Source organism: Ranitomeya variabilis, chromosome 2, assembly GCF_051348905.1.
Source record: "Ranitomeya variabilis isolate aRanVar5 chromosome 2, aRanVar5.hap1, whole genome shotgun sequence".
Classification (NCBI taxonomy): Eukaryota; Metazoa; Chordata; class Amphibia; order Anura; family Dendrobatidae; genus Ranitomeya; species Ranitomeya variabilis.
In genome coordinates, this window is record NC_135233.1 from 26718788 (window position 1) to 26862966 (window position 144179).

Consider the following 144179-nt stretch of genomic DNA (forward strand, 5'->3'; position numbering starts at 1 on the left):
AAGAGCCGTGGGATACCTAGAATAAGCCCCTGCTGTAAACTAGGAGGTTAATAGCCTTGTGTGTGTTTTTTCATCACATTGTAGCAGTGGAGGGATACTAAGATAAGCCCCCTGCACAGGTGATAGCCTTCTGTTGGCCTAAAGTCACCCCGATCCGCGACGTACGGGTGACAGTCGCGGTGGGAATCGTGACAAATTGGTGGCAGCGGTGTGGATTCATGACAAGCTGCCTATTGAAGTCTATGGGGGAATGAAAGAGAAAGAGCTGAATGAAAAGAACAGGTAAATCGAGAAACATACAGACCTTTTGTATTATCTTAAATAACGGCTGGATTCACAGCTACTCTGTTCAGTTCAGCTGTGCAATGTCATCCGTGCTGCTGCTTTCTATTAAATGTTTTATCTTCTCAGCTACACTGCTGTTGTGAATTCCGTTCTCGGGCTCCCTCCTGTGGTTGTGAATGGCACTTTTGTGAGTTCTGCCCTTGGGCTCCCTCTGGTGGTTTCGAGTGGAACTGCTGCTCCTTGGGTTTAGTAGTAGCAGCTGCTTTCACTGATCGTTTCTCCTGCCTCTGCTATTTAACCTGGCTCTGGTCTTCATTCAATGCCATCTGTCAATGTTTTTGGGTTGGATTCAGATCTCTTCTTGGATTTCTCCTATGGCCTGTCCATTTCAGCAAAAGATAAGTTCTTGCTAGTTCTTTGGTTGTCCATTTGCTGTGGACTTTATGCTCAGCTCATGTTATGTTTCTTTTTGTCCAGCTTGTCAGTATGATATATTCAGGCTAGCTGGAAGCTCTGGGGAAGCAGATTTGCCCTCCACACCGTGAGTCGGTTTGGAGATTTTTTTTTGTAAACTCTGCGTGGATTTTTAGCTTTTAATACTGACCGCACAGTATCCTTTCCTATTCTGTCTATCTAGATTAGTATTGGCCTCCTTTGCTAAAATCTGTTTTCATTTCTGTGTATGTAATTTCCCTCTCCACTCACAGTCAATATTTGTGGGGGGCTATCTTTCCTTTTGGGGTTTTCTCTGAGGCAAGATAGCTTTCTGTTTCCATCTTTAGGGGTAGTTAGTTCTCAGGCTGTGACGAGGTGTCTAGGGAGAGACAGGAACATCCCACGGCTATTTCTAGTGTTGGTGTTAGGATTAGGAACTGCGGTCGTCCCATGTTGCTCTTTAACCACCAGGTCATATCAGTGTTGCTCCTTAACCACCAGGTCATAACACACTGCTATATGAGTATATTGTCTGTCATGTTGCTGCTTTCTAGTGTTTTATCTCACCTCAGTGCTGGATTCACAGCTACACTGCCATATATTGTCCTCCAGGTTGCTGCTTTCTAGTAAGTGTCTTATCTTACTTCAGTGCTGGATTCACGGCTACACTGCCATATATTGTCCTCCAGGCTGCTGCTTTCTTGTATGTGTTTTATCTCACCTTAGTGCTGGATTCAAAGCTATACTGCCATATATATTGTCCTCCAGGCTGTTGCTTTCTGGTAGGTGTTTTTTTCTCACCCCAGTCCTGGTTTCACAACTAGAATGCTATATATTGTCCTCCAGGTTTTCTGCTTTCTAGTAAGTGTTTTACCTTACCTAAGTGCTGGATTCACAGCTACACTGCCATATAATATCCTCCAGGCTGCTGCTTTCTAGCATGTGTTTTATTGTATCCCATTGCTGGATTCACAGCTACATTACTATACTGTATATTTTCCTCCAGATTTTTGCATTCTAGTAAGTGTTTTATCTTATCCCAGTGCTGAATTCACAGCTACACTGCTCTGCACTTCTGAGCAATATCCTCCATACTACAGCTGCTTCTATACATGTGCTACATAGAGACATGAAAGCATGGATCTCTCATGTCTGTGTATGGGAGGTTTCATAGCAGCTAGTCTACACATACAAGCACAGATAAAACTGAAAATTAGGACACAGAGCCTGGAGAGGGGGAAACTTGTGAACGATGCATGATGCTAATCATATGATTGACAGAAATAGTGTTTCTACACACACATGCCAGAATGTGTAGCAGGTAAGCATTAACTAAAGGGAGGCAGCACAAAAGAAGAATTGCATTACTATCTTAAAATATCATGGTTTCTTTCTAGCAGAAACAGCGCCACCGCAGCCCACAGGTTGTGTGCGGTATTGCTATTTAGCCCTATTCTCTTCAGTGATGCAGAGCTGCAATACCAGACGCAGCCTATAAACAGATGAGGCGCTGTTTCTGGAAGAGCAGATATGTTATTTTAATCTCGTTAAACCCCTTTAAGACATGTGGGAGCGCCTAATGGTTAAATCACTCTCTTGGCGGTAAAATAGCCGCCTCCGTCTAATTAAATCCACATTTCTTCCATCATATAAAAGAGCTGATCTTGTGTTTTAGTGAGGATAAAATCATGAAATATTAGCAAATGACACGCGGCTCCTATTTAAGAGAAGATTAACTCCCCGAAGAATCACTGTAACATTAGCTATAGCTTTAATTAAGCATGTAATTAGGAGGCAGGCGAGCGGCGTTCAGCAGAACTTCATACACATTGCTCCCTGAGACATTGAAGCGCGTCGGGGCACGAAGAAGAGTGCGAGCTTATTAATGTGGAGGTGGATGAGGGACAAATCAGCGCCGGTAACGCGGGAAATTAATATAATAAAGCAAAGACAGCAACAACCATAAATAACGTCCAACTCTAAAGCAAGAAGTGGCCAGGAAGCAGAAATCGTCGTATGTCATCTAGTCCTCGACCTTATTCCGCCGTCACTGGAAAAGCTGGGTAAGACCCAAAAGCCAATTCACAGAACCTGCAACTTATAGTGTAAAACAATGTGCACATCCAACAAATTCACCAAATGCTGGGGTCTCACATACCCTCTCTTCTTACAGACAGATCTCAATAGAAATGGGAATTCTGCCTGTTTATCAGAAAAGGAGTAGCGTTTTCCAGTAGTATGGCATTGTTGCTGAAAACACTCATTTTTTCAGCTGCTGCCAGAAGGGGGAGTACACTGGCCAGAAGGGGAAGTAGACTGATTTATATTATGTTTTCTTCTCCAATTATAATTGAAGATTTCCAGATATCACAGAGCACTGCATAATGGAGGCTCTCATGACAGCCTAATGATGGCCAGTGCCACACTATTTGGTACTCCACACTAGCTAGTATGGTGTAAAGTAACGAAGTGTACCGATAAGCCAACCAGAGTACAGAGATATGACGACCAAATAACCCTTCTTCTATACAGTTGATTAAATAACAATATTCTACAGAGCTGCCAAAAACATTCTCTAAACAATTTTCTGCTCCCTTCCTTACTTCTTCCCATGACTATCTTAAAGGGCCAGTGCACAAATGCCTCAGGCTTTGACCGATTGCAAAGTGCCCAGGCAAGTATTTTGTCCCTGGGCAGTTAGATCTTTGTATTTCTTAAAGTGTGTGCAAAGTTGTGTTTTTCCCATTCTATTTGGCATTGAAAAAGTTTGTAGTCCTGACTTCTTCGTTTTGTCTGCTGCCCATCCTGACCCCTGCTGACTATCGACAGCTGATGGATAAACTCTGCCTGCCTTGACCTATACACTGTCTGACTGTGATTCCTTCCAGCTTCCTTGGTACCGTGACTTGGTGACCTGCTATCTGATACTACTGGACTCCAGAAGTAGAGACCTTGGGATCCCCTGTGGGAAGGACCACTTAAAGGGGTATACCACTTGGAATCCCCTGTGGGAAGAACCACTTAAAAGGGTATGCCAGTCTACATAAATCCACCAGATAAGTGATCATTTTAGATGATCAGTATGGGGAATTTGAGTCCTCTGGATTCCACTGGCTAAAAGACCTTGACCACAAGAGCTAAATGGAGCTTGCCGTGCCATTATATGACACTTATGAATGTAGGCCAGAGCTTAAAAGAGAGCTCCAGGGAGCGTGTCCAAGAAGCTGCTCTTTTCACGGAAGTGAAAAAATGGAGGACACACGCTACTGATTTTCGGTGAAGGTCCCAGTGATGGGATTCACACCGCTCTAAAAATGATCTAAATATTTCCAATTGGGCAAATCATCTATCTACCTATCTACAGGACTGGCAACAACTTGGTAATCGCAGGGGATCCGACCTCTGGGACCACAGTAATCTCGAAAATGGGCGCTGTATCCGTGTAAGGCTGGTTTCACACTTGCGTTTTGAGCTGCGTTTTTTAGACGCATGAGTTTTTGCGCCCAAAAAAAAATGTGGCAAAACGCGGTGTTTTCCTGCTTTTACATGCGTTTTTTCCCGCGTTTGCGTTTTTGAAACGCATGCTGAGAAGTGTGTGACAGCTGCCAATCATCAAAATCAACTAGAAAACACACTATTAATAGAATTAGCTAGGGTTAGGGTTAGGATCCCTAGGGTTAGGGGTAGCTTTTTATTAGAATGTCCTGGTCACCAGGTCACTGATAAGCCACCCCCCACCATCAAGGTGATAAAGGGTTCCAAACCCTAACCCTACCCCTAACCCTACCCCTAACCCGACCCCTAACCCCACCCCTAACCCTAGGGATCCTAACCCTAACCCTAACCCTAGGGATCCAAACCCTAACCCTACCCCTAACCCCACCCCTAACCCTAGGGATCCTAACCCTAACCCTAGGGATCCAAACCCTAACCCTAACCCTACCCCTAACCCTACCCCTAACCCCACCCCTAACCCTAGGGATCCTAACCCTAAGGGTTAGGATCCTAACCCTAACCCTAAGGGTTAGGGTTAGGATCCCTAGGGTTACTAGGGATCCTAACCTTAGGGTTAGGGGTAGGTTTAGGGTTAAGATCCCTAGTAACCCTAGGGTTAGGGTTTTCTCGTTTTTTCTTGTGTTTAGGGTTAGGGTTAGGGTTTTCTTGTTTTTTCTTGTGTTTAGGGTTAAAAACGCATGCGTTTACATAGACAGCAATGCATTTTTTGCCGCGAATAAACGCATGCGTTTTTTTGCGGCAAAAAAACGCTGCTAGAAATTACTACAGGTTGCATTTCTGCAAATGAATGCACGCGTCAAAAATGCGTTTTTAATGTTAAGTATAGGAAAAAAAACGCATGCGTTTTTTAGCGTTTTTTAGCGCTAAAACGCAGCGTCCAAAACCAGCCTAATGCAGCCACATATTGTTAAAAGTGGAATGATCCTTTAAAAAGAGACCAAATATAAGAAAAAATAATGATAAAGGGAAGCGGCGGTGTAGTCTCTGTAGGCAATGAGTGACATTTCATCGACAGGCCGTCCTTCCGAACTCATTTCCCGCTGAGGAGACTAATTGAGCCCTAAATGATTTCTTAAAATTAAGTAATTAATTATCCGGCTGCATTAGTCTTCAGGATATTAGGCCTTTAGTCGGGGCTCATGGAAATCATCGTCTTCAAAATGAAAATGCAAATTTTACTGAAGGATCGAAGTTCGCGCATTATGAATAATAAAAATGAAGCGTAAGTGAACGGGATTCAATCATCTGAGAGGACGAGACGCGCTTCAAGATGTCGACCGGGGACTCAATTAAAACAATACATGTTCAGGCTTGAGGATGTTTATTAGGTTGTGTAAGATGGAGATTTAAAGGAACAGTAAAACACTGTGATATCCTTAATTCGAGGCCTCAGGGGGCACAACGTGACATAAGGATAAAAACAAACAAACAAAAACATCAGCCCTATGTCATGTTGTGCCGCCTCAGGCCTTGCTCCTGTTATCAAAACTATGAAAAACTAATTAGGGCCCATAGCAACCAATCACAGTGCAGCTTTCATTTTACCAGAGCTGTTTAAAAAATGAAAGCCGAGTTCTGATTGGTTGCTATGGACAGTTTTCTGTTATATATGTGTACATTCCCGCTGTCCCAAATTTGCCGGGACTGTCATCATTTACTGTTAACAGTCACACCAATTTGAGCTGTCCTGGGACACAAACTTACAAATGGGTTTTCCTAGAGATTTGGGTGGTCCCAAGTAGGACTGAAGCTCTCCTAAGTTAACACCAGTGTTAGTAACTATGAATACGAGGCCTATGGTGTCTCATGTTTGCCTTGCCTGGACCGCCAGTTCTAAATCCACCATAAACAACACCTCCCCACCCCTAAAAAAAAAAAGGTGCATTTTGCTCTCATCGGTAAGAAGTTAATCAATTTTCAGACACTTCCTCAAAATGTGCTAGGACTGTTTTAAATTTTTGGGATCCAATCAAGGCAAATCTAAATCTTCCAGATCCCCAAAAATGAGTGTAGTTTCCATAAACCCCGCTGATGGTTTGGGGCACCACCAGGGGGCTGTTTATGTAAATGTTAGAAAGCATGGGCAGTCACGTTACCTTAAAAATTCTGAAAGACGGGGTAAAGCCGGTAACAGTGCCCCCCACCTACCATTTATAATAATTGATTATTGACGGTACCTGCGCACGAAGAGACAGGAGACTGAGAGAAGAGTGACCTGTCAATCAAAAAACGGAGGCGGGGTTATGGGAGGGAAAAGGGAGAGAGCACAGGAGAGCTGGAGGTGCAGTACCCGACCCGCGGCACTTGCAGTTGAATGAGGTAATAAAATGAAAGGCGTTATCCAGGATTATTTCTTATATTCCCTATGGGGCTAAGCACTAATTGTCAGGTAGCTGCTAACTACCTACCTGTGCTGCCCCGCGACGATGTCTTGGTCACGGACCACTCCTGCTGGCGATACTCTTGTTTCCTGTGACATCACGTCAACAGAGCAGTTCCTTCTCTTCAGTTCTGCTCTATCTGTGGCGCGTCATGTTGATTTACAAGCCGGCTCAGCCTTACACAATCCCGGATGAAGAAATAAGTGAAACGCGCGTCGGGTCATTGGTACTCCTCTGCTCTTGTAACATTATTTCATGATACAAACATTTACTAATTAATTTGCTTCATTAAGATGTTTATGTAATCTGTGCATGAATCTGATTATATACATATTTACAGATGTGCTCAAAAGTTTACATACCCCTGCAGAATTTTTGCTTTCTGGAGAGGGCTGCAGAACCCACTATGGGGGATGGGGACACAGCAGAGAGCGCTGATATCAGTCCCGTGCTGTCCCATCCAGGGAGGCTCCTCCCCCAACCTCTTCTCTGAGATGCTGCTGGGAATGGAACAGTGGAGGGAGCAGAAGACCTCCTGTAAGTCCCGGGCCCCTGACTACATGTGAGCACTCACCATTGGGACGCACCATGCAGGAGGACGGAGCCGGCAGCCAGTGAGCGCTCTCACCAGTCTGGAGGGGAAAGCGTTTATTGGCCAGCACCTCTCCCTGCATGACATGCCCCCTTTTTAGAACTCATGCACTCTGCGCGCCGCTCTCTCCCCGGCTCTGGGTATTCACATGATAATGGGAGGGAGTGAGAGGGGCCCGATGCTGCATGAAACCGGGCCCCTCTTCCACCCATAATCTTGACTCAGTGGCCCCATACTCTGCCGCTATGGGCAGTACACCGCTGCATGCAGGGGCCCCCCTCCACCTCCGGGACCCGATGCAGTTGCACCAGCAATATGTCCACCCCTGAGCCTAACAGATCCTGAAATACTCTGTGCAGCCGGAAGGACCTGGCTCCTTCCATTTCTCTCCATTTCCTTCCTGCCTGTGTCACATATAGCCCTGCCCTTACTAAAATCATCACATGAATGGACAGGTCATTGCCCTAACAAGATCTCTCCTGAAATACTCTGTGCTGATAGGTGAGAGACCTACATTACAGCTCAAGAGATTAAATGGAATTTATCACTAGGTTTTTGCTACCCCATCTAACCGCAGCATGATATAGGGACAGAGACCCTGATTCAAGCGATGTGTCACTTAATAAGCTGCTTGCTGCAGTTTTGATAGAATCACTATCTTCTCTGCTGTAAATCTAGCAGTGCTCTGAATGCTGAGCACTGTATAGCCCCGCCCACACCACTAATTGGCAGCCTTCTGCCTATGTACAGTGTACACAAAAAGCTGCCAGTCAGTGGTGGGGGCGGAGTTATACGGAGCTCATGAATATAGAGGACTACAGAGCAGCAGGTTTACTAGTCCTCTAGTGATAATCTCCTGCTGATAAAACAAGGAATTTATCAAAACTACACTAAGGAGCCCAGCAAGTGACACATCGCTCGCATCAGAATCTCCGTTTCTACATTATGCTGCTCTCAGATTAGGTGAAAAAAATCAGCAATAAAGCAAGGGAGAAAAATAAGCATTTGTACAAATATTGTAGAAGTATTATAAAATAAAAAACATAGTGCTCACATACTGTATCATAATACAAGCTGTCTGCTACAGTACAAATTATAGTAGTTATATTCTTGTACATAGAGCAGTATTATAGTAGTTATATTCTTGTACATAGGGGCAGTATTATACTAGTTATATTCTTGTACATAGGGGCAGTATTATAGTAGTTACATTCTTGTACATAGGGGGCAGTATTATAGTAGTTATATTCTTGTACGTAGGGGGCAGTATTATAGTAGTTATATTCTTGTACATAGGGGCAGTATTATAATAGTTATATTCTTGTACATAAGAGCAGTATTATAGTAGTTATATTCCTCTACATAGGGGCAGTATTATAGTAGTTATATTCCTGTACATAGGGGCAGTATTATAGTAGTTATATTCTTGTACATAGGAGCAGTATTATAGTAGTTATATTCTTGTACATAGGAGCAGTATTATAGTAGTTATATTCTTGTACATAAGAGCAGTATTATAGTAGTTATATTCCTCTACATAGGGGCAGTATTATAGTAGTTATATTCCTGTACATAGGGGCAGTATTATAGTAGTTATATTCTTGTACATGGGGCAGTATTATAGTAGTTATATTCTTGTACATAGGAGCAGTATTATAGTAGTTATATTCTTGTACATGGGGCAGTATTATAGTAGTTATATTCTTGTACATAGGAGCAGTATTATAGTAGTTATATTCTTGTACGTAGGGGGCAGTATTATAGTAGTTATATTCTTGTACATAGGGGCAGTATTATAGTAGTTATATTCTTGTACATAGGGGCAGTATTATACTAGTTATATTCTTGTACATAGGGGCAGTATTATAGTAGTTATATTCTTGTACATAGGGGGCAGTATTATAGTAGTTATATTCTTGTACATAGGGGCAGTATTATAGCAGTTATATTCTTGTACATAGGGGCGGTATTATAGTAGTTATATTCTTGTACATAGGAGCAGTATTATAGTAGTTATATTCTCGTACATAGCAGTATTATAGTAGTTTTATTCTCGTACATAGGGGCAGTATTATAGTAATTATATTCTTGTACATAGGGGGCAGTATTATAGTAGTTATATTCTTGTACATAGGGGCGGTATTATAGTAGTTATATTCTTGTACATAGGAGCAGTATTATAGTAGTTATATTCTCGTACATAGCAGTATTATAGTAGTTATATTCTCGTACATAGGGGCAGTATTATAGTAGTTATATTCTTGTACATAGGGGCAGTATTATAGTAGTTATATTCTTGTACATAGGAGCAGTATTATCGTAGTTATATTCTTGTACATAGGGGCAGTATTATAGTAGTTATATTCTTGTACATGGGGCAGTATTATACTAGTTATATTCTTGTACATAGGGGGCAGTATTATAGTAGTTATATTCTTGTACATAGGAGCAGTATTATACTAGTTATATTCCTGTACATAGGAGCAGTATTATAGTAGTTATATTCTTGTACATAAGTTGCAGTTTTATAGTTATTTGATATTTCTTATTCGCTACATGATTTCTAAGCAAATATAGAAAGTAATCATAGAAAAATATGTGCCGGCCTCTTATATGAATCTTCCTGGCTCGAAAACACTTTAGAAGCAGATGGACTGTGAGTCACCAAGAGTTTGGCAATCCTTGCAGCCTATGTTAAATAATGAGGAGGCAGCTGGAGACGAGATGTTTGAGGGTCTCTGCTAAGCTGTCAGAATTAGGAGTGACAGAAGCACACACAGCCTTCAGAACAGAGACACGCTTTTTTCCCGCAGGCGGTGGTCTGTACTTTTCTTACAAAATCACCGGAAAAAGACTTATATGTATATTTAATAGCACCAGGTATGACGGCTTTTACTGAGGACATTCAAGCTGAAACGGTCACAAATTTGGAACAATACTGATCTAGTTTACTAAATGTATCTCCCCCTTAAAGGGGCTGTCTAGAGAAAGGAGTCATCACTTATCCATAGGACAGGTGATAATGTATAGATGGGGGGACACCGACCGCTGAGACCCTCACGGTTGGCAATTTATGTTTAATCTGTTTTTTTATTGAAAAGAACTTCAAAACAAACAAGTAACAAAGGATTCAACAGCATAAAAAGTATCGAGTACAAAAAGAAATCTCATTTACAACTGTATATCAAGACCTGTAACCAACAAGTCCTGAAATAGTATAACTTTCTGGTCAAAAGTCATTTTCAATCAAGTCCAACAAAATCTGAAAAGAAAAAGAAAAAAAAAATCCATGGCGGATGTTGGTATCCCCTATCCAGGGAGACTGTATGACCTTTGGTGATATATGTGAGGTATCCGCTGAAAGAGAGCGACCCAAACAAAAGGAGCTAGGTCACTGCAAGTAATAATGGTATAAACACGAAAGGAAAGAGACTAAGAAGAGGAATGGGGAGGAGAGAGGAAGAAAAAAGGGGGGGAGGGACCATGGAGTCTGATATAGAAGGGGGCAACTTCCACCCCTATAATGACGTCCGTCTAAGGCCGGCGTCACACTAGAGAGTTTTACGGACGTATGAGAGGCTCAAAAAATACACATTGCACATGGACCAATGATTCTCTATGGGGCAGCTCCTATCTGCCGTATATTTCGCAGGTGTATTTTACATGCGTAGAAAATCGCAGCATGCTGCGTTTGTCAGCGTATTGCGCAAAAAATCCGCCAATGAAAGTCTATGGGGGCGAGAAAAATACGGATTCCACACGGACCTGCAGTGTGACTTGCGAGAAATACGCAGCGGTGTTCTATAGAAAAGCCGGTAATTCAGTGCGGTGTACAGTAAAATCACACTGACAGGTTAAAATAGAATAGGTAGAATAAATGTCTACACATAGTATAGGTATATATATATGTCAGTGACACACATATATATATATATATATTTATATTTCATACAGAGCTAGATAGCAGAAAAGTCGGTAATTCAATTGCCGGCTTTTGCTATCTCCTTACCAAACCCGACATGATATGAGACATGATTACATACAGTAAACCATCTCATATCCCTTATTTTTGTACATATTCCTCACTAATAATGTTAGTGGAGTGTGTGTGCAAAATATTGGGGCTCTAGCTGTTAAAATAAAGGGTTAAATCACGGAAAAAACTGGCGTGGGCTCCCGCGCAATTTTCTCCGCCAGAGTGGTAAAGCCAGTGACTGAGGGCAGATATTAATAGCCTAGAGAGGGTCCATGGTTATTGGCCCCCCTGGCTAAAAACATCTGCCCCCAGCCACCCCAGAAAAGGCACATCTGGAAGATGCGCCTATTCTGGCACTTGGCCTCTCTCTTCCCACTCCCTGTAGCGGTGGGATATGGGGTAATGAAGGGTTAATGTCACCTTGCTATTGTAAGGTGACATTAAGCCAGATTAATAATGGAGAGGCGTCAATTATGACACCTGTCCATTATTAATCCAATAGTACGAAATGGTTAATAAAACACACACACATTAGGAACAAAGTATTTTATTGAAATAAATACACAGGGTGTTGTAATAGTTTATTATACTCTCAATCCAAATGAGGACCCTCGTTCTGTAAAAAATAAAAAATAAAAAAACAACAATATCCCATACCTTTCCGCTGTTACAGTCATGTCCCACGATGTAAATCCATCTGAAGGGGTTAAATAATTTTACAAGCAGGAGCTCTGCTAATGCAGCTGTTGCTCCTGCTTGTAAATACTGGGGAATGAATGGAAAGCAGGGGAACGTAGCTACCTAGACTTGCGGTGCTGTGCCCCATGCTGGTATAACCTCATATGAACTGTAGCGTGGGAATTTTTCTGAATATTTTCTCACGCTTGAGTTCATCTGTTTGTCTGAACTGTGGAACTGCCAGTCTAGCATGCGTGTCAATAGTGCTGCTCTGTGATACCATTTGAAGTTTGGAAGACCCGCGCCCCCTGAGCCTTTGTGCCTATATAAAGTACCCATGCCGATCCGGGGACTACCACCCCCCCACACAAATCTCGAGATGGCTGATTGGATTCTGGAAAAGAAAGAAGGAGGAGGATTTAGAGGAACTGTCTGGAAAATATACAGGAAACGAGGAAGTACATCCATTTTTATCGCATTTCTACGGCCGAACCATGAGAGCTTCCGCTTATCATAGCTACCTAAGTCTTTCAAAGTCTTATCCAAAAGGGGTTGGAAGTTTAAAGAATATAGTTTAGTATGATCTGTCGGGATGGTTACTCCCAAGTATCTTAATGCTGTTTCCTGCCATTTAAAGGGAAAATTATCTTTAAGATGTTGAACTTCGTCTCTGGATAAAGTTATATTAAGGGCCTCTGATTTAGAATAATTCACTTTAAAATTACTAAGACGGCCAAATGTCTCAAATTATTTGACTATGGAGGGGAAGGAAATGCGAGGCTGTGATATAAACATGTGGAGGTCATCTGCATATAAGGCCGATTTACATTGACCTACCCCAACTGGAATACTGTGAATGCTGGGGTTCTTTCTAATGGCTATTGCCAGATGTTCCATTATCAATACATACAAGAGAGGGGACAGAGGACACCCCTGCCGTGTACCGTTGTTGATGTGGATAGGGGAGGACAGGAACCCATTAACCCTAACCCTAGCTGTAGGGCCCCTATATAGAGAGAGAATCGTCTCAATAAATTTGGTGCCCAGGCCCAATTGATGCAAGGAAGCCGACATGAAGCTCCAACTGACCCGGTCGAAGGCCTTCTCTGCGTCAGCCGAAAGCAAACACAATGGGAGTGATCTGGACCTCGCCCGAGCCATCAGGAGAAGAGTTTTATACGTATTATCTCTGGCCTCTCGGCCCTTGACAAACCCTACTTGATCTGTATGAATAACCCCGGGTAACAAAGGTGCCAACCTATTAGCCAGGGCCTTCGAAAATATTTTGATGTCCACATTAATCAAAGAGATGGGCGTATAATTGGAAATTAACAATGGGTCTTTCCCTGGTTTTGGTAAAACGCTGACTTGGGCCTCCTGGGACTGGGGCACGAATGGGGATCCCTCTGGCACAGAACTGAAGACTTTTGTTAGGAAAGGGACAAGCTGTTCACTAAATACCTTATACAATTTTGGAGTGAACCCATCAGGGCCTGGGCTCTTTCCCACGGGATTTGATTTAATAATGGCAGAAATCTCTTCCTCTGAAAAGTCCTCCTCCAGAGAGTCTGCGAGTTCAGGATGGACAGCTGGAAGGGCGTTTTGTCTGATATAGTCGTTTATTTTAGGGTGAAGAGACGAAGCTGACATGTCCATGAATTGTCCCTTAATATTATAAAGGTCACCATAATAAGCTCGAAAGGATTCGGTAATTTGCGATGCGGGCCCCCCGATCTGCATGATTTGTGGGATGTAACTAGTGTCCTTTCTGGGAGCCAATGCCCTGACACATTTATCCGCATGTTCATACATAAATCGATGGAATCTGATTTTTTGACGGGAATATTTTTGATCCAGTAGGACCCTAAGCTCGTCCCTTGCTTTTAACAGGTCCGTATACACAGAAGAGGATAAAGATTGTTTATGTGACGATTCCAATGTATTAATCCGCTGGAGCAGACTGGAAATTAGCGAGGCCATCTCTTTTTTACGGTTGGCAATTTTATCCCTATTGCCATGATAGTGCGCACGTTTGACCGCCACTCGGTTCTTTCTCTATGGGGCTGCTGAAAAAAAGGGGCAGACCCACAGAAAATAAATGTCGAGCATTCACCCTGTCGATCCATTCTAAGACGTATAAAACATTCCCATTCCCACCAGTTTATAATTTATTACCTATCCTTTAAATAGTTGACAGCTCTTCCTCAGCAGACATTCCCATTATCGGTTTTAATAAAACACAAAGTTGGTTAATACAAATATTAAAAGCCAACAAAAAAAGAAAATTACAAATTTTCTGGATTAGATGTCGTAACTTAGCAATTTATAGAATTTGAGAATTTCTTATAACATTGCAATATTCACATTGGCCACTAGAAGTCAGTATAACACAAATACCATCAGATTAAGGATCTCATTTTACAGCTGCTGCAAAGAATCCAGTGTTATTAGCAGTTTTATCTGATGGATATAAGGAGCCCTAAAATTGGAGCACCCTATAGCGACTTGTCACTGAAGTTGGTCTCTAATAGTACAGAATTATCATGTGCCCATTAAATCCCATTCTTGTACATGGCATTTTACCAGCGCATATAACAGCTCTCGGTTTCCATCTCGGACCATAAGCACTGATCCATGGAGGGAATAATATGGCCTCCAGCTTCTCTTCATTTTATTTTTTCATGTTCTATGAAAAACAGAGGATTGATTTCTTCTGTATGCTTCTGACCATCCAATATTTATCTTCTATTGATGTATCATTGAAGGATCCTCCGAGTGTATATTGTCTTAAAAAATTTGGATAAGTTTAACATGAAAATAAATGTTAATCTTTAGCTAATAAAATTGCACCAAGCTTTAGTCTGCAATCTTCACTTTCAGACCCTCTAAAAGACAGCATTCTGATTCAAGTTTTAAGATTTGTCGCTTATGGAATTGTCTCTCCCAGTAATATAGGCTGGATATGAGCCCTGTGCGTCTCTCCCAGTAATATAGGCTGGATATGAGATCTGAGTGTCTCTCCCAGTAATATAGGCTGGATATGAGCCCTGTGCATCTCTCCCAGTAATATAGGCTGGATGTGAGGTCTGTGCCTCTCCCAGTAATATAGGCTGGATGTGAGATCTGTGCCTCTTCCAGTAATATAGGCTGGATGTGAGGTCTGTGTGCCTCTCCCAGTAATATAGGCTGGATGTGAGATCTGTGCCTCTCCCAGTAATATAGGCTGGATGTGAGCTCTGTGTATCTCTCCCAGTAATATAGGCTGGATGTGAGGTCTGTGTGTCTCTCCCAGTAATATAGGCTGGATATGATCCCTGTGCATCTCTCCCAGTAACATAGGCTGGATGTAAGCTATGTGCATCTCTCCCAGTAACATAGGCTGGATGTAAGCTATGTGCATCTCTCCCAGTAATATAGGCTGGATGTGAGGTCTGTGTGTCTCTCCCAGTAATATAGGCTGGATGTGAGGTCTGTGTATCTCTCCCAGTAATATAGGCTGGATGTGAGCTCTGTGTGTCTCTCCCAGTAATATAGGCTGGATGTGAGCTCTGTGTGCCTCTCCCAGTAATATAGGCTGGATGTGAGCTCTGTGTGCCTCTCCCAGTAATATAGGCTGAATGTGAGCTCTGTGTGTCTCTCCCAGCAATATAGGCTGGATGTGAAATCTGTGCGTCTCTCCCGGTAATATAGGCTGGATGTGAGGTCTGTGTGTCTCTCCCAGTAATATAGGCTGAATGTGAGGTCTGTGTGTCTCTCCCAGTAATATAGGCTGGATGTGAGGTCTGTGAGTCTCTCCCGGTAATATAGGCTGGATGTGAGATCTGTGTGTCTCTCCCAGTAATATAGGCTGGATGTGAGGTCTGTGTGTCTCTCCCAGTAATATAGGCTGGATGTGAGCTCTGTGCGTCTCTTCCAGTAATATAGGCTGGATGTGAGGTCTGTGTGTCTCCCCCAGTAATATAGGCTGGATGTGAGATCTGTGTGTCTCCCAGTAATATAGGCTGGATGTGAGATCTGTGCGTCTCTCCCAGTAATGTAGGCTGGATGTGAGGTATGTGTGTCTCTCCCAGTAATATAGGCTGGATGTGAGCTCTGTGTGACTCTCAAGGTAATATAGGCTGGATGTGAGGTCTGTGTGTCTCCCCCAGTAATATAGGCTGGATGTGAGATCTGTGTGTCTCCAAGTAATATAGGCTGGATGTGAGGTCTGTGTGTCTCTCCCAGTAATATAGGCTGGATGTGAGCTCTGTGTGCCTCTCCCAGTAATATAGGCTAGATGTAAGCTCTGTGTGCCTCTCCCAGTAATATAGGCTGGATGTGAGATCTGTGTGTCTCCCAGTAATATAGGCTGGATGTGAGATCTGTGCGTCTCTCCCAGTAATATAGGCTGGATGTGAGGTCTGTGTGTCTCTCCCAGTAATATAAGCTGGATGTGAGGTCTATGTGTCTCCCCCAGTAATATAGGCTGGATGTGAGCTCTGTGTGCCTCTCCCAGTAAGATAGGCTAGATGCAGGGCCGGACTGGCCATAGGGCACTTCTGGCAAATGCCAGAAGGGCCGGTGCCAGTGGTGGGCCGCTCAATCCGCCGCCCCCGCCGTCGCATTCAACTATACCGGCGTATAGACGCCGGTACAGTTGAATGCAATGATGGAGGAGAGAGCGTCTACAGACGCTCCTCTCCCATCATTCCCCGCTCTGCCTCTGACACTGCGGGTGCGCGATGATGTCATATCATCGCGCACCTGCTGTGTCCCGGGCAGACTGCAGCTGCTGAGACAGGAGCAGGAACCAGGAAGCAACGCTGGGCACGAGGAGAGGTGAGGAGAGTTTTTTTTTTTTCTGGACTGTGGGGCCATTCTCGGAGGAGGTGAGGGGAGGAAGAGAAGAGATGTGGGCTGTATATAGTTCTCTGTGGGCTGTGCTCTGTGCTGTATACTGCTGTGGGCTGTATATAGTTCTCTGTGGGCTGTGCTCTGTGCTGTATACTGCTGTGGGCTGTATATAGTTCTCTGTGGGCTGTGCTCTGTGCTGTATACTGCTGTGGGCTGTATATAGTTCTCTGTGGGCTGTGCTCTGTGCTGTATACTGCTCTGTGCTGTATATAGTTCTCTGTGGGCTGTGCTCTGTGCTGTATACTGCTGTGGGCTGTATATAGTTCTCTGTGGGCTGTGCTCTGTGCTGTATACTGCTGTGGGCTGTATATAGTTCTCTGTGGGCTGTGCTCTGTGCTGTATACTGCTGTGGGCTGTATATAGTTCTCTGTGGGCTGTGCTCTGTGCTGTATACTACTGTGGGCTGTATATAGTTCTCTGTGGGCTGTGCTCTGTGCTGTATACTGCTGTGGGCTGTATATAGTTCTCTGTGGGCTGTGCTCTGTGCTGTATACTGCTGTGGGCTGTATATAGTTCTCTGTGGGCTGTGCTCTGTGCTGTATACTGCTGTGGGCTGTATATAGTTCTCTGTGGGCTGTGCTCTGTGCTGTATACTGCTGTGGGCTGTATATAGTTCTCTGTGGGCTGTGCTCTGTGCTGTATACTGCTGTGGGCTGTATATAGTTCTCTGTGGGCTGTGCTCTGTGCTGTATACTGCTGTGGGCTGTATATAGTTCTCTGTGGGCTGTGCTCTGTGCTGTATACTGCTGTGGGCTGTATATAGTTCTCCGTGGGCTGTGCTCTGTGCTGTATACTGCTGTGGGCTGTATATAGTTCTCCGTGGGCTGTGCTCTGTGCTGTATACTGCTGTGGGCTGTATATAGTTCTCCGTGGGCTGTGCTCTGTGCTGTATACTGCTGTGGGCTGTATATAGTTATCTGTGGGCTGTGCTCTGTGCTGTATACTACTGTGGGCTGTATATAGTTCTCTGTGGGCTGTGCTCTGTGCTGTATACTGCTGTGGGCTGTATATAGCTCTCTGTGGGCTGTGCTCTGTGCTGTATACTACTGTGTGCTCTGTGCTATATATAGTTCTCTGTGGGCTGTGCTCTGTGCTGTATACTGCTGTGGGCTGTATATAGTTCTCTGTGGGCTGTGCTCTGTGCTGTATACTGCTGTGGGCTGTATATAGCTCTCTGTGGGCTGTGCTCTGTGCTGTATACTACTGTGTGCTCTGTGCTATATATAGTTCTCTGTGGGCTGTGCTCTGTGCTGTATACTGCTGTGGGCTGTATATAGTTCTCTGTGGGCTGTGCTCTGTGCTGTATACCGCTGTGGGCTGTATATAGTTCTCTGTGGGCTGTGCTCTGTGCTGTATACTGCTGTGGGCTGTATATAGCTCTCTGTGGGCTGTGCTCTGTGCTGTATACTACTGTGTGCTCTGTGCTATATATAGTTCTCTGTGGGCTGTGCTCTGTGCTGTATACTGCTGTGGGCTGTATATAGTTCTCTGTGGGCTGTGCTCTGTGCTGTATACTGCTGTGGGCTGTATATAGCTCTCTGTGGGCTGTGCTCTGTGCTGTATACTACTGTGTGCTCTGTGCTATATATAGTTCTCTGTGGGCTGTGCTCTGTGCTGTATACTGCTGTGGGCTGTATATAGTTCTCTGTGGGCTGTGCTCTGTGCTGTATACTACTGTGTGCTGTATATAGTTCTCTGTGGGCTGTGCTTTATATAGTACTCTGTGGGCTGTGCTGTATATAGTACTCTGTGGGCTGTGCTGTATATAGTACTCTGTGGGCTGTGCTGTATATAGTACTCTGTGGGCTGTGCTGTGTATAGTACTCTGTGGGCTGTGCTGTATATAGTACTCTCTGGGCTGTGCTGTATATAGTACTCTCTGGGCTGTGATTTATATAGTACTCTGGGCTGTGCTGTATATAGTACTCTGGGCTGTGCTTTATATAGTTCTCTGTGGGCTGTGCTGTATATAGTTCTCTGTGGGCTGTGCTGTATATAGTTCTCTGTGGGCTGTGCTGTATATATTACTTTGTGGGCTGTGCTGTATATATTACTTTGTGGGCTGTGCTGTATATATTACTCTGTGGGCTGTGCTGTATACTACTGTGTGGACTGTGCTGTATACTTCTACGTGGGCTGTGCTGTATACTACTGTGTGGTCTGTGCTGTATACTACTGTGTGGTCTGTGCTGAATACTGCTGTGTGGGCTGTGTTATCTACTACGCGAGCTGTGCTATAGTATGCAGGCTGTGCTGTATACTATGCGGTTTGTGCTATATAATATGCGGGCTTTGCTATATACTATGGGGAGTATATTATATTCTATGGGGGAGGCCATGTTATGTACTATGTGGCTGTGTTATATACTATTGTGGGGGTATATTATATTCTATGGGGGAGGCTGCGTTATATACTATGGGGGGCTGCATTATATTCTATGGGGGGCTACATTATATATTATGGGGAGGTGGGCTGTATTATATTCTATGGGGGTTACATACTCTGGGGTGGCTGCATTATACTCTGTGGGGTGGCTGCATTATACTCTGGGGTGGCTGCATTATACTCTGGGGTGGCTGCATTATACTCTGGGGTGGTTGCATTATACTATATGTGGGCTGCATTATACTGTATCGAGGACTATGGGGAATACGTTATACTATATGAAGAACTATGGGGTGCATTATACTATGGGAAGTGAATTGTACTACATGGATGACTGTGGCGGTGCATTATACTATATGGAGCACTATGAGGATTGTATTATGCTATATGGAGGACTATGAGGATTGTATTATGCTATATGGAGGACTATGAGGAGTGTATTATACTATGTGGAGGACTGAGCAGTGTATTTTAATATATGGAGGACTATAGGGAGTGTATTATACTATATGGAGGACTATGGAGCACATTATAATATATGGAGGACTATGGGGTGTATTTTACTAAACAAGTAAAATGCTGCATATTCGGATTGTTTTTGCTGGAACAAAAAGCCTTGTTGTCAGCAGCACATTGCCAGTGTAAACTGTAGATGTGCTGCTGAAAACATGATACTGTATGGTGATCTATTAGTGATCGTTCTGTCTCATCATTATTGTTCCTCAGCTGGTGGAAAGAGGCCGGGAAACAAGCGTTGAACAACTTCAGTATTGTCGATCAAACTCGTTTAGCGGCCTGAACTCAGCGCACGTAAATACAACAGAAAGGCTTCTGTGTGATGTGCAATATGTTAGCATTTGGGGACGCATTTTAAACTTTGCCTAGGGCCCCACTTTGCCTAAAACCGGCCCTGCCTACAAGTGTACAAAGATATTATACAGTTACCATGTGACAAGTGGGCCTGTGTAACTTCAAATGCCAGGGCTGAATTTTAGTCCCAGTCCGGCCCTGGCTAGATGTAAGCTCTGTGTGCCTCTCCCAGTAATATAGGCTGGATGTGAGCTCTGTGTGCCTCTCCCAGTAATATAGGCTAGATGTAAGCTCTGTGTGTCTCTCCGAGTAATATAGGCTGGATGTGAGGTCTGTGTGCCTCTCCCAGTAATATAGGCTGTATGTGAGGTCTGTGTGTCTCTCCCAGTAATATAGGTTGGATGTGAGCTCTGTGCTGTTATGTTCTGGTGGCCCAGGAGTAACATTGGACGTACTCTGGAGAAGGTGGTATCTATACTGACCGCGGACCCTGAACTCAACACCGCAACTAGAAGTAGCCGTGGGATGTACCTACTGATCCTAGACACCTCGACACAGCCGGAGGACTAATTAACCCTATAGATAGAAAAGGGAAAACTATCTTGCCTCAGAGAAAATTCCCAAAGGATAGGCAGCCCCCCACAAATATTGACTGTGAGAGGAGAGGAAGAAACATACACAGGCTGAAAACAGGATTTAGCAAAGGAGGCCAATCTAGCTAAATAGGAAAGATAGGACAGAAAACTATGCGGTCAGTATTAAAATACTAGGAAAATATCCACCACAGAAAATACAAAACTCCACATCTAACTAAAGATATGGACGGTATATCTGCCTATCCAGAGATTCCAGCTTGACTGCATAAATCCTTACACAGATTAAGCTAGACAAGAAAAAACATGAAATGCACTGAACAATGAGGCCCACAAAATGTGGGCTGCAAAAACAAGCAGAACTTATCTTGGTGAAAAGACCAGGAAGCAGGAGAAACCATGAAGGGATGTGAATCCTCCAGAATACAATGGACAACTGGCACTGACCAAAGGGTGAGGCCAGACTAAATAGCCCAGTCCAGAGTGGATACACCTGATAACTGCTGTGAAGGACAGACAGCAGCCCTACCACTTATAACCACCGGAGGGAGCCCAAGAACAGAATTCACAACAGTACCCCCCCCTTGGGGAGGGGTCACCGAACCCTCACCAGAGCCCCCAGGCCGATCAGGACGAGAGAAATGAAAGGCACGAACCAAATCGTCAGCATGATCATCAGAGGCAACAACCCAAGAATTATCCTCCTGGCCATAACCCTTCCACTTGACAAGATACTGAAGCCTCCGCCTTGAAAAACGAGAATCCAAGATCTTCTCAACAACATACTCCAACTCCCCATCAATCAACACCGGGGCAGGAGGATCAACAGAGGGAACGACGGGTACCACATATTTCCGCAACAAAGATCTATGAAAAACATTGTGGATGGAAAAAGAGGCTGGAAGGGCCAAACGAAAAGACACTGGATTGATAATCCCAGAAATCCTATAAGGACTAATAAACCGAGGCTTGAACTTAGGGGAAGAAACCTTCATAGGAACATGACGGGAAGACAACCAGACCAAATCCCCAACCCGAAGCCGGGAACCAACACACCGACGACGGTTAGCAAAACGCTGAGCCTCCTCCTGAGACAAGACCAAATTGTCCACAACATGAGCCCAAATTTGCTGCAACCTGTCAACCACAGAGTCCACCCCAGGACAATCAGAAGGCTCAACCTGCCCCGAAGAAAAACAAGGATGAAACCCAGAATTACAAAAAAAAGGTGAAACCAAGGTAGCAGAACTAGCCCGATTATTAAGGGCAAACTCGGCCAATGGCAAGAAAGCCACCCAATCATCCTGATCGGCAGACACAAAGCATCTGAAATAAGTTTCCAAAGTCTGATTAGTTCGCTCGGTTTGGCCATTTGTCTGAGGATGAAATGCGGAGGAAAAAGACAAATCAATGCCCAGCCTAGCACAAAAGGCCCGCCAAAACCTGGAAACAAACTGGGAACCTCTATCGGACACAATATTCTCCGGAATACCATGCAAACGAACCACATGCTGAAAAAACAACAGAACCAACTCAGAAGAGGAAGGCAATTTAGGCAAAGGTACCAAATGAACCATCTTAGAAAACCGGTCACAAACCACCCAGCTAACCGACATCCTCTGGGAAACCGGAAGATCTGAAATAAAATCCATAGAAATATGCGTCCAAGGCCTCTCAGGGACCGGCAAAGGCAAAAGCAACCCACTGGCGCGTGAGCAGCAAGGTTTGGCCCACGCACAAGTCCCACAGGACTGCACAAAGGAGCGCACATCCCGTGACAAAGAAGGCCACCAAAATGACCTACTAACCAAATCTCTGGTACCAAAAATCCCAGGATGGCCAGCCAACACAGAACAGTGAACCTCAGAAATCACTTTGCTAGTCCATCTATCAGAAACAAACAGTTTCCCCACTGGACAGCAGGTTTATCAGCCTGAAATTCCTGAAGAACCCGTCTTAGATCAGGGGAGATGGCAGAAAGAATCACCCCCTCCTTCAGAATGCCAACCGGCTCTCGGACCCCAGGGGAATCAGGCAAAAAACTCCTAGAGAGGGCATCAGCCTTAACATTCTTAGAACCCGGAAGATACGAAACAACAAAATCAAAACGGGAGAAAAACAAGGACCATCGGGCCTGTCTAGGATTCAGCCGTTTGGCAGACTCGACGTAAATCAGATTCTTATGATCGGTTAAGACCACAATACGGTGTTTAGCCCCCTCAAGCCAATGTCGCCACTCCTCAAATGCCCACTTCATAGCCAACAACTCACGATTACCGACATCATAATTGCGTTCTGCAGGCGAAAATTTTCGAGAGAAGAAGGCACAGGGTTTCATCAAGGAACCATCAGAATTCCTCTGAGACAAAATGGCCCCTGCCCCAATCTCAGAAGCGTCAACCTCAACCTGAAAAGGAAGAGAAACATCCGGCTGACGCAACACAGGGGCAGAAGTAAATCGGCGTTTAAGCTCCTGAAAGGCAGAAACAGCCGCAGAGGACCAATTCGTCACATCAGCGCCTTTCTTCGTCAAATCGGTCAGGGGTTTAACCACACTGGAGAAGTTGGCAATGAAACGGCGATAAAAATTAGCAAAGCCCAAAAATTTCTGAAGGCTCTTCACGGATGTGGGCTGGATCCAATCATGAATGGCCTGAACCTTAACCGGATCCATTTCTATAGATGAGGGAGAAAAAATGAAGCCCAAAAAAGAAACCTTCTGTACTCCAAAGAGGCACTTAGACCCCTTCACAAACAAGGCATTATCACGAAGGATCTGAAATACCATCCTGACTTGTTTCACATGAGACTCCCAATCATCCGAAAAAATCAAAATATCATCCAAATATACAATCATGAATTTATCAAGATAATTCCGAAATATATCATGCATGAAGGACTGAAACACAGATGGAGCATTAGAGAGTCCGAATGGCATCACAAGATACTCAAAATGGCCCTCGGGCGTATTAAACGCAGTTTTCCATTCGTCGCCCTGCTTAAAACGAACAAGATTATATGCCCCTCGAAGGTCAATCTTAGTAAACCAACTAGCACCCTTAATCCTGGCAAACAAATCAGAGAGCAAAGGCAAAGGGTATTGGAATTTGACCGTGATCTTATTCAAGAGGCGATAATCAATACAGGGTCTCAAGGAGCCATCCTTCTTGGCAACAAAAAAGAAACCTGCTCCCAATGGAGAAGATGGCCGAATATGCCCCTTCTCCAAAGACTCCTTAACATAAATCCGCATGGCGGCATGTTCTGGCACAGACAGGTTGAAAAGTCGGCCCTTAGGGATCTTACAGCCTGGAATCAAGTCAATAGCACAATCACAGTCCCTATGCGGTGGAAGGGAACTGGACTTGGGCTCTTCAAATACATCCTGGAAATCTGACAAAAACTCAGGAACTTCAGAAGAGGGGGAGGAGGCAATTGACATCAAAGGAACATCATCATGAACCCCCTGACAACCCCAACTAGTCACAGACATAGATTTCCAATCCAACACCGGATTATGCACCTGTAACCATGGGAAGCCCAGCACAATAGCATCATGCAAATTATGCAACACCAGAAAACGACAATCTTCCTGATGGGCTGGCGCCATGCACATGGTTAACTGTGTCCAAAACTGAGGTTTATTTTTAGCCAATGGTGTAGCATCAATGCCCCTCAAAGGAATAGGGTTCTGCAAAGGCTGTAAGGGAAACCCACAACGTCTGGCAAATTCTAAGAACATTAGGTTTAGAGCGGCACCTGAATCCACAAATGCCATGACAGAAAATGACGATAATGAGCAGATCAGGGTCACAGATAACAGAAATTTAGGTTGTACAGTACTGATGGTAACAGAACTAGCGATTCTCTTGGTACGCTTAGGGCAATCAGAAATAACATGAGCAGAATCGCCGCAGTAAAAACACAACCTATTCTGACGTCTGAATCCTTGGCGTTCCGCTCTAGACACAATCCTATCACACTGCATAGGCTCAGGACTGTGCTCGGAAGACGACGCCATGGTGTGCACAACTCTGCGCTCGCGCAAGCGCCGATCAATCTGAATGGCCAGAGACATAGAATCACTCAGACCTGCAGGCGTGGGGAACCCCACCATAACATCTTTAACGGATTCAGAAAGACCCTTTCTGAAGATTGCCGCCAAGGCATCCTCATTCCACTTAGTAAGCACAGACCATTTTCTAAATTTCTGGCAATATGATTCTGCCGCTTCTTGACCCTGACACAGGGCCAACAAGGTTTTCTCAGCATGCTCTACCGAGTTAGGTTCATCATACAATAACCCAAGCGCCTGAAAAAAGGTGTCTACATTAAGCAACGCCGGATTCCCAGGTTCCAGGGCAAATGCCCAATCCTGGGGGTCGCCACGCAACAGAGATATAACAATTTTAACCTGCTGGATGGGATCACCAGAGGAATGAGGCTTAAGAGCAAAAAACAGTTTACAGTTATTTTTAAAGCTCAGAAATTTAGACCTGTCCCCAAAAAACAGATCAGGAGTAGGAATTCTAGGCTCTAAAACTGGAGTCTGAACGATATAATCAGAAATACCCTGTACTCTAGCAGCAAGTTGAGCCACACGAGAAGCAAGTCCCTGAACATCCATGTCAGCGCCAAACTCCTGAACCACCCAGAGGTAAAGAGGGAAAAAAAAACAACAGAGTACAGAAAAAAAAATGGCTCAGCACTTTCTTTCCCTTCTTCTGAGATGCAGTTAACTCATTGTTGGCCAGTTGTACTGTTATGTTCTGGTGGCCCAGGAGTAACATTGGACGTACTCTGGAGAAGGTGGTATCTATACTGACCGCGGACCCTGAACTCAACACCGCAACTAGAAGTAGCCGTGGGATGTACCTACTGATCCTAGACACCTCGACACAGCCGCAGGACTAATTAACCCTATAGATAGAAAAGGGAAAACTATCTCGCCTCAGAGAAAATTCCCAAAGGATAGGCAGCCCCCCACAAATATTGACTGTGAGAGGAGAGGAAGAAACATACACAGGCTGAAAACAGGATTTAGCAAAGGAGGCCAATCTAGCTAAATAGGAAAGATAGGACAGAGAACTATGCGGTCAGTATTAAAATACTAGGAAAATATCCACCACAGAAAATACAAAACTCCACATCTAACTAAAGATATGGACGGTATATCTGCCTCTCCAGAGATTCCAGCTTGACTGCATAAATCCTTACACAGATTAAGCTAGACAAAAAAAAACATGAAATGCACTGAACAATGAGGCCCACAAAATGTGGGCTGCAAAAACAAGCAGAACTTATCTTGGTGAAAAGACCAGGAAGCAGGAGAAACCATGAAGGGATGTGAATCCTCCAGAATACAATGGACAACTGGCACTGACTAAAGGGTGAGGCCAGACTAAATAGCCCAGTCCAGAGTGGACACACCTGATAACTGCTGTGAAGGACAGACAGCAGCGCTACCACTTATAACCACCGGAGGGAGCCCAAGAACAGAATTCACAACACTGTGCGTCTCTTCCAGTAATATAAGCTGTATGTGAGCTCTGTGCGTCTCTCCCGGTAATACAGGCTGGATGTGAGGTCTGTGCGTCTCTCCCAGTAATATAGGCTGGATGTGAGGACTGTATGTCTCCCCAGTAATATAGGCTGGATGTGAGGTCTGTGCGTCTCTCCCGGTAATACAGGCTGGATGTGAGGTCTGTGCGTCTCTCCCAGTAATACAGGCTGGATGTGAGGTCTGTGTCTCTCCCAGTAATATAAGCTGGATGTGAGGCCTGTGTGCCTCTCCCAGTAATATAGGCTGTATGTGAGCTCTGTGTGTCTCCCAGTAATATAGGCAGGATGTGAGGTCTGTGCGTCTCTCCCAGTAATACAGGCTGGATGTGAGCTCTGTGCGTCTCTTCCAGTAATATAGGCTGTATGTGACCTCTGTGTGTCTCCAAATAATATAGGCAGGATGTGAGCTCTGTGCGTCTCTCCCAGTAATGCAGGCTGGATGTGAGGTCTGTGTCTCTTCCAGTAATATAAGTTGGATGTGAGCTTTGTGTGTCTCTCCCAGTAATATAGGCTGGATGTGAGGTCTGTGTGTGTCTCCTAGTAATATAGGCTGGATGTGAGCTCTGTGCGTCTCTCCCAGTAATATAGGCTGGATGTGAGGCCTGTGTGATTCTCCTAGTAATATAGGCTGGATGTGCAGTTTGTGTGTCTCTCCCAGTAATATAGGCTGGATGTGAGGTTTGTGTGTCTCTCCCAGTAATATAGGCTGGATGTGAGCTCTGTGTGTCTCTCTCAGTAATATAGGCTGGATGTGAGGTCTCTGTGTCTCTCCCAGTAATATAGGCTGGATGTGAGCTCTGTGCGTCTCTCCCAGTAATACAGGCTGGATGTGAGGTCTGTGTCTCTCCCAGTAATATAGGATGGATGTGAGCTCTGTGTGTCTCTCTGAGTAATATAGGCTGGATGTGAGGTCTGTGTGTCTCTCCCAGTAATATAGGCTGGATGTGAGCTCTGTGTCTCTCCCAGTAATACAGGCTGGATGTGCAGTTTGTGTGTCTCTCCCAGTAATATAGGCTGGATGTGAGGTCTGTGTGTCTCTCCCAGTAATATAGGCTGGATGTGAGCTCTGTGTGTCTCTCTCAGTAATATAGGCTGGATGTGAGGTCTCTGTGTCTCTCCCAGTAATATAGGCTGGATGTGAGCTCTGTGCGTCTCTCCCAGTAATACAGGCTGGATGTGAGGTCTGTGTCTCTCCCAGTAATATAGGCTGGATGTGAGCTCTGTGTGTCTCTCTCAGTAGTATAGGCTGGATGTGAGGTCTGTGTGTCTCTCCCAGTAATATAGGCTGGATGTGAGCTCTGTGTCTCTCCCAGTAATACAGGCTGGATGTGAGGTCTGTGTCTCTCCCAGTAATATAGGCTGGATGTGAGATCTGTGTGTCTCTCTCAGTAATATAGGCTGGATGTGAGATCTGTGTGTCTCTCTCAGTAATATAGGCTGGATGTGAGCTCTGTGTCTCTCCCAGTAATACAGGCTGGATGTGAGGTCTGTGTCTCTCCCAGTAATATAGGCTGGATGTGAGATCTGTGTGTCTCTCCCTGTAATATAGGCTGGATGTGAGGTCCGTGTGTCTCTCCCAGTAATATAGGCTGGATGTGAGGACTATATGTCTCCTGTTGTGAATTTGGATTCTGGGCTCCCCCGGTGGCCGCTTGTGGAATTGGACTTGTCATCCTCCTTCCTGTTTCACCTGGTTCCATCAGTAGTGGGTGTCGCTATTTAAGCTCATTTCTCTGGTGGTTTCTTGCCGGTCAACAATGTTATCTGATGCCTCTCAGTGCTTGTTCCTGCTTCTAGACAACTACTAGATAAGTTGGACTTTTGTCCATGTTTTGTTTTGCCTATTTGTTCCAGTTCACAGCTGAAGTTTTGTTACTGTGTCTGGAAAGCTCTCGTTGATCAGGGATTGCTACTCTGGCGTTATGAGTTAATGCCAGAGTTTAAGGTAATCTCTGGATGGTGTTTTGTTAGTGTTTTTCTGCTGACCATGAAAGTATACTATCTGTCTTCTGCTATCTAGTAAGCGGACCTCAAATTTGCTAAGACTATTTTCCTGCTGCGTTTGTTGTTTCATCTGAACTCACCGTCATTATATGTGGGGGGCTACTGTCTTCTTTGGAATATTTCTCTAGAGGTGAGCCAGGTCTTATATTTCCCTCTGCTAGCTATTTAGGTCTTAGGCCAGAGCTGGGCATCTAGTGATAAATAGGAAATGCTACCTGGCTATTTCTAGTTGCGCGGCAGGCTTAGTTCATGGTCAGTATAGTTCCATCTTCCGAGAGCTTGTCCCTCTATAGGCTTGCTATGATCTCTGCCTGCAGAGATCATGACAGTTTGACCGGCCAATAAAGTGTTAAAGACCCAGGTTGAGAAAGGAGAGTTATAAGAAGTCTGCTGGAATTTTTTTTTTTTTTTTTTCCTCCAGTCTGCCTTGCTGCAGTCTTTTTTCTCTCTCTCCTCCTAATCTCTGTATGGCTCTGTGTGCACCTGACAATAATGGATCTCCAGAGTGTAACTGCGGGTTTGAATAATCTCATCACGAAAGTACAAAATTTACAAGATTTTGTGGTACATGCTCCGGTATCTGAGCCGAGAATTCCTTTGCCGGAGTTCTTCACAGGGAATAGAGCTAGCTTCCAGAATTTCCGAAATAATTGTAAGCTTTATTTGTCCCTGAAGTCTCGTTCAGCTGGAGACCCTGCTCAGCAGGTTAGGATTGTGATTTCCTTGCTCAGGGGTGACCCTCAAGATTGGGCCTTCTCATTGCCAGCAGGGGATCCTGCGTTACGCGATGTGGATGCGTTTTTTCTGGCCTTGGGCTTGCTTTATGAGGAACCTCATTTGGAACTTCAGGCAGAGAAAACTTTGATGGCACTATCTCAGGGGCAAGACGAAGCTGAAGTTTTCTGCCAAAAATTCCGTAAATGGTCTGTGCTTACTCAGTGGAATGAGTGCGCCTTGGCGGCAACTTTCAGAGAAGGTCTCTCTGATGCCGTTAAGGATGTTATGGTGGGGTTCCCTGTGCCTGCAGGTCTGAATGAGTCCATGACAATGGCTATTCAGATTGATAGGCGTCTGCGGGAGCGCAAACCGGTGCACCATCTGGCGGTGTCTATGGAAAAGACGCCAGAAAGTATGCAGTGTGATAGAATTCTGTCCAGGAGCGAGCGACAGAATTTTAGACGGAAGAATGGATTGTGTTTCTATTGTGGGGATTCTACTCATGTTATATCAGCATGCTCTAGGCGTACAAAGAAGCTTGATAAGTCTGTTTCCATTGGCACCATTCAGTCTAAGTTTATTTTGTCTGTAACCCTGATTTGCTCTTTGTCATCCATTGCCACGGACGCCTATGTTGACTCTGGCGCCGCTCTGAGTCTTATGGATTGGTCCTTTGCCAATCGTTGTGGTTTTGATTTAGAGCCTTTGGAGACTCTTATTCCTCTGAAGGGGATTGACTCCACCCCATTGGCTAATAATAAACCACAATACTGGACACAAGTTACCATGCGTATCTATCCGGATCACCAGGAGATTATTCGTTTCCTGGTGCTGTATAATTTACATGACGATTTGGTACTGGGATTGCCATGGTTGCAGTCTCACAACCCAGTCTTGGACTGGAGAGCAATGTCTGTGTTGAGCTGGGGATGTAAGGGTATTCATGGGGACTTACCTTTGGTTTCTATTTCGTCGTCCATTCCCTCTGAAGTCCCTGAGTTCCTCTCTGATTATCAAGACGTCTTTGACGAACCCAAGCTTGGGTCGTTACCTCCGCACCGTGAGTGCGATTGTGCCATAGATTTGATACCGGGTTGTAAATATCCAAAGGGTCGTTTGTTTAATCTGTCTGTGCCGGAACATGCTGCTATGCGGGAATATATAAAGGAGTCTTTGGAAAAGGGACATATTCGTCCATCTTCTTCTCCCTTGGGAGCTGGGTTTTTCTTTGTCTCAAAAAAAGACGGCTCTTTGAGACCATGTATTGATTATCGGCTTCTGAATAAGATCACTGTTAAGTATCAATACCCATTGCCATTGCTTACTGATTTGTTTGCTCGTATAGAGGGTGCTAAGTGGTTCTCTAAAATTGATCTTCGTGGGGCGTATAATTTGGTGCGGATCAGGCAGGGGGATGAGTGGAAGACCGCATTTAATACGCCCGAGGGCCACTTTGAGTATTTGGTCATGCCTTTTGGTCTTTCTAATGCCCCTTCAGTTTTCCAGTCTTTTATGCATGATATTTTCCGTGATTTTCTGGATAAATTTATGATAATATATCTGGATGATATTCTGATTTTTTCTGATGACTGGGACTCTCATGTCCAGCAGGTCAGGAGAGTTTTTCAGGTTCTGCGGTCTAATTCTTTATGTGTGAAGGGGTCTAAGTGCGTTTTTGGGGTCCAGAAAATTTCCTTTTTGGGGTATATTTTTTCTCCCTCTTCCATTGAGATGGATCCCGTCAAGGTGCAAGCTATTTGTGACTGGACTCAGCCCTCCTCTCTTAAGGGTCTTCAGAGATTTTTGGGCTTTGCCAACTTTTACCGCCGATTTATTGCTGGTTTTTCGGATGTCGTTAAACCACTGACTGATTTAACCAGACAGGGCGCTGATGTTGCTAATTGGTCCCCTCATGCTGTAGAGGCCTTTCAGGAGCTTAAGCGCCGTTTTGCCTCTGCCCCTGTGTTGCGTCAGCCTGATGTGAATCTGCCTTTTCAGGTTGAGGTTGACGCTTCGGAGATCGGAGCTGGGGCAGTGTTGTCGCAGAAAGGTTCCGACTGCTCCGTCATTAGGCCTTGTGCCTTCTTTTCTCGCAAATTTTCGCCCGCAGAGCGGAATTATGATGTTGGGAATCGGGAGCTTTTGGCCATGAAGTGGGCGTTTGAGGAGTGGCGCCATTGGCTCGAGGGGGCTAGGCATCAGGTGGTGGTATTGACTGACCACAAAAATTTGATTTATCTTGAGACTGCCAGACGCCTGAATCCTAGACAGGCGCGCTGGTCTTTATTTTTTTCTCGCTTTAATTTTGTGGTGTCATACCTACCGGGTTCTAAGAATGTTAAGGCAGATGCCCTTTCTAGGAGTTTTGACCCGGACTCTCCTGGTAATTCTGAACCCACAGGTATCCTTAGGGAGGGAGTAATTTTGTCGGCCGTTTCTCCTGATCTGCGGCGGTCCTTGCAAGAGTTTCAGGCGGATAGACCGGATCGTTGTCCGCCTGATAGACTGTTTGTTCCGGATGATTGGACCAGCAGAGTCATCTCTGAGGTACATTCTTCTGCATTGGCAGGTCATCCCGGAATTTTTGGTACCAGGGATTTGGTGGCAAGATCCTTCTGGTGGCCTTCCCTGTCACGAGATGTGCGAGTCTTTGTGCAGTCATGTGACGTTTGTGCTCGGGCCAAGTCTTGTAGTTCTCGGGCTAGCGGACTGCTGTTGCCCTTGCCTATTCCTAAGAGGCCTTGGACACACATCTCGATGGATTTTATTTCTGATCTGCCTGTTTCCCAGAAGATGTCTGTCATCTGGGTGGTCTGTGACCGTTTCTCTAAAATGGTCCATTTGGTTCCTCTGCCCAAGTTGCCTTCTTCTTCTGAGTTGGTTCCTCTGTTTTTTCAGAATGTTGTCCGATTGCACGGTATTCCTGAGAATATTGTTTCTGACAGAGGTACCCAATTTGTGTCTAGATTTTGGCGGGCATTCTGTGCTAGGATGGGCATAGATTTGTCTTTTTCATCTGCTTTTCACCCTCAGACTAATGGCCAGACCGAGCGGACTAATCAGACCCTTGAGACATATCTGAGGTGTTTTGTCTCTGCTGACCAGGATGATTGGGTTGCTTTTTTGCCATTGGCAGAGTTCGCCCTCAATAATCGGGCCAGCTCTTCCACCTTGGTGTCCCCGTTTTTCTGTAATTCGGGGTTTCACCCTCGATTTTCCTCCGGTCAGGTGGAATCCTCGGATTGTCCTGGAGTGGATGCGGTGGTGGAGAGATTGCATCACATCTGGGGGCAGGTTATGGACAATTTGAAGTTGTCCCAGGAGAAGACTCAGCGTTTTGCCAACCGTCATCGTCGTGTTGGTTCTCGGCTTTGTGTTGGAGATTTGGTGTGGTTGTCTTCTCGTTTTGTCCCTATGAGGGTCTCTTCTCCTAAGTTTAAACCTCGGTTCATCGGCCCTTATAGAATATTGGAGATTCTTAATCCTGTTTCTTTCCGTTTGGACCTCCCTGCGTCCTTTTCCATTCATAACGTTTTTCATCGGTCGTTATTGCGCAGGTATGAGGTACCTGTTGTACCTTCAGTTGAGCCTCCTGCTCCGGTGTTGGTTGAAGGTGAGTTGGAGTACGTTGTGGAGAAAATTTTGGACTCTCGTGTTTCCAGACGGAGACTCCAGTATCTGGTCAACTGGAAGGGTTACGGCCAGGAGGATAATTCTTGGGTCAATGCATCTGATGTTCATGCTTCTGATCTTGTTCGTGCCTTCCATAGGGCTCATCCTGGTCGCCCTGGTGGATCTGGTGAGGGTTCGGTGCCCCCTCCTTGAGGGGGGGGTACTGTTGTGAATTTGGATTCTGGGCTCCCCCGGTGGCCGCTTGTGGAATTGGACTTGTCATCCTCCTTCCTGTTTCACCTGGTTCCATCAGTAGTGGGTGTCGCTATTTAAGCTCATTTCTCTGGTGGTTTCTTGCCGGTCAACAATGTTATCTGATGCCTCTCAGTGCTTGTTCCTGCTTCTAGACAACTACTAGATAAGTTGGACTTTTGTCCATGTTTTGTTTTGCCTATTTGTTCCAGTTCACAGCTGAAGTTTTGTTACTGTGTCTGGAAAGCTCTCGTTGATCAGGGATTGCTACTCTGGCGTTATGAGTTAATGCCAGAGTTTAAGGTAATCTCTGGATGGTGTTTTGTTAGTGTTTTTCTGCTGACCATGAAAGTATACTATCTGTCTTCTGCTATCTAGTAAGCGGACCTCAAATTTGCTAAGACTATTTTCCTGCTGCGTTTGTTGTTTCATCTGAACTCACCGTCATTATATGTGGGGGGCTACTGTCTTCTTTGGAATATTTCTCTAGAGGTGAGCCAGGTCTTATATTTCCCTCTGCTAGCTATTTAGGTCTTAGGCCAGAGCTGGGCATCTAGTGATAAATAGGAAATGCTACCTGGCTATTTCTAGTTGCGCGGCAGGCTTAGTTCATGGTCAGTATAGTTCCATCTTCCGAGAGCTTGTCCCTCTATAGGCTTGCTATGATCTCTGCCTGCAGAGATCATGACAGTCTCCCCAGTAATATAGGCTGGATGTGAGCTCTGTTTGTCTCTCCCAGTAATATAGGCTGGATGTGAGCTCTATGTGTCTCTCCCAGTAATATAGGCTGGATGTGAGGTCTGTGTGTCTCTCCCAGTAATATAGGCTGGATATGAGCTCTGTGTGTCTCTCCCAGTAGTATAGGCTGGATGTGAGCTCTGTGTGTGTCTCTCCCAGTAGTATAGGCTGGATGTGAGCTCTGTGTGTCTCTCCCAGTAATATAGGCTGGATGTGAGCTCTGTGTGTCTCTCCCAGTAGTATAGGCTGGATGTGAGGTCTGTGTGTCTCTCCCAGTAATATAGGCTGGATGTGAGCCCTGTGCGTCTCTCCTAGTAATATAGGCTGGATGTGAGCTCTGTGTGTCTCTCCCAGTAGTATAGGCTGGATGTGAGGTCTGTGTGGCTCTCCCAGTAATATAGGCTGGATGTGAGCCCTGTGCGTCTCTCCTAGTAATATAGGCTGGATGTGAGCTCTGTGTGTCTCTCCCAGTAATATAGGCTGGATGTGAGGTCTGTGTGTCTCCCCAGTAATATAGGCTGGATGTGAGGTCTGTGTGTCTCTCCCAGTAATATAGGCTGGATGTGAGCTCTGTGTGTCTCTCCCAGTAGTATAGGCTGGATGTGAGGTCTGTGTGTCTCTCCCAGTAATATAGGCTGGATGTGAGGTCTGTGTGTCTCTCCCAGTAATATAGACTGGATGTGAGGTCTGTGTGTCTCTCCCAGTAATATAGGCTGGATGTGAGGTCTGTGTGTCTCTCCCAGTAATATAGGCTGGATGTGAGCTCTGTGTGTCTCTCCCAGTAGTATAGGCTGGATGTGAGCTCTGTGTGTCTCTCCCAGTAATATAGGCTGGATGTGAGGTCTGTGTGTCTCTCCCAGTAATATAGACTGGATGTGAGGTCTGTGTGTCTCTCCCAGTAATATAGGCTGGATGTGAGGTCTGTGTGTCTCTCCCAGTAATATAAGCTGGATGTGAGCTCTGTGTGTCTCTCCCAGTAATATAGGCTGGATGTGAGCTCTGTGTGTCTCTCCCAGTAGTATAGGCTGGATGTGAGGTCTGTGTGTCTCTCCCAGTAATATAGGCTGGATGTGAGCTCTGTGTGTCTCTCCCAGTAGTATAGGCTGGATGTGAGCGCTATGTATTTCTACTGTCTTCCCTGGCTTTCATGTATCAGTACAGCCCCAATACTGTACTTTTATCCTCATGTGCTTTCTTTTTTGTTTATTTCCGGAGTCCTCCAAGATACTTTCTCCCCCTACCATACAGATCTATGTAAAACCTCTTTCCCCTGCTATCACTATCACTAAGGGAAGGGAGCGGGCAATCAGGACTAGGCATTCTGATGGATTTTTCACATTTTTGCAAAAGCACTGAGCTACATAAAGGACTTACAGACATTCTGAAGCTGCAAAACTGTAAAAAAAAATACCCCAACCTTTTACTTATGGCTACTGTATATAGAAAGATGCTTAACTTTGCAATTAGGAAGCAATAAACAATAGAAAAAAAAAAATGTGGTGCAAATGTATGCATAGCCTTTAAGGCGGTATTTCATTTTGGGCTATACTTAGCTGTTCAGAGTGATAATGTGATCACTGGTTGTAATCTGTGGGGAAACCCAGTGGCCACAGGGGAAATTAAAGGGGCTGCCCAGTGAAGGTAAAATATCCCCTATTGACAGTGGGAGTCTGAACCTAGGACTTGCACCTGTCGTCAGAATGGGGCACCGTTATCCCTCGACTGTTTCTGGCACCCGCAGCTTTCACAGCGGCCATCATCCAGCTGTCCTAAAGGGCTATGATCTGTTATATATAAGGCAGTGAAAACTGTATGTACTTTGCGCTGCTGGAATCGTCATGATTGCCTATACAGACTAAGCGAAGACCAAAGATTCCTATAAATAGTTCATGCAAATGTTTCTGTCCATTTCTGTAATAAAAATCTAAATTCTGGGCACAGAACTCATATTGTCTCCTGACACTGCTGCATTCGCTGCACTGTCTTACACTGCCACCTGGGGGTAGAAGGGTGAATTACACCTCAAGATCTAATGAGCGACGTTAAGGCCTCGTTCACACTATCAGTATTTGGTCAGTATTTTACATCAGTATTTGTAGCCAAAACCAGGAGTGGGTGATAAATACAGAAGTGGTGACGTGTTTCTATTATACTTTTCCTCTGATTGCTCCTCTCCTGGTTTTGGCTAATAATAATAATAATAATACTTCTACAATTCTACAATTTTTTTTTTTTTTTTTTACCTTGTTTACTACAAACTGACCTGGTAGAATGATTCCCCAGATCAGTGCGAATGCGCAGATACCAAACATGTGTAGTTTTTTTTTATGAAAGTGGTGAAAAAAAATCAGAAATCCGTAAAAAAAATAAAAATAAATAAATTTAGCTTTTGTTGCCATTTTCCGAGACCCTTAGGGTATGTGCACACATCAGGATTTTGTCAGGATTTTGTCAGAATTTTTTCAGGATTTTGTCAGGATTTTGTCAGGATTTTTCATCAGGTTTTGTAGCCAAAACCAGGAGTGGAACAATTAGAGGAAAAGTATAATAGAAACATATGCACCACTTCTGTATTATCACCCACTCCTGGTTTTGGCTACAAAACCTGATGAAAAATCCTGACAAAATCCTGATAAAATCCTGACGTGTGCACATACCCTTAACGTTCTCATATTTCAAGATCTGGGGTTGAGTGAAGACTTATTTTTGCGCCTTGAGCTGATGTTTTTATTGATACTATTTTGGTGTAGATACAATGTTTCCATCACCTTATGTTGCATTTTAAAGAAATGTTGCAGTGAAAAAAAACCCATAATTCTGGTGTTTTGATTTTTCTTCCTCGTAATGCCGCTTACTGATCGGATTAATTTATTTTATATTTTGATAGATCGGGCGATCCTGAACGCAGTGATACCAAATATGTGCATTTTTGTTGTTGTTGTTTTATTTTTAATGGTGATATGAACTTTTGTGGGGGGCGATTATTTTTTTAATCTTTTAAAAACTTTTTAAAAACTTTTTACTGCGTGTAATATTCCCCTCCTTGTGTGCGCTATATATATAGCAAAAATCATTATGTCCGATGAACTCCGGCTGGTGTTCCCGGAAGGATTGTGATGACAGTCACAAGGGTCTTCTGCAGACCCCCGACTATCATGACAACCCAACGGTATCAGTGATGCGCTTCCCGTCTGCAAGGTGTTAAGTCCCACGATCAGTGATTGACAGTGGCATTTAACTGGTTAACAAATCCAGCATTAATCAGAGATCCACCTGTAGTTTGTGTCGCCAATTTCCAAAACCTTTAACGATTTTATTTTTCGGTCATTAGTGCTCGGTGGGGGCCTGCTGACGTTTCTGTTTTTTACCAATTTACCGTACATATGACTTTTTCATCACTTTTTTTACTGCATTTTTTGTTTAGGGAACAACCAGCAGTTCTGGCTATTTAATTTTTTTTCTGTTTCTAACGTCATCTTTATGGTTGATTAATTTTATATTTTGATAGATGCGGTGATAATCATTTTTTTTTTATCATTTATTTTTAATCAGGGAGAAGGTGTTAATTTTAAATTGTATTTTTTTAATATATTTTTTGGTCATTTTTAACATTATTTTTTAGTCTTTTCAAAGGACGGCAATCTGCGGTCATCCAGTCTCTTACACTATTTACTGCAATACCACGTGTTGTTGGGGCCCAACAGGAGCTGGTGTGCACGAGCCCAGGAAAGCACATTATTTGACAGCAGCATCTAAATGGTTAACAGCAGCAACCGGAGCTCAACATAGTCGTAGACAAGTGGCCCAGATATTTTTGTAGAGAAAATTGCTGTCACCTGACACATGTCACCATGTAGCCTCAGCCTTAGGCCGGGATCACACATACGCGAGATACGACCGAGTCTCGCAGGTGAAATCCCTCCTCTGGCGCCGGCACTCCGGAGCGGAGCGTGCAGCCGCACAGCAACACATAGAGCTGCACGCTCCGCTCCAAAGTGCCGGCGCCAGAGGAGGGATTTCACCTGCGAGACTCGGTCGTATCTCGCGTATGTGTGATCCCGGCCTTACTCATCCCTTCGATAGGTCATTGGATTGGTGAGTGGTCCTCACCCGGCACCCCCACTAATCAGCTGTCATTAGTTATGGCAGGTTTCGGGTGTAAACACTCGAGCAGAACAGAAAAGCTCAGATAATGTGTAATGAGCACTGCCAAGAAAAGCAGATCAGATCTGCAAAAATGGCGCCGACACCTGCACAGTAGCATCTATCGGAACATGATACATCCTACTGCGCAGGCACGGCCGAAGGTGCCATTTTGTTTGAAAAAAAATGGTACAAGTGATCATGACCTCTAAGGAACAGAATATCATAATCAGACCTTACTTTTTTGCTTTTTAAATTTCGTTAAACAGGAAAAAAACAAACACTAACGACCTGTCCTGGACAAAAATGATTGTTCCTTCAGTTAATACTTTGTCGCCCGACCTTTAGAGACAATCACTGCACACAGACGATTTCTGTGCCTCTCAGTGAGACTTCTGCCCCCGTCCACAAGTATTTTGGGCGCTCCTCATAGGCAGACAGCTAGGGATGTGCGGATCCATGGATGTTCGGGTTCGGTCAAACTGTATTCCAAAGTTCGGTTCGGGCACCTGCAGCGCCCCAGAGTCCTGGTCGTTGCAGTAATGTTATTCTTCCACCAGGGGGAGTGATGTTACGTCTGAAGGCAATAAAGGAGATCTTCTTACCAGGTATCACAACCACACAACACACTTCACACTCCAGGCCGCCAGGGGGAGCTACACTCCTATCTATAAGGGCACTCCTCACAATTAGATAAAACTGGCAGTCTGGTTAGGAAGTTAGTCAGAACCCGACGGAGTTTGGTAGAAGCTGGCTGGAGTGGGTTCCAGCCAGATCCAGACTGCGGTCTGCGGAGGACGAGGGTCCACGGAGCTGCGCCTGCCCCACGTGCGGCAGCATCCTAAAAGAGAGACATTAGAAGAGAAGTGTATTGCAGAGGGTGAGAAACGAAGTCATAGCACAAGGAGAGAAAACCAGGAGGAGTTCTGCCCTGTAAAGGCTGCCTCCTTCTGAGGCGCAGGATCCGGTAGCCAGAATACCGAGGGAGTAAGGATCTCTACGCTTTACTTCAGAGACTGGCAGGACAGTTAATTCAACGTTGGCTGCCCGACCTTACACCCAGGAGGCACGGTGGCAACTTGTGGGGGCCGGGGCGTCGTAGGGTCCCTATAAAAAGCCTCAGGCCACCAGTCATACGGGTTTTGTCCTATCCTATCCATCAGGGGGACAGAGAGAAAGAGACTTACACAACATCTCCAATAGTTGTGAGGACCTTACCGAGTTGCTCAGCAGGGAGGTACTACAACACACAGGCGCTAGAGGAAGGCTACTGATTTTCACCTGGATAAGGGGACTCGGGATTTGCCTTCAGACCGGCTGGACTCTGCGTGCCCTGTGATCCGGTGCCCTGGACTGTGGATGCTGAAGCCTTCAGTAAAGGTAAAGAGATTGCAACCTTGTGTCCTCGTTATTCTCTGCGCCTTACATCATCCACATCCTCCATCTACACTCTGGGAAGCCCTGGGGAAACACTTCACCTCTGGGAAGGTATACCATCTAGCTGCCATAACATCACCCCAGCGGACCCCTAAGCAGCGTCGGTCATCCTGACCGAATACCACAGGTGGCGTCACGAACACTATTCTCATAAAAACTCTTCCTTTTATTGGACGCCCCTCAAAGGGCCATGGACCGGGTCAGGCCACCGTGACATCCCCCCATCGAGAACCGAAGGACCCGGTACCGAGTACCCCATTGCCCTTATGTGGGGGCGCTCCAAATCTTGGCGTCACGAACAGGATGTACTTAAGCCTGAAAGTCGGGTCATGTGCGCCTAAGAACTGTGCCAGAACTGTATTTGAATTGTGATTTGCTTAAGGACTGTGTATTGCCATCTACCGCCAAAATTCCCGCCAATACCGCCGCCATTACCGCACCACGAGGAGCGCAGGAGAAGAAGAAGGGCGTGCCAACATGGGAGGAGACTACCTAAGCGGCGCCAAAAGTGACAACCGCCCCCTCCGACTACTGCTATGAGAAGACGACGTGCCCAGGACCCAAGGAGCTCCACCCCCAGAAGATGTAGGAACAGCGTGTGTGTGCTACCGAAGGTCCAGGAGCAGCGATGGCGACCAGCGGGTACCTGATAGAGGACGACCCGATCCACAGCAATCCAGAGCCATCGGAGGAGGAATGCCCGGGCATGCAGCCGCTGGTGGAGGTCGACTTCGTGCAGCTATGGGTGGAGCAGCTGCATCGACTGTCGTGGCACAACGGCTTTACGGCACCGAGGGTGGTGAGACCCACCCTATACCGGGAGAACGCCCAGGCGGAGCTGTCGTCTATGCAGCCATCAACCCCGGTATCCCGGACGGCGGAACGGGTCGGCGTCGAGGGGACCATATCCGGTACAGGTATGGAGAACACCATCGCCTCGGTGACCAAACCGACTCCAGCGGTTGCTCGTCGCCCAGGCTCTGACCCGACACCTGCGCTTCCGGTGCGATGGGGGGTGGTGGTGGTCTCCCCCATCCAGAATGGGACGGGCTACATCCAAGAGATAGAGCCACCAATGGGGGCCCCCGCCACCGAACAAGAAGGACCCTCTTCCACTGAAATAGACTGTACTGATTATGAGCCGCGTAGGGGGGACATAGTTACTTACACCCGCTGTCGGACAGATGACAGTTGGCATGCACAGGGGGTGAGGAAAAGTGCCTCATTAATGGTGTCAGCCGGCGCCCGGCCGGCTGATCTTGCTGCCCCCGCAGCTATCAATGGTGTGGCAGTACAAACTAATGCCGTAACTGATATGCGCACTCAAGCCACTCAGACTGCAATTGCAGCTCACGATCTGACAATGCATGAGCAACGGACCCATGGGGTCGATGTAGACGAGGACATATACACGAGTCATCCAAGGCCAAAGGTTACCAGATATCGTATAAGAAAAAACCAAAACTACAACAATAAGCAGCATGACAGAAAGTGAAGTTTTTCAAAAATCGAACTATCTATGCTAAAACATGTGCAAGCCACAAATGACTACATATAGGGACTAGTCGCTAACAAATATAGCAAAGAGAGATTATGGATCTCAAGGACCCAGAAAAAACGACCATACGCCCAAACAATGATGTATAAAAGGTTTAAATTTTATTATTTAACAACAATTGTAGAAAAAATATATATATATATATGAATATACATCACATTAATACGACACAGGTGACGTTAGGTGCTGCAGGATGTGCATGGACACCGCACGGAGCATACCAAGGGCGCAAGGAGCCAGGAAACACAAACCCATCCATATAGAAATGATCAGCAGAGGGAAAAGATGCCTCTGATTATAATGCATATAGCCACCTTACTGTAACTACTAGGTAGTTTCATCTTGCATCTATAAACAGTGACCCAAAGGTCCGGGTATTAAAAAAACAGTCAGCAAATGTCCATTACCTTTTTAGTGGCAAGAGCGGGTGAGATGTGTCCGGGGTCCGTGCGCCCTCCCCGACGCACGTTTCGGTAGTTATACCTTCCTCCCTGAGGATAGAAGTCAATGGGAGGGAAGCCGAACTTTGATGCTGTAAAATGGCTATAAAATGGTCATAGTAAGGGCTATGGGGCTGCAAAAGGAAGCAAAATAGGGGTAAGAGAAGGACAATTGCCCTGCAAACAAATGTGGATAGCAAAAAGACTTAAAGTAACATAGAATAAAAAGAAATAAATAATAATCTTGAACCAGGAGGTGGAGGTCCAAGTGGAGAAGGAGGTGGACATTGCGGTGGAAGAGGAGAAGGAGGAGGTAGCCAATACTGTTTTTGTGATTTTTTGGGGGGAAGGATACTCTGAAGACAGGATCTATGGGGGCACTCTGCATACAGACAGTGTAATAATCTGCTGGCCACTCTCTCTGTATGCAGGCCTTGTAATACTCTGCACTTTTTTGGGGTGTAAGGAATAAGAAGAGGATCAAATTGGGAAGGTGGCCATGTTGTTGCTGAAGGTGGTGGAGCTGCTGTAGGGAGAGGGAGGACGTGGTCGATCTGTGTCTGCTACGCGCCCAAGTCAAACCCCTTCCTCTGGTGCTCGGTCGACAGAACGTTCTGTGTAATTTCGTAGGCCCGAATCCCGCTGGATGAATGGTGGGTCAAGAACAAGTGGAGGTGGTTTTAGATTGGATGGCTGAGAGTGCCTCCAGTTCCTTCTCTTTTTCTTCCACCCAATCCTCTGCTGAAAGCACAGATTTTTCACCTGTGGCCCATGAGAATTTGTCCACCTCACTCCCTTACAAATCAGGAGGTCAGTCTGAGCCCCAAGTCATGGAGCAGTGACTTCCGCTTTTTGATGACTCTGCTGGCCGTGGTTCTGTGACCCGTCCACCTGGACCTGCCCCACAAATGGAAGAGATTGAGTGCACTAATGCCCAACCACTTCTTCTCTTGGAGGATGAGTTCGTGAGAGGGGTAGTGCAAAGGGTCAGTGGACCACCGCAGGACATCTCTGAAGATGATGATGACAAAACACAGGTGCCACCTGCTGCGGCTTTCTGCTGTGTACACCGGCAAGGAGGGCAGGGGTGAGGACTGGGGGAAACATGATATGGGGGATTATTATTATGTCTTTTTAGAGCACCATTGATTCCATGGAGCTGTACATGAGGAGATTACATATAAGATACAAATAGAAATTACAATGAACCAACAGCGACAGATGGATACAGAGGGACGAGGACCCTGCCCTTGTGGCCTTACATTCTACAGGATAACAGTAGGAGACAGTAGGTTCGGGGGTTGCGGCAGTGGCTTTGGTGTTGGTGAGGTGGCAGAGGGGGTCATTGCAGGCAGTAAACTGTTCAGAAGACAGAGGTTTTCAAGTTCCGCTTGAAATTTCAGAACGTAAGGGATAATCGGACATGTTGGGCCACAGGATTCTACAGGATGAGGCATACTTGGGAGAAGCCTTGAAGGTGATTGGATGAGGAACGTAGGATTGTGGAGGAGAGAAGGAGGTCTCGGGAGGAGCAGAGGTTACGTGGTGGGAGATATCATGAGATTAGTTCAGGGATAAATGGGGGGACCTTTGTAGGTCGGTGTTAGTAGCTTGAAGTGGGCACATTGTGGAATTGGGAGACAATGAAGAGGGGAGAAGAGGAGGAGTAGTGAGGAGAGAGATGAATTAGTCGGGCAGCAGAGTTATGGACAAACTGGAGAGGTGTGATGATGTGATGGGGCCCATCGTCAGCATCGGGCAAGTGTCAGGGCCCTGACCAGGTGGGGGGGCACTCGCCTTCGGTGTCACCAGCGCGCTATGGGGCCAGCGTCCACGAGTGGGTTTCCCCGCTTGCTAAGGGCCCCAGTACTTGCAATACTTACCTCTCCCTGTTATTGCACAGCTCTGGTGTCTTTCACATCTCCTGACTCTGTGGCATCTCAGCGCATTGACGTCACTATAGCGCGCTCTCTGCTCTGAATAGTCACAGTGTAAAAAGCCAGAAGATGCCGACGCTGAGGAGTCCGGAGCAGAGCAGCAGCCAGTGAGGAGAAGTGAGTATTTCATTTATTTTTTAAATTTGGAGGAATATATAGGGCCCATTCTGTATGGAGCATTATATGGGGCCATCATATACTGGAGCATTATATGGGGCCCATTCTGTATGAAGTATTATATGGGGCCCATGATATACTGTATGGAGCAGTATATGGGGCCCATTATATATGGAGCAATATATGTGGCCCATCATATACTGGAGCATTATATGGGGCCCATTCTGTATGAAGCATTATATGGGGCCCATGATATACTGTATGGAGCAGTATATGGGGCCCATTATATACGGAGAAATATATGGGGCCCATTATATATATGGAACATTATATGGGGCTATTATATATGGAGCAATATATGGGACCCATCTTATGTGTGGAGCTCATTATGCATGGAGCATTATATGAGGCCCATAATATACTGTATGGAGCATTATATGGGGCCCATTATGTCTGGAGCAATATATGGAGCTCATTATTCATGGAGCATTATATGGGGCTCATTATACTGTATGGAGCATTATATAGGGCTCATCATACTATATGGAGCAATATATGGGGCTTATTATTCTTTATGGAGCATTATATGGGTCTCATTCTACTGTGTGGAGCATTATATGGGCCCCATTATACTGTTGGAGCAACATATGGGGCCCATTATACTTTATGGGGCAATATAGGGGGCTCATTATACTGTATGGAGCAATATATGAGGCTCATTATTCTGTATGGAGCAATATATGGGGCTCATTATACAGTACTGTATGAAGCATTATATGTTGTCTATTATTCTGTATGGAGGAATATATGGGGTCCATTTTTCTGTATGGAGCAATATATGGGGCTCATGGAGCAGTATATGGGGCTCATTATTCTGTATGGACCAATATATGGGGTTCATTATACTGTATGGTGTAATATATGTTGCTCATTAATCTGTATGAAGCATTGTATGTTGTCCATTATTCTGTATGGAGCAATATATGGTGCCCATTATACTGCATGGAGCATTATATGTTGTCCATTATTCTGCATGGAGCAATATATGGGGCTCATTATTCTGTATGGAGTGCTATATGGGGCCATTATACTATATGGAGCAAGATATGGGGTCATTATACTGTATGGAGGACTATGTGGTGCCCATAATACTGTATGGAGGACTATACTGTCTGGTTTCTGAGCTACTGTAGAATTTACAATAGATATCACTCATGTAATGTAAGAAGTGAGTGAAATCTTTGGCATTGAACTATCCCTATATTTCTCTGCCGTATCTGTGCATCATGAATCATGGTATGTGTTAAAGGGGCCCACCGAGACTCTTTTGTCCCGGGCCCACGAAAACCTGGAGCCGGACCTGGTCATTCTGCCCCTGAGGAAGGTATAACTACCGAAACGTGCGTCGGGGAGGGCGCACGGACCCCGGACACATCTCACCCGCTCTTGCCACTAAAAAGGTAATGGACATTTGCTGACTGTTTTTTTAATACCCGGACCTTTGGGTCACTGTTTATAGATGCAAGATGAAACTACCTAGTAGTTACAGTAAGGTGGCTATATGCATTATAATCAGAGGCATCTTTTCCCTCTGCTGATCATTTCTATATGGATGGGTTTGTGTTTCCTGGCTCCATGCGCCCTTGGTATGCTCCTTGCGGTGTCCATGCACATCCTGCAGCACCTAACGTCACCTGTGTCGTATTAATGTGATGTATATTCATATATATATATATATTTTTTTTCTACAATTGTTGTTAAATAATAAAATTTAAACCTTTTATACATCATTGTTTGGGCGTATGGTCGTTTTTTCTGGGTCCTTGAGATCCATAATCTCTCTCAGATATCGTATAAGGCCCTGGATGCAGTTTTCCCAATAAACCTCGAAACCCTGAAGAAGGAATGTAAATAGTTCTTTAAAAAGATTGTTCCTACTGCTTTTCAAGTTTAAACCCGTCCAGGGTTAACTCTTAAAGGGATCCCCTGTTAAAGGAATCCTTTGTTAGTTTGCATCAGTTTTTGCACAAGTTGTTTTATATCAAAGAACTGCAGAATCATGAACTGTTGCATGATCACAAACTGCCTGTATATAGTTGGCACCTTCTTAAAGGTGCTTTCTACTGGTTTTACAAGAAGAGCTTTTCGAAGAGACTGTTCCTGATGACAGCGTGAAAGTTCTTGCTGTTTTAAAGTTGATAATTGACTTGTATATTGATTGTTTGCACTACCTCATTGAGAGACTTGAGTTACCCTTAAAGGGAATGTTCGTTTGTTGCACTTTCCTTAAGAGTGATAATGTTGCCTTGAAAAGTTAGATAGTGATAATGTTTACATAGTTGATAGTATGTAGGTAAATGATGTACTTTAAATAAAATTGAGGTTTTATGTGAGTAAGCTGACGGAAAATGCAGTGAGCCCGTGGGGGTAGACAGATAGTCCTGCATATGTAGAAAGAGTAAGAATCGCATATTGATTTGCATTTTGAAGTTTTATAGTATACCCTTAGAGGGTACTTGCACTTAGTCGATAGTATACCTGTACGGGTAATTATAGTTCATAGTTAGTTAATGACTGTTATTTTCTTAATTTAAAGTCGTACGCACTATGTAAATATGTTCTTGTTTGTAACGTTCAAGTGTCCTTACCTCCCATAAAGGGAAGCACTGTTAAATTAATTTGTTTTATAGCATTTAAAAAAATTTGCATGTCTTTTACTAATGTATTGTTGTTTTCTTTTCCCAGTCCGGGAGTACTGGATTTATCGGGGGGTGGGGGGGGGGGGGGGTGCGGTGCCCCAGAGTCCTGGTTGTTGCAGTAATGTTATTCTTCCACCAGGTGGAGTGATGTTACATCTGATGGCAATAAAGGAGATCTTCTTACCAGGTATCACAACCACACAACACACTTCACACTCCAGGCCGCCAGGGGGAGCTACGCTTCTATCTATTAGGGCACTCCTCATTAGATTTGATTAGATAAAACTGGCAGTCTGGTTAGGAAGTTAGTCAGAACCCGACGGAGTTTGGTAGAAGCTGGCTGGGGTGGGTTCCAGCCAGATCCAGACTGCGGTCTGCGGAGAACGAGGGTCCACGGAGCTGCGCCTGCCCCACGTGCGGCAGTATCCTAAGAGAGAGACATTAGAAGAGAAGTGTTTTGCAGTGAGTGAGAAACGAAGTCATAGCACAAGGAGAGAAAATCAGAAGGAGTTCTTCCCTGTAAAAGGCTGCCTCCTTCTGAGGCGCAAGCATCCCGGTAGCCAGAACACCGAGCGAGTAAGGATCTCTACGCTTTACTTCAGAGACTGGCAGGACAGTTAATTCAACGTTGGCTGCCCGACCTTACACCCAGGAGGCACGGTGGCAACTGTGGGGGCCGGGGCGTCGTAGGGTCCCTATAAAAAGCCTCAGGCCACCAGTCATACGGGTTTTGTCCTATCCTATCCATCAGGGGGACAGAGAGGAAGAGACTTACACAACATCTCCAATAGTTGTGAGGACCTTACCGAGTTGCTCAGCAGGGAGGTACTACAACACCCAGGTGCTAGAGGAAGGCTACTGATTTCCACCTGGATAAGGGGACTCGGGATTTGCCTTCAGACCAGCCGGACTCTGACTACCCTGTGATCCGGTGCTCTGGACTGTGGATGCTGAAGCCTTCAGTAAAGGTAAAGAGACTGCATCCTTGTGTCCTCCTTATTCCCTGCGCCTTACATCATCCACATCCGCCATCTACACTCTGGGAAGCCCTGGGGATACACTTCACCTGTGGGAAGGTATACCATCCAGCTGCCATAACATCACCCCAGCGGACCCCTAAGCAGCGTCGGTCACCCTGACCGAATACCACAGTTGGCCTCACGAACACTATTCTCATAAAAACTCTTCCTTTTATTGGACGCCCCTCAAAGGGCCACAGACTGGGTCAGGCCACCGTGACATCCCCCTATCGAGAACCGAAGGACCCGGTACCGAGTACCCCATTGCCCTTATGTGGGGGCGCTCCACACCAGAACTTCACCCTGAACCCAATAGAAGTCAATGGGAGGGAAGCCGAACTTTGATGCTGTAAAATGGCTATAAAATGGTCATAGTAAGGGCTATGGGGCTGCAAAAGGAAGCAAAATAGGGGTAAGAGAAGGACAATTGCCCTGCAAACAAATGTGGATAGCAAAAAGACTTAAAGTAACATAGAATAAAAAGAAATAAATAATAATCTTGAACCAGGAGGTGGAGGTCCAAGTGGAGAAGGAGGTGGACATTGCGGTGGAAGAGGAGAAGGAGGAGGTAGCCAATACTGTTTTTGTGATTTTTTGGGGGGAAGGATACTCTGAAGACAGGATCTATGGGGGCACTCTGCATACAGACAGTGTAATAATCTGCTGGCCACTCTCTCTGTATGCAGGCCTTGTAATACTCTGCACTTTTTTGGGGTGTAAGGAATAAGAAGAGGATCAAATTGGGAAGGTGGCCATGTTGTTGCTGAAGGTGGTGGAGCTGCTGTAGGGAGAGGGAGGACGTGGTCGATCTGTGTCTGCTACGCGCCCAAGTCAAACCCCTTCCTCTGGTGCTCGGTCGACAGAACGTTCTGTGTAATTTCGTAGGCCCGAATCCCGCTGGATGAATGGTGGGTCAAGAACAAGTGGAGGTGGTTTTAGATTGGATGGCTGAGAGTGCCTCCAGTTCCTTCTCTTTTTCTTCCACCCAATCCTCTGCTGAAAGCACAGATTTTTCACCTGTGGCCCATGAGAATTTGTCCACCTCACTCCCTTACAAATCAGGAGGTCAGTCTGAGCCCCAAGTCATGGAGCAGTGACTTCCGCTTTTTGATGACTCTGCTGGCCGTGGTTCTGTGACCCGTCCACCTGGACCTGCCCCACAAATGGAAGAGATTGAGTGCACTAATGCCCAACCACTTCTTCTCTTGGAGGATGAGTTCGTGAGAGGGGTAGTGCAAAGGGTCAGTGGACCACCGCAGGACATCTCTGAAGATGATGATGACAAAACACAGGTGCCACCTGCTGCGGCTTTCTGCTGTGTACACCGGCAAGGAGGGCAGGGGTGAGGACTGGGGGAAACATGATATGGGGGATTATTATTATGTCTTTTTAGAGCACCATTGATTCCATGGAGCTGTACATGAGGAGATTACATATAAGATACAAATAGAAATTACAATGAACCAACAGCGACAGATGGATACAGAGGGACGAGGACCCTGCCCTTGTGGCCTTACATTCTACAGGATAACAGTAGGAGACAGTAGGTTCGGGGGTTGCGGCAGTGGCTTTGGTGTTGGTGAGGTGGCAGAGGGGGTCATTGCAGGCAGTAAACTGTTCAGAAGACAGAGGTTTTCAAGTTCCGCTTGAAATTTCAGAACGTAAGGGATAATCGGACATGTTGGGCCACAGGATTCTACAGGATGAGGCATACTTGGGAGAAGCCTTGAAGGTGATTGGATGAGGAACGTAGGATTGTGGAGGAGAGAAGGAGGTCTCGGGAGGAGCAGAGGTTACGTGGTGGGAGATATCATGAGATTAGTTCAGGGATAAATGGGGGGACCTTTGTAGGTCGGTGTTAGTAGCTTGAAGTGGGCACATTGTGGAATTGGGAGACAATGAAGAGGGGAGAAGAGGAGGAGTAGTGAGGAGAGAGATGAATTAGTCGGGCAGCAGAGTTATGGACAAACTGGAGAGGTGTGATGATGTGATGGGGCCCATCGTCAGCATCGGGCAAGTGTCAGGGCCCTGACCAGGTGGGGGGGCACTCGCCTTCGGTGTCACCAGCGCGCTATGGGGCCAGCGTCCACGAGTGGGTTTCCCCGCTTGCTAAGGGCCCCAGTACTTGCAATACTTACCTCTCCCTGTTATTGCACAGCTCTGGTGTCTTTCACATCTCCTGACTCTGTGGCATCTCAGCGCATTGACGTCACTATAGCGCGCTCTCTGCTCTGAATAGTCACAGTGTAAAAAGCCAGAAGATGCCGACGCTGAGGAGTCCGGAGCAGAGCAGCAGCCAGTGAGGAGAAGTGAGTATTTCATTTATTTTTTAAATTTGGAGGAATATATAGGGCCCATTCTGTATGGAGCATTATATGGGGCCATCATATACTGGAGCATTATATGGGGCCCATTCTGTATGAAGTATTATATGGGGCCCATGATATACTGTATGGAGCAGTATATGGGGCCCATTATATATGGAGCAATATATGTGGCCCATCATATACTGGAGCATTATATGGGGCCCATTCTGTATGAAGCATTATATGGGGCCCATGATATACTGTATGGAGCAGTATATGGGGCCCATTATATACGGAGAAATATATGGGGCCCATTATATATATGGAACATTATATGGGGCTATTATATATGGAGCAATATATGGGACCCATCTTATGTGTGGAGCTCATTATGCATGGAGCATTATATGAGGCCCATAATATACTGTATGGAGCATTATATGGGGCCCATTATGTCTGGAGCAATATATGGAGCTCATTATTCATGGAGCATTATATGGGGCTCATTATACTGTATGGAGCATTATATAGGGCTCATCATACTATATGGAGCAATATATGGGGCTTATTATTCTTTATGGAGCATTATATGGGTCTCATTCTACTGTGTGGAGCATTATATGGGCCCCATTATACTGTTGGAGCAACATATGGGGCCCATTATACTTTATGGGGCAATATAGGGGGCTCATTATACTGTATGGAGCAATATATGAGGCTCATTATTCTGTATGGAGCAATATATGGGGCTCATTATACAGTACTGTATGAAGCATTATATGTTGTCTATTATTCTGTATGGAGGAATATATGGGGTCCATTTTTCTGTATGGAGCAATATATGGGGCTCATGGAGCAGTATATGGGGCTCATTATTCTGTATGGACCAATATATGGGGTTCATTATACTGTATGGTGTAATATATGTTGCTCATTAATCTGTATGAAGCATTGTATGTTGTCCATTATTCTGTATGGAGCAATATATGGTGCCCATTATACTGCATGGAGCATTATATGTTGTCCATTATTCTGCATGGAGCAATATATGGGGCTCATTATTCTGTATGGAGTGCTATATGGGGCCATTATACTATATGGAGCAAGATATGGGGTCATTATACTGTATGGAGGACTATGTGGTGCCCATAATACTGTATGGAGGACTATACTGTCTGGTTTCTGAGCTACTGTAGAATTTACAATAGATATCACTCATGTAATGTAAGAAGTGAGTGAAATCTTTGGCATTGAACTATCCCTATATTTCTCTGCCGTATCTGTGCATCATGAATCATGGTATGTGTTAAAGGGGCCCACCGAGACTCTTTTGTCCCGGGCCCACGAAAACCTGGAGCCGGACCTGGTCATTCTGCCCCAGCTGCACAGCAAAAGAGGGAGCAAGGTGCAAAAGCACAGCGGCCAGCCCCTATCCAGTACGTCGGCTGCTACTGCCCACCGCATCAACAAACTGAGCACACCAAAGCCAGCTCAATGGAGTTCCCTGACAAGCCATGGGCAGTTTGTATGCTGTGCCGGCAGAGACTGAAGCGAGGAATAAATGTTCTTAACCTGAGCACCATCGGCATGACGAGGCATCTGAATGCAAAGTATGAGCTGTAGTGGAGTACACTCTTTGAAAAACCAGGAAACATCTGAGCCTTCTCCTTCTCCATCTTTTGCTGCGGTCTCGGCCTCTTCCTCCTACTCACAAGTGATTTATAAAAGCGTAAAAATACATTGGGATCAAGGGCACCACCATTTGTGGTTACTAGCTGCCATTTTTTTTTCTGGTGGGTCATACCTGCCAAGCACGAACATGTTGAGGACAAAATCAGGTGTTCACTGCACAACACCATCAGTGTCAGGGTCTCCATAACCACTGATACGTGAACCAGTAAGCACGACCAGAGACGTAAGCATGGCCCACTGGGTAAATGTAGTGGTGGCTGGGCCTGAGGCAGAAAGAGTACTGGCTCATGTCCTACCACCATCGAGGATTGATGGATGCTTTTTGGATGTTTTTCTGGTGCCTTCTCCTCCTACTCCGCTTCATCCAACGCCTCCTCATCTGGCCAACGTAACACCAGCACCACCAACTTCAGCACAGCCAGGCATCCACACATGGCTCGGAGGGTGGGTTCTTGCACACAACTGTCGAGCCAGGGGAGCGTTTTGGAGGAACAGTGTTCACAGCGGGGTGGCACTCAATGCAGCTCACGGGCTTCACCAGTGCGTCCCTGAGGGGCTACAGAGGACCCAGACGATACAGAGGGCCCAGGCAACGCACCTCCCACCGAGGACAGCTTGTTGTTCTCTCTGGGCAGCCTGGAACACATGAGCCAATACATGCTGCTGTGCCTGCGCAACGACGCCAAGATGCCCGTATTGTTTCCAGGGCAGATTACTCGGTGGCCACCCTGCTGGATCCCCACTACAAGGACTACGTACCATTGTTACACCCGTCACTGGAGCATGATTAGAAAATGTGGGAATACAAACACACGCCGATAGACGCACTACTGATGGCGTCCTCACCTGACAACTGGGGCTCAGAGGAAGAACAAGGAGGAGGACACCAACATAGACAGGGCACCGTCAGCACATCGAAAGGCAGGGTTAGCCTTGGCAAAATGGGGAAAATCTTCCTCAGCACGCCACAACATCCGGCATCACTCTTTGATACCGTCCGTATTAGGAGGCAGCATTACAACAACATGGTCGAAGAATACCTGTCCATACGTCTCCATGTACTGAGTGATGGGTCTGGCACATTTAACTTCTGGGTCTCCAAACTGGCCTTATCTTGCCCTTTACACCGTGGAGTTGCTGGCCTGCCCGGCGACAAGTGTACTGCCGGAATGTGTGTTTAGCACGGCAGGGGGGTCATCAGAGGCATGCGCATCCGCCTGTCCACAGCCAACGTGGGCAACCTCATTAAAATGACACTGGCGTGGAGCCAACAGGACTTTTCCCTACCTTCGGCTGAATAGAGAAGTATACCAGCCGCACCCAGCCATTGTTAGACTACACCGCAGTTTGTTCTATTTGACATTCCCAATGTTTTGGGACCTACCCAAATTAATAAAAGAGGGTGTTTTGCAGAGTACACCCACAGAACCTAACACTCGAGCTGCTTCCTGTCCCTACGTTAATCAGAGCGAAATGGAGGTGCCACCCATGATCCGGCGGCTATACAAGCCAGGTCATGTGGTGTACTGGCCAATCACAGCCTTGCTACTAATACATGGCGGAGCTGTGATGGCTCCATAAGTGCCGGAAGGCTAAAATCTTTTGATCAGCTGCAGCCTTTTAGCAAACTTTATTCGTCATCTGAACACCAACAATACAAAGACTTCAGGAAAAAGTCTGTTTGGAGTTCAACACCGGACACTAGGGGTCACGGGTATGTCAGAGGCTGCAGACCGTCGTGCTACAACTGACTGCAGAAGGTCTCAGCAGTTTGCTTTGCAGACTTCTTCCTGGTCCTTCTAACACTAGGACCCAGTGGCAACCTCCCCCGCCTCTTGTTGACACACCTGGACCGAGGTGTTAATAACTCCCAGTTGGCTGCTGAGAGATGCCAGTGATATTTCCATTTCCATGTTGGGGCTTGGAGCTATCGCAGTCGGCTATCTTCCTCTCTGGTGTTTGGAGGACGTCTGTGTTTCCCTCTGAGTCTTCTCAAGTTAAGTGTTCCCCTTTGTTTGTGTATCCCATCTGTGTTTAGTGGTAGTGGGGATTGACTGGCACCTATCCTGTCCTTCCCGACGGCTTATCACCAGGGTCAGGCAAGGATTAGATATCCCGCTCGGCGATAGCTGCGGAACCTATATAGGGACAATAGGTCAGACAGGGTGACATTAGATTTGCCTAGGGGTCTCCACTTCAAGCCTCCCTAGTGTTTAGTTCCCTATCCCTTAATCTTGCACTTAGCCTTTCCTACACGTTTTGTGACATTAGGTGTTTGGACTGGTAGAAACCCAGAACTTTACAGTTCGGGAGCGCTCATCTCTACTCATTTCCATCAGATGATATTGTCTTCAAAGGGAGATTCGTAGTTAAAATTCTGCGCTGCTGCTGAGATGAATTTCAGGAGAGAATAGTTGATTCACACGCATTGAATAAAACCACTGTGAATCAACTATACTCTCCTGAAATTCATCTCAGCGGCAGCGCAGAATTTTACCTACGAATCTCCCTTTGAAGACATTATTTTCTCTGGTCGGTGAAGACCTGTGGATCTGCAGCAGCCGCTATCTATATGCTCTAATCTCATCCTAACCAGGTGAGCAAATTTGGTGTATATTCTCCTCTGTGTAAGGTGGATAAGACCCTATTGCGCTCTTTGTCTCCCCATTGTTTTGCATCAGATGATTTTGACATTTCATGAGAAATACAAGATGGGACAAAGCAAGAACTTGACTTGGCCTCGGAAATTTTTTTTGGGACCATTTGAAAAAGATTGTGAATTGGAATGGTTTGTAAACAGTTTGAAAGATGAGGCCCTTTCCCACGACTATCGCGTACACAAGGATGGTACTGTGAATCTGTAAATGGTCATTAAATCCATTAATTTTTCCTGTTTTTGGAAATTTCTGTCTACAGATGACCATAAACAGTCTGAATCTGTCATTGGAAGCACGGAAAGAAGCCATCATGTTGTGGACTGTGGAAGATATGAGACAGCATGAAACAGAATGAGATGTCAAAAATCAAAAACTGGCCTCGGAAAAAAAAATTGTGACAGTTTTAAAAAGATTATGAAGTGGATCAGATTGGAAAAAGGCTGTTAGGACACGGTACGCCAGGCTGCTAGGGCACTCTGCACCAGGCTGCTAGGGCACTCTGCACCAGGCTGCTAGGGCACTATGCACCAGGCTGCTAGGGCACTCTGCACCAGGCTGCTAGGGCACTATGCACCAGGCTGCTAGGGCACTCTGCACCAGGCTGCTAGGGCACTCTGCACCAGGCTGATATGGCACTCTGCGCCAGGCTGATATGGCACTATGCACCAGGCTGTTAGGGCACTCTGCACCAGGCTGCTATGGCACTATGCACCAGGCTGATATGGCGCTATGCACCAGGCTGTTAGGGCACTCTGCACCAGGCTGCTATGGCACTCTGCGCCAGGCTGATATGGCACTATGCACCAGGCTGATATGGCACTATGCACCAGGCTGATATGGCACTATGCACCAGGCTGTTAGGGCACTCTGCACCAGGCTGCTATGGCACTCTGCGCCAGGCTGATATGGCACTATGCACCAGGCTGTTAAGGCACTCTGCACCAGGCTGATAGGGCACTCTGCACCAGGCTGTTAGGGCACTCTGCACCACGCTGCTAGGGCACTCTGCGCCAGGCTGATATGGCACTCTGTGCCAGGCTGATATGGCACTATGCACCAGGCTGATATGGCACTATGCACCAGGCTGTTAGGGCACTCTGCACCAGGCTGCTATGGCACTCTGCACCAGGCTGATAAGGCACTCTGCACCAGGCTGATAGGGCACTCTGCACCAGGCTGATAGGGCACTCTGCACCAGGCTGATATACTATGCACCAGGCTGATAGGGCACTCTGCACCACGCTGCTAGGGCACTCTGCGCCAGGCTGATATGGCACCATGCACCAGGCTGCTATGGCACTATGCACCAGGCTGTTAGGGCACTCTGCACCAGGCTGCTAGGGCACTCTGCGCCAGGCTGCTAGGGCACTATGCACCAGGCTGTTAGGGCACTCTGCACCAGGCTGTTAGGGCACTCTGCACCAGGCTGCTATGGCACTCTGTGCCAGGCTGATATGGCACTCTGCACCAGGCTGATAAGGCACTCTGCACCAGGCTGATAGGGCACTCTGCACCAGGCTGATAGGGCACTCTGCACCAGGCTGATATACTATGCACCAGGCTGTTAGGGCACGCTGCACCAGGCTGCTAGGGCACTCTGCGCCAGGCTGATATGGCACTATGCACCAGGCTGATATGGCACTATGCACCAGGCTGTTAGGGCACTCTGCACCACGCTGCTAGGGCACTCTGCGCCAGGCTGATATGGCACTATGCACCAGGCTGTTAGGGCACTCTGCACCACACTGCTAGGGCACTCTGCGCCAGGCTGTTAGGGCACTCTGCACCAGGCTGTTAGGGCACTCTGCACCAGGCTGATATGGTACTATGCACCAGGCTGATATGGCACTATGCACCAGGCTGTTAGGGCACTCTGCACCAGGCTGATAGGGCACTCTGCACCAGTGCTGAGACTAATATGGCAGCACAACCCATGATCCAGCTTTTATATAGGCCGGTCACGTGTTGCGCCGGCCAGTCGCAGCCATGCCAATATTTAGCATGGCTGTGATGGCTCTGGAACTGCCCACAGCCTAAAAGCTCATGGACTGGCTGCGCTGCAGCCTTTCAACAAACTTTATTCGGCACGGAAGCCAAATAGTAAAACGGATTTGTGGAAAAAACTCTGTGTTCGGTGTCCATTACGAACTCTGAACTTTGAAGTTCGGGTTCACTCATCCCTACAGACGGCTCCTCGTGTCTCAGGTGTGGAGACATCTTCTTCAGACTCCTGGTCTCAGCTACTTCCACAGATGTTCAGTAGGATTTAGGCCATGTTCACACTTTGCGTTTTTTACCGCGGATCCGCGGCGATTTTGATGCTGCGGGTCCGCAGCAGTTTCCATAGCGTTTACATTAACATGTAAACCCTATGGAAACCGCAAACCGCTGTGCACATGCTGCGGGAAAAACCGCGCAGAAACGCAGCGGTTTAAAACCCGCAGCATGTCTCTTCTTTGTGCAGAATCGCTGCGATTCTGCACCCATAGAAATGCATTGAACCGCTTACTTCCCGCATGGGGCTGTGCCCACGTTGCGGGAAGTAAGCGGTTAATATGCGGGTGGTACCCGGGGTGGAGGAGAGGAGACTCTCCTCCAGGCCCTGGGAACCATATTTGGGGTAAAAAAAAGAATAAAAATAAAAAATGATGCTATACTCGCCTCTCAGCGCTGCACGCGGCCGGCCAGTCAGAGTTGCTGTGCGAGCAGGACCTGTGGTGACCTCGCGGTCACATGACCGTGATGACGCCGCGGTCACATGACCGTGACGTCACGAAGGGTCCTTCTCGGCACAGCATCTTTGGAACCGGACCGCCACGTGCAGCGCCGAGGAGATCGGGACGTCAGAGGGGGAGTATAACCAATTTTTATTATTTTTATCATTACTATTGATGCTGCATATTGCTGCATATGCAGCATCAATAGTATAGGAGTAATCCCGCAGCGGAAACCGCGGAACAAACCGCGATAAATCTGCAGGGATAACCGCAGCGGTTTTGCCCTGCAGATTTATCAATTCCACTGCGGGATAAACCCGCAGAGCACACCGCAAAGTGTGAACATGGCCTTAGATCAAGGTCATAGAAGCCTCTACAGAAGAGTCTGATGCTTTGTTCTTGGCCATTCTTTCATGTTTTTTTGCTGTTTTGGGTCACTATCCTGTTGGAGGACTCATGACCTGTGACTGAGACCAAGCTTTCTGACACTCGGCAGCACATCTCGCTCCAGAATGTCTTGATAGTTTAGAGATTTCAGTGTATCCACAGATCCAAGACCCTCCTGTGCCAGATGCCGTAAAGCAGACCCAGGACATAACCAAGCCTCCTCCATGTTTCACAGGAGGTACAATGTTCTTGTCTTTGCTCCATTTTTGCATTTGTGAACATATAGCTGATGTAATTTTCCAAAATGCTGCAGACCCTAAACTTCTCAATAATCTGTGCTCCTGTATTAACAGGAACATCGAGGTGTTAGCAGACGTCTTATAGCCTTTACCTGTATCATGTTTGTCTATGACTTTCTCTCTGATCTCCTGACACATCTCTCTCTTGAGCTTTCTTTGCTCCATATTCTGTGTAGTACGCCATGATTCCAAACAGCACAATGACTACTTTTCACCCTGTAAATAAGCGACTAACTAATTACAAGTTTGTAGACCCCTGTGATGCTAATTAAAAGACAGCCCTTAGTTTCACACGTCCCAATGGTCAAATTATTTTCATTTTTTTTCTAGGGGTGCCATCATTTATGTCCAGGACATTTTCATTTTCATTTTTTTTTTTACTGTTGAATAGAAATTAAGAAAGCAAACTCTGATTTCAAGTTACTGTACTCTTTATTGTGCGTTTTTCTTCCTTTATCACAAGGTAAAATACATTTTTTTTTTACAATTTTATCCGCATGTTTATGTAAATCAACCCCTTTTGCCAATTAAAAAATAAATAAAAAATGATAGATGTATAAAAAAAATAATATTTTTGGTATTATCATATCCAAAAAAAAGTCTGGTTTGTCAAAAAGAAAAAAATATTTAAGCCATATGTTAAAAACATTGCAAAAAGAAAAAAATATATATTATTGAAACACCAGAAATGTTGCAATTCAATAAAAAAAAAATCAAAACATCATCTGTATGCCAAAAATGGTACCATCAAAAAGTACAGCCCGGTACACAAAAGACGAGCCCTCACAAGGGTTAACCAATGGAAAAATAAATTTTAAAAAGTTTTTACAGGTTTTATATAATAGCGATTTTTTTTTTTTTTTTTTTAAACAATTTTCTATATTCGTATAAATACAAACACGTTTGGCGTCGCCGTCACGTTACGGTCCTGCAGAATCGTGTCATCGGGTCACTTTTACCGTACAATCGACTCCATGACAACAACCCCCCCCCCCAAAAAAAAAAAAACTATGGCGGAATCACATTTTTTTATTTCATGATTTTCAATTTCCCCCCCCCCCCATTTTTCAGTACAGTATACAATAAATATCTGCCAAAAAAAAAAACAACCTAAAACGGGTCTTTATAGCGATCAATAAAAAATAATGAAGGGTTTTGGAAGAAAGGGTGAAAAAAAAAAAAAAAAAATTAAAGAGCAAAAAAAAAAAAATGAGATAAATGGTTGGGTCATGGAGGGGCTAATAAAGGTTTCCTAAGCACAGCGGTGGAGCTCCTGGCCTGGATTCCACGCCGCGGGGTGACAGTGGGGGACCCTTCTTGGGACACTAGTGGGGGGATATGAGCAGTCACGTGGTTTGAGGGGAACAACACAAACAGCCCCAAGTCTGCCGACCACGTGACGTCCTGCCCCAGCCCCGTTATCTCCTGGTTCTAGTCTCTTCCGCTCAGCAGGGCGGAGTAGTCGCCGGCCGATCCGCAGGCTGCAGTGTGAGGTGCAGGGAGCGCTCGGTGCTCGGCTGTTGCTGCCTGCTCCGTTGTGTGGCGGGCTCCTGGCTGCTGCACGCCGCCGCTGGTGCTCCCGTGCCCTGCGTGTGTTGTGTCCGCGTCCTGACCGGCTCATCCCTTCCGCCTGCAGACATGGCCGAGGCCTCCGAGAAGCTGTACCGGGCCGAGTACGCCAAGAGCGGCCGGGCCTCGTGCAAGAAATGCGGGGATAACATCGTCAAGGAGTCGCTGCGCCTCGCCATCATGGTGCAGGTAATCATGCGGCGGCGGCGGCGGGGCTCCGTGCAGAGCCGTGTGCCCGGGTCACGGGGGGACACTTCCGGTATAAAGTACCCTCCTGCGACTATTACATGAAAAACACTGCCATCTGAAATGTCGCAGCATCAACATGCACTTAAAGGGGTGTTCCAGGTGTAATAAGCTGTAGGCTCCTGCCCTTAAAGGGGCGTTCTACATGTAAAATTATTCCTGTGCATGTATTCCTATGCAATAAATCCCTGAAGCTGGTGTGAAACTATTCCACTGCACTTAAAGGGGCGTTCTACTTGCAAAACTATTCCCGGTCACTTAGAGGGGTGCTTCCGGAGCAATAAGCTGCTTTCCTGTGCATTTAACCCCCCCCCCCCCCCCCCCCGAGCGTTTTTTCGGTTTTGCGTTCTCGTTTTTCGCTCCCCTCCTTCCCAGAGTCACAACTTTTTTATTTTTCCGTCAATACGGCCATGTGAGGGCTTGTTTTTTTGCGGGACGAGTTGGACTTTTGAGCAACACCATTGGTTTTACCATGTCGTGTACTAGGAAATGGGAGAAAAATTCCAAGTGCGGTGAAATTGCAAAATAAAGTGCAATCCCACACTGGTTTTTTGGGTTTTTGTTTGCTAGGTTCACTAAATGCTAAAACTGACCTGATATTATGGTTCTCCAGGTCATTACGAGTTCATAGACACCAAACATGTCTAGGTTATTTTTTATCTAAGTGGTGAAAAAAAATTCCAAACTTTGTTAAAAGAATAAATAAATTGCGCCATTTTCCGATACCCGTAGCGTCTCCATTTTAGGGTGAGGGCTTATTTTTTTTGAGCGCTGAGCTGAAGTTTTTAATAATACCATTTCTGTGCAAATACGTTCTTTTGATCACCTATTACATTTTAATGCAAGGTTGCGGCGACCCAAAAACCGTAATTTTGACTTTTTCTCGCTGTGCCGTTTATAGATCAGGTTAATCCTTATTTTTTTTATTTTATTGATCAGGCGATTCTGAACACGGCGATACCAAATATGTGTATGTTTGACTTTTATGTTTTATTTTGAAAGGGTGTGATTTAATATCTCTCTCCCTCTCCCTCTCCCCAACTTTATCGGCTCTGCTACATACAGGCAATGATCAGATCGCCTCTATATAGCAGATTTACTGACTTGCTATGAGCACCGACCACTGGGTGGCGCTCACAGCAAGCAGACACTGACAACCATAGAGGACTCGGGTTGTCATGCTAACACATCAGTGACACCCTGATCACGTGAGTCACCCACCGGTGTGCTTATTTCCAGCCCGATGGCCAGAAGTGCGATTTAAATATTATTATTTTTAGTATTAATAAAAATATTTATTATTTTTATAGCGCCAACATATTCCGCAGCGCTTTTCCTTATAGAGGGTTTTGTATAGACATTACAGCATAACAATAAACACAGATGAAAACAGATACCAGGAGGAGTGAGGGCCCTGCTGCTCGCAAGCTTACAAACTATGAGGAAAAGGGGGGACACAAGAGGTGGATGGTAACAATTGCTTTAGTTATTCGGACCAGCCATAGTGTAAGGCTCGGGTGTTCATGTAAAGCTGCATGAACCAGTTATCAGCCTAAGTATGTAGCAGTACAGACACAGAGGCTATTAACTGCATAAAGTGTATGAGAACATGATGAGAGGAACCTGATCATTAGTCATTCTGATTATTGAGGATGCTAACCTGAGGTCATTAGCGGAGCGGAGGGCACGGGTAGGGTGGTAGACTGAGACCAGAGAGGAGATGTAGGGTGGTGCTGAGCCATGGAGTGCTTTGTGGATGAGGGTAGTAGTTTTGTACTGGATTCTGGAGTGGATGGGTAGCCAGTGTAATGACTGGCACAGGGTAGAGGCATCGGTGTAACGGTTGGTGAGGAATATGATCCTGGCTGCAGCATTCAGGACAGATTGGAGCGGGGAGAGTTTGGTAAGAGGGAGGCCGATTAGTAGAGAGTTACAATAGTCCAGACGAGAATGAATAAGTGAAACAGTAAGAGTTTTTGCAGAGTCGAAAGTAAGAAAAGGGCGAATTTTAGAAATGTTTTTGAGGTGCAGATAAGAAGAGCGAGCCAGTGATCGGATGTGGGGGGTGAATGAGAGCTTGGAAACATTAAATGCTCCTGCCAGAGTTTGACAGCGGCATTTCGCTGGTTAATAGCCATGGGTAGATTGCGATTCTACCCGCGGCTATTGCAGGCACATGTTTGATGTTCAAAACAGCTGACGTGTCCCGGGAAAGATGTGGGGAGGGATCCCGACATCGGTGTACTATTACGCCTGATGTCGGTAAGGGGTTAAAGGGGGTACTCCCAGTGTTGAGAAAAAATAAACAAACTTAATCGATCTCATGCCCGGTTTCTATGATGCCGCCCAGGTGTCTATTTTGTAACTAGAATGCAGATTTCAGACTTCCTGGATCTTCCCCTTTAAATATAAGTTTCTGCATTACAGGATCAGTTACATTCCTGTCTTCGTTCCACGGGGTGCACAGATTTTTGCTATGTCTCAGGTAGTGGCAGCAGTCAGGAAGTGCAGGGACGTGGGTGTACGTGGGCTGCTTCCTCCATGCCCCCCGACACTTCCTGCCTGACTTGCATACAACTTCTGCAGCTTTCTCGCGGTTGCCGCATCAGTCGCCAGGCCGTATGTGAACGCCGTGCTGTCAGGTGTCCCCTAGAGTACGGTGCTCCGCCAACGCCGGGGTAATGGTGCTCATCTTATTGCCTTAGGATTACAGGGTGGGCACACTCCACACATCGGCGTCTGGGAGCCGGATCAGAAAATGGGCATATGGGCTTAAAGGGGTCGTCTATCATTGGGGACAATATTATGGTTTTCTTTCCATAAATGCATTTGGGACTGCACAATCCTATTTACAGTGGGGTTCTATGAAAATAGTTACTTTTGTCTTTCTCATTCTAATGCTGGCAGCTTTAATGAGTTTTCTGAGAATCTGTCAGTGAGCTCATTCTGACATGACAGATTGCAAAGACCCCCAGACCTATTAGACAGCAGTCAGCCAAAGTGGTCATTGGCGAACCTCCTTCTCCCGCCGTATGTCGGACCATTCGGCTGAGCTCCTGTCTTCTGAGATGACTGCTGCTCGACTCTTGGCATCGATTTATGTCCTCGAAGAGAAAATGATCGACCACTGGAATTCACCAATCCCAATGGGGAGATACGAGAGGCCCCGCACATATTATACTGTCAGCTGATGCCACCATTATCGGGGGGTGGCAGGCGTTTATCTGCTGTCGACGGAGACCTTAAAGGGTTATTCCCCAAATCATACCTGTCTCAGTTTTCTGTATATACAGAACTAATCACCTGTGCAAATACTATTGGATTTCTGCACTGATTTGCTACTTTCATATTAAAGCACCTGACAGCCGGGTTGTAGCACAGCTCAGCTGCGCTATGCCGGAGATCTGATTGATAGCTGCTGCACCTAATGACCCTGTGTAACAAAGCATTTGACAACCGGGTTGTAGCACAGCTCAGCTACGCTGTGCCAGAGATGTGATTGATAGCTGCTGCACCTAATTACCCTGTGTAATAAAGCATATGACAACCGGGTTGTAGCACAGCTCAGCTACGCTGTGCCGGAGATCTGATTGATAGCTGCTGCACCTAATGACCCTGTGTAATAAAGCATCTGACAACCGGGTTGTAGCTCAGCTACGCTATGCCGGAGATCTGATTGATAGCTGCTGTACCTAATGACCCTGTGTAATAAAGCATCTGACAACCAGGTTGCAGCACAGCTCAAGCTACACTATGCCGAAGATCTGATTGATATCAACTGCACCTAATGACCCTGTGTAATAAAGCATCTGACAACCGGGTTGCAGCACAGCTCAGCTACACTATGCTGGAGATCTGATTGATATCAGCTGTACCTAGTGACCCTGTGTAATAAAGCCTCCCCCGGAGCGCTCTCACTGCATCCTTGTAGCAGCACAGCTCAGCCGTTCTATGCTCTGCTCTGCATGCCATGGAGAGCCTGTTCCTCATGAGCCACCAATGAATATTGGCCAAATAATGGGTCACCGTCACTACATTCAAAACTGTCAATGGTCACCTGGTCCAAAGAAATAAGACTTGGCTATGTTGAGATCTGAGTGTCAGGGAGAGCAGAGCGAGGGGCCTGCAGCATTGAGGAGCAGCTGGGTGCTGCTGGAAAATGTAGGTTTAGCAGATAAGAGTAGGAGAACCCACTCAGCTCTGTGATACCGTATGTGCAGAAGAAAAGCAGATGGGGGGGGGGGAACCTCGTGCTTTGCAAATAAAAAATATATTTCCATTGTCGGTATAACTTTCATTCTCTTTGACTTCCTCAGCTGATTTATGACCACATCAAAGCTGAATGTGCGAGGAAACCGTCTGTAAATGGCAAACGGTGCAAATTTGTAATAAAAATCAACAGAAAAAATTTTTGTTTTTCCCCAAATCACTGCATGTAGTAATAATAATAATAAAAAAATCCTGTCCCACAAATGTTGGAACCCCTTTAACCCCTTCATGACCCAGCCTATTTTGGCCTTAATGACCTTGCCGTTTTTTGCAATTCTGACCAGTGTCCCTTTATGAGGTAATAACTCAGGAACGCTTCAACGGATCCTTGCGGTTCTGAGATTGTTTTTTCGTGACCTATTGGGCTTCATGTTAGTGGTAAATTTAGGTCGATAATTTCTGAGTTTATTTGTGAAAAAAATGGAAATTTGGCGAAAATTTTCAAAATTTCGCAATTTTCACATTTTGAATTTTTATTCTGTTAAACCAGAGAGTTATGTGACACAAAATAGTTAATAAATAACGTTTCCCACATGTCTACTTTACATCAGCACAATTTTGGAAACACATTTTTTTTTTGCTAGGAAGTTATAAGGGTTAAAATTTGACCAGTGATTTCTCATTTTTACAACAAAATTTACAAAACCATTTTTTTTAGGGACCACCTCACATTTGAAGTCATTTTGAGGGTTCTATATGGCTGAAAATACCCAAAAGTGACACCATTCTAAAAACTGCACCCCTCAAGGTGCTCAAAACCACATTCAAGAAGTTTATTAACCCTTCAGGTGTTTCACAGCAGCAGAAGCAACATGGAAGGAAAAAATGAACATTTAACTTTTTAGTCACAAAAATGATCTTTTAGCAACAATTTTTTTATTTTCCCAAGGGTAAAAGGAGAAACTGGACAACGGACGTTGTTGTCCAGTTTGTCCTGAGTATGCTGGTACCCCATATGTGGGGGTAAACCACTGTTTGGGCACACGTCGGGGCTCGGAAGGGAGGGAGCACCATTTGACTTTTTGAACGCAAGATTGGCTGGAATCAATGGTGGCGCCACGTTGCGTTTGGAGACCCCTGATGTGCCTAAACAGTGGAAACCCCTAAATTCTAACTCCAACACTAACCCCATCACACCCCTAACCCTAACCCCAACACACCCCTAACCCCAACACACCCCTAACCCTAACCCCAACACACCCCTAACCCCAACACACCCCTAACCCCAACACACCCCTAACCCCAACACACCCCTAACCCCAACCCTAACCACAACTTTAACCCCAACACACCCCTAACCTTAACCATAACCCTAACCACAAGCCTATTCTTAATCCTATTTCCAACCCTAGCCTTAATTCCAACCCTAACTCTAATTCCAACCCTAACCCTAAGGCTATGTGCCCACGTTGCGGATTCGTGTGAGATTTTTCCGCACCATTTTTGACAAATCCGCAGGTAAAAGGCACTGCGTTTTACCTGCGGATTTACCGCGGATTTCCAGTGTTTTTTATGCGGATTTCACCTGCGGATTCCTATTGAGGAACAGCTGGTAAAACGCTGCGAAATCCGCACAAAGAATTGACATGCTGCGGAAAATACAGCGCAGCATTTCCGCGTGGTATTTTCCGCACCATGGGCACAGCGGATTTGGTTTTCCATAGGTTTACATGGTACTGTAAACCTGATGGAACACTGCTATGAATCCACAGAGGCCAATCCGCTGCGGATCTGCAGCCAAATCCGCACCGTGTGCACATAGCCTAATTCTAACGCTAACCCTAGTTCTAACCCTAACCCTAGTTCTAACCCTAACCCTAGTTCTAACCCTAGTTCTAACCCTAACCCTAGTTCTAACCCTAACCCTAGTTCTAACCCTAACCCTAGTTCTAACCCTAACCCTAGTTCTAACCCTAACCCTAGTTCTAACCCTAACCCTAGTTCTAACCCTAACCCTAGTTCTAACCCTAACCCTAGTTCTAACCCTAACCCTAGTTCTAACCCAAGTGGGAAAAAAAAATATTTTCTTTATTTTATTATTGTCCCTACCTATGGGGGTGATAAAGGGGGGGGGGGGGTAATTTACTATTTTTTTTATTTTGATCACTGTGATACTGTGGTAAACTTGATCAAAATGTACATGGAACGCATCTGCCGGCCGGCGGGCGTACTGCGCATGCGCCCGCCATTTTGGAAGATGGCAGCACCCAGGGAGAAGACGGACCGACTTCAGGAGGCTCGGTAAGTATGAGGGGGTGGTGGGGGGGGTGGATCGGAGCACGGGGGGGGGGGTCGGAGGACCGGGGGAGCGGACAGGAGCACGGGGGAGCGGACAGGGGAACGGAGGGGGGTACCGGACAAAAACTGAGGACTGGGGAGGAGATCGGGGGCGGTGGGGGGGGCAGAACATGATTTCCAGCCATGGCAGATGCTATTGCAGCATCGGCCATGGCTGGATTGCAATATTTCACCATTTTCATAGGTGAAATATTGCAAATTGCTCTGATTGGCTGTTGCACTTTCAACAGCCAATCAGAGCGATCGTAGCCACGTGGGGGCAAAGCCACCCCCCCTGGGCTGAAGTACAACTCCCCCTGTCTCTGCAGATCGGGTGAAATAGGAGTTAACCCTTTCACCCGATCTGCAGCGACGCGATCATTCCATGACACCACATAGGCGTCATGGGTCGGATTGGCACGGGTTTTCATGACGCCTACGTGGCGTCATGGGTCGGGAAGGGGTTAAAGAGGATAGTTCCAGGCGTGATAGTACACAGCACATCGCCATCTGAGCACTTTACGGACGTGGATGTGTAAACTTATGCATCGGCATCTAGAGACTGGATCAGAAATTGCAGTGGTGCTCGGCTGCGGGGCTGTGTGATAGCCAATGTTTGTTTTTCCCCTACAGTCCCCCATGTTTGATGGGAAGGTCCCACACTGGCACCACTATTCCTGCTTCTGGAAACGGGCGCGAGTCCTGTCTAACGGGGATATCGATGGGTTCACAGAGCTGCGCTGGGAGGACCAGGAGAAGATCAAGAAGGCGATCGAAAGCGGAGGAATGTCCGCCGGTAAGGAGGGGGGAGATCTGTGAAACAAAGACCCTTGGAACCTTTCATTTTACTCTTAGAATTTGTGCTGCCTTTTTAACTTTTTGTTTTGTTTGTTTGTTTTTTTTCGGACTATGAGTTCTGGTTTTGATGCCATTTGCTTAAAAATTCAAGTGCAATAATATGGTGGGGCTCTTTTTTTTTTTTTTTCCTCTATAGCATTCATTGTATGGTACAAAAATGGACCTGAAAGATGTTTCTTCAGTCTATCATGATGATACCAGACTTGTAAAAAATTATTTTTGCTGTTATTTCAATCACTAAAAAAAAAAAAATCTGAACTTTGCTAAAAAATAAAGTTTTGTGACACACTATTTTTTTTTTTTTTTTTCCTTCCGTTTTTTTTCTTGTTTTGTTTGCCCAGCTATAGTTCTTATTGATACCATTTGGTTTACAACATACGTTTTTACCTCCTTTATTTTTTTTTATTTCCTGGAGGTGAAGGGAAAGGCGGTAAAGCAAGTATGACCCTGAATGATTTTGCAGCTGAATATGCGAAGTCCAACCGAAGCACCTGCAAAGGTTGTGAGGAAAAGATAGAGAAGGTAACAATGTAGAATGGACTGTGCAAAAAAAAACTAATCTTTTATTATATATTTGTGTCTTTAATCCATTTTCATAATATATGGCTCCAAATCCATTGTATTCATGAAAGAAGGTTCTTGCTGCTTCCACCACTAGGAGGAGCTCACTGCATACAGATTTATACAGCCACCCCTAGGGAGAGTTCACTACATAGATTTATACAGCCACCACTAGGGAGAGTTCACTACATAGATCTATATGGCCACCACTAGGGGGAGCTCGCTACATACAGATTTATACAGCCACCACTAGAGGGAGATCACTGCATACAGATTTATACAGCCACCACTAGAGGGAGCTCACTACATACAGATTTATACAGCCACCACTAGAGGGAGATCACTGCATACAGATTTATACAGCCACCACTAGGGGGAGTTCACTACATACAGATTTATACAGCCACCACTAGGGGGAGCTCACTGCATACAGATTTATATGGCCACCACTAGGGGGAGCTCACTGCATACAGATTTACACAGCCACCACTAGAGGGAGCTCACTGCATACAGATTTATACAGCCACCCCTAGAGGGAGCTCACTACATACAGAATTATACAGTCACCACTAGGGGGAGCTCACTACATACAGATTTATACAGCCACCACTAGGGGAGCTCACTACATACAGATTTATACAGCCACCACTAGGGGAGCTCACTACATACAGATTTATACAGCCACCACTAGGGGGAGCTCACTACATACAGATTTATACAGTCACCACTAGGAGGAGCTCACTACATACACATTTATACAGCCACCACTAGAGGGAGCTCACTACGTACAGATTTATACAGCCACCACTAGGGGAGCTCACTACATACAGATTTATACAGCCACCACTAGGGGAGCTCACTACATACAGATTTATACGGCCACCACTAGAGGGAGCTCACTACATACAGATTTATACAGCCGCCACTAGAGGGAGCTCACTACATACAGATTTACACAGCCACCACTAGAGGGCGCTCGCTGCATACAGATTTACACAGCCACCACTAGGGGGAGCTCACTACATACAGATTTATACAGCCACCACTAGAGGGAGCTCACTACATACAGATTTATGCAGACACCACTAGGGGGAGCTCACTACATACAGATTTATGCAGACACTACTAGGAGGAGCTCGCATACAGATTTACACAGCCACCACTAGAGGGAGCTCCCTGCATACAGATTTACACAGCCACCCCTAGAGGGAGCTCGCTGCATACAGATTTATACAGCCACCCCTAGAGGGAGCTCGCTGCATACAGATTTATACAGCCACCCCTAGAGGGAGCTCGCTGCATACAGATTTATACAGCCACCCCTAGAGGGAGCTCGCTGCATACAGATTTATACAGCCAACACTAGAGGGAGCTCACTACATACAGGTTTATATAGATCTCATTAAATAATAGCATTGCATTCAGTGAGCTCCCTGAAATGCTGATTTCAGTCATACAGACTTTTATTTGCAAATCCATATTGGAAAAATAGCCGTTTTGGCTCCAGGCTTGTTTTCTGGGCAAAGATTAGTAGAACATGCAACCTAGGAATGATCCTATTCACTGTAAACAAGCATAGATTGTACTAAAGGGCATAGTGTGGGAAAGCGTATTATAAAGTTGCAGAAGTTTTCACTTTACCAGAGTTCCATCCTGTGTGTGACTGTAAAGCAGCTGGCTGCAGCAGGAGCCCCCCGCCACTCCACTATACCCGGGGTCCAGGGTGGTTTAACGTCATACATGGGCTGTGCTGTTCAGGGTTTCATGAGGCTGCTCTACACGATTCACTCACTGACCGGTGTCTGTTTCCTCTTCAGGGTCAGGTCAGATTATCTAAAAAGAGTGTGGATGTGGAACGGCCTCAGCTGGGCATGATCGACCGCTGGTATCACCCGGATTGTTTTGTGAGCCGCAGGGAGGAACTTGGGTTCCTCGCCATGTACAGCGCCAGCCAGATGATGGGCTTCAGCATCCTCAGTGCAGAAGACAAGGAGGCTCTGAAAGCCAAACTCCCGGCAGTGAAGAGCGAGAGCGGGTATGTGTGTAACCCCCAGACCAGAGCTACATAGTGAGTGCAGCTCTGGGGTATAATACAGGATGTAACTCAGGATCAGTAATGTAATGTATGTACACAGTGACTGCACCAGCAGAATAGTGAGTGCAGCTCTGGAGTATAATACAGGATGTAACTCAGGATCAGTAATGTAATGTATGTACACAGTGACTGCACCAGCAGAATAGTGAGTGCAGCTCTGGAGTATAATACAGGATGTAACTCAGGATCAGTAATCTAATGTATGTACACAGTGATTGCACCAGCAAAATAGTGAGTGCAGCTCTGGAGTATAATACAGGATGTAACTCAGGATCAGTAATGTAATGTATGTACGCAGTGACTGCACCAGCAGAATAGTGAGCGCAGCTCTGGGGTATAATACAGGATGTAACTCAGGATCAGTAATGTAATGTATGTACACAGTGACTGCACCAGTAGAAGAGTGAGTGCAGCTCTGGAGTATAATACAGGATGTAACTCAGGATATGTAATGTATGTACACAGTGACTGCACCAGCAGAATAGGGAGTGCAGCTCTGGGGTATAATACAGGATGTAACTCAGGATCAGTAATGTAATGTATGTACACAGTGACTGCACCAGCAGAATAGTGAGTGCAGCTCTGGGGTATAATACAGGATGTAACTCAGGATCAGTAATGTAATGTATGTACACAGTGACTGCACCAGCAGAATAGTGAGTGCAGCTCTGGAGTATAATACAGGAGGTAACTCAGGATCAGTAATGTAATGTATGTACACAGTGACTGCACCAACAGAATAGTGAGTGCAGCTCTGGGGTATAATACTGGATGTAACTCAGGATCAGTAATGTATGTATACAGTGACTGCACCAGCAGAATAGTGAGTGCTGCTCTGCAGTATAGTATCAGTACAGGAATTGTTTTGTGTTAAAAAAGCGGTAATTGTTGTAATCTAACTTAAAAAAATAAGTGAGTGGCATTGATGAGTCTGGAGCGCAGGCTGACCTCCTCGTGGGCACAGTAATGGCTGCTGTTATCATTGTTATCTCTGAAATAATCCAGTCATTTTATTTTAATCTTTTATTTTTTAGACTTAATAACGTCACATGTAGAATGTGAATGAGAGCTGCAGCGGTGTTTGCTGCCTGTACACACTACACACCTGGATATAGAAACTGTGATATTACTGAGGTAGATGATAGAAGAACCTTATAAAGGGATTGTGCAGATTTTGGATACTGATGATGTATCCTACATTGGCGGGGGTCCGACTCTCAGCACTGCCCCCAGTTATTCGGTGGAGGTGCCGGCTGTCGGTGTTGATGGCGTATCCCATGGACAGGTCGTTATTATCAGATGCCCGGACAACCCCTTTATGAGTAGTTCTGATACAAGCCGGAGAGCCCCTTTAATGGCTCTTATCAGTGTAGAGGAGCAATGGAGGCCCGCTGGGGACGTTTGCTGGGGGTGACCGCCCCGTCCCTGCACAGGAAGACTTTCTTGAAGGTCTTCCTGAAGGATTTGAGCTTGTAGACGTACATGACGGGGTTGAGGGCAGAGTTGGCGTGGGTGAGGATGATGCCTATGTCCAGGACGTCGGGGGGGATGTAGCACTCCGGGCAGAGCAGGCTGACGCCGTTCATCACGTGCAGAGGAGCCCAGCAGAGCATGAAGAAGAAGATGATGGTGAAGAGGGACGTGGCCGTCTTAAACTCCTTTATCCCCGCGCCTTGTTTGCCCGCATTGCCCTGTTGCATGCCCGCCACGGTGCCGTGCAGCTGCTTCCTTACCGCAGAATAAATCTGGGTGTAGATGACGAGCATAATGATTACCGGCAAGTAGAAGAAGACTAAAGAAAAGAAATACACCAGGTAAGTCATGTCGATGACGTGGACGAAGACGCAGTACCCGTGCAGCGGCCGGGGCTTGTGCCACCCCATCAGGGGCATCAGCCCGCTGAGGAATGCAACGATCCAGGCGGTGACGATGAGGATGAACGTGTTGCTGGGGGTCATTATGCTCCTGTACCTCAGGGGGTTGAGGATTGCGATGTACCGGTCCACGGAGATGGCGAGGAGGCTGAAGGTGGAGCTCATGGTCAGCATGATCAGGACGGAGAGCATGAGCAGGCAGAGCTCCAGGTTGTATCGGGGGATGCCGATGGACGTCAGGACGGCACACGGGATGGCAAACGCCCCGACGCACACGTCCGCCACCGACAGGGACACCAGTAAGTAGTTGGTCACCGTCCACAGCTTCCGGTCTTGCATGACAGCGACGCACACCAGGATGTTGCCTAAGGCTGCGGTGAAGGCGATCACGACCTCGGCCGCCGTGTAAGGGACGTTCAGTGTAAATATGAAGTCGCTGACGTTCATCGTGCGATTATTCTGGAGACGAAAGGATGGCGTTAGATGATGATGATGGACAGATAAAGGCACATTCCGATGCCCCCCACGATGCACGGGCCGCCGGGGGTCTCCTGATCCGAGCTCTGCAGCCTTGGAGACCCGCGTCCAGTCCGTGCATCAGTCAGTAGTCAAACCTTCTAGCAAAATGTGTGAAAACATCCTTATAGGAGCATGCTGAGAGTTGTAGTGCTGCACAGTGCTGACCTGCACTACAGGTCCTTCTCAAAAAATTAGCATATAGTGTTAAATTTCATTATTTACCATAATGTAATGATTACAATTAAACTTTCATATATTATAGATTCATTATCCACCAACTGAAATTTGTCAGGTCTTTTATTGTTTTAATACTGATGATTTTGGCCTACAACTCCTGATAACCCTAAAAACCTGTCTCAATAAATTAGCATATTTCACCCGTCCAATCAAATAAAAGTGTTTTTTAATAACAAACAAAAAAACCATCAAATAATAATGTTCAGTTATGCACTCAATACTTGGTCGGGAATCCTTTGGCAGAAATGACTGCTTCAATGCGGCGTGGCATGGAGGCAATCAGCCTGTGACACTGCTGAGATGTTATGGAGGCCCAGGATGCTTCAATAGCGGCCTTAAGCTCATCCAGAGTGTTGGGTCTTGCGTCTCTCAACTTTCTCTTCACAATATCCCACAGATTCTCTATGGGGTTCAGGTCAGGAGAGTTGGCAGGCCAATGGAGCACAGTAATACCATGGTCAGTAAACCATTTACCAGTGGTTTTGGCACTGTGAGCAGGTGCCAGGTCGTGCTGAAAAATGAAATCTTCATCTCCATAAAGCATTTCAGCCGATGGAAGCATGAAGTGCTCCAAAATCTCCTGATAGCTAGCTGCATTGTCCCTGCCCTTGATGAAACACAGTGGACCAACACCAGCAGCTGACATGGCACCCCACACCATCACTGACTGCGGGTACTTGACACTGGACTTCAGGCATTTTGGCATTTCCTTCTCCCCAGTCTTCCTCCAGACTCTGGCACCCTGATTTCCGAATGACATGCAAAATTTACTTTCATCAGAAAAAAGTACTTGGGACCACTTAGCAACAGTCCAGTGCTGCTTCTCTGTAGCCCAGGTCAGGCGCTTCTGCCGCTGTTTATGGTTCAAAAGTGGCTTTACCTGGGGAATGCGGCACCTGTAGCCCATTTCCTGCACACGCCTGTGCACGGTGGCTCTGGATGTTTCCACACCAGACTCAGTCCACTGCTTCCTCAGGTTCCCCAAGGTCTGGAATCGGTCCTTCTCCACAATCTTCCTCAGGGTCCGGTCACCTCTTCTCGTTGTACAGCGTTTTCTGCCACATTGTTTCCTTCCAACAGACTTACCATTGAGGTGCCTTGATACAGCACTCTGGGAACAGCCTATTTGTTGAGAAATTTCTTTCTGGGTCTTACCCTCTTGCTTGAGGGTGTCAATGATGGCCTTCTTGACATCTGTCAGGTCGCTAGTCTTACCCATGATGGGGGTTTTGAGTAATGAACCAGGCAGGGAGTTTTTAAAAGCCTCAGGTATCTTTTGCATGTGTTTAGAGTTAATTAGTTGATTCAGAAGATTAGGGTAATAGGTCGTTTAGAGAACCTTTTCTTGATATGCTAATTTATTGAGACAGGTTTTTTGGGTTATCAGGAGTTGTAGGCCAAAATCATCAGTATTAAAACAATAAAAGACCTGACAAATTTCAGTTGGTGGATAATGAATCTATAATATATGAAAGTTTAATTGTAATCATTACATTATGGTAAATAATGAAATGTAACACTATATGCTAATTTTTTGAGGACCTGTAGTGTTAGCAGAGCCTCACAATGGGGGTCATGCACGCACCCATATGTCCATATTACTCACGGACCTTCTTTATGTACGCAGCCGTATTCTCCCCTGGGAGGCGCTAATTGGGGCATGCGATACGGTCCCGCACTGCCCACCATAGTGCCACCAATGACGGGGCCTACACTGCCCACCATAGTGTCACCAACGACAGGGCCTACACTGCCCACCATAGTGCCACCAATGCCGGGGCCTACACTGCCCACCATAGTGCCACCAATGCCGGGGGCTACACTGCCCACCATAGTGCCACCAATGACGGGGCCTACGCTGCCCACCATAGTGCCAGTGCCATCAACGACAGGGCCTACACTGCCCACCACCATAGTGCCACCTATGTCGGGGCCTACGCTGTCCACCATAGTGCCACCAATGACGGGGGCTACACTGCCCACCATAGTGCCAGTGCCATCAACGACGGGGCCTACACTGCCCACCATAGTGCCAGTGCCACCAACGCCGGGGGCTACGCTGCCCACCACAGTGCCACCAACGCCGGGGGCTACGCTGCCCACCACAGTGCCACCAACGCCGGGGGCTACGCTGCCCACCACAGTGCCACCAACGCCGGGGGCTACACTGGATGATGTGACCTATGTAGGAGCAACATACTGAAATCTTGCAGCCCATATGGTGCAGGCTCCATAAATCTGCAATGCATGCTCTTAAAGGTGTATTTCTTAAGGAGTAACATCTGTGCATAGGATAGGTGATAGCCTCTAGATTGGTGAGGTTGTATGTTTAAATGGAGCGGTGGTCGAGCTTGTGCACCTAGTGAAGAGACCGCACTGATCTACGAGTTATGGCTTATCCCCTGCACAGGTGACTACTTAGAAGAATACACGTTTAGTGAAACAATTGCATAGTATACGCATTGCATAGGCAGTAAATGCAGTGAATGCAGTAGATGCAACGTGTACAATGCATGCAGCCGGTAAATGCATCTGTATTTTTCGGAGTATTGGATGCGTCTTACTTGAACGGGAACCTGTCAACTTGGAAAATGCGATTCACGTGCACATATTGGGTTAATCTGCAGATAAATAGTTTGCAATGCTGCCCGACCACCGCAGTGATAATATTCTACCAGTAGCCACGTTAACGTTATTCCCATCCCGGAGCCGCCTGCATTCAGTCATTTGCATCTTTGCAAAGCAAGCTGTCAGTGTCGGGGCGGCAGTAATCGCTTCGTACTAGTCCCCGTGACTGAAAGCCGGCAGCTCCCTGGAGGATAGAAGTTTATTTTCTCCCAGAAGCTGGACTTTCAGATTGTATTGTAACAGTACAGATTAACCTCCTATCTGCAGGGAAATGGCGTTTTCAGAGGTAACAGGTTCCCATAAAGACTCACCCCAGGTTTTGACAGGAGTTAAAGGGGGGAAAACATATTTTTACTAATTAAAACATTCCTGACTGAGTAAAGTGAAGGGGTCGATATGAGTTGGGGTAGGATTGGAGGTAATAGCTCTATTGTTAATGTTTCTTTGGCAGCACAACCGTGCACTCGGGTCTGCTGCTGCGCGTTCTCGGGTCTCTGCTTGTGGACCCTCCATCAATAACCTTCTGATATCTCTCACTTATTATTTAAAGGATTATTCACCGCCCCCAAAAAATTATCCACAATCCATGGGATGGAGGACATCTTGCTCAAAGATGGAGGCTCTGGGACCTCCGTGATGGAGCTCGGCAGCCCCCGTCCTGCTGGCGCACGTGCTCGACCTCCGCTCCACTTATTCATTATGGATCTAGTGGAGAAAGCCGAGCCTTGTCCTCCAGATCGTAGAATTGCCGGGGATACCACGCTTTGGACCCCTAGTAATCGGCATGTTTCCCCTATCATAAGATAAAGGGACAACTTTGTGTTTTGTTTTTTTTTGGGGGGGGGGGGGGGGATAACCCTTTACAGTGTCGGCTTCCTACCCCCTAGATGTTCTCACTTTCCTGCCTGGAATGTGCTCACCTCGTCTATGGGCCGCACAGGACTTACAGGGCTGCTCCATGTCCGATGACGTCCAGGACTGCAGGTCGGATGGTTCCCGTGTCCGCCGGTCTCCTGTCCTCCTTTTTATCAGTGCGTCCCCTCCTGGCAGCAGATGCCTCTCTCCATCATTAGTGAAGGTGTCGATCATTGATTTGATTAATTAGCTCAGTAATTAGACGCTGAGGCTCTAATGTCCCCTCATGTCCCACTCCAGAGGATCCAGCTGGGTCCCTACTCGTGGTACACAGCAGTCACACCTCGTTAGGAAAGTGTCCTAATTATGGAGCACAGCGTCACACGAAACAAACCCCACAGTGGGCGCTCGCTGCACCGAGTCACGTTTCATCATCGATTTCATTAATGAGTCTTATACTCCGCTCCGAGAAAGAGGAATCGTCCCCAAATCATTACCTGGGATCATAGAAAAGCCTCTAACTCCAGGACGCTGGCTGATTGCAGCTCTGGAGTATAATACAGGAGGTAACTCAGGATCAGTAATGTATGTACGCAGTGACTGCACCAGCAGAATAGTGAGTGCAGCTCTGGGATATAATACAGGAGGTAACTCAGGATCAGTAATGTAATGTATGTACACAGTGACTGCACCAGCAGAATAGTGAGTGCAGCTCTGGGGTATAATACAGGATGTAACTCAGGATTAGTAATGTAATGTATGTACACAGTGACTGCACCAGCAGAATAGTGAGCGCAGCTCTGGGGTATAATACAGGAGGTAACTCAGGATCAGTAATGTATGTACACAGTGACTCCACCAGCAGAATAGTGAGTACAGCTCTGGGGTATAATACAGGATGTAACTCAGGATCAGTAATGTAATGTATGTACACAGTGACTGCACCAGCAGAATAGTGAGTGCAGCTCTGGAGTATAATACAGGAGGTAACTCAGGATCAGTAATGTAATGTATGTACACAGTGACTGCACCAGCAGAATAGTGAGTGCAGCTCTGGGGTATAATACAGGATGTAACTCAGGATCAGTAATGTAATGTATGTACACAGTGACTGCACCAGCAGAATAGTGAGTGCAGCTCTGGAGTATAATACAGGATGTAACTCAGGATTAGTAATGTAATGTATGTACACAGTGACTGCACCAGCAGAATAGTGAGTGCAGCTCTGGGGTATAATACAGGATGTAACTCAGGATCAGTAATGTATGTACACAGTGACTGCACCAGCAGAATAGTGAGTGCAGCTCTGGAGTATAATACAGGATGTAACTCAGGATCAGTAATGTAATGTATGTATACAGTGACTGCACCAGCAGAATAGTGAGTGCAGCTCTGGGGTATAATACAGGATGTAACTCAGGATCAGTAATGTAATGTATGTACACAGTGACTGCACCAGCAGAATAGTGAGTGCAGCTCTGGAGTATAATACAGGATGTAACTCAGGATCAGTAATGTATGTACACAGTGACTTTTTTTTTTTTGTTTTTCTCTCTCTCTCTCTCTCTCTCCCTCTCCCTCTCCCTCTCCCTCTCCCTCTCCCTCTCCCTCTCCCTCTCCCTCTCCCTCTCCCTCTCCCTCTCCCCTCTCCCTCTCCCTCTCCCTCTCCCTCTCCCTCTCTCTCTCTCCTCCCCCTCTCTCTCTCTGTGTGTGTCTCTCTCCCCCTCTCTCTCTCTGTGTGTGTCCCTCTCCCTCTCTCTCTCTCTCTCCCTCTCTCTCCCTCTCTCTCCCTCTCTCTCCCTCTCTCTCTCTCTCTCTCTCTCTCTCTCTCTCTCTCTCTCTCTCTCTCTCTCTCTCTCTCTCTCTCTCTCTCTCTCTCCCCCTCCCTCCCTCCCTCCCTCTCTCTCTCTCTCCCCCTCTCTCTCTCTGTGTGTGTCCCTCTCTCTCTCTCTCCCCCTCTCTCTCTCTCTGTGTGTGTCCCTCTCCCTCTCTCTCTCTCTCTCTCCCTCTCTCTCTCTCTCTCTCTCTCTCTCTCTCTCTCCCCCTCTCTCTCTCTCTCTCTCTCTCTCTCTCTCTCTCTCTCTCTCTCTCTCCCTCTCTCTCTCTCTCTCTCTCTCTCTCTCTCTCTCTCTCGTCCGTCCAGAAAATTTCGTATTTCACATTCCAAATCCCTACTGCGCACAAGCGATGACATGCGACCTATGTCATCACTCTGCCCACGCTGAAGAAATGGCGCTAAACGCATCATACGAAATGCGACTTTGGCGCCAAGATCGCGTACAGCATGGCCGACCCCGCACAGGGATCGGGTCGGGTTTCATGAGACGCCGACTTTGCCAAAGTCGGCGACTTATGAAAATGCACGACCCGTTTCGCTCAAACCTAGTGAGTGCAGCTCTGGGGTATAATACAGGATGTAACTCAGGATCAGTAATGTAATGTATGTACACAGTGACTGCACCAGCAGAATAGCGAGTGCAGCTCTGGGGTATAATACAGGATGTAACTCAGGATCAGTAATGTAATGTATGTACACAGTGACTGCACCAGCAGAATAGTGAGTGCAGCTCTGGGGTATAATACAGGATGTAACTCAGGATCAGTAATGTAATGTATGTACACAGTGACTGCACCAGCAGAATAGCGAGTGCAGCTCTGGGGTATAATACAGGATGTAACTCAGGATCAGTAATGTAATGTATGTACACAGTGACTGCACCAGCAGAATAGTGAGTGCAGCTCTGGAGTATAATACAGGATGTAACTCAGGATCAGTAATGTAATGTATGTACACAGTGACTGCACCAGCAGAGTAGTGAGTGCAGCTCTGGGGTATAATACAGGATGTAACTCAGGATCAGTAATGTAATGTATGTACACAGTGACTGCTCCAGCAGAATAGTGAGTGCAGCTCTGGGGTATAATACAGGATGTAACTCAGGATCAGTAATGTATGTACACAGTGACTGCACCAGCAGAATAGTGAGTGCAGCTCTGGGGTATAATACAGGATGTAACTCAGGATCAGTAATGTAATGTATGTACACAGTGACTGCTCCAGCAGAATAGTGAGTGCAGCTCTGGGGTATAATACAGGATGTAACTCAGGATCAGTAATGTATGTACACAGTGACTGCACCAGCAGAATAGTGAGTGCAGCTCTGGGGTATAATACAGGAGGTAACTCAGGATCAGTAATGTAATGTATGTACACAGTGACTGCACCAGCAGAATAGTGAGTGCAGCTCTGGAGTATAATACAGGATGTAACTCCGGATCAGTAATGTAATGTATGTACACAGTGACTGCACCAGCAGAATAGTGAGTGCAGCTCTGGGGTATAATACAGGATGTAACTCAGGATCAGTAATGTAATGTATGTACACAGTGACTGCACCAGCAGAATAGTGAGTGCAGCTCTGGGGTATAATACAGGATGTAACTCAGGATCAGTAATGTAATGTATGTACACAGTGACTGCACCAGCAGAATAGTGAGTGCAGCTCTGGAGTAAAATACAGGATGAGTGATGTAAACCATTGCTATATAGTATCTGTACCGTGGTCAGCGGCATCTGCAGATTTCGGACAGTGTGAGATGTAATTTCCCGGCTCGTTGACTGTTGATCTATCACATTGATTTAGGAAGAGGAAAGGAGATGAGATTGACGGATCTGCTGTTTCCAAAAAGAAATTGAAGAAGGAGAAAGAAAAGGAATCAAAGCTACAAAAATTACTGAAGGTGAGTTGGTGAGGTGCAGAACGTCTGATATCTATATTCCTGGGTTTTATCATTCGCTTGTTAGTTGGGTGATTGCTGACTGCAGACTCATTTCATGGGAGACAATGATCATTTTAAATGTTGTGTTTTACACTTGTTTTCTGTCTCCTCTCGGCACAGGAGCAGTCAGAGCTGGTGTGGAACATAAAGGATGAGCTGAAGAAGGTCTGCAGCACCAATGACCTGAAGGAGCTGCTGATCGCGAACAAACAGCAGGTCCCGTCTGGGGAGACGAATGTAAGTGCCGCGCACCAGGACACGACATGTTAAATCACAGCAAGCAGAGATCTTGTAAACTGCAGAAATAATCTGTCTCCTGGAATATGCTGCCGTATTGTTACGGAGTGAGTGTAAATCACGTTCATTTGTTTTCTCCCTTGTGATGCCTTAGATCATGGACCAGGTGGCAGATGGCATGGCGTTTGGTGCTTTGCTCCCTTGTGAGGAATGTGAAGGACAGTTTGTGTTCAAGACCGATGCTTATTATTGTACCGGAGACATCAGCTCCTGGACGAAATGTGTGGCCAAAACACAGACCCCAAACAGAAAGGACTGGGTGACACCGAAGGTAAGTGGCAGAACATGTCTATTATGTGTCTCCTGTAATCCAATCCTCACTATCATATGTAGAGGAGAAAAGTTACTGCCACCATGTACAAGAATATAACTACTATAATACTGCCCCTATGTACAAGAATATAACTACTATAATACTGCTCCTATGTACAAGAATATAACTACTATAATACTGCCCCCTATGTACAAGAATATAACTACTATAATACTGCCCCTATGTACAAGAATATAACTGCTATAATACTGCTCCTATGTACAAGAATATAACTACTATAATACTGCTCCTATGTACAAGAATATAACTACTATAATACTGCTCCTATGTATAAGATTATAACTACTATAATACTGCCCCCTATGTACAAGAATATAACTACTATAATACTGCTCCTATGTACAAGAATATAACTACTATAATACTGCTCCTATGTATAAGATTATAACTACTATAATACTGACCCTATGTACAAGAATATAACTACTATAATACTGCTCCTATGTATAAGATTATAACTACTATAATACTGCCCCCTATGTACAAGAATATAACTACTATAATACTGCTCCTATGTACAAGAATATAACTACTATAATACTGCTCCTATGTATAAGATTATAACTACTATAATACTGCCCCTATGTACAAGAATATAACTACTATAATACTGCTCCTATGTACAAGAATATAACTACTATAATACTGCTCCTATGTACAAGAATATAACTACTATAATACTGCCCCTATGTACAAGAATATAACTACTATAATACTGCTCCTATGTATAAGATTATAACTACTATAATACTGCCCCCTATGTACAAGAATATAACTACTATAATACTGCTCCTATGTACAAGAATATAACTACTATAATACTGCTCCTATGTATAAGATTATAACTACTATAATACTGCCCCCTATGTACAAGAATATAACTACTATAATACTGCCCCTATGTACAAGAATATAACTACTATAATACTGCTCCTATGTACAAGAATATAACTACTATAATACTGCCCCTATGTGCAGGAATATAACTACTATAATACTGACCCTATGTACAAGAATATAACTACTATAATACTGCCCCTATGTACAAGAATATAACTACTATAATACTGCCCCTATGTATAAGAATATAACTACTATAATACTGCCCATATGTAAAAGAATATAACTACTATAATACTGCTCCTATGTACAAGAATATAACTACTATAATACTGCCCCTATGTACAAGAATATAACTACTATAATACTGCTCCTATGTATAAGATTATAACTACTATAATACTGCCCCCTATGTACAAGAATATAACTACTATAATACTGCTCCTATGTACAAGAATATAACTACTATAATACTGCTCCTATGTATAAGATTATAACTACTATAATACTGCCCCCTATGTACAAGAATATAACTACTATAATACTGCCCCTATGTACAAGAATATAACTACTATAATACTGCTCCTATGTATAAGATTATAACTACTATAATACTGCCCCCTATGTACAAGAATATAACTACTATAATACTGCTCCTATGTACAAGAATATAACTACTATAATACTGCTCCTATGTATAAGATTATAACTACTATAATACTGACCCTATGTACAAGAATATAACTACTATAATACTGCCCCTATGTACAAGAATATAACTACTATAATACTGCCCCTATGTATAAGAATATAACTACTATAATACTGCCCATATGTAAAAGAATATAACTACTATAATACTGCTCCTATGTACAAGAATATAACTACTATAATACTGCCCCTATGTACAAGAATATAACTACTATAATACTGCTCCTATGTATAAGATTATAACTACTATAATACTGCCCCCTATGTACAAGAATATAACTACTATAATACTGCTCCTATGTACAAGAATATAACTACTATAATACTGCTCCTATGTATAAGATTATAACTACTATAATACTGCCCCCTATGTACAAGAATATAACTACTATAATACTGCCCCTATGTACAAGAATATAACTACTATAATACTGCTCCTATGTATAAGATTATAACTACTATAATACTGCCCCCTATGTACAAGAATATAACTACTATAATACTGCTCCTATGTACAAGAATATAACTACTATAATACTGCTCCTATGTATAAGATTATAACTACTATAATACTGACCCTATGTACAAGAATATAACTACTATAATACTGCCCCTATGTACAAGAATATAACTACTATAATACTGCCCCTATGTATAAGAATATAACTACTATAATACTGCCCATATGTAAAAGAATATAACTACTATAATACTGCTCCTATGTACAAGAATATAACTACTATAATACTGCCCCTATGTACAAGAATATAACTACTATAATACTGCTCCTATGTATAAGATTATAACTACTATAATACTGCCCCCTATGTACAAGAATATAACTACTATAATACTGCTCCTATGTACAAGAATATAACTACTATAATACTGCTCCTATGTATAAGATTATAACTACTATAATACTGCCCCCTATGTACAAGAATATAACTACTATAATACTGCTCCTATGTACAAGAATATAACTACTATAATACTGCTCCTATGTACAAGAATATAACTACTATAATACTGCCCCTATGTGCAGGAATATAACTACTATAATACTGACCCTATGTACAAGAATATAACTACTATAATACTGCTGCTACAGTATGTACAAGAATATAACTACTATAATGCTGCCCCCTATTGACCAGTATGTGAACGTCCTCCTAGTTTCCGGCTGTCTGTATTTGCTCTGCAGTCACCATGTTGCGGTCAGTAATCCGGCGTTTTCTGTATTCAGGCTTTCTATGAGGTTCCGTATCTGAAGAAGTTCAAGTATAAACGCCAGGACCGCGTCTTCCCTCCTGCCGCCCCGGCGCCCGTCTCTGCTCCTGTCGTCACCGCTCCCGCTGTTAAAGAAGAGCCGTTACCTGAGGGTGAGTGGCCGCTTCCATTGTGGATTCTGAGTGGATAGTTAGCGACTGATGCCTGATGGTAAATGTCCTTCCATTTCATTAATAGGCAAACCATTGACCAAAATGGTGATTCTTGTTGTTGGTAAACTGTCCAAGAATAAAGAGGAAACAAAGGCTTTAATTGAGGAGTTGGGCGGAAAGACGACCGGATCTGTAAATAAGGCCACAGTTTGCATAAGTACCACGAGTAAGTACCGAGCCGCAGTGTACAGCGGCTGCACAGGCTAGTGTGCATGATGGGCTGCCCCCTCGCCGCCCCCTTCTGCGCCGCCTCGTCCACCCCCCTTCTGCGCTGCCCCCTCGTCCGCCCCCCTTTCTGCGCCGCCTCGTCCGCCCCCCTTTCTGCGCCGCCTCGTCCGCCCCCCTTTCTGCGCCGCCTCGTCCGCCCCCCTTTCTGCGCCGCCTCGTCCGCCCCCCTTTCTGCGCCGCCTCGTCCGCCCCCCTTTCTGCGCCGCCTCGTCCGCCCCCCTTTCTGCGCCGCCTCGTCCGCCCCCCTTTCTGCGCCGCCTCGTCCGCCCCCCTTTCTGCGCCGCCTCGTCCGCCCCCCTTTCTGCGCCGCCTCGTCCGCCCCCCTTTCTGCGCCGCCTCGTCCGCCCCCCTTTCTGCGCCGCCTCGTCCGCCCCCCTTTCTGCGCCGCCTCGTCCGCCCCCCTTTCTGCGCCGCCTCGTCCGCCCCCCTTTCTGCGCCGCCTCGTCCGCCCCCCTTTCTGCGCCGCCTCGTCCGCCCCCCTTTCTGCGCCGCCTCGTCCGCCCCCCTTTCTGCGCCGCCTCGTCCGCCCCCCTTTCTGCGCCGCCTCGTCCGCCCCCCTTTCTGCGCCGCCTCGTCCGCCCCCCTTTCTGCGCCGCCTCGTCCGCCCCCCTTTCTGCGCCGCCTCGTCCGCCCCCCTTTCTGCGCCGCCTCGTCCGCCCCCCTTTCTGCGCCGCCTCGTCCGCCCCCCTTTCTGCGCCGCCTCGTCCGCCCCCCTTTCTGCGCCGCCTCGTCCGCCCCCCTTTCTGCGCCGCCTCGTCCGCCCCCCTTTCTGCGCCGCCTCGTCCGCCCCCCTTTCTGCGCCGCCTCGTCCGCCCCCCTTTCTGCGCCGCCTCGTCCGCCCCCCTTTCTGCGCCGCCTCGTCCGCCCCCCTTTCTGCGCCGCCTCGTCCGCCCCCCTTTCTGCGCCGCCTCGTCCGCCCCCCTTTCTGCGCCGCCTCGTCCGCCCCCCTTTCTGCGCCGCCTCGTCCGCCCCCCTTTCTGCGCCGCCTCGTCCGCCCCCCTTTCTGCGCCGCCTCGTCCGCCCCCCTTTCTGCGCCGCCTCGTCCGCCCCCCTTTCTGCGCCGCCTCGTCCGCCCCCCTTTCTGCGCCGCCTCGTCCGCCCCCCTTTCTGCGCCGCCTCGTCCGCCCCCCTTTCTGCGCCGCCTCGTCCGCCCCCCTTTCTGCGCCGCCTCGTCCGCCCCCCTTTCTGCGCCGCCTCGTCCGCCCCCCTTTCTGCGCCGCCTCGTCCGCCCCCCTTTCTGCGCCGCCTCGTCCGCCCCCCTTTCTGCGCCGCCTCGTCCGCCCCCCTTTCTGCGCCGCCTCGTCCGCCCCCCTTTCTGCGCCGCCTCGTCCGCCCCCCTTTCTGCGCCGCCTCGTCCGCCCCCCTTTCTGCGCCGCCTCGTCCGCCCCCCTTTCTGCGCCGCCTCGTCCGCCCCCCTTTCTGCGCCGCCTCGTCCGCCCCCCTTTCTGCGCCGCCTCGTCCGCCCCCCTTTCTGCGCCGCCTCGTCCGCCCCCCTTTCTGCGCCGCCTCGTCCGCCCCCCTTTCTGCGCCGCCTCGTCCGCCCCCCTTTCTGCGCCGCCTCGTCCGCCCCCCTTTCTGCGCCGCCTCGTCCGCCCCCCTTTCTGCGCCGCCTCGTCCGCCCCCCTTTCTGCGCCGCCTCGTCCGCCCCCCTTTCTGCGCCGCCTCGTCCGCCCCCCTTTCTGCGCCGCCTCGTCCGCCCCCCTTTCTGCGCCGCCTCGTCCGCCCCCCTTTCTGCGCCGCCTCGTCCGCCCCCCTTTCTGCGCCGCCTCGTCCGCCCCCCTTTCTGCGCCGCCTCGTCCGCCCCCCTTTCTGCGCCGCCTCGTCCGCCCCCCTTTCTGCGCCGCCTCGTCCGCCCCCCTTTCTGCGCCGCCTCGTCCGCCCCCCTTTCTGCGCCGCCTCGTCCGCCCCCCTTTCTGCGCCGCCTCGTCCGCCCCCCTTTCTGCGCCGCCTCGTCCGCCCCCCTTTCTGCGCCGCCTCGTCCGCCCCCCTTTCTGCGCCGCCTCGTCCGCCCCCCTTTCTGCGCCGCCTCGTCCGCCCCCCTTTCTGCGCCGCCTCGTCCGCCCCCCTTTCTGCGCCGCCTCGTCCGCCCCCCTTTCTGCGCCGCCTCGTCCGCCCCCCTTTCTGCGCCGCCTCGTCCGCCCCCCTTTCTGCGCCGCCTCGTCCGCCCCCCTTTCTGCGCCGCCTCGTCCGCCCCCCTTTCTGCGCCGCCTCGTCCTTACCTGTTTGTGTATTGATCATCTACAGAGGAGGTGGAGAAGATGAATAAGAAGATGGAAGAAGTCAAATCCGCCAACTTGCGGGTGGTGAGCGAGGATTTCCTCAAGGAGCTGCAGTCTGGGAAGAGCGTGCAGGAAGTCCTGACCCAGCACGGGATATCACCCTGGGGGGCTGAGGTCAAGACAGAAGTGGACGCCAAGCCCAAACCCAAATCTAACACAGGGAAGAGCGCGGGGAAAGTGAAGGAGGAGCAGGGTGAGTACTGCAGACCACCACTTACCCACTATGTGGTCCTTCCTTATCTGCTAATGAACCATTGGCGGAGTTATCATCCAGTCGTGTGAGACCCTCCACGTCTCAGACCCCCAAAGACCCGGCCTGTGTAGAATGTATGCACTATTTTGATGCTACTGCGGGTAACAGAATTATTTCCTAATTTCAGGAGGAAGCAAATTGGAGAAAAAAATGAAATTGACCGTGAAAGGAGGAGCAGCCATTGACCCAGACTCCGGTAAGTCTGTGACTTTGGGGTACAGTCTTTGGGGGCAGATTAAAGGGGTTGTCCATTATGTTTATGATGTTGACCTCTCCTTAGAAATTGAGGGTCCGGCATCGCTAGTTCAGTTGTTTGCAGCTCGCACCATGGCTGAATGTATGCAGTGAACCGCGCCAGAAGTGCGCAGCTCCGTGCACGATGTTGTGGTCGTCCCCGGGTCCTGGAGCTCGGCCCCCACTGATGTGAATGTGATCTGAGCTGGAGTCCTGAAGATCGGCCACAACACAACGTATGGAGCTGTGCTGAACCACAAATCACTGATCATCGGGGGGCCGGTGCTGGGACTCCCACCAATCCTACTGATGTCATGAGTCCTGGACAATCCCTTTAATTGAATGATTCTGCATTTGATCAGATTTAATTGAGTTTTGTCATGTCCAGACTTTTACAGAACTCCAGTCCTCTGCTGGGTGGTTTTTTATTTTTTTTTCCTCCTAGGTCAATGTTGTTTTTATTTTTTTATAAAATTTTGAATATTTTTTTTATTTTTTTAATTTTTTTTTTCCAGGACTTGAAAATACATGCCATGTTTTGGAGAAGAGTGGCAAGATCTTCAGTGCTACCCTGGGCCTGGTGGATATAACTCGAGGGACAAACTCTTACTACAAGCTGCAGCTAATCGAGCACGACAGAGACTCCAGGTCTGTGGTTTCCGGCAGGCGGCGCTCGGGGCGGCCCTTCCCGGCGGTCGGGGCGGCCCTTCCCGGCGGTCGGGGCGGCCCTTCCCGGCGGTCGGGGCGGCCCTTCCCGGCGGTCGGGGCGGCCCTTCCCGGCGGTCGGGGCGGCCCTTCCCGGCGGTCGGGGCGGCCCACTTCTGGCTCTTCCACGATCGCTCCTTGGAGTGGCATTGCCCATTGTGTGCCCACACAGGCGGGTAATGAGTCTCTTCTTGTGCACTTCGCAGGTACTGGGTGTTTCGATCCTGGGGTCGCGTGGGAACAGTTATTGGAAGTAATAAACTGGAAGAAATGAGCTCCAAAGAAGACGCCATAGATCATTTCCTGAACCTGTACCAAGAAAAGACGGGAAATGCCTGGCACTCCACAAACTTCACCAAATACCCCAACAGGTTCTACCCCCTGGAGATAGACTATGGGCAGGTATGTAGTTACAGAGGGTCCTGCTTAGTCTCCCTGGACCTCGCTGTTTTAGGTCCCGTGTGTCCGTACTCCATATGCAGAAGCGTCCTCCTCTATAACCTGGGCTATCCCAACATTCACCGTCTGGCCAGTCGTGTACTGATTATTTGGGCTTTATCCTGTACAATGTTCTTGGCTTTCGCAGGAGGAAGATGTGGTGAAGAAACTCTCAGAGGGAGCCGGGGCAAAATCCAAACTTCCTAAACCGGTGCAGGAGCTCATCAAGATGATATTTGATGTGGAGAGCATGAAGAAAGCCATGGTGGAGTTCGAGGTATTTTTTCTGCCTTTGCAAATTGAATTTCTAATAGAAGTTAAAAGGAGTCTTTTTATCATTTGGTCTCCAGTGTAGACAACCCCGCTCCTCCCAAGAAGGAAGCATTAGATATTGGAGTTACGTGAAATACCGCACGCGGTTTGGCTTTTATTTAATTAACGAGAAAGTTCAAATTTCCACATACTGATGTGAAGCACTGACGCGTTTCTGGCCTCCACTGCGTCAATGGTCATACACGGATTTGTTAAAGATAAAATCATCAAGATTTATTTATTTAGATCCTTTTCCTGCTATGTTTTTGTTAGACAAGTTTTTTACTTGGTTTTTACGTTTGGAGCTATTTTTCTGATTTTATACGTGGAGGATAAGCCTACCCAGATGAAAACTTGCCCACGACCATCGTTCCTGCTGGATGATGATGTTCTGGTCACCATGAAGTCTCCAGACGCTCACGTTTTCATTGTGATTTGAGAATGGGACGTCATTGTCGATGCTGCCAATTCTTGGCTTCTCTGGTGTAGGCCGATCAATCTGCGCAGGACTGGGAGCAATGGTCCCACCATAGTACGTCGGCCATCGTGGAGTCTAAGCCATATCGTGGGGCTCTTGCAGTGCTCCTCGTATCTCCTCGCCCAAAGGAGCGGATATGTTCCTACTATTTTTTTAGGTTCTTTTTTTTGGCCCTGTCTAACCTCTCATGTCCTGCAAGCTGCTCTTGAGAGTATGCAAGGAGATGTGCCATCTTGGAGGAGCTGGACGTCCTGTGCCATCTGCCTGGTCTACAGGTGGTGCCTGCTGGAAGCAGTCAAGATGAGGACACCAGGAAAATGCAGAAGTTGAGATGAAACTTTCAGGAATTATCTGCGTCCACCATTCCCTTTCTGGAGGTCGCCTTACTTTTTTTTTTTTTCTCCTGGCCTCCTGTTGTCGCTCATTTCCACCAAAACTAGTGACATGGACATGTAGATATATAGATATAAGCCTTGTAATTCATCTTTTTTTTTTTGTTTGTTTTGAAGATTGATCTGCAGAAGATGCCACTGGGCAAACTGAGCAAACGACAGATCCAAAGCGCCTACTCTATACTGAACGAAGTGCAGCAGGTGAGGCCCGGGCGCCGGCATCGACCTTCTGGTGCGATCTCTGAACACGGTTACGTACGAGCTTTGCGGTCGGGAATAACCGGAGCTTTAACGTTCTGTTTCAGGCTGTATCCGACAGCGCCACGGAAGCTCGATTACTGGATCTGTCCAATCGCTTCTACACGTTAATACCCCACGACTTTGGAATGAAAAAGCCGCCTCTCCTGAATAACGCGGACTACATCCAGGTCAGTGGGCGACTCTGCGCTGCGCACGTTGGGTCCAGGCGCGGCTCGGACATTTGGCGTAATGTTTCTCTCCTGCGTTCCAGGCCAAGGTGCAGATGCTGGACAACCTGCTGGACATCGAAGTGGCTTACAGTCTCTTAAGAGGCGGCACGGACGACTCCGAGAAAGATCCGATCGATGTCAAGTATGAAAAGATTAAAACTGACATTAAGGTAATGGAAGCCTCCACCCAAAATGTCGCTTTGGGGGACAATGTACCCTTTGGTGTGCGCTGCCGTCTTTCTGAAGGGGCTTATTCCACCAAGACCAAGGGATCTATATTTCAGCCCCGGGGGGGGGGGGGGGGGAGTAAAATTAGATCAATGGATTGAAGTATAAAGTTATGGAAAACTTTTAGAAACTTTTTTTTTTTTTTTTTTCTACTTACAGGTGGTAGACAAAGATTCTGAGGAAGCCAAGATAATTCATCAGTACGTGAAGAACACGCACGCCGAGACCCACAATGCGTACGACTTAGAGATCCTCGATGTGAGTCTTTTACTAACTTTTCTCATTATTCTCCTTTTAGAAAATCATGGCAATTCATGGGCCGGTCACGTGACTGCGGTATTTGCATGCAGCCCCGTGCCGTCGTCTGCAGCACAAACTATGTCCTGTGCAGCACGATTAATACCAGTGTTCTCTCGTCCTCGGGGAGAATCGCTCGTTATTAGTGATGAGCGAATGTGCTGGAATGAGGTGTTATCTGAGCATGCTCTGGTGCTAACAGTGTGTCCTTGGCATGCTCGGAAATTGTTTGAGTGCCCGCAGCTGCATGTCTCACAGCCGTCGGGTCTTGAACATATTCGAGCACGCCAAAAACTCTCGGTTAGCACCTGAGCATGCTCACATAATACCTTATTAATTCGCTCACTACTCATGATGTGACTTAGGCTGGATTCACACGTTTTTATGTCGTGGTCCATACTCTGATCAACCACGGGTCTCCTGACTAGAACTGGACAGGCTTAGATATCCCGGAATCCACTCAATGGGACCCCCGCTGAATAAAGGGGCATGTGCATGCTGTTTTGCATATTTCTGGTCACATTTTGACTAGACTTGCATGGCGGCGCACGTCTAGTCTGCACGTGACTGCATGTATATAATGCCCGTACCTGTATCACAGAGTAACTACAGACGTGTACCCCAAGCTCTTTAACCTTTGTTCTTGCACAGCGCTGCCTTGTGGTTGTGTCCGGTACAGCTGCTGCATTAGAAGAAGCCAGAACATGTATTTTATAGACATCCGTACCACGAACTTATTGCAGAATGTATTTTTTTTTAATTTATTTTAATGTTTGTTTTCCTGACTGTCCTATCAGAGAAGCGTACAACAAAGCCTTAATAAGTGCACTTTACTTCCTCCATATTGTGTGAATGGAGTTTTATAAAAATCCCCAAATTTCCTGCAAAGCGAAAAAAAAAAAAACCCTCCCAAGTTAAAAATGTGGCAGTTTTTCTGATGTGGTCACACACAAATAGGGGCCCATATCTAGGGCCTATAGAGGTGGTCCGCGCCCATCATAGGAAGCCGATTGCCAGGGAGGGAACGCGTCGGGGTTGCGTTTTCGGAAGTTTGCTAATTTTTTATTTTTTTTTTCCCTGTGAAATTAAAGATTTTCCAGATTGCGCGAGAAGGAGAAGGGCAGCGATACAAGCCTTTCCGACAGCTACACAACCGCCAGCTGCTCTGGCACGGCTCCCGCACCACCAACTTTGCTGGAATCTTATCCCAGGGTCTCAGGATCGCTCCGCCGGAAGCGCCTGTTGTGAGTACACGCGGGAGGAGGAAATTATCCAGGGGCTACGTGCAGCGCCAGATTGTGTGGCCCTCGACCTACAGGGAACACAGAGGCTGGTCTGCTCGCACGCAGTATTTAGGATATATATTTATGATACGGCGTGCCGTAAAATTGGTCCTTGTGATCATTGCCCAGAAAAGTTTGTGCACCCCTGCTCTATTCGGACACACGGCCGTCATAGAACGTGGACAGCGTTCCGTATCGCGTTACATAGACTCTTGTGACGGTTCGCTCCGCTCCGCTTCCTTTTACAGACCGGTTACATGTTCGGTAAGGGGATCTATTTTGCCGACATGGTGTCTAAAAGTGCAAACTACTGTCACACGATGCCTAGTAATCCGATAGGCCTGATCCTGCTGGGAGAAGTCGCTCTCGGAAACATGTAAGTCAAATCTTCATTTTTATTTTTTTTATTTTTTATTAATCTTTGGAGAAATAACTAATGCGATTTGCCTCATCGGTGCCTGTGGCGGTCATATATATAAGTAATAGAGGGACCCTGACCTTGGGTACGTGGTCGCCCATTGCTCTGCTGTTACATCCGTGTGCATAAAGACTTATCGTAACCTTCTCTTCATTTCCAGGCATGAACTAAAATCTGCTGCTCACATAACAAAGCTACCTAAGGGCAAACACAGTGTAAAAGGTGAGTACACCCCATATACATGTGTATACTGCCCCTATATACACAGTGCGCCCCCTAGTGGTCATATGACTGCGCCACACATCCCATGTACATGTGTATACTGCCCCTATATACACAGTGCGCCCCCTAGTGGTCATATGACTGCGCCGCACACCCCATATACATGTGTATACTGCCCCTATATACACAGTGCGCCCCCTAGTGGTCATATGACTGCGCCACACATCCCATGTACATGTGTATACTGCCCCTATATACACAGTGCGCCCCCTAGTGGTCATATGACTGCGCCACACATCCCATGTACATGTGTATACTGCCCCTATATACACAGTGCGCCCCCTAGTGGTCATATGACTGCGCCACACATCCCATGTACATGTGTATACTGCCCCTATATACACAGTGCGCCCCCTAGTGGTCATATGACTGCGCCGCACACCCCATATACATGTGTATACTGCCCCTATATACATGTATAGATACCACTGATACATATCAAGTACGATCTATCACAGGGAAACACCCTTAAACTGGACATAGATCATAGGGTACAACTCCACCACTAATATATATCCTACAGAGAACCTGGAGTAGATATTAACCCAAACGCATGTTAAGCTAGAAAATGGTAATTTTATTATAAATATGCAGTACACAAATACATAAACATAGAAAGACAAGGTGCGCATAAAGTACACATACATAGGACATAACCCACTGCAAGTTACACCATGGGGTTAACAACAGACCGAAAAATCCCTATCAGTATAGGTCTCAATAAGTTTCGGATGACTATATCTAAGGGTGTATACGCGTTCCATATAACCCCTTAAAATCTAAATGAATCAAGGAGAAGAGCGAATACACCCGAGTCTGTTTTACCCATTTGTGTTAGTGCCAGTGTCTGTCCAAGCTGCCCCGACGCGCGTTTCGCGTTGGGCTTCCTCCCATATACACAGCGCGTCCCAGAGCGGTCATATGACTGCACCGCACACCCCATATACATGTGTATACTGCCCCTATATACATGTATATACTGCCCCCATATACACAGCGTGTCCCAGAGCGGTCATATGAATGCACCGCACACCCCATATACATGTGTATACTGCCCCTATATACATGTATATACTGCCCCCATATACACAGCGTGTCCCAGAGCGGTCCCGTGTCTGCTCCGTCGCCATCCTTCAGGTTTCCTCCTCGCATTCATTTCTTTACAGGTTTGGGTCGGACGGCTCCGGATCCTGCTGCCACGGTGAAGCTGGACGGCGTGGACGTTCCTTTGGGGAAGGGCTCTACCTCCAGCACCAGCGACACCAGTCTGCTCTATAACGAGTATCCTTTTCATATACAGAACAGTTTTCCACCTTGATGGTTTCCATTTACTGACAACAAGCAGAGATCTTGAAAATAGTAAAACCTCGTTTATTCCCCAGTAGTGGCTTTTTGCACGGTTTCCTATGCGCTGATCGCTGGTTTTTCTGCCTTAACTCTTCCCCTTCCAGATATATCGTTTATGACATCGCCCAAGTGAATCTGAAGTATCTGCTGAAGCTGAAGTTCAACTACAAAGGGGGGATGTTGTGGTGATCCTGCGGCCCCCGACCGCCTCTGTAGACTATGTAACCCTTAGTCCTGACCTAGTACTGACGCTTCAAGGGACGTCCCCCGCAGATCACGCTCCCTTTTGCTTTATTCCCACACTGGCCAACAGGGGGCGATACTAAACGTGCACTGATCCTCTGGTAATCCCGCCAGTGTCCCGACTTCAGGTTTTTTCTATTCAGACCCGTTATTCTCAGAAATCTGGTTTGGTCGCCCAAATGTAACGCACGGCCACAAGTGAATACATTGCCAGTCACCTAATTTGCCGGCCCAGTAAGTTGTGCCCCTCGTCCAGACGCTGGCGCAGGCCTTTTGTACTGCCGGGAACAGTTAGACAACTGCTCTTGGCAAATTTCATTTCCTTTTTTTTTTTTTTTTTCTCAAAAGTAAAAAAAAAAAAGTATTAAAGTTCACTTTTTTTTGTAAGGTCCGACGCGGTTTTGTGTTTTTGTTTTTTTTTAAATCGCTGACATTTTAGTGACTTTGCCTAACGAAGCTGCTTCCACCATGTATTTTCCAGGATGATGGACGTAAAATAAAGTTACTCCTTTCCTCCTCGACTCTTTGCCTTTTCTTTTAATTCATGGTGAGATATAGATAAAATATATATTATATCTATCCGGGTATCGAATTCATTACATGATTTTTTTTTTTTTCTTGTATAATTAAACCCAACATGGACGTTGGCTTTCAGAATCCTCTATAAAGCTAAAGGGTTAATGGTAATGTAGATGCACGAATGCTTCACAAACCCCTGAAAAAAGAGGAAGCCAGTCCCGGCCATCGGCTCTTTGCTGCCCGTTCTGCATCTCTAACCTCCCCAGCGATCAATTGTAGAAAACAATCCAATGGCCCCTCTCTCTGATGTCCATACACCCCCCAGTATTCCCCTTGCAGAGTGACTGTCAGCAGGCGAGTCCAGTCCATGGTTTTACACCAGTTGTTCATCTACAGCAGAGGTGTCAAACTGCATTCCTCGAGGGCCGCCAACAGGTCATGTTTTCAGGATTTCCTTAGCATTCCACAAGGTGCTGGAATCATTCTGTGCAGGTGATTAAATTATCACCTGTGCAATACAAGGAAATCCTGAAAACATGACCTGTTGGCGGCCCTCAAGGAATGCAGTTTGACACCTCTGATCTATAGTGATTTTCTTGTCTGGGCAGCCGCTTCTGCCTTGGAGGCTGCGCTGTCAATCATCTGGCTGCAGGGCCATCTCCTCTATATCACCAGTGCGGATTCGGCGGCGATATAGGTTCACCCTGACCTTGTGAACATTTCAATGCAGTGCTCCTCATGTTGTCAAATTCTCCTGATGTTTGGAGGGTCCCGAGCTTGTTGCCTCCCGATGTTCGGCAGGTCCCGTGCTTAGTGCTGGGCGCCCCTGGTGGGTCCAAGTCTTGTTGCTGGGCGTCCTCGGTGTGCGGCAGATACAGGTCTTGTCGCTGGGCGCTCCAGGTGTACGGCGGATACCGGTCTTGTCGCTGGGCGCTCCAGGTGTACGGCGGATACCGGTCTTGTCGCTGGGCGCTCCCGGTGTGCGGCGGATACCGGTCTTGTCGCTGGGCGCTCCAGGTGTACGGCGGATACCGGTCTTGTCGCTGGGCGCTCCAGGTGTACGGCCGATACCGGTCTTGTCCCTGGGCGCTCCAGGTGTGCGGCCGATACCGGTCTTGTCCCTGGGCGCTCCAGGTGTACGGCCAATACCGGTCTTGTCGCTGGGCGCTCCAGGTGTACGGCGGATACCGGTCTTGTCCCTGGGCGCTCCAGGTGTACGGCGGATACCGGTCTTGTCGCTGGGCGCTCCAGGTGTGCGGCCGATACCGGTCTTGTCGCTGGGCGCTCCAGGTGTACGGTGGATACAGGTCTTGTCGCTGGGCGCTCCAGGTGTGCGGCGGATACAGGTCTTGTCGCTGGGCGTCCTCGGTGTGCGGCGGATACCGGTCTTCTCGCTGGGCGCTCCAGGTGTACGGTGGATACAGGTCTTGTCGCTGGGCGTCCTCGGTGTGCGGCGGATACCGGTCTTCTCGCTGGGCGCTCCCGGTGTGCGGCGGGTCCATGTCTTGTCGCTAGGCGTCCTTGGTGTGCGGCAGATACAGGTCTTGTTGCTGCCCCCCCTGTATGCAGTACCCTCCAAAGATACCCAACTAAGGAGAAATTGTAAACTATCAAAAGGGTGATGGGTGCTCAGTGTTGTGGGTGGACAGTGAATGTCTCGGGCGATTCCACGGAACACACCAAATTATTGATGAATGTGCTGCTGACTACTATAGGTGTCAGGACATTTGTCATGACTCTGTCCTACCCTGGCTCTAACCATAGGAGTGCCCTAACTCTCCCTGCTCCCCGGATCACTTATGGTGAAGACGCCAGGGCCACGTACCTTGCCTTAGCTCCCGAATCTGCCCTCAGTCTGTATCCTTCCTCCATTCAGGGAAGTAGTAGTGTACTCAAATACACCAACCAGACTAACAAGGTAATATGAACAGGAATAAAGGAAAATACCAAATATACACACACATAACAGAGGAATGTATCGGGGAGTGGAGGATGGGGTCAAACTAAAGTAGGAGAAGAAAGTGAATTATTACACACAAAACCTAGCAACAGTCACAGTCCCCCACACCCCTTTTCCAATAATAACCAACAACCTCCAGCCATACAGCAGAAGCTACTCTGACAATGAGTGCTAGCCAGGGCCCACATTATGTAGGACATGGGAGTGGCTAACAGTGAACAGCTGAGAGCCTTAATGCAGGAAAGCTGCCAGGAGCTCTCAACTGAGCAGATTAACCCCTGCACTGCTAGAAGAAACTTACACCGTTTAATATGAAGGTGAAGTACAGGAGTAGGAGAAATCAGACTCTTCTGGCTCCGCACTGTTGGGATAAACCTGTGACCACATTGCACCTACGAGCGGTCAGAGCTGCGCACGGTGTAGGGGTATCGCCCATACTGTCCACTGCTGAGAGCCCCCTGTACTAGGTAAGTGAGCATCGTCCGTGGGGCGGCAGGCGGCGCTCTGCTTGTATGACCTCCTCCATCCTAGGGACGGTACGTGTGCGGCACCAGGGGCCGTGTGTGGGGCAATGTGGCCCTGGCACGGCCTGAGATCAAGGGGGCATTGTGACTGGGCGGGGGCTGCACTACAAGCAGAGCACGGCCTGAGATCAAGGGGGCGAGGTGACCCCAGATTTCCATCTCAATCGTCTGTGGGATTTGCTGGAAAATCAAGTCCGATCCATGGAGGCTGATCTGGTCTGTGCCTATAGTGATGTGAGGTGCAGGAGTCCGAGGGGCGTGGCATCGACGCGTCCGGGAGGCGGTGATGTAACGATCCACGTCACCCGCTTGGCGCCTCACAATGAACGTCCTGGACACTTCCCATTGCTGATATGCCCGTTATCTCCGACTCCTCCCGCAGGTCCTGTAGGAAGCAGACCGTAGATGACCCCGGGCGATGGCGTCTGCGGACTCTTCTGCAGCAATCACCCGGACACATCCAGCTCTTCAGTCCGCCTCCTGCCTGTCCACCAACCGCGCATGCGTATTCCCACCCCGGCCTGCGCACCCCCGCGGCCGCTCATGGGCGCGCACGTCCGCCGCGTCGTGTGTTTAGTGGTGACGTCACGTTCTCGCCCAGCAACGCGAGCGGGATCGCGAATGGCGGCGCAGAGAGGGGAGTTCAAACCCAACGGAGGCTCGTCCTGCCCGTGACTCGACAACATGAAGCGGATGAAGGCGGCCCGGACCGCGGCGGCCACCGGAGCTGAGGGGGAGGACGGCGGTGACGTGCAGGGCCCGGACCTGGCGGACGCGGAGGGTAAGAGTGACAAGACGGAGGGAGAAGCCGGAGCTACAGCCGCCACCGCCCGGGAGGGGAAAGACCCGGCTCATGTCACTGAGGGCCACGGGCCCCTGCGGAGCCGGCGTCTCTGTCACCTGGGGGACTACAACTCCCAGCAGCAGAGGGCGCTGCAGCCAGGAACAATAGGAGGAGGGGAGCAGCCTGGGGTCCTGGCCCTCAACGCCTCAGTGTGTGATGGGGGGCGTCCCCCAACCTGTCTGCCCCCCGCTGTCCTACAGAGATATGGGGGCCTCATGTAAGGACCTGGTCCGGCTCTGGGGGGGGTGTGGCCCCCCGCTGTCCTACAGAGATATGGGGGCCTCATGTAAGGACCTGGTCCGGCTCTGGGGGTGTGCGGCCCCCCGCTGTCCTACAGAGAGATGGGGGCCTCATATGTAAGGACCTGGTCCGGCTCTGGGGGTGTGCGGCCCCCCGCTGTCCTACAGAATGATGGGGGCCTCATATGTAAGGACCTGGTCCGGCTCTGGGGGTGTGCGGCCCCCCGCTGTCCTACAGAATGATGGGGGCCTCATATGTAAGGACCTGGTCCGGCCCTGGGGGTGTGCGGCCCCCCGCTGTCCTACAGAGAGATGGGGGCCTCATATGTAAGGACCTGGTCCGGCTCTGGGGGTGTGCGGCCCCCCACTGTCATACAGAGAGATGGGGGCCTCACATGTAAGGACCTGGTCCGGCTCTGGGGATGTTCATCCCCCCGGCCTCGGGGACCCGTCTGTGCCTCCCAAGAGCAATAGTATTTTCTGGGGAATTTTTTTTTTTTTTTGCAGTATGAACTGTAGTTATTGCCAACATTTTGGGCTCTGTACGACTTTTTGTTTTGTTTTTTTTCTGTCACTTTTTGCAAATTGACCCATTCTGCCATGTATATGTTTTTTTCACTGTTTGCACTTTATTTTTTTTTTAGATTTTAGTTTGAAAATGTGCCTGGAGTTGGGGGGCATTCATCCTCCGGTCCTGAAGGGCATTGTGCCCAATGAAGGGTCCTCGGTGCGGGATGTGGCAGAGGACGTCCTCTTCTCTGCCGTTCTGTGACTCTTCAGTCTCTGTCTCCTGTGATGTCTCTGTGACTCTGAGCTCAGTGGCCTCCTCTGTCACATCCTCCCTGGTCCTGGTCCTCACTTGTTGGGGGTCGTCTTGGCCTCATGATGAGGGGGACGGTTTAATACCAATTCTAATTAAACCCTGACATTTGTTGGCCGATTCATGGATCAAACACCTGCTGTGAATTTTGCCATTAAGCTCCTTGTTAGAGAGCAGCAAGTTGTGCGAAAAGTCCTGAGACATTGAACAGTGGGACGTGTGCATCCGAAAGTCTAGAGGCGCCCCCTTCCCCCCGGCTACTGTGACAGTGTCGCAGTCAGATTGTGGGGGAGGAATAAGGTTTGGAAGGGACACCATTTCTCCATTTTCAACCTCCTAGAAGCTGCTGTCAAGAGAGTAAACTGCTGCAAATGGAGCAAACTCTGATCACTGCAGTTACTCCTACGTATAACCCGGCTCTAGGGCCCTCACTATACATGCAGCGCACAGGTCCTGACACCTGGATAGATTGGGCCCCATCATTTCCTGAAGAGGAAAACCTGGCCCCTTTACTGTCTACATATAATGGCTTGTGTACCCCAAAGCTGGTGCTTAAGGTGAATCTGTCACAAGGTTTTTGCTACCCCATCTGAGGGAAGCATGATGTAGGGGCAGAGATCCTGATTCCAGCAATGTGTCACTGCTGTTTTGATAAAATCCTTATTTTCTCTACTAACTCTGAATACTGAGCTCTCTATAACCCCGTCCACACAATTTATTGGCAGCCCTCTGTAGGCTGTGCATAGGCAGAAAGATGCCAATCAGTGGTGTGGGCGAGGTTACACAGAACTCAAAATGTGCAGGACCATGTGGCAGCAGGTTTAGTTGTCCTCTGAAAGTAATCTCCTGCTAATAAAAAAAGGATTTTATCAAAACAAGGTCTCTGTTTCTATTTCATGCTGCGCTGAGACCCCTGAACTTGTTCTGTATATTAAATCCGCACCTATGTGTCACTGAAGAGATAAGTGAGGAGGCTGTCCCTCCCAAAATCAAGGGATTATGAATCTTTACCCCCCACATTTGGGTATTAAGATGCCTGTAGGATCTGACTGCACACAGTCCTTGTTTATGGTCTGTAACCATGGTGATGCATTGGCCTGCACAGGAGCTATATATATACAGGTATTAAGGAAGAGGAATTGCAGAGCACTCTTGCTTTTATCATGTAAGGTTATTCTCAGGGGGCTGTGCCCACTTATGATTATTTATCATCCATCTTTTAGGTCACCCAACTTGTCTTTCCAACATCGGTGTGTGTAATAGTCTGGGGTTCACACATTGTTTCCTGCTACAGTCAGGATAAGCGTCCCAAGGATGTGCTGCACTGTAAATCAGAGGGGACATCCGGAAAAGGACTGTTCTGGGGGCTCACTGTATATGGGGTGTATATATTATAGAAGTGTCGCTGCTTCGTACTGAGCGCTGCTGATTTATGCAGCGTCCATTATTGTAGCAGAGGGAGCATGGGCATAAAGGACCATGTTGTAACCCCTTCCTTACCCCCCGACACTGCTGCAGTGATTTAGGTATGGCGCCAGCATAGCGATGTGCTCAGAAATAGGTGCAGGGATCATTGCATTGTGCACAGTCTACACAAGTTTTGGATGTTGGGGGTTGTAGTGTGCGGCCGCAGCCTTTGTAGCTGTCAGTGCTACCACAGGGGGCCGAGATGTTTATCCCACCATGGCCTCCTCCTTGCTCAGCTGTTCCCCTCCCCTGGTATGAATAGGCCTCCGCTCCCATCCCAGGCAGGGTTAGAGGGGCTGTCATTGTCAGCGCTTGTTGCGGTCTGTAGCTGCTCTTGTTTGGGTGTGTAGAGGCAGTGGCACAGAGCCGAGGGGCCGGCACATGGATATCGGGGGGCTGCAGATTTAGCTCATCTTTGGGTCCGTTCTTGCTTTTCCGGTCGCTGTCCTTTCAGCACCAGGATGATCCGCTGGTCCAGACTGATTTACCTCTTCCTCTTCTCATCCCTGCTGTTATCTTTCATGGTGTCTCGTACCGTCGCTTCATTCATTCCTTCATCCATAGTATACATCGTCTATGACAATTATTCACAGGGAATTTTATCTTGGCGATTGCCTAGCACTACCCAAAACGGCCATCCCAGAAGTCAGACCCAAATACAAGTGCTCACCCCTATAAAAGCCAGCACCCATCACCCACTGTTAGGATGGATGTGAACGGTGCTTATGATGAGGCTTCTCCAGAGCCGGACGTATTGTGCTGAATAATTGAGTAAAGTGGGTTTCTGTGCGGTTTTGCCAGTATGTACAATGTGGTGCAAATATTTTGGGAATGTGTGGGGAAAATGCTGCATAGTTTACAAGCAAAAAAAAAAGTATTTATCAATTAGCAAGTTGTAAAGTGAAGCGACAAAAGAGAAATATAAACCCCATTAATATTTGATGAGCGCCTGTCACCTTCATCACTTCTTCTCAGTCACTTGTACATAGTTTATGAAAGATCTCAGCAGGAGATTATTCCAAACATCTTGGAGACCTGACCCCAGATCTTCTGTGTATAAGGCTTGTGCGGATCCTTCATGTGACCCCAGACAGACAGGATGATGGGAGATCAGGGCTCCGGTGCCAGATCATCACCCCCAGGACTCCTCGTTCTTAACGACATTGGCTTGATGTTGGGGGTCGTTGTCCGGCTGCAGAATAAATTTGGAGCCAATAGTCTGGTATTACATGATGGATAATTATCGGCCTGTGTTTATCAGCATTCTGGATTCCATTAATCCCGAAAAAAATTCGACTCCGTTTGCTAAAATGCAGCCACTAAGTTGTGGTTCCCTCCATCCACCGTGTTACTGGTGCTGCAGACCCTCATTACTGTGCCGCTCTCCTGCACTTCAGGAGCAAATTTCCCTCTGTTACACCCAAATACTTCACATTGCGACTCCTCAGTGCGTCATCAGCTCCTGCTGCCATTTTTCTGCACCCCAGTTGCATATTTTTGTGCACAGATGGGTCCCTTGGACTTGTCTCCATGTGGAAGTTCTGGTGTTTTTGGCCGCAATTCTCCCATGAAGAGCACTTCTGGCCATACTACTTTGAACAATAGATAGGTGGGGTGTAGCTGATCCCACTGGTTGTTGCCAGTTCTGAGTTGATGGCACTGCTGGACATCTGATTTTAAACAGCAGTAATCATGTCTTTCAGCTGCTGCACTAAGTTTCCTTGGCCGACCACTGCATTTACAGGTTTTATTGTTACCCATTTCGTGGTGTCTTCAGTGCTGAGAAATCCAGGCAGATACTTACCCATCATATAATACCATCAGGAAGGAGTCTCGTTTGCTTGAAATTTCTTTTGCGCAGAACAACCCTAAACATCATCCAGCCAATGTAAATAATGAGGAGTCCTGGAGGTGATGATCCGGCCCCCGCAGAGCCCTCATCTCACATCATCCAGCCTGTCTGGGATCACATGAAGAGACAGAAGGATCTGCACAAGCCTCATACACAGAAGATCTGGGGTCAGGTCTCCAAGATGTTTGGAGCAACCTCCTGCCGAGATCCTCCATAAACTTTGTGCAAGTACCTAGTGATGGAGAGTGGCAGTCACCAGATACTGATGGGATTTACCTTTCTCTCTTGTTCATTCACTTTACATTTTGTTCATTGATAAAAATTAACTATCACTTCTATTTTGGGATGCGTTCTTACTGTGAAGCATTACTTCCACAGCTGCCTAAAACCTTTGCACAGCACTGTATGTCGGCATTTTTTTAGTGACTATATTCCATAACCATACTAGAAAGTCTGAAGTGTAAAAGAAGCCGAAAAGCCGTCACAGGAGCAGCAAACTGTTTGTTCATGGAGATGAATGTTCTTTTTAGCGTGTTTATCTTTTTTTTTTTTTTTTTCAACGCAAAATACCGAAAAAGATCCAATGTCAACACATCCTTAACCCCTTTCCGACCTTTGACTTATCCATATGGTACTTACTGACCTTGGACATATGGATACGTCATATCTTTAATCGCGGTGCTAGCAGGGCTGCGGAGTCGGTAAGCCAAACCTCTGACTCCGACTCCTCAATTTCCATGAATCCGACTCCACTAAAATAAGCTCCGACTCCACAGCCCTGTGTGCTAGTGCTTAAAATTCTGGTGCCATCTTGGATCTGGGCACATGAAGTCGTCTTCCTACACCCACAGGTTTACGGATTATGAAGGGAAGGACTTCCAGATTGAGTGCCCCCCTGTCCTGGGAGGAGTGAGTGGGAAAATTGTGTGGGATTTGGTGCACCCAGTGCTAGATCAAGGTTATCAGCTCTACGTAGATAACTTTTATACCAGTGTCCCACTGATCAAGTCCTCTGCACGAGCGACCGAAGCCTACGGCACCGTCCACAAAAATCACAGAGGCCTCCCCAAGAAGCTAATTGGGCTGCTGCTCTGAAAGGTGAGATCAGAGCCCAATGTAGCGACAAGATGCTGGTGTCAAGGACAAGAAGGATGTCCTTTTCTTGACCACCATACATGGTGACGGCAGCACCACCACCACTGTATGTGGTACCTGGGGTACAATAAGAACATGGATCTCGCTGATCAAGTCCTCCAGCCGTACAGTGCCATGAGAAAGGCCAAGGTGTGGCACAAGAAGCTGGCCGTGCACATCGTACAGATGGCAATGCTCAACTCTCTCCTGCTGTCACTATGTGCAGGACAGACCGGTACATCGTACCTTCAGTTCCCGGAGGTAGTGATCATGGCGCTAATCTCTGGAGGTCAGGAAGGAGCGGGCCCCAGTACGTCCGTATCTGAAGGTGGTCTTATCGTACCAGGTCAACATTTCCCGGGGGAGGTCCCTCAAACCATAAAAAAAGGAAGGTCGCAAAAGAGGTGCCGAGGGGGATACACAAGGACACCAGTTATCAATGGGACACCCCTGATAAACCTGTTCTGTGTGTGAAATAATGCTTCACACTGTACCCCACAACCATGAACCACTAAAATCATTTCTGACTGAAACAATTCACGTATGACAGCCTGATGACGGACACTACACAACTCGCATATGACAACCTGACGGACGCTACACAACACGCATATGACAACCTGACGACCGACACTACACAACTCGCATATGACAACCTGACGGACACTACACAACATGCACATGACAACCTGACGGACACTACACAACTCTCATATGACAACCTGACGACCGACACTACACAACTCGCATATGACAACCTGACGACGGACACTACACAACTCGCATATGACAACCTGACGACCGACACTACACAACTCGCATATGACAACTTGACGACGGACACTACACGACTGACATACACTACACCACTCTCGTATGCCAACACATTATAAAATTCACATACCAGGAAACATTAGATCAGTTAAAAAATGGGGTCACTTTGGGGGGGGGGGGGCATTTACACTTTTTAGGTGCATCAGGGGCTCTGCAAAAGCGTGCAGACCGTTCCATCATACTCTGCATTGCAAACGTAACTCCTTCCCTTCCGAGCCCTGCTGTGCACCCAAACCGCAGTTTTCCCCCACATATGGGGTATCTGCATACTCGGGACAAATTGCACAACAAATTTTGAGGTCCATTTTCTCCTTTTACCTTTGAAAATAAAACATTTTTGGCTAAAATACAATTTTAAGTGAAAAAAGTTTGTTTTTTTTTCCTTTCACGTTACATTAATTTCGGAGTAAGGTGTCAGTTTGGGGTATTTTCTTGTCATATAGACCCCTTAAAGTGACTTCAAATGTGAGGTGGTCCCTGAAAAAAAAAAAAAAAGTTGTAAAAATGAGAAATCGCTGGTCAACATTTAACCCTTATAACTCCCTAACAAAAACATTTTGTTTCAAAAATTCTGTTGATGTAAAGTAGACATGTGGGAAATGTTATTTACACTGTGTTTTAAAGGCATAAAAAGTAAAATAAAATTTGAAAATTGCAAAATTTTCGACAAATTTACAAGCAACGCAAATTATGTTGAAGAAATGTTACCACGATCATGAAGTACAATATGTCACGAGAAAACAATGTCAGGATCACCGGGATCCATTCAAGCGTTCCAGAGTTATAAAGGGACAGTGGTCAGAATTGACTGGGGCCTGGTTATTAATGTGCAAACCTCCCTCGGGGGTAAAGGGGTTAAAGTCAGTCGTGTAAAGGATCTATCAGAGCGATGAAGGACTGGAGTAAAAACGCCAAGTCGCTATATTTTTGCGACATTTCTAACCATTTTTCTCCAGTATTCTGATGAGCCCGGCTTGATGGATGGGGGCCCATTAGGTTCTCCGGAACCCGTCATTGCCTGACAGACTAGGACATGGGAGGGAGAATTCGTCAGCGACCTTCCAGCTAAAATACCATAAGGAAGGTCAAGATCTGGTATGATCAGTGCCCCCAACCAAAATCTGGCGTCGGTAACCTTATGTGCACGGTTATCCCCGAGCTCCCGCAGTGCATTGCACCCTAACATGGAGCTTCCAGAATTTAGCTTTAGCCGCGAACGGAGAAGAAATCTGAGATTCCGCGACCACAATTTTTCCAACACTTGCAGTTTGCCCCATATATTGGAGCAAAGATGGGTAGGCTGGGCGACTTTTACGACTTGGGAACTTCATGACTTTTACCCAACAGATGATGTTGAGGAGAAGACATCTGGATTCCACCTTCTGATCTAATTGTGTCACTGGGACATTAGCGGCCCCTGGGGGTCTTGGTGCCAACTTCTCGCCTTTCGATAGTGTCATTAAGGCTGCGTCGTCTTATTCGTTTTATTGTATTTTATGCCTGCAACTGTTGGGTTTCTGACAAGTGTCAGTGCCGTTATTATCTGCCATAGTGAAGTGATGTTCAAAGGGTTATACCCCATGAATGATTCACGCCCCATCCTCTGTGCTCCGGGGGTCCGCTCATTGCTTTATATATTGTTTATGTCTCCATAGATTCTTCAGCGAAAGCGCTTGTCAGTCTGAAAGGTAAGATTCTCCTTACCCCAATATGTTTTGCGCTCGGGGGACTCGTAGACATGCAGATATTTCACGAGTTTGTCTCAAGTTTCAGTTGTAAGAAGTGCACTTCCTCCCGGCATCCTACTTTCCAGGGCTTATGGCCTGAACTGTGAGCTCTCTGATGCTGCAAACCAAGTCCTCTGCCTCTGGAACATGAGGAGGTTGGGGGGCCTCTTATGCTGGTGGGTGTGTGGGGGTCTCGTATAGTGGTGGGGAGGGGGCTCGGATGCTGGCTGGTGGTGGGGGGCTCGGACGCTGGCTGGCGGTGGGGGGGCTCGGATGCTGGCTGGTGGTGGGGGTGCAGAATGTAGGAGGTGTGGACGCTGGCTGGTGGGGGCGTGCAAATGCTGGTGGGGAAGTAGTGGATGCTGGCTGGTGTGGGGACTCAGATGCTGGCTGGCGGTGGGGGGGCTCGGATGCTGGCTGGTGGTGGGGGGGCTCGGAACCTGGCTGGCGGTGGCGCAGAATGTGGGAGGTGTGGACGCTGGCTGGTGGGGGGGCACAAATGCTGGTGGGGAAGTAGTGGATGCTGGCAGTGGTGGGGGGCTCTCACACTGGCGGTGGGGGTTGGCGTTGTGGAGGGGCCCTGACGCTGTCTGGCGATATGGGGGGAGGGCTCTGATGCTGGCTGGCGGTGTGGGGGAGGCCGCTGGCTGGCAGTGTGGGGGCAGGCCTCTGCTGCTGACTGGCGGTGTGGGGGGAGGCTCCTGACGCTGCCTGTTGTGGGGGCGCAGGCTGTAGGGGGGTGTGGACGCTGACTGGTGCGGACGGGCACGGAGGCTAGCTGGTGAGGGGGCACAGATGCTGGCGTGGGAGTAGTGCTGGCTGGTGGGGGGCTCGGGAGGTGCACACTGTGGGGGGGAGGTGCAGACGCTGGCTGACTGGGGGGGTGCGGACCCTGGCTTGTGGGCCACGAGACCATCCATCGCTGATTGCCGCCTATGCAGTCTGACACCCTGGGCAACAAGCTATACCCAAGAGAATTTTTAATAAGTTGCTCGTTTTTTGCAAGCACTTTGCATTGTTACTCATTTTGTGAGAGGATAAGACCCCATTAACCCCTTAATGACAGCCAATACGTCTTTTAACTGACCTGACATGTAAGAGAATAGCCTCCCCATACAGGTAACAATCCAGCATCTGTCGGTTGTGCACTATAGCTTACAACTTTCTGCATCAGCCACGATCAGTGTTTGCACCGTCCAAATTTGTTTAACCCCTTAGATGCTGCTGTAAATAGTGACTACATCATTATATATGGTTAACAGAGTGTGGGGGCTTCCTCCTAATCCCAATTGGTGCCCTCAGATCATGATTGTGTGGTCCTGATGTTTGCCATGGCAATTCATGACCAAATAGCGGCCTTAAGGTACCTTCACACTGAGCAACTTTCCAACGAGAAGGACAGCGATCCGTGACGTTGCAGCGTCCTGGATAGCGATCTCGTTGTGTTTGACACGCAGCAGCGATCTGGATCCCGCTGTGATGTCGCTGGTTGGAGCTAGAAGTCCAGAACTTTATTTGGTCGCTGATCACCCGCTGTCATCGCTGGATCGGCTTGTGTGACGCCGATCCAGCGATGTGTTCACTTGTAACCAGGGTAAACATCGGGTTACTAAGTGCAGGGCCGCGCTTAGTAACCCGATATTTGCCCTGGTTACCATTGTAAAAGTTAAAAAAAAACAAAACACTACATACTCACATTCTGATGTCTGTCACGTCCCCCGGCGTCCACAGGGTTAAAACTGCTTTCGGCAGGAGCGCTGCTATTGCATGCGCTGCTGCCGAGAGCTTCCCTGCACTGTGTCAGCGCCGGCCGTAAAGCAGAGCACAGCGGTGACGTTACGGCCGGCGCTGACACATTCAGTGCAGGGAAGCTCTCGGCAGCATTACCAGCGCTCCTGCCGAAAGCAGTTTTAACCCTGTTGACGCCGAGGGACGCGACAGACATCAGAATGTGAGTATGTACTGTTTGTTTTTTACTTTTACAATGGTAACCAGGGTAAAAATCGGGTTACTAAGCGCGGCCCTGCACTTAGTAACCCGATGTTTACCCTGGTTACCCGGGTGCTGCAGGGGGACTTCGGCATCGTTGAAGACAGTTTCAACGATGCCGAAGTCGTTCCCCTGATTGTTGGTCGCTGGAGAGAGCTTGTCTGTGTGACAGCTCCCCAGCGACCACACAGCGACTTACCAACGATCACGGCCAGGTCGTATCGCTGGTCGTGATCGTTGGTAAATCGTTTAGTGTGAAGGTACCTTTTAGGCCGGAGACACACTGGTGCGAGAGACGGCCGAGTCTCGCTGGTTAAAAGCAAGCTGTGGCACCTGCATTCCGGAGCTGAGCGTGCAGCTCCATGTATTGCTATGGAGCCGCACGCTCCGCTCCAGAGTGCAGGTGCCACAGCTTGCTTTTAACCAGCGAGACTCGGCCGTCTCTCGCACCAGTGTGTCTCCGGCCTTAGAGTCTGACTGCTCTAGTAATCTGTTCAGAAGTTAGAGGCATTTAGGTGGTAAAAATACACATTTTCATTTCTGTCATGCCACTTTGCATTAATTCCTGTAAAGCACCTGAAGGGTTAATAAACTACCTGACAGCAGTTTTCAATATGTCAGGAGGTGCTGTTTTTAAAATGGTATCACGTTTGGGGATTTCCCAATATATGAGACCCCTAAAGTCACTTCAAACATGGATAAGTCCCTAAAAAAATAAATTTAGTAAATTTCCTTGAAAAAATGAAAAATTACTGCTACATTTTTAAACTTCCTAAAATGCTATCAAAATAAAATAACATGTTACAAATGGTGCTGATGTAAAGCCTACATGGGGGTTATTTATTAATGGTTCGCTGTGGTGTGACCATCTGGATTAAAGGGATAATGATTCTAATTTTGAAAATTGCTAATTTTTTAACATTTGTCTCAAATTTTTGATATTTTTTACAAATAAACACAAAACATATTGACCTAAATTTACCATTATCATAAAGTATAATGTGTCACGAAAAAAACAGTCTCAAAAATCACTGGGATTTGTTGAAGCATTGCAGAGTTATTACTACATAAAGTGACACTGGTCAGATTTCAAAAATTTGGCTCCGTCACTAAGGGGTTAATGTGATATTATTTTACAATCATTCATTATAAGATGCCTAAAGTAAAGACTAAAACTGCAGTAGTTTCCACAAATGGCTGCAAAAAAAAAGTCTCAGCACAAAAGAATTGACAATAGTTCAGGGGGTTTTGTAGACCTGCTCTCCGGCCCACTGCACGCTCGGTGGGACGAGTCTGTCGTATCCCTCCATGTGCTCAGGGGGTCTGCACATTGCTCTGCTCCTGTTCTAGTTAATGGACTGTGTGCAGGATACTTGCGGAGCTTCGGCCGGCCGCCAGGTAGTTGTCTCTCGACCATCGATGTCAGCGCGTGGCTGGATAATCCCCATCACTAGGAGATGCCCACACTCTGGGTTCCTTGGGGTCCAACCTTTGAGACCTCGACTGATCCTGAGTATTTAGGGTATGTGACTCTGGTTCACCGCCAAGTCCCCTTTACAGTTTTACTCCCGTGTGATTCACTGTTGATTTTCCAAATCCTGCAAATCCTATAAATCTGCCAAGTGTGAACATAACCTGAGTAGTAATGGTAAAAAAAAAAGCAGGACAGATCTTCACTATAAAGTATGGACGGTGTGGCCGCTTGTTTGCCCGTCGTAGAGTGTGAACCCACGGCTGCTCTTCTTGGTTTTTCTACAGAAGGAAGTTTATCGACTACGTGGAATGAAAAGTTCTCGCCTCAAAAAACCCTGACCTGGAAAGGTGGTAACAGCCCGGTCACTGAGCTGGTGAGTAGCGTATCTGCGTCAAGAGAAAAAAGTTTGGATCTCCTTTATGGAAATTTTTTTTTTTTTTTTTTTTGCCTGTAACATTCAATTGGAATATAGTTGTCAGTCATGAGATTAACCCTTTAATAGTGGGCACTAGAGTTTATAACGGTCCGATGCTGGGCTGGGTGAGACCCCCTTCGGAAGGGACCCCAGCTCGCAGTACCCCCTTAAACTTCTCCTGCTGTCATACCTAACGTGATATCTTTTCTGTAGACGCCCCGGAGCTCTAAACGGAGCAGACTCATAAGTGACGAAGAAGATCGGCAGATAAACACCAGATCGCCAAAAAGGAACCAGAAAACGCCGCTGACGCCGCAGGTGACCCGCGTTCACCCATTGAGCCCTTATGTCCAGCACAGTTTGTATTCTGTCTGCCGAAGGTCCTATAAAAGGATCCCTTAAAGGGGTTGTCATGTGAAGACCCCATATGTAATGAGGACTTCTCTTTTCCTCTAAAAGACCCTCTGATTTTACACGGATGGGCATTTATCTGGCTGACCATGATACATTTTCCCTACAGCGGCTCCAACTTCCATCGCCTCTTTGCCAGGTTCCGGACTAAAAACTGCACATTGTGGTCACAGCTTTAAAAAAAGAATATGGTCACCACCTGGGGGTATTAATTCCACCCAAATACATGTATTTGGGGTTACAAAATAAGGTTTGCAATTGGGTTTCATTAGCATTTGCACCCTCTGCGTTTAAGGCTTTCATTTAGATGTTCGTTTTTAGGTTTTCACAGAACCCATACCCATTATCTGTGAACAACCTATCTATTCTTTTTTATTTTTATTTTTTCTGTTTTTGTTCCAAGCCAAACGCACCTTAAAGTCTATGGCTCTGCACACGGATGCAGTCTTTATACTGTCTGTTTTTGACCTTCTAATCAATAGAAGTTTTATAATTTCCCATACAAGAAAATCACTTATGGTAAAGAGGAAAAAAAAAGCCTACTGACCAAAAAACTGATGGTTGTTTTTCTTATATGTGGAAAAAAATATGTGCACACAATATTTTATGGAGGTTTTTTTGCAAAAATAAAGTCTGAAAAATCATTAAAAAAAAAATAAAATTAAGACTTGTCCACCTCCAGTGTGTTCACACTGAGTTTTTGGAGCAGTTAAAAAAACGTAAGTTTTCATAAGAGTTGGAGAATTTGTGAAAACAACTGTGGAAACGCACTCAGAGTATATACATATGACGTATTTTTATAGAAAATCGGTCAGCAGGAATTCACCCCTTAAATTACTTTTATACACATCTAGCCCTTTAAAAGACAAGGCCAGCAATACCTTTACATGGCCAGTCTGTTCATCGATTACTGACAAATTGGCTGACAGACTATGGTAGATATGAAGCCTTTGTCACTCCAGCTCTATTCCCCGCCTCCTGCTTGACTGAAGAGCCTTTTGTGGGAAGTCACAACATAGAAGCTATCCGTCAAGCAGGAGGCGGCCCACCATGAAGATTTGACCGTAGTGTCACCACATTGCCTAGGCATTCTGACTGTATCTTTAGCAATATTTTTTTTATTATTATTATGTATTTATTTTACTGAACGCGACTTTTTTCGTTACAGAAGTTTACAGCCATCTCGACCACACCAGTGAAAAAAGCATCACAGAAAATAGGCTACAGGCTCCGCAATCTATTAAAACTTCCCAAGGCGCATAAATGGTGTATATACGAGTGGTTTTATTCTAATATCGACAAGTGAGTACCAGCAAAAACTTGTCACTTTTCTCCTGTGTCTTTTTATCACTCGCAGCCACTATAGTCATCTCGAAGGCTTCGTGCAAGATGACTGAAAAATACAACTAGTCTGATTTATTTTTTTCTCTTTTTTTAAATTTTTATTTCAGGCCTCTTTTTGAAGGTGATAATGATTTCTGTGTATGCCTAAAAGAATCTTTTCCAAATCTTAAGACAAGAAAACTAACCAGAGTGGAATGGGGGAAAATTAGACGACTGATGGGGAAACCCCGAAGGTAATTCACTAATTATCACTGACTGATCATTTGTCTGGTGAGCGAAATTGTGCTGGAAAATGTCATCAATAAGGGGGAACGTGGGCAACAGGACGAGATCTGATCATGGGCTTGACTTTAGGGGTATATGCACACGTTGCAGATTCCTGTGCGGATTTTTCCACGCAGAATCTGAAAAATCTGCAGGTAAAACGCCCTGCATTTTACTACCGCGGTTTTCACCTGCGTTTTTACACCTGCGGATTCCAATTATGGAGCAGGTGTAAATCAGCACTGCGGAATCAGCACAAAGAATTGACATGCTGCGTAAAATAAGCTGCAGCATTTCCGCGCATTTTTTTCCGCAGCATGTGCACTGTGGATTTTGTTTTGCATACGTTTACATGGTACTGTAAACATGGAAAACTGCTGCGAATCCGCAGCGTCAAATCCGCTGCGGATCTGCAGCCAAATCCGCAACGTGTGCACATACCCTTACTCTATCTGGATTCTACACAAGGAGCCAAACTAGTCACTGTGTTTTTGAGTATTATAGCAGTTATATTCTTGTACATAGGGGCAGTATTATAGTAGTTATATTCTTGTACATAGGGGCAGTATTATAGTAGTTATATTCTTGTACATAGGGGCAGTATTATAGTAGTTATATTCTTGTACATAGGGGGCAGTATTATAATAGTTATATTCTTGTACATAGGAGGCAGTATTATAGTAGTTATATTCCTGTACATAGGAGGCAGTATTATAGTAGTTATATTCCTGTACATAGGGGGCAGTATTATAGTAGTTATATTCCTGTACATAGGGGCAGTATTATAGTAGTTATATTCTTGTACATAGGGAGCAGTATTATAGTAGTTATATTCTTGTACATAATAGCAGTATTATAGTAGTTATATTCCTGTACATAGGGGGCAGTATTATAATAGTTATATTCTTGTACATAGGAGGCAGTATTATAGTAGTTATATTCCTGTACATAGGAGGCAGTATTATAGTAGTTATATTCCTGTACATAGGGGCAGTATTATAGTAGTTATATTCTTGTACATAGGAGCAGTATTATAGTAGTTATATTCCTGTACATAGGGACAGTATTATAGTAGTTAGATTCTTGTACATAGGAGCAGTATTATAGTAGTTATATTCTTGTACATAGGAGGCAGTATTATAGTAGTTATATTCTTGTACATAGGGGCAGTATTATAGTAGTTATATTCTTGTACATAGGGGCAGTATTATAGTAGTTATATTCTTGTACATAGGAGCAGTATTATAGTAGTTATATTCCTGTACATAGAGGCAGTATTATAGCAGTTATATTCTTGTACATAGGAGGCAGTATTATAGTAGTTATATTCTTGTACATAGGAGCAGTATTATAGTAGTTATATTCTTGTACATAGGGAGCAGTATTATAGTAGTTATATTCTTGTACATAGGAGCAGTATTATAGTAGTTATATTCTTGTACATAGGAGCAGTATTATAGTAGATATATTCTTGTACATAGGAGCAGTATTATAGTAGTTATATTCTTGTACATAGGGAGCAGTATTATAGTAGTTATATTCTTGTACATAGGGGCAGTATTATAGTAGTTATATTCTTGTACATAGGGAGCAGTATTATAGTAGTTATATTCCTGTACATAGGAGCAGTATTATAGTAGTTATATTCTTGTATATAGGGGCAGTATTATAGTAGTTATATTCTTGTACATAGGGGCAGTATTATAGTAGTTATATCCTTGTACATAGGAGCAGTATTATAGTAGTTATATTCTTGTATATAGGGGCAGTATTATAGTAGTTATATTCTTGTACATAGGGAGCAGTATTATAGTAATTATATTCTTGTACATAGGAGCAGTATTATAGTAGCTATATTCCTGTACATAGGGGGCAGTATTATAGTAATGTTCTTGTAGAGGGCGGTATTATAGTGGTTATGTAGCTGACGATCACATTGGGATTATTCCTGTATGAGGGAACAAGTCATGCTGATTCTTTTAATTCTCTCAAGCACTGTCTTGCTGTCGGTGAATGCTCCGGTCAGTGATATCTATATTCTGTATCTGTAGATGTTCTTCTGCGTTCTTTGAAGAGGAGAGATCAGCTCTAGAGCAAAAGCGACAGAAGATAAGGCTGTTGCAGCAGAGGAAGGTTGCAGATGTTTCACAGTTCAAAGACCTCCCAGATGAAATACCACTTTCTTTGGTTATAGGAACAAAAGTTACAGGTAAGGATAATCATTATGGGCATCACCCTTGTGCGACCGCTCAGAAATAGGGGCTGGCTCTGTATAGACTGTTTGTGCATTGCTTTGCTCATGCCGTACAGCTACCTCTGTCGGTGAGCGGGAGGCATGGGGGTAATCTGACATGGCGTCTGTATGGAGGGGCGTGTCTGGTGACAGCTGTATGGAGGGGGCATGTCTGGCGCCGGCTGTAGAGAGGGGGCGTGTCTGGTGCCAGCTGTACAATATTAAAGCCACAGAATGGATATCAAAACTCTTATCATGCAGCTGATAACGTGGTTTTACATGAATGTAGAAGGCTCTTCATCCACCAGTAAATGTCTCCGTTTCTCCACAGCCCGGCTGCGTGGCATCCATGACGGCTTGTTCACTGGCCAGATTGACGCTGTAGATACCCAGAACTCTACCTACAGGGTGACGTTTGATAGAAGTGGCCTCGGCACTCATACCATCCCAGATTATGAGGTCCTGGTAAGTGTAATGGCTCCTTGTGATGCCTTGTTTTGATCTTCCTCATACAGGACTTACCTTACAGGGGTTTTGGCAAGAAGGCTTTTTATTGCCACACTACAGGATAGGTGATAAATTTGTCTGATAACTGGAAAGTGCAGTCTTAAGGACTTTCGTATGCAGCAAAGAAAATAATAGTAATAATGTGGTTTACGGACGCTTTACACATTTGGCCTTGGTTTGGTGAATGTGGGGCTATGGGAACATTGCAAAAAATCTCCCGATGTATAATGTAGGCTGAGTGCACAGACGCAGTGATCGCTCAGCCGTACGTGTCTGACTTGGGTTTATAATACAGATTGTCCAATATATTTGAAGGTTCTGATCCAAATCGTGGCCCTTTCAGGCACATCCTGGACTAGTGAGATTTTCAACACTTTGTTTCTGAATTATCAGAATTTTGCTTAAATAGGTTTTCCACCATCTATGATAGCAAATCAATGAGATTGATGGGCGTCCAATACCCGCACTGATTAGCGGTTACCAGCACTGGCAGCGGGCAGAACACCACAGCTGACGGGAGCTGCAGAAGGGCTTCTTCTCTTTTACCATCGCTAGTAAATACGTGTATCACGTGTGGTGCCTGTAACCTCTGCTGATGTTGGATTTTGCTTTGTTTTACAGAGTAACGAGCCCCATGAGACTATGCCTATTGCTGCTTTCGGTCAAAAACAGCGGCCTTCCCGAATGTACATGACTCCTCCACGGTTACATCATCTGCCTCATGTGCAGTCCCCCATCTTGGTGAGAACCCTAACCTGCATTTTAAGGTTGGATGGCTTCTCGTTACATCCCGCTCGTTGCGGCCTGGCCGTCTCTGGCGTCCCGCTCGTTGCGGCCTGGCCGTCTCTGGCGTCCCGCTCGTTGCGGCCTGGCCGTCTCTGGCGTCCCGCTCGTTGCGGCCTGGCCGTCTCTGGCGTCCCACTCGTTGCGGCCTGGCCGTCTCTGGCGTCCCACTCGTTGCGGCCTGGCCGTCTCTGGCGTCCCGCTCGTTGCGGCCTGGCCGTCTCTGGCGTCCCGCTCGTTGCGGCCTGGCCGTCTCTGGCGTCCCGCTCGTTGCGGCCTGGCCGTCTCTGGCGTCCCGCTCGTTGCGGCCTGGCCGTCTCTGGCGTCCCGCTCGTTGCGGCCTGGCTGTCTCTGGCGTCCCGCTCGTTGCGGCCTGGCCACTTCGCAGCTGGCTGGTGGGGGGGGTGAATACTTTGTTTTTGGGATTGTTATTTTGTGGAACCTATTTTCACTTCCAGATTTTTGTTATGAAAAAAATAAACTTTCCTGTACTTTTGTTATTACCTGTTAAAGGAAATGGATCCCTTGTTGACACAATCATCTTGGAAAACGAAAACTGCTGGTTCAGACAATGACACTATAGGCGGATTCCCTGTTGAATTCCTCATTCAAGTGGTAAGTGGAAAGGACTTGAGAAAATCAGTGGGGTTATGTCCAGCAAAAATGTAAACTAGTGTCCACAGCGGAGAAAAGCAGTATTCCCAGTGCTGCAGCCCTTTCCCCGAGGTGCTGGCTTCTCTTTGGGATGCGCCATCATTTACCACTTTTGATAATGTTTTTCCTTTAATGAATACATTTGGTTTTCCGTTACAGAATTTATGACTTTTTTTCTTTTTTTTTTCAGACCCGATTATCGAAGATCCTGATGATCAAAAAAGAACAAATCAAAAAGCTAAAAGACATGAATACAGAAGCTGAAAAGCTGGTGAGATTAATACTTTTATTTAGTTAGTCTTATATATGGAGGCCTTATACCGGGTGTCCTACATGGATATCGCACTATTTGTGGGGCTTTTTTTTTTTTTTTTTTTTTTTTTTTTTTTTTTTGAGTCACCAACAGCTTTACACATGTCAACTGACTGCAGATACCGGCCGTTGCTGTAAGATCTGCTGAAAAGTAATTCTGTCCGAATAATGGATGGAGGACCACCGATCACAGCAGAAAAAGAAGTAAAGTTAGCCGAACGAACGGTCACTGATCGTCCACTATTAATGAGGCCCTTTAGGAATTAGCATTGAGAAAGTACTAATATATGATCGGCTTTCCCTGTAGTAGTTTTCCCCCCTTTTTTTTATATATGTAATCTTTCTTTCATAGAAATCTTACTCTGCACCGATCGGCATCGAGTTCCAGAGGCGATACGCCACCATCGTGCTGGAACTGGAGCAGCTCAACAAGGATCTTAATAAAGTTCTTCATAAAGTCCAGCAGCATTGCTACGAGGTGACAAACACTTTCTTTGCTGCAGCTTCGGAACTGTTTCCATGTGCAATTTAGAAAAAGTTAAAAAAAAAAAAAAAGGGGGAAAGCTAGGGGGATCACACAAGTGGTGACAAACACAGCAGGAGAATATATAATATATATATGTGTGTGTAATATATATATAATATGATACAAGCAAGACAAAATTGCTAAATTACAAAGATTCAGGTATACAGGACAGATGCCGGCTAATATTGGGTTTTCTGATTAGTATGTCTAGCCTCCTGGTTTTCACACTTTGCTTTAGGTGCGTTATTTACTATTCTTGTTTCTTTTGTGATTTTCTATCCTCTGACTTGTTGCATTGTTGTGTTCCCTGCACTGTTTGTAAATTCATTTGCAATTTAGTCAGTGTTTGAGGTTTCTTCACAGTTCAGACAATTAACGTATTTAAACAAAAAAAAAAGTTAGTGAATTTAGCATCTGATGAAGCAGTGACCAGATTCTGACCTTTGCTGGGGCCTTTTTTTTTTTTATTTACACCCCAAGATGTTTTTATCTTGTGATTTGCTGCATTCATCTAATCGGAGCCGCAGAGCTTATTTACAAGGAGCATTTTTTTATGTATTATGTTCCTGTAGAGAAAAAAAAGCACATTTTTCAGTAACAGCAAAGCAAATTAATTTTCTAAATCTCATTCACATTTTTTCCGCAGTTTTTCCCCATTCTGGTCAAAAAGTGCGTTATTTACACTGTGGTCCTCTGGCCGTACCCTGCAATTTTCATGAAAACAAACCAGTCACGTAGGTAGCCGGCTGTGGAGCTGCAGGACAAGTGATGGTTGTGTTATACAGCCAGCACCCGCCTGTGATAGAGCGGTGATTGGAGCGAGCGCCAACTGTGGCTGTTTAACCACTTAAATGCTGATGTCAAAACGGCAGGCTGAAGTCTTCTATAATGACTGGAAAAAAAAATATTGGAAAAAATATTAAATAAAAAATGTGGGTTTGATTCATCTTTTTCTTCCCAACACACAAAGAAATGTATGTATGTATGTATATATATATATATATATATATATATATATATATATATATATATAAAATTATCATTATATATATATTTTTTTTTTTCTCTCCTATGTGGCCACATCCAAAAATTCCCATTTTCAAAATGTTAAATAATTTAGTCCATACTGTAAATTTTGTGTATAAAATAAATTAAACTCCAGAATTGTTCTTTTTAAGTTGCAGCACCTCCCTAAAAAATGAATTAAAAATCAATTCAGACATCATATATAGCTCAAAATGGTACCAATAAAATCTTCAGATCGACACATAAAATTACAACGATAGAAAAATAAGAGACTGGACGCCACTAACTTTTTTTTCTTAATATAAAGTTCTGATTATTTTTTTTTTGCATCACTTTAAATACCAAACATTTAAAGTTGTTGTTTTTTTTTTTTATGTAGCTGCCTGTACTGCTGCTCCCACAAGGTCCATCCTGTGTCATAAATGGTTGACGTTGCTGTGATGTAAAGCAACCGAACTCCGTCTTATATTTTGATTATATGTTATTATTCTTTTTGCACAGGTTGCTCAAGATCAGGGACTTCAGCCAGCGAACCAGCCGACCGACATGAGACGGCGCTGCGAGGAGGAGGCTCGGGAGATGCTCCGTCAAGCAAATACGTCCAGTGGGCAGCCATGTGTGCAGAGCGAGAGCCTGACGGACCTGATATCCAGGCTCACGGCCATCCTCCTGCAGATAAAAGTACGAGGCCCGCGAGGAAGCCCTGCTCACATCTTGATGGCCGCACTTGGTCTCTAGCGCACCCTGTGACCCGTGTGTCCTCCTTTCTCTTGCAGTGCCTTGCAGAAGGAGGAGACCTGAACTCTTTTGAATTTAAGTCTTTAACAGATTCAATTAATGACATCAAGAATTCAATAAACCCTTCTAATATCAGGTAAGTGGGGGATGACGTGGGAAGCCACAATACTTTTTTTTTTTTTTTTTCCACTTTGTTCATTCTATATTTTTGGCACAAAAAAAAAAACCTTTCTATGAATATTATTAATTGTTCTTTTTCATTAGTGTTGACAGCCAGTGGGACACATTCTAACCCTGAGTAGGTGGTCCGCACCTCTATGGTCCTACTTCGCACGAAGTGATACCCACTCAAATTTGTGGCACCTGCAAACTTGTCGCTCATTTCCCACCCACTCAGATTTGGGGTTTTCTGCCTCACTGTGCCCCAATGGCAAGCAAGTGATTGAGAGACACTAGTTCGGGCATTTACTGCTTTTGTAACCCTTCTCGGCCTGCGATGCACTATTACGTCACAGCAGGGAGATGGTTAACATAAACCAGTGAAATAGTCTGCCCCCTGCATATTGTGTTGGCGCGGTCATGGCCGCTGGTCTAGAGATCAGTCTATCACAGTCCATTTGCTTTGACGATCACTCCCATTAGTGAATACTCACAGCTCAAACTGACGTCAGGCGCCCGTTGTCTCTTTCATCACCCACGCAAAATTTTGTGTTGGAGTAAAGCAATGTGTCATGGTGGGTGAAAATTTTTATATATATATTTTTTTTTTTTTTTGTGCCAAATCGTGTCTGTATTAATATCCCTTGATTCCCCGCCTTCTCTTCCTTTTGTCACGTCTCTTTTTTTTCTTTTACTTGTGATCGTCCTTCAGTGCCAGTTTTGCTCGGTTCTTTAGCATTAGAGAAGTTCAGAAGAAGTGTAATTGTGCCTTTTGTTTGTTTGTTTTTGTACCAAACTAACTTTTTCCAATTTTCCGTACTTTTTTTTTTGTGTACAAATTTTCCACGTGTTGAAGCGCAACCTACATATAATGAAAATGTCCCACAGGTCATTTTCTGCAGAAGAGGCATATGCGTTTCTTGTCTCCGACGCGGAGTCAGCGAGCGAGGATGATACACCGCTCATTCTGTCATCCTCCTCATCCGACGAGGAGGAACCCTGCAGAAGGCGCCCCAGGACAACCACAAAGGCAGCCCCTGAGTCTAGAGACCTTACATGGACCACCCCTCCAGACAGTTACGAGCCTCTGATCCCAAAGTTTACGGGCAGCTCGGGGATCAAGTTTGCTGCGGCCCGGCTCAGAAAGATTGACTTTTTCAAGATCTATTTCACTGACGGTTTCATTGAGTTAATGGTGACCCAGACAAACTTGTACGCCCAGCAGTTCATCGCCCACAACCCCACCTCCATTTATGCCCAGCCACACAGGTGGACCCCCGTAACTGCAGCAGAGATGATGAGATTCTGGGGCCTTTTATTGAAAATGGGGCTATGGAAGAAGCCGTCCATCAGGGATAATTGGAGCGGGGACTTCTTGTACCACACCTTCATTTTCCACGCTGCCATGTCAAGGGCACGTTTTGAAGCAATTCTCCGCTTCCTACATTATAACGACATCGCAAAGTGCCCACCCAGAGAAGACCCCGGGTATGACTACTTGTTTAAAGTTCGGCCTCTCATTGAGCACTTCAGTGCCAAGTTTGCCGAGGTGTACACCCCCGAGAAGCACATATCAGTCGGAGAGTCTCTGGTACATTTTAAATGGGGGCTTCACTCCTGCCAGACGCTGCCACGAGAGAGGGCAAGGTATGGCATCAAGATGCACAAGCTGTGCGAGAGTACGTCAGGGTATGTCTGCAACTTTAAGATTTACGAAAGAAAGGGCTCCAGAGTTGGAGCCCCAGGATGTCCACCCTTTTTGGGAATCGGAGGTAAAATAGTGTGGGATTTAGTGCACCCACATTTGGACCACGGCTACCACCTCTACCTGGATCATTTTTACACCAGCGTGCCCCTATTGAAGTGTCTGGCTTCCAGAGGTACTGTGGCTTGTGGCATTGTAAGGGCAAATCAGAGTGGCCTCCCTGCCAGACTGCAAGGGCAAAAACTTGGAAGAGGAGAAAGTCAGGCCCTGTGCAGCGACAACGTAGTGTGCGTCAGGTATAAGGACAAGAGGGAGGTCCACGTGTTCACCACAATACACGGGCACAGCACCACTGCAGTCTCAGTACATGGTGCCGAGACCCGCGTGCCAGTCTGTGCCCAGGAATGTAGTAAGTACATGACAGGGGTCGATCTGTCAGATCAAGCGCTGGAGCCGTGCAGCGCCACGTGGCAGATGAGGTTGTGGTACAAGAAGCTGGCGGTGCACATCGTACAGATGGCGCTGTATAATGCTTACGTGCTTTCCCAATGCGCCGGCCACAGGGGAACCTTTCTGGAATTTCAAGAGGAAGTGATAAGGCACCTACTACTCGGGGACCCCGAAGAGGAGGCCCCAAGCATGTCTTCAGAAATAGAGCCCACCCGTATCGTGCCAGGGCAACATTTTCCCAGTAAAGTTCCCCAAACGGGAAAGGTGGGAAGGAGCCAGAAAAGGTGCAGAGTGTGCTCCAAAAACGGGATCAGGAAGGACACCAGCTACCAGTGCGACACCTGCCCCGTAAAACCCGGGCTGTGCATGAGGAACTGTTTTAGGATTTATCACACCTCCCCAATCTTCGGGAACAAGGAATCGCAGGGCGCAAGCACGTCTTCTACCAGCGGGACCACCCGTGTCGTAGCGGGGCAACATTTTCCTAGCGAAGTTCCCCAAACTGGAAAAAAGGGAAGGTCCCAAAAAAGGTGCAGAGTGTGCTCCAAGCGGGGGATAAGGAAGGACACCATCTACCAGTGCGACACCTGCCCCATAAAACCCGGCCTGTGCATGAAGGACTGTTTTCGGATTTATCACACCTCCCTCTGATATCGATTTTATTAACCTCCTCCATCCCGTCTCCAACCTATATCCCCTCAACAGAAACAGTAGGGACCCCCAAAATGATGGATGACATTAATATCCTAATATCGGGGCCTACAAAAACAAGTGTGTGTTGGTTCTGCTGATATTGGGGGGCCGCTGCGGGACTCTCCTGTGATGGGGTGGGCATTAGGAAGGGACCGGATGTGGCGGTAAGAACTACCGCGGGGAACCGAACCGTAAGAGGATCTCCTATCGGACACGATTTCCAGAAGGCAGGGTTGTGCGTCACTAGTGTCAGGCTCTCGCCCTATGTAAGATCCATGCTTGCTGTCAGTGAACGGAGTCATTCCCGAGGCTTATACCCCATGTGTTTGTCTCTCCTTGCAGCTGCTTTCAGAACAACGTCGAGATCCACGTGGCGCACATTCAGAGCGGACTGAGTCAGATGGGAAACCTGCACGCCTTCTCCGCCAATAACACAAACCGGGACTGATAACCCACACACCGGCTTTATCGTTTTGTTTTTGTTTTTTTTCCCTTCCAGCCGGACTTGTCTATAATTTGCAGATAATAGACTCTTGTTTGTATTAAAAGAAGAAAAAAAGAAAGAAAATTGCAAAAAAAAAAGTTGAACCAGCATTACGGACCTCACCTACTTTACTTGCCGAGCCACAATTAAAAAAATAAATAAAAAATTAGCGCCAATTTGCGGATTTGAAGCAGCCCACTGATCCGCGCAGACGACCCTCCGTCCTGGACATCGCAGAAAAGACTGTGGATTTTTAAGAGGGATTTCCGATGACCTGTCTGTGAAGGACACCCCCCGAAAAGTTTGGGGACATGCAAGAAGAATTTTGTTTTGGTTTTTTTTTCATGAAATGATTTTTGGACTCCTATATTTAATTCCTCTTTTTTTATGTAATTAAAGACGACCTGTTGGCTCTCAATATCAGTTTTAATTAATACTTGTTTTGCTCATGAAATAACCATTCCGCAGCAGGTTTTTATAAAAATCTGTTCCTCCGTTATTCGTCCAGGAAATGTCGGAGTAATTTGACAACTGGGCGTTACCATTTCATGTGTCTATACAGGCAGAGGCTTTGTCAATTCATACATTTCCAGGAGGAATAACAGAGGGACATAGAGCTATAACTAAAGCTGCTCCAGGAACAACATTTCATGGTCCGGTACAAGTTCGAGAGCGTCGACAGAGACTCTTTAATCAGCTTTCAGTTAAAAGTTCGATTTTCAAGATCTCTGCTTGCTGCTCTGGATGTTTCAATACAGAAAGACAAAAACAAAACTAATCTGTACAGACCTAATACTTCACGGCTGACTACAAACCGCAATGGTATCCGGTGAAAACGATCCGAGTCTAGAAGCTCAATCCATCTGCTGCACAAATGTTCCCATTCACTAACAGCAAGTAGGGATCTTGAAATGGCAACATTTATCTTTTTAACGTTTGCATATGTTTTTATTGAAGTTGTTCCCTCTAAGTTGGATCGTTACTTAGTCCTGATCTGTGTCGGGGTCAAAGCTCCACGTCCGCTTCCCTTCACACGGCCCATTGCATTAAAGAGTGATGTTTTGGTGGCCACCACCAGGGGGAGCTCAGTACTTTACTGAAGGCGTGTGGTGAGCTCCCCCTGGTGGTGGCCGCAGGCAGACAGAATATTATCACAGCCCGTGGCTGAAGGGAGCAGAGAATTTGGAGCTCTGACTCAGAAATGATCACCCGAGATGGCCTCCACTTTCAGCTCTATTGATAGGAAATGTTGATTCAGTGCAGAGGTTCCTTGCCAGAGATATTTGGTCATTTCTTAAGGGCAAGTCCCTTTAATTGGACAACCAACTCACGACAATGACTAAGGGGATGTGTGTTCCTTCTCGAGGTTTCCACTTCCCCTAAATCATTAGAGTTTCAGCTGTTATAACTTGTCATGCCTGAGGCTCCTACAGCGACGCACCCAGTGACCCCTAAGGGTGATGACGCACGCCCCTTTTAAATTACGCTTTTTGGTCTAACACTGCCTCCTTAAGCAGAACATAGAAAAAAAAAAAGTTGGGGACCCCCCTTTAAGAAATGCCTGAATAACTTATGCAGAGTTCCGCCATGTTAGGCTACGTTCACATTTGCGTTGTGCGCCGCAGCGTCGTCGCCGCAGCGCACAACGCAAACAAAAACGCGGCAAAACGCTGCGTTTTGCGCCGCATGCGTCGTTTTTGGCCGCAAGTTGGACGCAAAAAAAATGCAACTTGATGCGTTTCTTGCGTCCAACGCTTGCGGCCATGCGGCGCTAAACGCAGCACAACGCATGTCCATGCGCCCCCATGTTAAATATAGGGGCGCATGACGCATGCGGCGCCGCTGCGGCGCCCGACGCTGCGGCGCTGACCGCAAATGTGAACGTAGCCTTACAGACTGTTCATATTATCTGACCTCGGCCGTGTGTCGGCTGCCATCACCCACCCAGATGGGGCAGAGATCCGGAGCGTTGCAGGGTCCCCCCCAGATGTTTATTTTGTAGAGACTCGTGTATCGGGGTGAACGCCAAAACATTTCACATTTGTTTTAAGAACTAGATGTAGGTAAAGTGTTCCCCAATATTTTAGAGCCCACAAATAATGAAGTATTTTATGGTATTGTACAGAGCAGAGTCGCCGCGGGGTCCGCACTCTCCGGCGCTTGTATAGTTTAAAAAGAAAAAAAATATTCTAAGATTTCTGGTGTACCGTGTATGCTTTATTTCCTGAGGATGGATATGTAACGTGAATGTGTGGTCGTATAATGAAAGATTTTTTTATTAAAATAAAGCGGTGTATGGGTTGGAGAAACGCAAGACACACTGGGAATTGTACGCTGTATTATACTCCAGAGCTGCACTCACTATTCTGCTGGTGCAGTCACTGTGTACATACATTACATTACTGATCCTGAGTTACATCCTGTATTATACTCCAGAGCTGCACTCACTATTCTGCTGGTGCAGTCACTGTGTACATATATTACATTACTGATCCTGAGTTACCTCCTGTATTATACTCCAGAGCTGCACTCACTATTCTGCTGGTGCAGTCACTGTGTACATACATTACTGATCCTGAGTTACATCCTGTATTATACCCCAGAGCTGCACTCACTATTCTGCTGGTGCAGTCACTGTGTACATATATTACATTACTGATCCTGAGTTACCTCCTGTATTATACTCCAGAGCTGCACTCACTATTCTGCTGCTGCAGTCACTGTGTACATACATTACATTACTGATCCTGAGTTACATCCTGTATTATACTCCAGAGCTGCACTCACTATTCTGCTGGTGGAGTCACTGTTTACATACAGTTGTGCTCAAAAGTTTACATACCCCAGCAGAATTTTTGCTGTTTTGGCCTTATAAAAGAGAATATGAATGATAACACCAAAACTTTTTCTCCACTCACGGTTAGTAGTTGGGTGAAGACATTTATTGTCAAAATAATGACCCTGATCAATAGTTCACATACCCCATTTCTTAACACCGTGTATTGACCCCTCTAACATCAATGACAGCTTGAAGTCTTTTGTGGGAGTTGTGGATGAGGTTCTTTATTTTCTCAGATGGTAAAGCTGCTCACTGTTCTTGGCAGAAAGCCTCCAGTTCCTGTAAATTCCTGGGCTGTGTAGCATGAACTGCGCCCTTGAGCTCTCCACAGAGTGGCTCAATGATATTGAGGTCAGGAGACTGAGATGGCCACTCCAGAACCTTCACTTTGTTCTGCTGTAGCCAATGACAGGTCGACTTGGCCTTGTGTTTTGGATTGTTGTCATGTTGGAACGTCCAAGTATGTCCTATGCGCAGCTTGCAGGCTTTTGATTGCAAATTTGTCTCCAGTATTTGCTGATAACGTGTTGCATTTATCTTTCCTTCAGCTTTGACCAAGTTTCCTTTGCCTTTGTAGCGCACACATCCCCAAAACATTAGCGATCCACCTCCATGCTTTACAGTAGGAATGGTGTTCCTTTCATCATAGGCCTTGTTGACCTCTCTCGAAATATAACACTTATGGTTGTGGTCAAAAAGTTCAACTTTGGTCTCATCGCTCCAAATTACCTTGTTCCAGAAGTTTTGAGGCTTGTCTCTGGGCTGTTCTGTGTATTGTAGGCGAGATACTTTGTGGCATTTGTGCAGTAATGACTTTCTTCTGGTGACTCAACCATGCAGCCCATTTTTCTTCAAGTGCCTCTTTATTGTTCGTCTTGAAACAGCCACAATGCTAGTTTTCAGAGAGTCCTGTATTTCAGCTGATGTTATTTGTAAGTTTTTCTTTGCATCCTGAACAATTTTCCTGGCAGTTGTGGATGACATTTTTGTTGGTCTACCTGACTGTGGTTTTGTTTTTAGAGCCCCTGATTTTCCATTTGTTAATCGCAGTTTGAACGCTGCTGACTGGCATTATCAATTCCTTGGATATCTTTTTGTATCCCTTTCCTGTTTTATACAGTTCAACTACCTTATCCCGTAGATCCGTTGACAATTCTTTTGCTTTCCCCATGACTCACAATCCAGAAAAGTCAGTGGCTGGATGAAAGATGCAAGAGTCTGTCTGGATCCCAGAAACTCACTCAGCTTTTATGCACACACTGATTACAAGCAAACAGGTCACAGGTGAGGATGTTACATTTAGTAGCCATTCAAACCCATTTGTGTCAACTTCTGTGCGTATTATCAGCCCCAAATCACCAGGGTATGTGAACTTTTGATCAGGGTCATTTGGATGTTTTGTTTGTCATTATGATTTTAAGAGAGAAAACACAGTAGTCTGACAATAAATGGCTTCACCCAACCACTAACCATGAGTGGAGAAAAAGTATTGGCATTATCATTAATATTCACTGAAAAAAGGCCAAGAAAGCAAAAATTCTGCCGGGGTATGTAAACTTTTGAGCACAACTGTATTCTACAACGGATTCAGGACACGCAGAGAGCATTGCAGCTATGATAGAAAGGGGTCAGAACATGCTGAGCATCGCAGCTGTGATAGAAAGGGGTCAGAACATGCTGAGCATTGCAGCTATGCTACAACGGTCTCAGGACACGCAGAGTTTTGCATCTATGATCAAACGGTGTCAGGACATGCAGAGCATTGCAGCTGTAAAACGGTGTCAGGACATGCAGAGCATTGCAGCTATAAAACGATGTCAGGACATGCAGAGCATTGCAGCTATGATAGAACGGTGTCAGGACACACAGAACATCGCAGCTATGATCGAACGGTGTCAGAAAATGCAGAGCTTTGCAGCTATGATCGAACGGTGTAGAACATGCAGAGCATCGCATCTGAGAGGAAGGGTTCAGGACACCCAGAGCATTGCAGCTATGATAGAATGGTGTCAGGACATGCAGAGCATTACAGCTATGATAGAACAGCGTCAGGACACACAGAGCATTGTTGCTATGCTATAACAGTGTCAGGACACGCAGAGCATTGTGCTCATACTGAGTATTATTACTACATATGTGTAATGCCAGGGGCTTCCTGTAGGGGTTGCTGCAGGCAGAATATCTGGTGTAACTTCGTGCCAAGGAGTAGGAGCTCTATGGTAATGAGTCACACTTTACTTTCAGGATGTTCCTTTCTCCAGAACAAACACCATCATTATTCCAATTCACAAAAGTCTCATCTTTTCCTGTTCTGTAAAGACAATAAGAGAAGAATAAGACACAGGAACTGGGCACCGCATTATCACAGCTGCATTATTCACACCCTGTGTCCTGATAACACAATGTCACCTCATATGAATGGACTCCTGGGGCAGTGTGTATTGTGAGACAATTGGGAGTGAGGGCTGGGGGCTGCAAGAGGCACAAATGCGGGGCGGCCAAAAAGCAACAGTCATGTAGAGAGAAACAATGTGCAACAGATCAACCGGCCTGTGTCTATTATCTAAATATATCCATCTACTTTATTATCTATCAATCTATATCCATCCATCCATCTCTCAATCCATCCATCTCTCTATCATCCATCCATCTATCTCACAATCCATCCATCTCTTTATAATAATAATCTTTTATATAGCGCTACCATATTCCGCAGCGCTTTACAGGTTGCACACATTATCCATCCATCAACACAGAACTGAAAATAAAGATTAAGAAACAACCACAAGACAGATTTCATCAAACAAGGTATCATTTTATTCAGTATAACGGTAGCGACCTGACACTGTGTGTAGGTTACTATGCACAATCATGCTGACAAGTTCCCTTTAAGAAAATGTGCACACGTTGCGGATTTTGCTGCAGATCCGACGCAGTTTTCCATGCGGTGTACAGCACCATGTAAACGTAAGGAAAACAAAACCCGCAGTGCACATGCTGCGGAAAAAAACGTGCGAAAACGCAGTGGTGTTTTTTCCACAGCATGTCAATTCTTTGTGCGGATTCCGCAGCGGTTTACACCTGCTCCATAATAGGATTCCGCACAAAAACCGCAGCAAATCCCCTTTGCAAAAACAGTGCGGAAAAATCCGCACATAGCCTAAATGTTTCAGATCACCAAACAAATGTAAATTTTAGACAAAGATAACACAAGTAATCAGGAAATGCAGTTTATAAATGAGTCTTTATTATTAAGGGAAAAAGACATCCAAACCTACAGCACCCTGTGTGAAAAAGTGACTTACCCCCATAAATTAACTGTGGTTTATCACATCTTTGGGAAGCTGAGATCAATCTCCCTAGCCACACACAGATCTCATTACTGCTACACCTGTTCTCAATTAAGAAATCACTTAAATAGGACCTGCCTATCAAAGTGAAGTAGACCAAAGTTCCTCAAAAGCTTGACATCATGCCTCGATCCAAAGAAATTCTGGAACAAAGGCAAAACAAAGTAATTGAGATCAGTCTGGGAAAGGTTATAAAGCTTTGAGACTCTGGTGAACCACAGTGAGGGCCATTATACATAAAGGGCAAAAACATGGAACACTGGTGAATCTTCCCAGAAGTGGCTGGCCGACCAAAATTACCCCAGGAGCACAGCGACGACTCATCCAAGGGGTCACAAAAGACCACACAACAACATCCAATGGCCTCAGTTAAGGTCAGTGTTCATGACTCAACTATAAGACAAACCACTGCTGAGCAATAAGAACATAAAGGCTTGTCTCGGTTTTGCCAGAAAACATCTTCATGATCCCCACGACTTCTGGGAGAATACTCTGTGGACTGACGAGACAAAAGTTGAACTTTTTGGAAGATGTATGTCCCATTATATCTGGCGTAGAAGTAACCCAGCGTTACAGAAAAGGAACATCATACCAACAGTAAAATATGGTGGTGGAATGTGATGGTCTGGGGTTGTTTTGCTGCTTCAGGACATGGAAGAATTGCTGTGGTAAATGGAATCATGAATTCTGCCGTTTACCAAAAATGTCCTGATAGATAATATGTCCGGCTATCTGTGACCTCAAGTGGAATCTTCTTTGAGGGTTTGAACCTGTGATCATCTGATTGTTTGATATACTGCAATGCTACAGTATTTTAGTATATAGTGAAAATGCAGTTCTGTGAAGCCCAGCCACAGGGCTCAGATTCACTGCCAGAAGATGGTGTCTAGCTATGCTTCACATCTGTAGCAGGTGATAACAGCCAGAGGGACAACAGGTTATAACCGCTAGAGGGGCTCTACTAGGCAATAAGATGCTTGTCACGATGGGATGAATAATCCTGAGACTGCAGGTGTCAGAAAAAGGGCATTTTCTAGTAAATTTGTTGAAACCACTTTTGTTATCTTCATCCATTTCCATTGTTCTTCTTTCATTGTTTATTACAAACAACAGAAAGTTTGTACACTTTACTACTATTTTGCAATTGTGGGGGGGGCTGAATAATTTTGATTGCAACTCCATCTTACAGGGGATTTTTTTGATGGGGACAGTTTTTCCACTGAACTCGTTATTGCAGCTCATACCTTTTGCACTTTCTCTGATGACTTCCTCTCAGCTGCTGCAAAATGCGGATAAGCTGGAAATGTATGTAACAAAGTACTGTCCTCCTCTGAAGATGAAAGCGCTACCTGCCTCTTCTCACCACCTACTACCAGAGGCACCGACGGAAGCCCAGCACCCACCTCATGCCCCACACATCTCAAGACTTTCCAGCACAAATACTATGGCTTCTCCTTTATTGACTTCTTACGTCACCTAAGATTAACATAAAATAGGTATAAAAGATACTGAGATAGATAAATATGGATAGATGATAGATAATAATAATAGATAGATAATACATAATAAATAGATGATTGATAGATAATAGATACAGACAAAAAAACGAAGGCAGCACACAAGTTCAGAATGAAAAAATGTGACTAATTGCCCAAAATGGCGACGTGTCGGCTCAGGATTGTGAGCCTTAGAGGCACGGCACCCAGAAACGCTATCTGCCCGTGCTGCTTTTTCTTTTCTTTTCCCCTAGATAATAGACACGTAGTAGATTAATTGATAGATAACTGATAGATAGATAGATACATAATAGATAGATAACAGTTGGATAATAGATAGATAGATATTTGTTCCCAGTGGTTGCGGTTATCTAGAAAAAGGAAAACAAACATTTCTCTGCAGTTGGGTTGTTGTGTATTGGGGTATACACATGCGGGGGGCACACACTCGGCCCCGGCTCTCCCTGATGTATATATGAATGTGTCGGGTCCATGTGATGTGGATTGTATCTATGGTCACCGTCATTAGTGCCTGTAATGAACACAAGTAATTCCTCATCACTATTGTGCTGCTCAGCATCACCTTGCTGGGGGGGGGGGGGGTGGCATGTCTGGTGGTCTATGATATACTGTGGACTCCAATCAGCCTCAAGTCACTAAAAACCTGACTGCCTGGCGGGAGGTAACCAACAACACACAGGAAGCCAAGACTATATGGATAGACTGTGTACATACAGTGCCTTGCAAATGTATTCGGCTCCCTGGAACTTTTCAACCTTTTCCCACATATCATGCTTCAAACATAAAGATACCAAATGTAAATTTTTGGTGAAGAATCAACAACAAGTTGAACACAATTGTAAAGTTGAACGAAATTTATTGGTTATTTTAAATTTTTGTGGAAATTCAAAAACTGAAAAGTGGGGCGTGCAATATTATTCGGCCCCTTTACTTTTAGTGCAGCAAACTCCCTCCAGAGGTTCATTGTGGATCTCGGAATGATCCAATGTTGTCCTAAATGCCTAATGATGATAAATATAATCCACCTGTGTGTAATCAAGTCTCCGTATAAATGCACCTGCTCTGTGATAGTCTCAGGGTTCTGTGTGAAGCACAGAGAGGATCATGAAGACCAAGGAACACAACAGGCAGGTCCGTGATACTGTTGTGGAGAAGTTTAAAGCTGGATTTGGATACAAAATGATTTCCAAAACTTTAAACATCCCAAGGAGCACTGTGCAAGCGATCATATTGAAATGGAGGGAGCATCATACCACTGCAAATCTACCAAGACCCGGCCGTCCCTCTAAACTTTCATCTCAAACAAGGAGAAGACTGATCAGAGATGCAGCCAAGAGGCCCATGATCACTCTGGATGAACTGCAGAGATCTACAGCTGAGGTGGGACAGTCTGTCCATAGGACAACAATCAGTCGTACACTGCACAAATCTGGCCTTTATGGAAGAGTGGCAAGAAGAAAGCCATTTCTCAAAGATATCCATAGAAAGTGTTGTTTAAAGTTTGCAACAAGCCACCTGGGAGACACCAAACATGTGGAAGAAGGTGCTCTGTTCAGATGAAACCAAAATCAAACTTTTTGGCAACAATGCCAAACGATATGGTAAAGGCAACACAGCTCATCACCATGAACACACCATCCCCACTGTCAAACATGGTGGTGGCAACATCATGGTTTGGACCTGCTTTTCTTCAGCAGGGACAGGGAAGATGGTTAAAATTGATGGGAAGATGGATGGAGCCAAATACAGGACCATTCTGGAAGAAAACCTGTTGGAGTCTGCAAAAGACCTGAGACTGGGACCGAGATTTGTCTTCCAACAAGACAATGATCCCAAACATAAAGCAAAATCTACAATGGAAAGGTTCACAAATAAACGTATCCAGGTGTTAGAATGGCCAAGTCAAAGTCCAGACCTCAATCCAATCGAGAATCTGTGGAAAGAGCTGAAAACTGCTGTTCACAAACGATCTCCATCAAACCTCACTGAGCTCGAGCTGTTTGCCAAGGAAGAATGGGCGAGAATTTCAGTCTCTCGATGTACAAAACTGATAGAGACATACCCCAAGAGACTTGTAATCGCAGCAAAAGGTGGCGCAACAAAGTATTAAGATACAGGGGCCGAATAATATTGTACGCCCCACTTTTCAGTTTTTGATTTTCCACAAAAATTTAAAATAACCAATAAATTTCGTTCCACTTGTTGATTCTTCACCAAAAATTTACATTTGGTATCTTTATGTTTGAAGCATGATATGTGGGAAAAGGTTGGAAAGTTCCAGGGGGCCGAATACTTACAGTACGCAAGGCACTGTATTTTTATAAAAAAAGAAAAAAAACGGCCACACTGAAAGAGAAAAATTAAACACTTGTTGCCAGCCCTATGGTCGTCATTGCACCCGGTCCTCTTTTCCACCTTCACAACCTTTTATTTTTGTTTTTGCTCCTGTTCATCTGACATTAAAATGAAGCAACATTGCAGAGAGTCTTCCATCATTGTTGTGTTTCCAGCTCCTATACAGAGCGATGTATAAAGGCAGACACAGTTCTGGGATGTATAAGAGAAGCGTAGAGTCTAGATCACGTGAAGTCATTATTGCCCTCTACTCCTCCTTGGTCAGGTCTCATCTGTGAATACTGGGTCCAGTTCTGGGAACTACATTGTAAATAACACATCGAAAAACTGGAGCAAGTTCAGAGCGGCATAATGTGCGGAGTCCGGACCCCTCTGATCTTCATTCCAGGTGCACTAACTGCTCCGCGTTACATTGATTTGGAGGAACCCATGGTGCGGCCATTTCTCCAAAGTGTTGCAGGAGACGTCTTTCATTTCCAGGCCAGGTGTTGCTGGCGCCACTCAGCACTCAGACCTAAACGTGATATGATACAGAATAAATTGAGATATTTCAAAAATGTTTTTTATCCTTCTTCTTGGTGTTGCAGTGTCAACAAAGAGAACAAAACAAAACGATTCGCCACCAAAAATCGGACATGCCGGATCCTTAACTTCCCCGACAATCAGCGTTCCGGGGCTCCGACACTTATTAGACTGATAGGTGACGGCATGAATTAATTTAATGGGTTTTGATTGTAGCCTCTTATCATAGAGACTTCAGGAAAGCTACGCCTGGCTACAAAGCTGCTTCCTTCTCTCAGTCCTGAGGACATTGTCTGGTGTGGACAGTGATCATTTCCAGCTGAGACATTTGCACTCTGTCTGAAGCCCCTCCGTCCTGCTGAGAGGCCATCACTGTCTACGCAAAGAAGATACTGAAGAATCCACTTGTTATAAAAAAAAATGCAGAAAACATTGTAGGAATTTTTTATTGTATTACTGGTCACTGGATGAGACTGGGGCAGCTGATCGGCGGTGGAGCTGGATGTCGGCTCCAGCCTGGCCGATACTGATGACTTGTCTGAGTGTTGGGCCATCATGTAATTTGGCCAGAGACGCCCTTTAGTTTTCTCACCTACTATAAGTCCTTCATGGCTCTCTGAGTATAATGTCTCCCAAAATAGTCTCCTCCACACACAGTATGATACCCCCATAGTGAATTCCTCCACACCAACACAATATGATCACCATAGAGTGACCTCCAGCGCATTGAATGATGACCTACAGCTCCCTATACAAAGTATACCCACACAACCCCCTATACACAGTATAATGGTCTACTCTACATCCCCCACCTATACAAAGTATGATGGCCTCCATACCCTATACACAGTATAATGGTCTACTCTACATCCCCCACCTATACACAGTATGATGGCCTCCATACCCTATACACAGTATAATGGCCTACTCTACATCCCCCACCTATACACAGTATGATGGTCTACATCCCCCACCTTTCCAATGTATGATGACCTACAGCCCCCTATACAAAGTATGATGGTCCCCCAGCCTTCCCTATACAAAGTATGATGGTCCCCCAGCCTTCCCTATACAAAGTATGATGGTCCCCCAGCCTTCCCTATACAAAGTATGATGTTCCCCCAGCCTTCCCTATAGAAAGTATGATGGCCTCCATCCCCCTATACACAGTATGATGGTCTATATCCCTCACCTTTCCAATGTATGATGACCTACAGCCCCCCTATACAAAGTATGATGGTCCCCCAGCCTTTCCTGTACAAAGTATGATGGTCCTCCTGCCCTCCCTATACACAGTATGATGACTTCCAGCCCCCAATACACAGAATGATGTCCCCACAGCTCCCTATATACAATATGATGTGCCCACAGTCCTCTCTACACTGTATGATGTCCTCACAGCCCCTTATACATAGTATGATGACCACAAAGAAACCTATACACAGTATGATGTCTCCACGGCTCCCTATATACAGTATAATGTCCCCACAAGACCCTTAGAGTAGGATGTCCCCCAGCTCCCTATAAAACGATCCCAACAGATCAATATATACAGTAAGGGGCCCACACACAACCCCAAATATACAGTATAGTGCCCTACAGCTTATTATATACAATTATGGGGCCCCACAGCTGCTTTATACACAATATGATGGCTGGCAGCTCCCTATATACATTATGCCTTCTTTATAGCTCACTATATACACTATTATGTCCTCACAGCAAATTATACATAGTATGATGACCCCACAGACACCCTATACACAGTGTGATGCCCCCATAGCCCCTCTATACACAGTAGCAGTAATTGTCCCACTGCTTCCTATATGCAGCATGGGTCCTCCACAGATCACTATATACAGTATGGGGCCCCCACAGCCCCATGTATACAGTATAGGGCCCAACATATTATATACAGTTATATAGTTATGACCCCACAGCTCCTCTATATGCAGTATAAGGATCCCATAGCTCCTCTATATACAGTGTGGTGGGCCCCATTGCTCCAATATATGCAGTATGGAGGACCCCCAGATTTCCTATATTCAGTTTGGGGGTCCCACAGCTCCCCTATAAACAGTATTTTATCCGGAAGAGGGAGCAGGGCCCACCAGAGGATTCTTTGGTCTTCCGATGGGCCAGTCCTATGCTTATCTCTCTTACATTTACCCATGTATCCATCCAAATATCTGTATGTCTCATATTTATGTATATTTCTGCCCGTCTCATATCTGTTTGATATTCATCTATCTAGCTGCCTTTTTTATCTAACATCTAGATCTACGGTGAATATTAAAAGTCTACACACCCCTTTTAAAAACGCCAGGATTTTATCATGTAAAAATCATAGCAAGAAAAATAGTTTCAGAACTTTTTTTTCATAATCTGAATAAATCCATTGAGAAACAAGCTGAAATAATATTAAAAGGGAAAATACAACTAAAATAAAGCAGTTGTATAAGTGTGAACACCCTCTTATCGTTTGGGATGCGTTCAGAATGATCCAATCACATTTACACTCATGTTTCTTTTCCTAATGCCTTGGAAATGTTTTTTGTCCCCTTCTCCTGACTGATAACTTTCAACAATGAGATCCCTTTGCTGTGTTGTCAGCTGTTTATGCACAGTGATTTTACTGTAAAATGCGACTAAGAAAATGTCAGGAAAATCCTCCTAGAACAGTGAAACTTTCCACAGGGTTACTCAGAATCCCAGTAAATGACGGCGGCCGAGCACTGACTACTATGTAACATGGGGGATAACGTGATTGACTAATTCTGAAATAAAAACACATCCACAATTATAAGGGAGCGTTCACACTTATGCAACCACATTATTTTACTTTTGTTATATATAGTTTTTCCACCACAAAATTATTTCAGCTTTTTCTCAATGGATTTTTACAGATTCTGGGCGACAATAAAGGTGGAAAAAGTTCTGAAATAATTCTTGCTGGTAGGATTTTTTTTTTACATGACAAAAAACCTGGATTTTTTTTATATCCTCTGTATGTATCTATCTATCCATTGCTCTATCAAATTTAATCTATCATAATATATTATAGGCCACATACCTATGTTAATAAATTTGACACACGTTGCACCATTGTAACTGATTATACCCAGTCCATCATCTGTAGCAGGTGCCGGCTGTATATTAAAGCTGCAACGGCTGGTATCAATGATAACTCCGAAATGTAAAATATTCTAAAATATAAAAAACATTATAAAATCCAAAGGGAAAAAAAACAAAACACTGACACATCTGGGTGTCCCTTCATGTTCGCGAAGTCAGCTGGGGAACTCGTGATCTCAACACTTAGGTCCTTTCCATGGTGTGATGTTTCAGCTCCGCATATTTGGGTGTTTGCTTTGTGACACTTCCTAACCTTTGGTGTGTTAAATCCCCCATATGGAGGAGAGCTCATCTGGCAGACAGCGATCTCCCCCAACTCAGGAACAATCAGTTTGTCTGGAAACAGGTGTCTACTCCAAATCCACAAAAATACGCATTCAGGGCAGCACGTCAACACTAAAAGCCTAAGATAAAACTAGCTGCGTATATTATTATTATTATATATTACGTCATATTATAACAATATTGTATACTATGTTATATTTAATTATGTTACATTGTATCAGATAGATAAATAAATAGATAGTAGATAGATAACAGATAGATAATAGATATATAATAGATAGATAATAGATAGAATATAGATAGATAATAGATAGATAATATATAATAGAATATAGATATATAATAGATAGATAATAGATAGGATGTTATATATTTATGGTAGTTACATTTAATGTTTTATGACATGATAATATATTACTAGGGATGAGTGAACCCAAACTCTAAAGTTGTAGTACCGAACCCTGATTACAGACTTTTCACAGGATGTCTGGTTTACTGTTTGGGCTCAGATGCCTAAAAAGTTTGTTAAAAGGCTGCAGAACAGCCAATCAACAAGCTGTTAGGCTGCGAGCACTTCCGGAGCCATCATAGCCATGCCAACTATTGTCATGGCTATGACTGACCGGCGCAGCACGTGACCCGGACTGTGTAAATGCCGGATCATGGGTTCCGCTGCCATTCTGCTCTGCTCAGTGTAGGGAGAGGATGCAGCTAGAGCAGGGGTCCCCAACCTTTCTTACCTTGAGAGCCACATTCTGCTATGAAAGTTGGTCGAGAGCCACAATGTAGTACAGTAGTGACAGTGTACAGGTAACACACTGAGACACCAGTGACGTCTGGACGTGAAGTCCTACATCTTTGCTTTTCATCTTCATCCAGCAAAGACAACCGTTACTTCTTCCAGCCAGGACTCGTCTCTGCAGGAAATAACACAGATATCTAGAGCTCCGCTTGCAGAACACATTACTTTTTTTCCCCCAAATTCTAAACTACACCAGATGAAGAAGAAAAAAAGGCCACAGTGTTGCTCTGCTCAGTAACAGGACCGCCTCCCCCATTTAAAACACTATCCTCAAAAAATAAAATAAATGCCTCACTGCAGTAATAATATTCCCCATCCTGGCCCCCGTGTGTCTCATTCCTTGCTCCAGCCATATGTTCTCCCATCCTGCCCCATCTGTCTCCATTATATCCACCCTGTCCCATGATCCTGCACCATGTGTCTCCATCCTGCCCCATCAGCTATTGACACGGTTGCCCCTCTCGTCCATGGCAGAGTGCGACGTATCAATAGACAACCTTGGCACAATAACACCACTAAAAAGCTCTGGCAAGTGTCCAGGGTTGTGGAGCGGCGTTGGAAGAAAACACACTCGCAAGATGACTTCACTGTATTCAAACAAGCAACACTCGCTTTTAAATCTGCACTGACCTCTGCTAAACAGGCCTACTTCACAACCCTCATATCTTCCCTATCCTACAACCCCAAACAGTTAGTCAAAACCTTTAACTCCTTCCTCCGCCCCCTACTGCCCCCTCCAACTTCCCTCTGCTGAGGACTTTGCCACACACTTTAAAAATAAGATCGACCAGACAAGGCAAGTCTTCATTGTTCAACCACCACAACCCCTTTTGTATACCAGACCAGTGCCCTAACCCCATAACCTCCCTATCCAACATCACTGAAGGGGGGCTTAACAGTCTCCTCTCCAAATCGCACCTCAACACCTGTGCGCTCTACCCCATCCCACCTCCTCCCCAACCTCACCACCACACTGATCCCATCCCTAACCCACCTGTTCAACCTATCACTAACTTCTGGCACCTTCCCTTCTGCTTTCAAACATGCCACAGTCACGCCTATCCTTAACCCCTTCCTGACATCAGACGTACTATCCCGTCGAGGTGGGGTGGGCCCGTATGACCGCCGACGGGATAGTACGTCATCATCGATCAGCGGCGCTCACGGGGGGAGCGCGGCCGATCGCGGCCGGGTGTCAGCTGCATATCGCAGCTGACATCCGGCACTATGTGCCAGGAGCGGTCACGGACCGCCCCCGGCACATTAACCCCCGGCACACCGCGATCAAACATGATCGCAGTGTACCGGCGGTATAGGGAAGCATCGCGCAGGGAGGGGGCTCCCTGCGGGCTTCCCTGAGACCCCCGGAGCAACGCGATGTGATCGCGTTGCTCTGAGGGTCTCCTACCTCCCTCCTCGCCGCAGGTCCCGGTCCCAAGATGGCCGCGGCATCCGGGTCCTGCAGGGAGGGAGGTGGCTTACCGAGTGTCTGCTCAGAGCAGACACTTGGTAAGCCTGCAGCCCTGCACAGCAGATCGTCGATCTGGCAGAGTGCTGTGCACACTGCCAGATCAATGATCTGTGATGTCCCCCCTGGGACAAAGTAAAAAAAAAAATTTTCCACATGTGTAAAAAAAAAAAAAAAAAAAAAATTCCTAAATAAATAATAATAAAAAAATATATATTATTCCCATAAATACATTTCTTTATCTAAATAAAAAAAAACAAAACAATAAAAGTACACATATTTAGTATCGCCGCGTCCGTAACGACCCAACCTATAAAACTGCCCCACTAGTTAACCCCTTCAGTAAACACCTTAAGAAAAAAAAAAAAAAAACGAGGCAAAAAACAACGCTTTATTACCATACCGCCGAACAAAAAGTGGAATAACACACGATCAAAAAGACTGATATAAATATCCATGGTACCGCTGAAAACGTCATCTTGTCCCGCAAAAAACAAGCCGCCATACAGCATCATCAGCAAAAAAATAAAAAAGTTATAGTCCTGAGAATAAAGCGATACCAAAATAATTATTTTTTCTATATTTTAGTTTTTATCGTATAAAAGCGCCAAAACATAAAAAAATGATATAAATGAGATATCGCTGTAATCGTACTGACCCGACGAATAAAACTGCTTTATCAATTTTACCAAACGCGGAACGGTATAAACGCCTCTCCCAAAAGAAATTCATGAATAGCAGGTTTTTGGTCATTCTGCCTCACAAAAATCGGAATAAAAAGCGATCAAAAATGGTCACGTGTCCGAAAATGTTACCAATAAAAACGTCAACTCGTCCCGCAAAAAACAAGACCTCACATGACTCTGTGGAGCAAAATGTGGAAAAATTATAGGTCTCAAAATGTGGAGACGCAAAAACTTTTTTGCTATAAAAAGCGTCGCTGGTTTCACACTTGCGTTTTTGTCTGCAGCGTTTTTTGCACAAAAAAAACGCATGCGTTTTTTCCCTATATTTAACATTGAAAACGCATGCGTTTTTTTTGTACGCGTTTGGTCGCGTTTTCAAACGCATGCGGTTTTTTTTCTGCATGCGTTCATTTTCAGAAATACAACCTGCAGTATTTTCTTGCGTTTTTAAGCACATGCGTTTGTTTGCGTTAAAAACGCATGCATTTTTATCGAAAAAAAACAGAAAACACACTGAAAAGCCACCCACCACCATCAAGGTGATAAAGGGATCCAAACCCTAACCCTAACTCTACCCCTAACCGTTTAATGAACATTTTCTGACAGTCATAGTGCCACGTATTTCAGTGCCACGTATTTCAGTGCCACGTATTTCAGTGCCACGTATTTCAGTGACACGTATTTCAGTGCCACGTATTTCAGTGCCACGTATCACGTATTTCAGTGCCACGTGTTTCAGTGCCACGTATTTCAGTGCCACGTATCACGTATTTCAGTGCCACATATTTTAGTACCACGTATTTCAGTGCCACGTATTTCAGTGCCACGTATTTCAGTGCCACGTGTTTCAGTGCCACGTATTTCAGTGCCATGTGTTTCAGTGCCATGTATTTAAGTGCCACGTATCACATATTTCAGTGCCACGTATTTAAGTGCCACGTATTTCAGTGCCACGTATTTCAGTGCCACGTATCACATATTTCAGTGCCACGTATTTCAGTGCCACGTATTTCAGTGCCACGTATTTCAGTGCCACGTATTTCAGTGCCACGTATTTCAGTGCCACGTATCACATATTTCAGTGCCACGTATTTAAGTGCCACGTATTTAAGTGCCACGTATTTCAGTGCCACGTATTTCAGTGCCACGTATTTCAGTGCCACGTATTTCAGTGCCACGTATTTCAGTGCCACGTATCACGTATTTCAGTGCCACGTGTTTCAGTGCCACGTATTTCAGTGCCACGTATCACGTATTTCAGTGCCACGTATTTCAGTGCCACGTATTTCAGTGCCACGTATTTCAGTGCCACGTATTTCAGTGCCACGTATTTCAGTCACGTTTAGGGTTAGGGTTAGGGGTAGGGTTAGGGTTAGGGCTAGGGTTGGAGGTAAAGTTAGGGTTAGGGTTTGGATTACATTTACGTTTGGATTAGGATTGGGATTAGAATTATGGGTGTGTCAGGGCTAGGGGTGTGGTTAGGGTTACCGTTGGGATTAGGGTTAGGGGTGTGTTTGGGTTAGGGTTTCAGGTAGAATTGGGGAGTTTCCACTGTTTAGGCACATCAGGGGCTCTCCAAGCGCGACATGGCGTCCAAACTCAATTCCAGCCAATTCTGCGTTGAAAAAGTAAAACAGTGCTCCTTCCCTTCCGAGCTCTCCCGTGCGCCCAAAAAGGGGTTTACCCCAACATATGTGTTATCAGCGTACTCGGGACAAATTGAACAACAACTTCTGGGGTCCAAGTTCTCTTGTTATCCTTAGGAAAATAAAAATTTGGGGGGCTAAAAATCATTTTTGTGGGAAAAAAAAGATGTTTTATTTTCACGGCTCTGCGTTATAAACTGTAGTGAAACACTTGGGGGTTCAAAGTTCTCACAACACATCTAGATAAGTTCCTTGGGAGGTCTAGTTTCCAATATGGGGTCACTTGTGGGGGGTTTGTACTGTTTGGGTACATCAGGGGCTCTGCAAATGCAACGTGACGCCTGCAGACCAATCCATTTAAGGCTGCATTCCAAATGGCGCTCCTTCCCTTCCGAGCTCTGTCATGCACCCAAACAGTGGTTCCCCCCCACATATGGGTATCAGCGTACTCAGGACAAATTGGACAACAACTTTTGGGGTCTAATTTATCCTGTTACCCTTGTGAAAATACAAAACTGGGGGCTAAAAAATCATTTTTGTGAAAAAAAAAAAGAATTTTTATTTTCACGGCTTTGCGCTATAATCTGTAGTGAAACACTTGGGGGTTCAAAGCTCTCAAAACACATCTAGATAAGATCCTTAGGGGGTCTACTTTCCAAAATGGTGTCACTTGTAGGGAGTTTCAATGTTTAGGCACATCAGGGGCTCTCCAAACGCAACATGGCGTCCCATCTCAATTCCAGTCAATTTTGCATTGAAAAGTCAAATGGCGCTCCTTCCCTTCCAAGCTCTGCCATGCGCCCAAACAATGGTTTACACCCACATATGGGGTATCAGCGTACTCAGGACAAATTGGCCAACATTTTTTTGGGTCCAATTTCTTCTCTTACCCTTGGGAAAATAAAAAATTGGGGGCGAAAAGATCATTTTTGTGAAAAAATATGATTTTTTATTTTTACGGCTCTGCATTATAAACTTCTGTGAAGCACTTGGTGGGTCAAAGTGCTCACCACACATCTAGATAAGTTCCTTAGGGGGTCTACTTTCCAAAATGGTGTCACTTGTAGGGAGTTTCAATGTTTAGGCACATCAGGGGCTCTCCAAACGCAACATGGCGTCCCATCTCAATTCCAGTCAATTTTGCATTGAAAAGTCAAATGGCGCTCCTTCCCTTCCAAGCTCTGCCATGCGCCCAAACAATGGTTTACACCCACATATGGGGTATCAGCGTACTCAGGACAAATTGGCCAACATTTTTTGGGGTCCAATTTCTTCTCTTACCCTTGGGAAAATAAAAAATTGGGGGCGAAAAGATCATTTTTGTGAAAAAATATGATTTTTTATTTTTACGGCTCTGCATTATAAACTTCTGTGAAGCACTTGGTGGGTCAAAGTGCTCACCACACATCAAGATAAGTTCCTTAGGGGGTCTACTTTCCAAAATGGTGTCACTTGTAGGGGGTTTCAGTGTTTAGGCACATCAGGGGCTCTCCAAACGCAACATGGCGTCCCATCTCAATTCCAGTCAATTTTGCATTGAAAAGTCAAATGGCGCTCCTTTCCTTCCGAGCTCTGCCATACGCCCAAACAGTGGTTTACCCCCACATATGGGGTATCAGCGTACTCAGGACAAATTGTACAACAACTTTGGGGGTCCATTTTCTCCTGTTACCCTTGGTAAAATAAAACAAATTGGAGCTGAAATAAATTTTGTGTGAAAAAAAGTTAAATGTTCATTTTTATTTAAACATTCCAAAAATTCCTGTGAAACACCTGAAGGGTTAATAAACTTCTTGAATGTGGTTTTGAGCACCTTGAGGGGTGCAGTTTTTAGAATGGTGTCACACTTGAGTATTTTCTATCATATAGACCCCTCAAAATGACTTCAAATGAGATGTGGTCCCTACAAAAAAATGGTGTTGTAAAAATGAGAAATTGCTGGTCAACTTTTAACCCTTATAACTCCGTCACAAAAAAAAATTTTGGTTCCAAAATTGTACTGATGTAAAGTAGACATGTGGGAAATGTTACTTATTAAGTATTTTGCGTGACATATGTCTGTGATTTAAGGGCATAAAAATTCAAAGTTGGAAAATTGCAAAATTTTCAAAATTTTGGCAAAATTTCCATTTTTTTCACAAATAAACGCAAGTTATATCGAATAAATTTTACCACTAACATGAAGTACAATATGTCACGAGAAAACAATGTCAGAATCGCCAAGATCCGTCAAAGCGTTCCAGAGTTATAGCCTCATAAAGGGACAGTGGTCAGAATTGTAAAAATTGGCCCGGTCATTAACGTGCAACCACCCTTGGGGGTGAAGGGGTTAAAAAGCCAACCCTCGACCCAACTGCTATGTCCAGCTATCGCCCAATATCGCTGCTCCCATTCGCTTCCAAACTCCTGGAGCAGCACGTCCATGCTGAACTTTCATCCCACCTCTCATCTAACTTGCTCTTTGACAATCTGCAATCTGGTTTCCGCCCCCATCACTCAACTGAGATAGCCCTGACCAAAATCACTAACGACCTACTTACCGCCAAAGCTAACGGACAATACTCTGTACTCCTCCTTCTAGACCTGTCCTCTGCTTTCGACACAGTTGACCACTGCCTCCTACTACAGATCCTCTCCTCCTTTGGCATCAAAGACCTCGCCCTATCCTGGATCTCCTCACACCTTTCCAATCGCACATTCAGCGTCTCCCACTCCCACACTACCTCCTCATCCCACCCTCTCTCTGTTGGAGTCCCCCAAGGCTCTGTTCTAGGACCCTTACTCTTCTCAATCTATACACTTGGCTTGGGACAACTCATAAAGTCCCATGGATTCCAGTACCACCTTTATGCTGATGACACTCAGATCTACCTCTCTGGCCCAGACGTCACCGCTCTGCTGTCCAGAATCCCGGAGTGCCTATCAGCCATATCCTCCTTCTTCTCCTCTCGCTTCCTCAAACTCAATGTGGACAAATCTGAACTCATCATCTTTCCTCCATCCCACAAAGCTTCCTTACCTGACCTATCTATCGCAATCAATGACATCATGCTTTCCCCCGTACCCGAAGTCCGCTGCCTCGGACTAACCTTCGACTCTGCCCTGTCCTTCAAACCGCACATCCAAGCTCTTTCCACCTCCTGTCGCCTCCAGCTCAAAAATATCTCCAGAATCCGTCCTTTCCTCAACCCTCAATCTACTAAAATGCTTGTGCATGCCCTCATCATTTCCCGCCTTGACTACTGCAACATCCTTTTCTGTGGCCTCCCTGCTAACACCCTCGCACCTCTCCAGTCCATCCTTAACTCTGCTGCCCGACTAATCCATCTCTCTCCTCGCTACTCCTCCGCTTCCCCCCTCTGCAAATCTCTTCACTGGCTCCCATTCCCTCAGCGTATCCAGTTCAAATTACTAATACTGACCTACAAAGCCATCCATAACCTGTCTCCTCCATATATCTCTGAACTAATGTCCCGATATCTTCCCTCACGTAATCTCCGGTCCTCCCAAGACCTCCTTCTCTCCTCCACACTTATTTGCTCCTCATCCAATCGCCTCCAAGACTTCTCCCGAATATCCCCCATCCTCTGGAACTCTCTGCCCCAACACGTCCGACTATCAACCACAGTCGGATCCTTCAGACGGAACCTGAAAACTCATCTCTTCAGGAAAGCCTACAGCCTGCACTGACCCCGCTGCCTCCTCACCACTACTGAAGCTACCGCCTCACCAACACCGGAGCTCCTGCAACCCCCAACCTACTGTCTCCATCCCCACCATCCTACAGAATGTAAGCCCCCAAGGGCAGGGTCCTCACCCCTCTGTATCAGTCTGTCATTGTTTGTTTACTGTAAGTGATATCTGTAACTTGTATGTAACCCCTTCTCATGTACAGCACCATGGAATCAATGGTGCTATATAAATAAATAATAAAAATAATAATAATAATCTGTCTCCAATCCTGCCCCCTGTGTCCATTCTGCCCCGTCTTCATTCTGCCCGTTTCTCCCATCCTGCCGCCGTGTCTCCATTCTGCCCCTTGTCTCCATTCTGTCCCCTTATCTCCATTCTGCCCCCTTATCTCCATTCTGCCCCCTTATCTCCATTCTGCCCCTTATCTCCATTCTGTCCCCTTGTCTCCCATCCTGCACCCATGTCTCTATTCTGCCCCGGGCAGGATGGAGACACATGGATGGAAACACATGGTCCATGTGTCTCCATCCTGCCAGTGAAACATATTGCTTTAAAAAAATAAATAAAAAAACAACTTTCTTCGTACCTTGCCGCGCTCCTGCGGCGATGATGATCCCTCCAGACATCTCAAGTGCGTACTTGCCGGAGAATGACAATAACGTCATACGCCGGTGAAGTGTGCGCTGACGTCAGCTGCCAGCCTCCGAATGACTGGCGGCTTTAACTATTGCCGTGCTGGTCTGGGCCCACACTGCAATAAAGTGACTGAACCTGCATCTCGGAGGAGCAGAAGCCTGCCGCTGGGGCCCGATGTGGGCCTCCTCTGCTGATCAGGCCCCATACGCCAGTCAGGGCAGTAATGCTCATGTGACCGCTCACGCGACCAATCACAAGCCACGACGTCATCGCAGGTCCTTCACGCGCTCATTCTTAGGAACGGAGGCTCCCGGTTACATCAGTAAAGTCCAGGGGCCGCCGGAGAGGTGAGTATATCCATATTTTTTATTTTAATTCTTTATTTTACGCATGAATATGGTTCCGATACCGATTCCCGATATCACAAAAGTATCGGAACTCGGTATCGGAATACTTGCGCTATCGGAATGCTCAACACTACTCTGCAGCTTATTTGGTAAGCGCTATAGCTTGCCGAGTAAGCAGGGACCCGAGCAAATTCGCTCAACTCTAGTCACCGCACAATAAAAAGGTGATATCATCTCCCCAAATATGAACGCCACTTGCCACCGCTAAAGGGAAAGTGGGAAGAGCCGGGTAATGCGCCAGAATTGGCACATCTAATGCACCTTTTCTGGGCAGCTGCGGGGGTGCAATATCCATGGCTCATTACTAGCCTGAGAATAGCAGCTCCCAGCTGTGTGTTTAGCTTGGCTGGTTGTAAAAAATGGGGACCCCACAAATTATTTAAGTAATTTAAAAAATATGGCGTGGGGACCCCTCTATTCTTGTTAACCAGCCTTGCTGAAGCTGACAGGTCAGGGTTGCAGCTTTGAGTTTTGCCTGGCTGGTTATCAAAAATACTAGGGAACCCAAGCCGTTTTTTTTAAATTATTATTATTATTTATTTACAGGAGGCGGCGGATGAATACTCCCATCAGTTGCTCCTGCAAGCAGTAGGTGTTCGGTACGGACGCCAAACTTTACTGCTGTTTCGGTTCA

General features: G+C 46.1%; 2 protein-coding genes and 1 pseudogene across 4 annotated transcripts; 2 read left to right on the plus strand and 1 right to left on the minus strand.

Annotated features, from left to right (window-relative positions):
* The first annotated feature begins 58248 nt into the window (after window positions 1–58248).
* On the plus strand, window positions 58249–92638 carry PARP1 (poly(ADP-ribose) polymerase 1). Of its 3 annotated transcripts, none has more exons than XM_077282153.1 (23): window positions 58249–58596; window positions 65833–65994; window positions 66469–66579; window positions 68436–68653; window positions 78471–78567; window positions 78727–78843; window positions 78998–79174; window positions 82035–82170; window positions 82256–82396; window positions 84703–84930; window positions 85118–85186; window positions 85740–85872; window positions 86136–86331; window positions 86516–86644; window positions 87667–87750; window positions 87855–87977; window positions 88061–88189; window positions 88407–88505; window positions 89636–89788; window positions 90076–90203; window positions 90406–90467; window positions 91694–91808; window positions 91979–92638. In XM_077282153.1, exons 1-23 carry the CDS (start codon window positions 58477–58479, stop codon window positions 92061–92063), a joined length of 3012 nt encoding a protein of 1003 aa, XP_077138268.1. In that variant the 5' UTR covers window positions 58249–58476; the 3' UTR covers window positions 92064–92638. The 3 variants fall into 3 exon arrangements, with proteins under 3 accessions (XP_077138268.1, XP_077138266.1, XP_077138267.1); XM_077282151.1 differs by having other exon boundaries at window positions 58309–58596; window positions 65833–65995; window positions 66473–66579; XM_077282152.1 differs by having other exon boundaries at window positions 58334–58596; window positions 65833–65995; window positions 66479–66579.
* Window positions 70078–71195, minus strand: LOC143808909 (adenosine receptor A1 pseudogene; annotated as a pseudogene).
* Window positions 92639–95682: 3044 nt separating the features above from the next.
* LIN9 (lin-9 DREAM MuvB core complex component) lies at window positions 95683–120288 on the plus strand. Its single transcript, XM_077282155.1, has 15 exons — window positions 95683–95901; window positions 103966–103998; window positions 107785–107873; window positions 108129–108233; window positions 109495–109628; window positions 109778–109903; window positions 111986–112143; window positions 112499–112632; window positions 113296–113415; window positions 113971–114072; window positions 114302–114382; window positions 114776–114901; window positions 116477–116656; window positions 116752–116849; window positions 120063–120288. Exons 1-15 carry the CDS (start codon window positions 95805–95807, stop codon window positions 120166–120168), a joined length of 1689 nt encoding a protein of 562 aa, XP_077138270.1. The 5' UTR covers window positions 95683–95804; the 3' UTR covers window positions 120169–120288.
* The last annotated feature ends 23891 nt before the right edge of the window (window positions 120289–144179 follow it).

What these genes read in the sequence shown, in the direction of transcription:
- PARP1 (XM_077282153.1), top strand. Translation starts at nt 58,477, where the DNA reads ATGGCCGAGGCCTCCGAGAAGCTGTACCGGGCCGAGTACGCCAAGAGC. An exon ending in AGTTTGCATAAGTACCACGA is followed by an intron (nt 82,397 to 84,702) that starts GTAAGTACCGAG and finishes GATCATCTACAG; the next exon opens with AGGAGGTGGAGAAGATGAAT. An exon ending in ACCAGTCTGCTCTATAACGA is followed by an intron (nt 91,809 to 91,978) that starts GTATCCTTTTCA and finishes TTCCCCTTCCAG; the next exon opens with ATATATCGTTTATGACATCG.
- LIN9 (XM_077282155.1), top strand. Translation starts at nt 95,805, where the DNA reads ATGAAGCGGATGAAGGCGGCCCGGACCGCGGCGGCCACCGGAGCTGAG. An exon ending in AGCGCTTGTCAGTCTGAAAG is followed by an intron (nt 103,999 to 107,784) that starts GTAAGATTCTCC and finishes GTTTTTCTACAG; the next exon opens with AAGGAAGTTTATCGACTACG. An exon ending in ATACAGAAGCTGAAAAGCTG is followed by an intron (nt 114,383 to 114,775) that starts GTGAGATTAATA and finishes TTTCTTTCATAG; the next exon opens with AAATCTTACTCTGCACCGAT.